This window comes from Leopardus geoffroyi, chromosome D2, assembly GCF_018350155.1.
Source record: "Leopardus geoffroyi isolate Oge1 chromosome D2, O.geoffroyi_Oge1_pat1.0, whole genome shotgun sequence".
NCBI lineage: Eukaryota > Metazoa > Chordata > Mammalia > Carnivora > Felidae > Leopardus > Leopardus geoffroyi.
In genome coordinates, this window is record NC_059334.1 from 59,987,360 (window position 1) to 60,123,755 (window position 136,396).

Below are 136,396 nucleotides of genomic sequence, written 5' to 3' on the forward strand. Positions count from 1 at the left end.
AATCACAACTAGGTTACCTGCGTTCTAAAGTGTAGGTAATATTACCTTGCAACATTCCAAGATGGAATAACAAGAAACGTACTTCCCCTAACAGCAGATCTGCTTTTGCAGAGTGTTACTCACTATTCCCAGGACATTTAGATTACATGACAGTACGTTATATTACTTTTGGCATTTCCCTAGCGGCCCCTTAAAACCAGGCCGGTGCTTTTTCCAAGCACTTGGGCAGTTTTGAGTTCGGCATCCATTTGCAAAGTGAGCTGTGTGGATCCTGAGAAGCTGGAGCTCGCTTTTCCTTCTTCAGATCATCACGTGCTCTTTCTTTCTCTGTCAGGCGTTCAAGTTAATTATTTCCTGTTTTTCTGGGTCTGCTCCTTATCCCCCTTCCCAGGTCCCTCTACCCTCCCCGCCACACATCCAGTCTTGGCCAAACGGCAGGCAGCTCTGCCCCAGAGCCATCTTTGTCTCTCTGCCTGTCCTAGAGAACCCTCCGACAAGAGCCTTGGAGTTTACCAGAGGGTAATAATCTCAGAGCAAAAGTATGTCCTTACCGTAGAACGAGAAGTTACTTTTCCTTTAGTTGTCTTCTTTTTAGTAACATTCTTGGTCACTTACTGACCTTTTGTTCTTTGAGTCCCTGCCTGCTAAGGCACCGTGTGAGTCAATCTGCCCACGCTGTTGTCTCTTTTGTGACTGCTTAGAATCTCTGGCATCGGCTATGTTATCACTCCTCTCAGGATTCCCACGTAGGGCCTGATGCTCCCAGCAAACTTAATCTGTTGTTCATGTAACACTGTTTCTCCTGCTGCCCCATCCGTTCCCATCAAGGCCAGAGTCTGTGCTCCTCATAATGGTCTTTAACAGTTCAGGATGCCAGGCTGAGCTGAGCTGCACCCCACAGAAGCTTCGGGCATAGTAGCCACTCCATTCCTGCGGTCTTTACTTCCTCGTGCCCGTCCTCATTCCCAGAAATCTTCTGTCTAGACTTTTATGGCTGTCTGGCCTTAATTTCTCCAAATTCTTTAGACAATCCTGGCTGAAGTTTTATCTGAGGTCTCGAATTCAGTCTTGTCTAGTTTATTCATCATTCTCTCCCCTAGCCCCATCCCAGTTCTACTCTCCTCTTGTGTCCTCACATGCAAACACCTGAGGTCTTTAACATCTTTCACCTAGTGTACAGCTGCTGAATATCGATTTCTGGCCCACTACAAATTAAAAAACCCTACATGAACCGTGTGTGTGTGTGTGTGTGTGTGTGTGTGTGTGTACGTGTGTGCGCGTGCACACGTGCATGTGGCATATGTATATGTATACGTATACGTATATACATTCAATGTGGGAGAACGGGTATAAACACAAAATAGACTGCCCAATGCTGTTTGGGGGGTGGAAAGTGCCCGAGAGGCTCCCAACAGTTCTAGTTAGTATGTTAAGCATATTTCACTCTGTGACCAAATCTGTATCATTTTCAAACACAGTTTCAAGAAAGAAGAGCCTTGATGCTTATTGAGGATTTAGATCACTACTTCCCTGTTAAGAAGAGATTTTTTAAATTGTGTTTTCATTATGACTCCATCTCCATTTATTGATCAAGGGATTTCTTGCCTCACTTAACTCCATAATCTGTTGCTCAGATTAAGAAAATGTGAAAACTATTGTTTGGTAGCACGACTACAGACTTTAAAGTGATACCTTGGAGGCTAGATGATTCAAATACTATAATCCAAGAAAAGCAACTGATTGATCATGTAGAATGTTGTTTTTTATGCATCGCTCTTTTTAATGGACCGAGCATGCAGTGAAACGAATCGGATTAAGTGTTTTGTAGATGTGCCGTTACAGAAGCAAGAATTTACCAGTGTAGAAACGTCCAACTGAAAGCACTAATACAAGAGATAGGAAATAATACATGTAAAAAGCCCTAAACAAACAAAACATATAAATCATTATTCATTCAACACATTTCAAGCATCTAGTACATTATTATATAAAGACCTGTCTAAATTCTTGAACAGGCCTGCCAATTAAAGCTTGGGCATCCTGGAGATTGGTATTTTGGTTAAGACTTATTGCATATAACTATGTTTTATAACTATTAATATATTAAATATAACAGTATCTGACCTGTCCCTGGAAAATTTTATAGTCAAGTGTAAGAGTATGTCTGAAGAGCAAAGGAAAGGGAACACTAATTTGCTTAGTACCTATTACCTGAGAGATTCTGAACTGTGACGTTCACGCTGCTTATCTCTTTTATAGTTTACAATTTCCCAGAAAATTGTAGAATTTTCATCTTATAGATGAGTAGAATACTCCTTTTACAGATGTGGAAACTGAGGCTCAGAAATACTCTGACCAGTCTGTTTGTAAGGAAAACCCTGTCTAACAGCCTCCAAAGCACAAGCCCCTTACGGAGGACGACCGGAGACTGCCGGCAGGTTTCACTAATCTACGCTGTCCACACTTAACATGGGTAATTGAAAGCTGACCCTGTGTTCCTTTCAAAAAATCTCCCAAGGAATCTGGCTGTAGAGACTTCACGGGTAACTCGTTTCAACAGCTGAGAAACAAAATGCTTCTGTGGAATAAACACGGCCTTTATTTCGCTGGGGTTGTTTTTCTTTCTTTCTGAAAAAAAGGAGAAAAAGCATCCACCACAGCCCTTAACAAGAACTCTCACAGACTGGACAAGTCTTCAAATTGGGCTGTGCAGATTAACCAAGGAAATGGTGACAGCACTTGGGCACTCTGACCTAACATGTGAAAGAGACGATGTAACGAACAGCTGGGGATTTCTGCGGCACAACTGAAAGACACAGGAAGGCCAACTGTTGACCATCCTCACTGAGGGCAGCTGCCGGGCTCAGGTTTGCTTCTGCAAACCTCGTCCCTCGCCCTCGACCAGCTGCCTGCCGCAGCGCCTGCAGCGGCCCGCGCCAACCCGCCCCCGCGTGCCTGCCAAGGCCGACGCGGCCCGGATGCGACGGTGCCCTCCCCACCAACCGCGCACGTGACGGGGGGGGGGGGGGGCAGTTTTCTTACCCCTCCCCCTCCTCGAAACCCCGCCTTCTCCTGAGAGGCTGCGGCTTTCCATTGCGCCACTACCGGAGTGACCGCCGTGCCAGCCAGTCAGAACGCGACCCTTCCAGTAAGACCCGCCCCCTGTCGGTCCTGAGGTTCCTTCCCGCTCACACAGGAGTCACTTCCGAAGAGAGAGAACCGCCATGAAGAGAGAAGGGGGTGCCGCCCAACTCTGCTCCGACAGCCTCCCCGAGTCCCAGCAGCAAGACGGCAACCACGCACCCAACTTCTCCAGCCACAGCTCATGCCGCCGTCGCCAGCGGCGCCGACATGACAAGGCGCTGCATGCCCGCTAGGCCAGGTTTCCCCTCATCCCCAGCCCCGGGGTCGTCGCCCCCGCGCTGCCATCTGAGACCCGGTAGTACCGCCCCTGCTGCAGCGGGAAAGAGAACAAAGAGTCCTGGGGACAGGTACCGTGCAGAGGGCTGGAGAAGGGGCCGGGTCGCGGGGGCAAGGGTATGAGGGAGGACTGCGGACGCCCGCTCTTTCAGTTCCCGCCATCCTCCGCGAGCTTCGGGCCTCGGCGTTTTGCGGCCTGGCAAACCCCTGCCCCGCCTCCGCGCGGGGCCTTCTGGGACTTCGAGTTTCCTTTTCTGTAGTTGGAATGCAGGTCTCTGTTCAGTGACCGTAGCCAGGATGGCTACGGAGAGCCAGCCTTAGGTGGAACGTGATTTTTGTCCTTTACGATGGTGGACCCGGGGCCCTAACTGCTTAGTGCATATTTAGGTGGGTTATTCTGTACGTTGTCAGTTCTGATCGTAGTAGCTTAACAGTATAAATCTTTTCTAAATCGTGGGTGAAATTATGTACGATGGACGAGGGAAACCCTTCCACGAATTACTTTATAGCCCAGTATACACGATCATTCATACTTAAAAGGAATGTGCCGATCGGGAATGTGATGTTTTTTCCTTCAGTAACTACGCTTCTCCAAGAGGCTAGGTACCTTGTGAAGATTTTGTGGGAGCTATGTAATGAGATGGGGAATTTTATCAAATGACATCCTCTGACAATAAAATATGTTTAAATTCTCTACGCACTTGGTACTGTCTTTTTTATTTTAAGTTTTAAAAAGCTTGTAACTTAAATTTAACAGTAATTTTATCTTCTAATATTGTGCTACAGGTCTACAATCCCTTATCTCAATTATGAAAGCCGGAGTGCTATGAAAATCAAAAGTTGTCAGTAAGTTTGGCACCACATCTTACTTGGCAGCCAAACCTGACTAGAACTAATGGAAAGCTGTATATGGTCATTATCTCATTAAGTGTATTTATATGCCGGAGAAATATTGACGCTTTCGCTTTGGGGGTGCAGTGTCACACCCGGTGGGGACTTTACATAATGCATCTAAGTTACCCCCTTTCTAAAATCCAGTAAATTAAAAATTCAAAAATACATTTGACCCCAAAAGTTTCAGATAAGGGCTTGTGAGCTGTTACAATTTTTTAAAGCTAGTTATAAATAACTAATGGGTATTTCTGTGCTTATGAAATTAGGCAACTGTTCCTACTTGAAAGTTACATTCATGATTATTTTACAGATTTCTTGTACGTTTTACCCAAAACCATTTTTCTCTCTGGTGTATTAATCAAAAAGGAGCCTGGGATCTCATATTTTGGGAAGAGATAGAACGTCATTTAGTAATTAATGTAAAGGCATATTTAGTATAGTCTTGAATTAGCTGCCGCTTAATCCTTTCCTGTCTCTCTCCTCCCCCAGTAACTGAGAACATCATCTCCTTTCCTCCTTTGCAGAACCTCTAGCATTTCTAACTGTATTCTCCATTGGAGCCAATTTGCCTGGTATAATTTATTATATGCAAACAAATGCATAAATTCTTCCTTAGTCTGTCACTCCTATTCATTTCATAACCAGTTAGCCTTTCTACCAACATCTATCTCACAAACATGTGGACTCTCAGTAAACCATTATAGATGGATGTGGCTCCTTTAATGTGACCTGTAAAGTGTCCAAGGGACTTGGATTGTTCAAGTTTTCTCTGAGTATTCCCACCTCATAGTGGATAAATGTTTAGGGAAACTGGTCATATACTGCTTCTCTTTCAGTAAAATGAATACATTTTAGTAGGATTTTGGCAGGAAGTTAACTTTTTGCTCTACGTATGACGTTCCTTTTTGTGCCGCTGACAAATAACTCTAGAAATATAAATCGGAGTACAAATTCCGGTAATGTGATTCACTTTGTTTTACTGTAAAGTGCAGAAATCCTTAAAACAATTCGGTTTTTGTAATTGTTAACTTTCTTCCTTTTCTCTGTTTCGTGTTTTCTCCAGGCAGTGTGTTATTTTTGTAAATGCCTTAAGAATTCCTAGATAAAAAATAAGATTTGAAACACTGTTTAGTCCTGAAGACTCATTCTAATTTTTGCTGTTACTTAGATTAACATCTTACTGTAGTACAAAAGAGGATAGTATAAGCTTGGTACTTAATCCTTTTTGCCTTTGGGCCAGCATGCCCTTCAACTCAGCTGCCTCCCCAGATGGACCAAATCACCAATATTGCCATTCTACCATTTACTCTGGTTTTGAGTCTGTTTAGGTTTTAGTCTGTTTTTATAATCTCCATTATTCGTTTGGAAAACATCTATTGAGCGTTATTTTGTACCAGACACCGGAGATACCAAGCAATAGGATCAGATCCCCTCAAAATCATTTATTCTACCGTGTAGCAGTAAGCTTGTCAGTCCTAGGAAGGACACTACCAATTCCATACTGGATCCATACTCCAATCTTATTTTGGTACTATAGATTATATAAACCTCAGTTGTGCTTTCATAAATTTACTCCTACAGGAAATGCAAGTTATATTTTCAGTTTATTATAACCAGCTTAGCAAAGCATTCCTGCCATTGTCAGAACTTGATTAAACCAGGTAGTGAAATCAAATCTATATCCTGTAAACCAACTAGTATTCTCCCCTTAATCTGAATTATTGAGGTTTTAATATTTACTTATGTGATACCATATTAGTTATGCTTTTATTTTCAGGAAGCAGTCAATTATAGATTTCTTCAAACCAGCTTCAAAACAAGGTATGTATGCTATTAATGCATTTTTTGCAGGATCTTTTGAGGAGGGAGATAGATTCAATTTTTAAATTTCTCTAAAAGCTCTTATTTGATTAAACCTAATGTTCAAATTGAAAATATGAAGATGCAGTGTTTTTTACAAAGATAAACCAGTTCTAAGCATCATGAAGAAACTTTTTGCTCTTATGCTTACATTTAAAATATTCCAGTCAATAATATTCATAATGCATACTATTTTGATCCTCTAATAACATTTTATAAACGGAGCCATAGTGAGCTTACAAGATGTAGCAAAAGGGAGCTTTATGAAAGTAAGGTTATTAAATAATAAGCCATGTCTTAATCCCCACCCCCCCCCATAAAATGTGTATCATCATCTAAATATTGATTTGAAAGTTTTTGTTATAGTTTAGTATTTAAATATTAACTTAAATAAATATACAAAACGTAATAGATTGTGTTACTTTTAATAACATGCAATTTGTGTTTTAATTGGCCGTTTAGACAGACATATGTTGGATTCTCCACAAAAATCAGACATCAAATATGGAGGAAGTGGATTCTCCATCACTGGGACAGAACAGTTTGAAAGGAAACTATCCTCACCCAAAAAATCCAAACCCAAAAGGATGCCATCAGAAAAGAGCACTATTTTAGAGGCTTTCATGAAAGGTGTTAAAGAGCACCATAAAGATCGTGGTATACATGAGTCACGTCGACCTTGTGTGTCAATAGCCACCAAATATCCAAAGGCAGTTACAAAAGTCTATGTTCCTCCATATTGCTTGTCAAAGGAGATGAAGACACTGAAGAAAAAACATCGATCTCCAGAGAGAAGGAAGTCACTGTTCATTCATGAAAATAGCAGGGAGAAGAATGATAGAGATCGAGACAAGACCAGTGCAGATTCCAAAAAGCAGGCCACAGTGACAGAAGCTGACATCTTCAAGAACAGCTCTAGAAGTCTTAGCAGCAGGAGCAGCCTATCCAGGCACCACCCAGGAGAAAGTCCTTTGGGGGCTAAGTTCCAGTTGTCATTAGCTTCTTACTGCAGAGAAAGAGAACTAAAGAAGTTGAGGAGGGAGCAAATGGAGCAGAGAATCAACTCAGAAAATTCCTTCTCAAAAGCAAGCAATCTTTCCTTAAAATCCTCTAGTATAGAAAGAAAATGTAAACCAAGGCAGGAACAAAGTAAACAGAATGATGTCACACCTGGAAAGAGTAATCTTTCAAACCTGGTATGTGTAGTAATTACTGAATTAGCTTGGTTGCTGCTTTATTATATTTAGAACACTAAATCTAAAAGCATTTCACATATTTAATATTTTTTAACATTACATTGGTAGCTTTTGTTCAGGAAATACTGATACACGGCTTGTTTAAAAGCTAATTACATTAGGTTTCCTCCCAACTGTCCGTAGGACTCAGTAAAGCGGTATTTCTTGCCTTTAATTTTTTCAGACTGGGAACAAAAAATCTTTCTTAATCAAGGAAGTAAGCATTCTTTTTTTAGGCAAGTATAGTCATTTTTAAGTGAGGCTGTGCTGAAAGGAAATATTTGAGGAATAGAAAATCTAAAATAGTAGGAAATGGTTTAGAACAGAGGTTCTCAAAATGTGGTCCCCGGACTAATATCAGCATCACCTGGGAATTTAGAAATGCAAATTCTCAGGCTTAACCCTAGACTCAACCAGAAATTGGAGCTAAGAGTCCAGCAATCTGCAGTTACCAGGCCTTCTGGGTGCTTCTGATGTACTTTAAAGTTTTGAGAATCACTGATTTAGATTATATAGAAGTCCTAAGGAATATAGATTCCTTAGAAGTCCTAAGTTGTCTTAGACAACTTAGATGATAACACTTAGAAAGCTATCCAGATAGATCTTAACTTCATCGTATTCCCTTGAAAATAGACCAACTTTAGATTAGCATAAAAGGTGACCCTCTCCCTTAGAAAGATAAATACCTCTGTTTCACAGAGCCTCTCTATGTACAGATGGAATAAAGGAAGATCAGATACCAAGAAAAGGCAGTGTTGGTAAGATGCTATGAGATTTTAAAACCAGATAGACCAAAAGTAAACCAAACTATGACACTTTAAGAGTGAATGGAGATTGTTGCCTTATATATTGCTTGAAAATGCATTTGTAAACTCCAGGGTTTGTTTGCAAGGAGTTTGGGGTCTTTACCAGGGAGATTTGCTAACAATCAGTGGAGGTTTGTAACATTTGCTCCATCCTGAGATTTCAGTGTTTGGTGGTGCATCAGCACTTGAAATATTGAAGAGTAAGTTGTATCTGTTTAATTGGCAAAGATTAGGCTTACTGTTTATCAAAATAACGGTATAGTGCTCTAATACTAATCTTGAATTAATAAAAATCCCTAAATTTGTATTTTGAAAACTGGCTTTATTTTTTATGGCATTTTTACCTTTTTATGATATAAAGGCCCTTCGTTTTTGTAAAACTTTAAGAGTTTAAAATATCTTACTGTAAAAGTTTGAGTTTACCTCCAAATGAAGTGCTTGCTTTATTTGGTCTAGAAATCTGTGTTTAGATGTTAGGAAGAAAAGTTCATATTCTTTACTGGCCCCAGTTCCTAATTAATTTTTTCTCATTTTGCTAAAAGGAAAATGGACATTTCTCAAGGAAAAGAGCCTCTTCTGATTCATGGGAACCTGCTTCAGGTAGAATCAAAATTAATTTATTAATTTTTATTTATTTATTTATTTTTTTTTTTCCCAACGTTTATTTATTTTTGGGACAGAGAGACAGAGCATGAACGGGGGAGGGGCAGAGAGAGAGGGAGATACAGAATCGGAAACAGGCTCCAGGCTCTGAGCCATCAGCCCAGAGCCCGATGCGGGGCTCGAACTCACAGACTGCGAGATTGTGACCTGGCTGAAGTCGGACGCTTAACCGACTGCGCCACCCAGGCGCCCCTATTAATTTTTAAATAAAATTGTACGTCAGTGGCACTTTTTAAAAACAAATTTGTTTAAATGCACAGTTGGCTTCCTAGAGGTGAATTGAATGTCTCAGATTAGTTAAGAGTTTGGTAAAATTACATTGAAAAGGAATAGTCCTTGAATTTAGTTTGTGTAGCCCATGGTTTGTCTTGACTTTTTTGCCTCTTTTAAGAGTTCCTAGCAACATGTTTCTCATTTTGGTATTCAGTGTTCTGCTGAATCTTGCCTACATCAAGCAGCATAATCTTACATTATTGGAATTATGGACTATCTGAGGTCTTGGTATTATAGATGCTTTGTATAAAGTTGAAACTGCTATCATGATCCAAAACAGTGTTATCCTAATATTTCAAATACTAAGATACCTTTTTAATATCAAATTTCAAGGACACCTGTATGATAACTGGTTTATACTTCTAGTATCTGTTGGCTGAGCAAATAACATAATAACAAACAGCTAGTGTTAATTCAGTAATTCCTAAAGTATCTTTACCTTTTTTTAAGCTAGAAAATAGAACAGTATAAAATTCAAACACTTGCAGAAATTTATAACAGAAAATGAAAGGCCCTTAGAAATAACAACCATTAATAGTCTAGTGTATCAGATTTTTTTCTGCCATGATTACAAACTTTGAAAAATGGATTTTACAGATTTCTACACTCAGTAAGATACAATGGACATGATGATAATAGCCAAGGTTTACTGAGCACTTACTGTGTGCCATGCCCTCTTCTATGTGCTTTTAACTTGTTTGATCTTCACATCTTTTTAAGATACTTTTAGAAATGAAAAAACAGGTACAGAGAGACAGTTGTGACTCCTTGTTCTTCAGGTTTCATGTAAAACTCTTAGTTTTGTTTTTTTTTAAGTGTATTTATTTTGAGAGAGAGCACAAGCAGGGGAGTGGCAGAGAGAGGGAGAGAGAGAATCCCAAGCAGGCTCCAGGCTGTCAGCGAAGAGCCCAATACAGGGCCCGATCTCACAACCATGAGATCATGACCTGAGCTGAAATCAAGAGTCAGGTGCTTAACTGATGGAGCCACCCAGATGCCCCTCATGTAAAATTCTGTTTTTTATATATTCTAGAGGTACATTGCATTTTGACCAGGTGATCTCAGGTGTTAAAATCCGAAACCGGGGGCGCCTGGGTGGCGCAGTCGGTTAAGCGTCCGACTTCGGCCAGGTCACGATCTCACGGTCCGTGAGTTCGAGCCCCGCGTCGGGCTCTGGGCTGATGGCTCAGAGCCTGGAGCCTGTTTCCGATTCTGTGTCTCCCTCTCTCTCTGCCCCTCCCCCGTTCATGCTCTGTCTCTCTCTGTCCCAAAAATAAATAAACGTTGAAAAAAAAAAAAAATTTTAAAATCCGAAACCATAGTTTACCATCATAGAAGGAGCTTCTAGAATACAGGAATAAATTTGAAGTTTTATGTGGTTCTTAAAGTTTTTATTTAATTTAAAAAAAATTTTTTATGTTTATTCATTTTTGAAAGGCAGAGAGAGAGAGCACAAGCAGGTGTGGGGCGGAGAGAGAGGGGGGACACAGAATCTGAAGCAGGCTCCAGGCTCTGAGCTGTCAGCGCAGAGCCCAACGCGGGGCTCGAACTCACGAACTGAGAGATCATGACCTGAGCCGAAGTCGGACGCTCAACCAACTGAGCCACCCAGGCGCCCCAATTTTTTATTTAATTTTTACATTATTGTTGGTTTTAGTGATCAAATTTCATTGAATTTTGGCATTATGAAGTACAAGAACAATAATTTCTTAGCAATGAGATTATTCCTGTACTCACGGTATTACACATTTGTAATAAATGATCACTTTGCACTGAGGTGATTAGAAGAACAAAATATTTTTAGGTTTGCTCTGCCAACATAAGGGGCTGCTGGTGGTGGTGTTGCCACCAAGCTCTTCAGCTTTTTTTCTCTCTGATAATGACTAAGATAAAAATTCTCTTCAGTTCATGGTTGCAAATTTCATCAGTGTTGCCTGCAGTAGTTTCATTTATACAAACCCACATACTGAAGTTTTTGAACAGTGCTTGAAAAAGATGTTTTCTGCATATTGTCACAGGCAGATTTAAGATGGTTGCCTTCACTTATATTTTTATCTCTAATATCTTTGCATGTTTCATAATCATTAATTATGGTTTTATACTTTTTAAAAATGTGTTATTTTTTTAAGTTTATTTATTTATTTTTGAAAGAGGGGGAGAGAGAGAGAATCCCAAGCCGGCTCCGCACTGTCAGCGTGGAATCCGGTGCAGGGCTCAAACTCATGAACCATGAGATCATGACCTGAGCCAAAGTTGGATGCTTAACCAACTGAGCCACCCTGGTGCCCCTTATGGAATTGCATTCTTAATAAATACACATTTATACTGCATTTGACCATCAACAGAATAGAAAGGACATAAAGGGCTTTTTCACTCTAGATAACATGAAGAATGCTACTGCTATTATACTTCTTAGTTGTGAGGGTGATATATATAATCACACCTTTATTAATCACACACAAGTTAAAAGATGTCAGAAATATTGCTAAAGGCATTTAGCCCTGGGGTCTTGCAGAGTCCTGTCCTTGTGCTGCATTCTGAGGTCCAACTTATTCTAACATCCCTTGCTTATTCTATAATTTATTAATGACCTATCTTCTATTAATGAACATTTGGGTTTTTACTTTTTTTGTATTTACAAACTCAATCCCTGTCTATTTTATATATATATATTAACAGATATTTGAAATGTGCTTAAACAGTCTACAGTTTGTACAAGCAGTGCAAAAAGAATCATGCAGGTAACCCACTGCCCTAGAGAACTTGCAGAAGGGGAGCCTACCTACGGTACCAGTTCAACGTCCTCTAATTCTAGGTGTCAGAGCTCTTAATAAGCTGCTTTTTCCTAAACTTTGCCCAAAAACAGTTTCTCTCTCCTCCTGGTCAGGTCTTCAGTTCTTGAGCAAAGCAGGAATTTCTCCTCATTTCTAGCTGTATATAAATTGATTTCTCTAGGAGAATGGAACTGAATTCATACTGGCGGTTCTGTAGGTATCTTTTTTGTAACCTCAAACTTAAAATATTATCAGTGTAAATCCACCCCAAATCTTCTTTTTCTTGGTTATGTGATTTCTAATCCTATACTCTAAGGGACTCCTGTTCTTTTTTATATGACAGTTAACCCAGTAAACTGAGTGGGCATAGGATGGTTTTTTCAGGTAATAGGAAATATCTGGAGAAAAATGGAGATAGCAGCATTTGTTTATTAATTGATTTTTCATGTTTATAAATTGAATTTTTCAGATTATGTATTAAATTACCCAAATAATTGCTTTTAACTCTTGAATTATTTTATTTTCTTAAACTGTTGATGATTTGAGGACATCTACCCATATTCTCTCAAGAGAGAAACTTGATTTGGGGAATACTGATTATGTAAATAGTAATATTTAATGAATAATGGGTTTTAATTAATGACACTTTATTTATTTATTTATTTATTTATTTATTTATTTGGGGGTGGGGGCAACTGCAAAGGTTAGAGAGAATCCCAAGCAGGCTCCGCACTGTCAGTGCAGGGCCCGACACAGGGCTCAATCCTATGAACCTATACGTCACACTTTTAAATACAATGAGAAATTTTTTAAACTTGGTTAACTCGAATAGATATGCTTTACTAAAGGTCTTCTGGATGAAACTCCTAAATCTAGGTGGCTTAAAACAACAGAAATTTATTTTCTCATGGTCCTAGAAGCTAGAAATCCAAAATTAAGATTATTAGCAGGGCCGTGCTCTAACCAGTCTAGGAGAGAATCCTTCCTTGCCTTTTCTAGCTTCTGGTGTTTGCCTACAATTCTTGGCATTCCTTGACTTGTAGATGCAGCACTCCTATCACATGGCATCTTTTCCCTGTGTGTTTTCACATCATCTTCCCTCTTCAAGTGTGTCTCCATGTCCAAATTTTGCCTTTTGAAGGAACCCAAAGAGAAAGGTACTTGGGTTCAACTAAAACGCCTCCCTGCTCCGCCCAGAAAAGCACGTCTTTGTGAGAACCAATGGAAAGGAGCTTGAGGTGCTGCAATCCATTCCCTATGAATTCATGGCATGATAATGTAAAAAAAAAAAAAGATTGCAAATTTCCCTTTTATCTAAGGACACCAGTTATGACTGCATTAGGACCCACCCAAATGACCTCATTTTAACTTGATTACCCCTGTAAAGACCCTGTTTCGAGTTAAAGTCAGACTCTGAGATTCTGGGAGTCATTTTCCAGAATTCATCCACAACTCATAACTCAGCTGAAGACTAGAAGGATGCACAGGAAAAATTAAACACTGGCAAGAGAAACTTGGGTGGATTTTTTTAATTGAGAAATTAAAATTTGTCTGCTTTCAACTAGTGATTGTATACATGTTTTAAGGTACTATAAATTTAGATGTAGAAGTATTTCATTTCTGGAAGCAGATAGTCCTTGGTCTAAGAAAGAATATCTGAACTTTGAGAGAAAGTGCCTTTCCAATCCTTTCCATGATACAGATAAGCAATTTTTGTGTTTGGGGAGTAGCACCTTAAATTTTGTTTGGGTGATAAACTTTTAATAGCTTTGGAATGAAAATGAGCATTGTCATTAGCTTTAAATTTCTTAAGACACCAGTATTTATTATTAATAAAATAATTGGTAGTATGAACTCTTTTTCCTTATCCTACATGTGTTAAATGATCTCAGCCTAAACTTTTAGAATTTAAGCTTTTTGTTGGAGTGTTCTAAACACTCACTGAATAAACTTTACTAAGATAGGAAAATATACTTTTCACTAATCTGGCAAAAATTAAATTTTAGCAGGGTCTAAGCAGAATAAATTCCCTGACAAAAGAAAAAGGAACTCTGTGGACTCAGATCTGAAAAGCACAAGAGAATCTATAATGCCAAAAGTAAAAGAGTCCTTCCTTGAGAAGCGTCCTGACGGATCACATCAGAGAGAGAAATTTATAAAACATATTGCACTGAAGACACCTGGGGATGTATTGCGCTTGGAAGATATATCCAAGGAACCCAGTGAAGAAGTTGATCGCTCCTCTGGAGGCTTGGCACCTTCAAATTCTGGCCACCATTCTTCCAGGAATAGTGACCAAATCCGTGTGGCAAGTACCAAAGAGACTAAGATGCAGAAACCCCACTTATCTTTACCTCAGGAAAAGTCTGCCGATAAAAAAGCTAGCAGCCTTCAGAAAAATAAACCTGCTAGCTCTGTGGCATCAAAGGAGACAAAACTTCTACCTTTACTTTCCCATGTTCCAAGTGCTGGTTCCTCTCGGGTACCATTAAATGCTAAAAATTGCACTCTTCCAGTTCCTAAAAAAGAAAAAGAGCGTTCCTCATCTAAAGAATGTTCTGGGCATTCTACAGAGTCCTCCAAACACAAGGAACACAAAGCAAAGACTGATAAAGCTGATTCTAATGTATCTTCAGGGAAAATTTCTGGGGGATCTTTGCATTCAGAATATGGCACTCCTACAAAGTCTCCCCCAGCTGCTTTGGAAGTTGTGCCATGTATCCCAAGCCCTACAGCACCTTCAGATAAAGCCCCTTCAGATAAAGAGAGTTCAGGAAATTCCAATGCAGGTAGCAGTGCACTGAAAAGAAAACTAAGGGGTGATTTTGATAGTGATGAAGAAAGTTTAGGTTACAACCTAGACAGTGATGAGGAAGAGGAAACATTAAAATCACTGGAAGAAATAATGGCTTTGAACTTCAATCAGACTCCCACAACTACAGGAAAGCCTCCTGCTCTTTCCAAGGGGCTTAGATCTCAGTCATCAGACTATACAGTAAGTCGTTCTGTGACATTTATCTTTACTTGAAGAGGGAAAGATTGATTAGTAGAGGGATAAATGGTTAGAACTTATTTTAAAATTTAGTATTTGTTGTGATTCATAATTGGACTGAAACTGGTATAGTTCTTGTTTGGTTGTAATGGGTTTCCCATATCTTTAGTTTTATTACTGTAAATCAGTGGTCTCCAAACTTTTTAGATCATACACGCTTCTATTAGTAAAAAAAAAAAATTTTAAGCATGTACTCCAATATATATGTATACGTATAGATTATATACATGTACCACTATACTACTGTGTACTTGCTAAAATATATACAAAAACAGAATTTAAAAGGAAGAAGAGAAAAGTATTTTCCTTTAGAAGTTATGTAGAAGTTACTATAGACTAAGTTCTACTGGAGTTTCTATAGAAGTTCCATATAAATAGAAGTTCTATTATTTTCTTCCTGCACCCCAATGGATCACCTTGCACACCCCCTGCTTTGGAGACCACTGCTGTAAATGAAGGTAGAGTGTAGAAATGTTGTTAATTGTGGTGTGCAATTTTATTTATAAAGTGCTTCATTCTATCTTGGGGATAAGCTGCATTAAATTCTAGTATGTCTGTAAAATTTGGTGGGGAAGGTGTTAATGTTCCATGGTAACACCTAAAAATTGGTAGTTTGATTCCACTAAAATAGAATTTAAAAATAAAGACAGGGTAGCCATGGAGCCCTTGGGTGTTTGCAGTCAGTTCCTAAGGCTGGCAGGGTTTTGTAAGTAGTGCCTTTCCTAATAAATGGTAAAATCAGATTGCCTGCAGTACAAAATAATAGATTTAAAGCATGATGGTGAAAATTCTCTAAGAAAGGTATCCTCCTGGCCTAGGTTATTAAAAGAGAAAATATTCTTTAGTACTCTGAATAACTTAAAACATCCCAGTTCTTCTAAGATATGTTATGAAGTATCCTTAAATTTTCTTCTGTTTTAGGAAAATGTTCATAGTGGAACATACACAAATACTTTAGAACGTCTAGTGAAAGAGATGGAAGACACTCAAAGGTTAGTTAGCACCGTGACTACCTTGCTAAATTTAATGTTCTCCTTATTTGTGTGGCTGGCTTTCAGTTTACCTTAAAAAATCATGAGAAATTCGCATTTTGTGCTAGTACTATTACCGCAGTTTTGCAGTCAATTGTGTTAGAAATAAAGTATTCTTGTTCACAGGCTGAGTGAAAAGCTCAGGTTTTTATGGTTTACTGCATTCAGTAATAATACAAATTCCTTTCCACTTACCACAACTAGAATCTAACTAGTAGCTGAAATTCTTGATCAAAAGTATGGGGAGAATTTTTTGTGCATTTTTTTTTTATTGTGATAAAATATAGATAACTTCAGTTACCATTCTAATCATTTTGAGATGAGCAGTTCAGTGGCATTAAGTACATTCACATTGTTGTGCAACCATCACCACCATCCACCTCCAGAACTTTTTTTTTCATCTTCCCTAATGGAAATTCCATACCCATTAAATAATAACTCCCCATCTTCCTCTTCTCCCAGCCCTTGGCAACTACCATTCTGCTTTCTGTCTGTATGAAACTAACTACTCTGGGTACCTCGGATAAATGAGATAATACAGTATTTGTCCATTTCAACTGGCTTATTTCGCTTCGCATAGAGTCTTCAGGGTTTATCTGTGTTGTAGCATGTATCAATTTCCTTCCTTTTTCAGGTTGAATAATATTCTGTTGTGTGTATATACCACATTTTATTTATCCATTCATCCTTTGATGGACACTTGAATTGCTTCTATTTTTTGGCTGTTGGACGTCTTGCTGCTGTGAACATGATGTAGAAATATCTCTTCAAGTCCCTACTCAATTCTTTTGTGTATATACCCAAAAGTAGAATTGCTGGATCATACAGTGATTCTATACATAATTTTTTGATGAATTGCCATACTGTTTTCCACAGTGGCTGCACCATTTTACATTCCCACCAGCAGTGCCCAAGGTTCCAGTTTTTCTACATCCTCAGCAAGACTTGATATTTTTTGGTTTTTTGGTAATAGCTATCCGAATGAGGATGAAGTGGTTCCTCATTATAGTTTTGATTTTCACATTCCTAATAACTAATGATGTTGAGAATCTTTTCATGTCCTTATCAGCCATTTGTATAGCTTCTTTGGAGAAATGTTTATTCCGATCCTTTACTCATTTTTTAATTGAGTGGTTTGGGGGTTTTTTGTTTGCATAGGTAGAACTTTTTAAAATATTCATATGTTCACCTAGTCCAAATTTTGAAACCAGCATGGCCAGACATGGTATTTCCACATCAAGTTGCTCTTAAGGAAGAAGTGTAGAATTGTGTGTCTCTCTCTTTCTCTCTCTGTCACTGTACCTCTCTCCCTCTCTCTCACACACACATACACACACAGAAACCAAAAAGTTGAGGATCATAATGGCCCTAATAAAATTCACGTCACTAGTTGCAAACTGATTTTGCTAATGAGGGGAAAAATATATTCCTTATTTAAGGAATATCCTCAAAACTACCCCAGAGAACTTCACTAAAAGCTCAGCTAACTTGAAGTGGGTATAGATGTGTCCCAAACTTGATAAACAAGTTAGCTAACCATAGGAATTACAATTAGTAGGTCAGAAGTGTTCCCTTTTCTACATTTAGTTAGAGAAATTATCTCTATTATAAAATTCTTTTAAACATTTTCATGAATTCATGTGATTTGTGATGTCAGATCTGAAGTGGTTTATTTAAATTGAACGTTGTACAGACCAGAGGCAAAGATGCTAGTTTGATGTGATGATTGATTCTTTCCTGTGTTGATAGAGCATTATATTTACTGCTCGTTTACTATTGTCTTATACTCATCTACTGTGGGACGGGAGCTGGGAGTAAGGACCTTGATTAAAATAACTTATTCCTGGCAAGCAGTATAAGCAAGGACTGCAGAGCTAGATTCTCTGGCTTTGAATCCCAGCTCCTTGCATTGTGAGCTTGAGCAAATTAGCTTTCCTAAAGTCTGTTTCCTCATGTATAAAATGGGTAATAATAAACTAACTACATGGGGTTGTTGTGAGGGTGAAAAGAATTAATACGTAAAGTCCTTAGTACATGCCTGTCACGTAGTAAGTGCTCAGTGTTAGCTATTGTGATGCTAGTGAAGATGACAATGATGCTGCTAGAAAGCCTGATTAACATGGTCAGGTTGTGTTTTCTCTTTTGGTGCTGCTTTTAGGCATAAACTAAAGATTATTATTAGGGTAAACCATTTACTATAACATTCTTTCAATTCTCAGGCTAGATGAACTGCAGAAGCAACTACAGGAAGACATAAGGCAGGGCCGAGGTATTAAATCCCCCATCAGAATTGGAGATCAAGACAGTACAGATGATGATGAGGATGGCCTCTTAGAAGAGCACAGGTATAACATTTTTCATAATGTATACTCTGTTTAAAGCTTACATTTTTTTAATTTTGTGTGAAATAAATGGACCTTTGATGGGTTATTTACTTAGTAATCTGTGATGGTTTTCTAATCCATCCATGATGAGTTTGAAGGATAGATGTTAAGGCCAAGTTGCATTTTTGTCTTTTCTCCTGGTTATGGTTTCTTTTCACACAGACCCATTTACTGGTTTTGGACTAACTACTAGCGAAAAGTGGGAGGAACAAAACACATGTTCTCATGCTAGTCTTCTTATCTGGAATTAACATTGTTCCTAAGAAAAGTTTTCTTTGTACCCAACCTTTAAATACAAAACCATATACAGTGTAACTGTCTGGTATTCAAGAATTTTTTTTTATTCCAGGGAATTTCTAAAGAAATTTTCAGTTACAATTGATGCTATTCCTGATCATCACCCAGGTGAAGAAATATTTAATTTCCTCAATTCCGGAAAAATTTTCAATCAGTATACCTTGGATTTAAGAGACTCTGGCTTTATAGGACAGAGCGCTGTAGAAAAGCTTATTCTTAAGTAAGTAGAAAAATAGAAAAACATTTTACTTTTTCCCATATAAAAGTTTTCCTTAAAGGAGTTCTAACTGGCATAATCTCCTAAAAGATTAATTTCTGTGATAACCTATTCAGTTTCCTAATCCTCATTACTATTGTTTTTTGTGTTTTATTAATTATGGAATCAGTGTAAGATGGTCTCTTGGCATATTACACGCCTAACTAATAAAGATTAGTTGGGATTAAGATTAGCATAGAATAACAGCGGCTGTCAAAATAGCAGGGGCTTTAAACAAGAAGTACATTCCTTTCTTATGTGAGAGAAGTTCAGAGGTAGGAAGTCCTGGACTGGTGTTTCACCATATAATCTTTCTTTTCCACCATCCTTAGCACCTGGTTGCCTCAAGTGCTACTGGTGTTCCAGTCTTTACATTCAAATTCCCAGAAATCCCACACATTTCTACTTATGGCTAGTTAGGTAGAACTTAGTCAACATGGCCACACCTAATTAATAAGGAAGACTGGGAAATTATTTTTGTTTCAGGCAGCACGTGTACCTAGATAAAAATCAGTGTTCAGTTGCCAGGAGGAAAGGCAAGAATAGGTATTGGGATGGGCAGCTACCAGTCTGTACCACAATGCCCAAACTGGTCTAATTTCTCTCAGTGCATGAAATCTCAGATCCAGAGAGATCACATTAATTCCGGTGGTGAGGTTTTGGAAGTACAAACCCAAGCTGGCAAAAGCAGATGATGCGCTAAGCTTGATAGATACTTTCTCAACACTGCCAGCTAGTGTAGATTTGTCCACCACACAAATCTGGAGGTAGGCCAACAGACTGGATCAGCTTTAGGCTATCACTTGAATTTCCTTTATGAGTAACCCATCCATATTGGGGTAGAGTCCACCTCCATGGACTGAGGATGGTGTGCTTGCTCGTTTCCCTATAATGTCAGATGTGATGGTGGTAGAAGTTTCTTACTGTGAAAGTAACAGTCATTAATTTCATTTTGTTTTTTCAGATCAGGAAAAACAGATCAAATTTTTTTGACAACACAAGGCTTCCTTACCTCTGCTTATCACTATGTCCAGTGTCCTATACCTGTGTTAAAGTGGCTGTTTCGGGTAAGAGAACGTTTGGGGAGTATAGTTGTCTCCTGTTGCATTTCCTAGTCAAAAGCAAGCAAAATACCACATTTGCACATTACTAGAGAAAAAATTAGCATATCAAACCCATGATTTCAGTGGGTTAAAATGAGGCAAAAAGAGTCAGTGTAGGTAGATTATAAAGGAAATGCTAATGCCAATAGTGTGCAGAATAGTCCGTAATGTTAGTTGTGCCTAAGACATTTCATCACACTGGTAAGTCATTATTATAGTTAGGCTTTTTTTTCTTTTTTAATGTTTATTTTTGAGACAGAGAAAGACAGCGCAAGTGGGGGAGGCGCAGGGAGAGAGGGAGACATAGAATTCGAAGCAGGCTTCAGGCTCTGAGCTATGAGCACAGAGCCTGACATGGGGCTCAAACCCACGAACCAGGAGATTGTGACGTGAGCTAAAAAGTCAGACGCTTAACCGACTGAGCCACCTGGCCACCCCTATTACACTTAGTTTTAGAAGAGTTCTAATTCTTACATTATCTGTTTTGGGGGTGGGAGCTTTGTGGGGTTTTTAAAAATCTTTTTTTGTCCCATTTTTATGGAGATTAGTGCATAGATATTTTTAGGATTTTACTTGTTTTCTAATATTTCCCCATTTGTATATAAATATCTCCAACCAAATGTTTCTCTTCCCCATTCATGTTTAATTCTTAAGTCTACTTAAGTAATTATATAAATTTGGGGCGCCTGGGTGGCTCAGTTGCTTGAGTATCTGACTTTAGCTCAGGTCATGATCTCACAGTCCGGAGTTCGAGCCCTGCATCAGGCTCTGTGCTGACAGGTTGGAGCCTGGAGTCTGCTTCAGATTCTGTGTCTCCCTCTCTCTCTGCCCCTCCCCTACTCATGCTCTGTCTCTCTCTGTCTCTGTCAAAAGTAAGTAAACATTAAAAAAAATAATTATCTAAATTTTGGGGTGCCTGGGTGGCTCAGTCAGTAAGCGTTTGACTCTTGGTTTCAGCTCAGGTCATAATCTCACAGTTTCATGGGTTCGAGCCCTGCATAGGGCTCTGCACTGATCGCGCGGAGCCTGCTTGGCATTCTCTCTCTCCTTCTCTCTTTGCCCCTCCCCCACTCACACTGTCTCTGTCTCTCTCAGAATAAATAAATAAACTTAAAATTTTTTTTTTAATTTTATAAAAAGTAATTATCTAAACTTTTATATTATCTGCATGGTAACTGTAACAAAAAAATATGATTATTGTGTGTGAAGTGAGAAGTGAGAGAAGCATAAGGAGTTTATTCTGGGATTGAAGATAACATCTCAAAGAATGATGAGAACCTAGATACTCCAGTGTAGCCTTTTTTTCATTTTTTTTCATATAGCTGGCATTTTTGAGTCCCAGGTGCTGGAGAGAACAGCAATGAGAAAACGTACATTTCTGATCCCCTGAGAGCCACATTCTAGTACTATAGAGGATACAGGTAGTAAATGTGTATGTGGTGTGCATATTTAGAGATCTATCATGTCACGTGGTAAGTGCTATGAAGAAGTAGTAGGCTAGAGTAGATACAGAGAAGTATCAAGATGGGAAAGTTTGCTTTTTTAAATGTATGTGTAAGATAGTTGATAATGAGTGCCTTACTGATAAGGTGACATCTGAATAAAGATCTGAGAAGAAGGTGCTGGAATGAGTCACGCCACTGTGTGGGAAAAGGGCATTCTAGGCAGAGAGAATAAGTGGTGCGGACCATGAGGCAGGAGTGTTACTTCCCGCAGTGAGGAGCTTCCTACTTGGACCCCGGTAAAAAAAAAAATTTTTTAAACAGTCCTAATTAAATCAAAATTTGCCTCCCCGTGGTTTTTATATAGTGGTACTAATTATCTTTTCAAGAGCTCTCCAGAATACGTTTCATCTAACAGTCCTTCGTTCATTTTAAAATAGCTATCATGACCCTCATCTCTCCCCAACACTAAACTTTCTCCAGTCACCAAATTTCTAGTCTCTTTACTGATCATCTTTCTGAATGACCTTTAGCTCCTAAAAATGTGTCCCCCATAAATGCACATACGCTCCAGATAAGGTCTTTTTTTTTTTTTTTTTAATGTTTATTTTTGAAAGAGAGATAGACAGAGTGCAGGTGGGGGAGGGGCAGAGAGAGAGAAGACCCAGAATCTGAAGCAGGCTCCAGGCTCTGAGCTGTCAGTACAGAGCCCAATGTGGGGCTCGATCTCACGAACCGTGAGATCATGACCTGAGCTGAAGTCAGACACTTTGCTCCCAGATAAGGTCTTAACAGCAGTCTCCAGTGAGACTCTTTCCCATCTACCCACCGACATATTTTTGTTTTATGCTATATTTATACTTTACGTATATTTTATATTATATATACGTAAATATGTATAAATATATATGTTTTTATATATTTTTTATATTTTATTTTATACTATTTTATACTATAGTTAAAAATTTCATCTGCAGTCATGCCAGAGCTTTGTTATTCTCTAATTATGTAACGTATCTTTTCTTAAACTTACAAGTAAAATTTTACATTTATCTGTGTTTATTTTTATCTTGTTGATGTGGGTCCTCATATCCTTTTTTTAAATGTTTATGAGAGAGAGAGAGAGAGAGAGAGCATGAATGGGAGAGGGGCAGAGAGAGAGGATCACAGCAGGCTCCACACTACCAGCGCAGATCCCAATGTGGGGCTCGAACTCATGACCCATGAGATCACAACCTGAGCTGAAATCAAGAGTCCGATGTTCAACTGACAGAGCCACCCCGGTGCCCTCCTCATTATAGCCTCTAAAACCCTGATGATAACGTTAAAGCATATCTTCATGTAAGCAGTTTTTATACTCTTCGTATTTATTATTTGAAAACTATAACAATCATTCATTAATTACTTTTTCTATGTAAAACACTGTCTCATCTCTCTTTTTCAATTCCAAGTCCATTTTTCATGATGGATGGAGCATACCAACTTAAAACTATTTTTTCTTTTTTAGAAAGTGTATCAGAATTTATTTTAATGCTATGGTTCTAGCATTTTTTTTTTTAATCTTTTTGCCCAAAGAATACGAAAACACTAACTCAAAAGGATATATACATTCTTACGTTTATTGCAGCATTATTTATAATAGCCGAATTACAGAAGCAGCCCAAGCGTCCATCAATAGATGAGTGGATGAAGATGTACATGCAGCGCACACATACACACACAACGGAATATTATTCAGCCATAAAAAAGAATGAAATCTATGGTACTAACAGTTTGTGAATTTAATTGTTAAAGGGTAATTAAAATGTTCGCATTTTCCTGATTTTATCCTAAGTGTGTAAAACTAGAAAGACACTTTACTACTTTTTAAAAGCTTTTCCAAAGGGATTCACGCTTAATTTTGAAAAGTTCAAGTAAAATTAAGATTTTTTTTTAAAGGCTTGTTATTATTTAAAAGACATTAGCCTCCCCAATTTCCAGGGACTGCTACATTTTAGTGTTTTCTAGATTGTTCTCTGTGTGTACATAGATTGCTGTATGATAGTATCAACAGAATGTGTTCCGCCTTACGATTTTTTTATTGCAGATAAATTATTTTCACATCAGTATAGGTATGTTGTCATCCTTTTCAAGGGCTTTATAGTATTCTGTTGTAGTGTTATGCTGATTTATTTAACCCAGTCTCAATTGATAGACATTAGATTGTTATATACACCTCTTTACACATTTATTTAATTATCTCCTAGTATTGTGTTGCCCACCTTAGAATTCATTACCCCCCGAAAAAGATTGTTATCTAAAACTTGTCCTGTTTCCAAACATGCCTTCCAAACTAGTGGCAAAACATAACACAAACATGATAACCGACTTTTTGACTCAGGTTGATTTTGAAAATGGTAGAAACACACAAATGACACAAATACTAACATACAGTAACACAGATATGCCTGATTGAAACCAGAGTTTGAGTTATTCTCCCTTATGTGTTAGATTTAAATTTACTGTAATCATAATTTATGGCTACAAAACAAAAGGGAAAGAGGAATGTTTTCCCCTACAAAACCACTTTAAAATTACTTTCAGGGGTACGTGGGTGGTTCAGTTGGTTAAGCATCCAACTCTTGATTTTGGCTCAGGTCATCATCTCTGGTTCGGGAGCTCGAGTCTCCGATCAGGCTCTGCCCTGACAGCGTGGAGCCTGCTTGGGATTCTCTCTCCCTCTCTCCCTCTGCTCCTCCCCTTCTTACATGTTCTCACACTCGCTCTCTCTCTCTCTTAAAATAAGTAAACATTAAAAAGATAAAATCACTTTCAATATGTCACATGATTCTTTAAAAATTTTTGAAACTTGAGATTTTGTTCCCAAAAAATGGTCTTGTAAAGTTAAATTATATGCCTCTGCATATAAATTCTGTATGTAAAAAGGCTAACTAGATCAAAGTATAAAGACAATAACCTTGCTTAAATATTACCAAATTCCTTTTTAAATTTTACCAAATTATACTTACACTAAGCATACTACCTCTTTCCTAGTACCCTGTGAATACTGGGTATTATCAATATTCTGGATCTTTAACAATCTCAAAGTCAAGCTTCTCTTGACATGCTAATGATAGCTTGTCATTTCTCTTTGCATTGCTTCGATTACTAATGATATTGAACATCTTTTAAAAAGTATATTGGTATATTAATTTACATGTATCTTTTCAAATACTTTTGCTAGTTTATGATCTGATTAGATCAACTATCAATCAGCCTTTTCCTTGATGATTAAACAATCAGCATGTTTGAATTGAAGGGGCCCTGATTTTAGAATCAGACCTGGATTTAAATTCCAGCTCCTCATGTATTACTTTGGGTAAAGTATTTTAATTTCTCTGAGCCTGTCTGCTTGTATGTAATGATGTATGACCACTTCATAAAACTATTGTAAAGTATTCAAATGAAATGCACATAAAATACCACATTAAAGGAAATGCACATAAAATACTTTTATATATGCACGGCAAATAGTAAATGCTCGTTTTCTTCTTTCTTAATACTTTTATCTACTTTGGCAGATGATGTCGGTTCATACAGACTGTATTGTGTCTGTGCAGATTTTAAGCACGTTGATGGAAATAACAATTAGAAATGGTGAGTATATAAATTTACTGATTAGCATTGTGAATTATTGGTTGCTATGTACACAGTCTTTCATATCGCTAAACATGTAGATTATTCAGAAATATAGAATAAAAAAATTTTTTTGATCTAAAATCTTTAATAATGAAATGAAACTCCAATCAAAAATGAGTATCTGCATTTTTCTAGTTGCACTGAGAAAAAGGGTATAAGATCTTGAGGTGACAACCCTTACCTAATACTTACCTACCAACTCATGGGTTACTGTCCTGGGTAAGTGGAAATAGCAAGTTTGTTTATTTATTTAGCCATTTACTTTAACTGGCTTATTGGCAAACAAGTATTGTGCTGATTATGCGCTGAGGAGACTGAAAATATCCGCTACAGAAATGTGACAATTGCTTTCTCACCTTTGAGATCCCTTATAATGAAATAAGCATTATGATTTATGTGTTTCATTTGTTTTGAGGATTGGGACTATATGGGCACTGAAGATGATAAAATCTTTCTGTATTAGCAGTAGTTGATATTTTACCATTGTTATTTTCAGATTTTTCAAAATGTGTTACTTCCTCCTGAGTTACACCCATTTATTCATCATCACTCTCAGATACTTTCATAAGTGTCATTTCCTTCACATTTACTTAAACACCTATAATTCCTATATGAGCATTCTAAAAAACTATATTGCTTACATATCATTACCAGATGTCATTTCTGTAAAATCATGGTAATAATCCATGTTTCACATGCTGACTGTGCATCTGTGAACCTGGAATTTGGGATAAAATATTTTTTTCTATTAACTAGATACCTTCAGTGATTCACCAGTTTGGCCCTGGATCCCATCATTATCTGATATAGCAGCTGTGTTTTTCAATATGGGAATTGATTTTAGGTCTTTGTTTCCTCTGGAGAATCTTCAACCAGACTTTAATGAAGACAATCTAGTGTAAGTTTTCTTTTCATAATTAACTTCAAAAACATTCTTTTAAACAATTTGTAATACAATAACAGTTAATATTCATTTGATAGGTTCAGTACCCATCCTTGACTTTTTTAAATCTCTCAAAGTTGAAATGGATCTTAAGTTAGACACATTTTTAATCTAAAAGTCATCATCATGGGGGTACCTTGGGTGGCTCAATCGATTAAGCATCTGAGTCTTGATCTCAGGTCAGGTCTTGATCTCAGGGTTGTCATTTCAAGCCCTGCATTGGGCTGCATGCTAGGCTTGGAACCTACTTAAAAAAAAAAGGGGGGGGGGGGTGCATCATCATGTTTAACAAGGAAGAAATAGAAACATTTAAAATCTTTAATTTTTTTTTTTTTAAATAACACTGCCCATTGTTATTTGACATTATTCTGTTGGAGGTACTGAGTAAAGCAACTAGGTAAGAGAAAAAATAAGAGATACAAAAACTGCAAATGAGTTGAAGGTTTCATTATTTGCAGAAGTATGTTAATGTATGCAAAGAAGCCTAACACTCAGCTAAAAAGCCATAACAAATTTAAAAAAAAAAAGAGAAATTGGTATGGGGCTCCTGGCTGACCCAGTCAGTGGAGCATGTGACTCTTGATCTCAGGGTTGTGAGTTCAAACCCCACATTAGGCATGGAGCCCACTTTAAAAAAGAGAGAAATTGTTATGGATGCCAGGGTACAAAGTTAATAAAGGGAAATTAGTAACCTTCAGATAGATGAACTGTCCGTAGTTTAAAAGATAAACTGGGGGCGCCTGGGTGGCGCAGTCGGTTAAGCGTCCGACTTCAGCCAGGTCACGATCTCGCGCTCTGTGAGTTCGAGCCCCGCATCAGGCTCTGGGCTGATGGCTCAGAGCCTGGAGCCTGTTTCCGATTCTGTGTCTCCCTCTCTCTCTGCCCCTCCCCCGTTCATGCTCTGTCTCTCTCTGTCCCAAAAATAAAAACGTTGAAAAAAAAAATTTAAAAAAAAAAAAAAAAAAAAAAAAAAAAGATAAACTGGCTGGCTTAGTCAGTAGAGCATGTGATTTTGATCTCAGGGTCGTGAGTTCGAGCCCCACATTGAGGGTAGAGATTACATTTAAAAATGTTTTAATAAAATCTTTTAAAAAAAGATAAACCAGACTTCATTTACAATAATAAGAAAAATATATGAAGTACCTAGGAATAAACTTAAATAGAAGAGAGTGTGTGTGTGTGTAAAAACATTACTAAGAGACAAAATAAAAGACCTAAATAAATGAAAGAGCATACCATGCTTTCAGATAGGAAAACTCAAAGCATTGTAATATAAATATGTGAGAGCACCTAAAGTTGAGCCATAAACTTAATGAAATTCGAATAAGAAATGCCAGTCAGATATTTTGTAGGGAGGGGGAGAGTTGAGACTATACAAGTGATTCTAAAGTCATATGGAAAACAATAATATGCTGAAAATCTTTGTGAAAGAAGAGTTAGGAGGCAGAATCGGCCTTAGCAGATATAAGTATGGGACAAGTACAAGGTTCAAAGCTGTCAGTGGAATGAAGTAAGTCCAAAATAGAACCAAGTACATATAGATACTATGTAAATGCTGAAGGTGATATTTCCACAAATGAGGAAAGAGTAGGCTTATTGAGTATCTGGTATTATCCAGCATTTGGAAAAATGAGTAACCATCTAGAAAAAATTTTTGCATCCATACCTCAAACTAATAGAGCAAAGATTTAAATGTATGCAATGAAACCATAAAAGTAATAGAAGAAACAAGATTTTTATAACCCTAGAAAAGATGGTTTTATGTATGAACTAACACTCAAAAGGCATAAAAAGGAAAATTAACTTATTTGACCACATTAAAGACAGATTACCATGGCAGTGATCACTATACACAAAGTCAAAAGAAAAACTTCAAAAAGGAGTGGGAAAGAGATACATATTCAGATGAATTTTCCATGTTCGTATATGTATGAATGAAACAACTCTGGTTACAGACAAAGGTTTAGTTTCAAATTAAGAAAAACAGAAAATAGACGTAGAAAAATGGACAAAGGAATAAACTGATCACAGGAATAAAAATGGTTCTTAAGCATGATAATATACTCATCTTAACTTCTAAGAGAAAGGTAAATTCTTGTTCCTTGGTATATCTAAAGCCAAACTCTTATCTCTCCAGTTCCCTTTCTACTCCATACATATTCCTTTATTGCTCCGATGCAATCTGTATCTGAAAATATATTGGATAGCACATTTTCAGATAAGACTATATTCCAGCACTTAATTTTTTTTTAATTTTTTTTTTTTGACATTTATTTATTTTTGAGAGACAGACAGAGACAGTGAATGAGCAGGGGAGGGGCAGACAGAAAGGGAGACACAGAATCCGAAGCAGGCTTCAGGCTCTGAGCTGTTAGCACGGAGCCCGATGCAGGACTCGAACCCACAAACCGTGAGATCATGACCTGAGCCGAAGTCAGACGCTTAACCAACTGAGCCACCTAGGTGCCCCTCCATCAGTTTAAATAGGGAAAATAATGCTTTCCCAGCCTATCTAAAAAACCCAACCATTTCCCCCAGATATTACTAAGATAGTCAAACTACCTATATTTAAAAAGTTAAAATACCAATTATTTTATTAACGTTTAATGAATTCAATCATGTGTGGTAATTTTGTATGTTGTATGCAACAGATTTGAATTTTTCTTCACTGTTGCAAGCAGGTACTATAGTGGAAATAGTGAAATAAAGATATAAATGCATTAAGACATAACACATGCAAATGATACTTAGTAAAGTAGTTTATTTATTGTTTACTTATCAGTTGAAAAGTTGACCTCAGTGAGGTTTGGTGACTCCAGCAGGGAGGTGGTGGCTGTAGTCACTGTTGCTGTATAGTGATAGGCATTGATGAGGACAGGAAAGCAGGAGGGAGCTGGTGAAGGAATGAGCGAAATGTGATGAAATGCCTGTGTAGGCAACACAAGTACAAGACTGAATCCTGTTGAGATACGACTGCAGCTCTTCTCACTAAGACTCACATGCAACCTAACCATTTTTGCTGGTAGGCATGAAATGTTTGAAGGTGCTTAAATATTCAGATAGGGAGACTAAGATACTAAAAGATAGATAGTAGAACAGTTCTTTTCTTTCTTTTTTTTCTTTTTAATTTTTTTTATGTAATACTATGTATTGCCACATTATTATTTTTTAATTAATTTATTTTGATGGAGGTGGGAGGGAGAAGCCCAAGAAGGCTCTGCGCTGACAGTGCCCCAGTGCAGGGCTCAAACTCACGAACTGTGAGATGGTGACCTGAGCCAATATCAAGAGTCAGATGCTTAACCGACTGAGCCATCCAGGCTCCCTGAACAGTTCTTTTCTTGACCGTTATTCTGTTAGATGTACAGACTTAAAATATGAGTCATAACTCTTTCTTTTCTACATTCCATCAGCTCTCACATCCCTGTGTTCTTCCTCTGCTCATCTCACAGCTGTTCCTTCTTTTTTTGTTCCCAGGGTCAGTCTGATTCAGATCCTCTTTTCATGCCTACTCTGGTAATAAAAAAATAAAATAAAATAAATAAATAAAAATCTCCTTTTCCCCAGGGGCTTTCTACCCCCAAGATATTCTTTTCAATGTTGGAGGATTCCTTTTATGAAAGTATAGCCTTAAACTTCTATCTCCCCTATTCTCAAACCTTTACATCTTGTATTTAAGACTACAGTTTGATTCTGACCTATTTTCTATTTTGCTCTCCCTTTTGTTCTAACCAAATTGATTTGTTCGCTGTTCCTTCATATTAGTCATTGTGGCATTGGCTTTTCCTCATGCTGGTCTCTCACCTCCATCATCAGTGTCTGCTCACCAAAATATTACCTGTCTCACTTATTGAAGCACTGTTGGAAAGAGCAAGACAGTGTGGAGACAGATTAAATAAATCATGATACGTTTATAATCAACACAAGTACTAATAGTTATATATTGCTTACTATGTGCCAGGTGCAGTTCTGAGGGCATAACATATAGTACTTCATTTCATAGTCACTACAGCGATTAGATAGTATTTTCACTCCCATTTTACAGGCAAGTCAGGCACAGAGAGGTTAAGTAATTTTCCTGAGGTTAAAACCTAGCTAAGAAGGCACACAGGACTACCAAGCAGAGACTTTAAGAGATAAGAAAGCTTTTCACTTATAGTTATGGAAGTATCTGTAAGATATATTAGGTGAAAGTGCACAACAGAGTATATAGTATATGCTACCATTTATATTAAAGGGGGCCATATATTCATATTTATTTGTGTATACATAAAATGCCCGTGGAAGGAAGGGTTAAAACTGGTAGTGATTGTGGGGAGGGAAATGGGTGGCAGAAGGTCTAGACTGAAAGGGTGGTTCTGCACAGCGTACCATACCTTCATACCTTTTGAGGTTTTTTTTAACCATATGAAGATATTTATTCAAAAAAGTAAACAAGGGGGTCGCCTGAGTAGCTCAGTTGGTTAAGCATCTGACTTCAGCTCAGGTCACGATCTCATGGTTCGTGGATTCGAACACTGCATGAGCCGTGCTGACAGCTCAGAGCCTACTTACAGCCTGCTTCGGATTCTGTGTCTGACTTTCTCTCTGCCCCTCCCCCCCCCCAAAATAAGTAAACATATAAAAATTTTTTCTTAAAAAGTAAAATAACTTTTGAAAGCCAAATTCATGTGTCTCCTCCTCCATGAACCTTCACCGATTACCTCAACCGGAATTGGGGTGCTTAAAATTGTTTCTTTATATTTGCTCTCTATTCATGAGGTCTTTAAATATTATGAGTTCTTCGTAGCCAGAGCTACCTTCTACATAGTTCTCTGACACCAAGAGCAGTGAGGATACTACCTTATAAAAAGTAGCTTTTCAAGGAAAAATTAATGCATAAAGACGGAAATCAGACTGGTGTTTACTGAAATGGGAGATAGTAAAGTTACTTGGATCTGGCATGAAGGGACTTTTGTGGGTAATGGAAAAATGTTCTACTTCTTGATTCTGTTGGTGGTTATGCTACTATATACATTGATCACAACTTAAAATGGATATGTTCCTTTTATTGTGTATAAGTTATGCCTAAACAAAACTTAGTTTTTGTTCAGTATTTCTTAAAATAATTATTTTGTGCCCAATTTCACATTGTTTTATTCACTTTTCAATAGTTCTGAAACACAGATGACATTGGGAGGGAAAGGAAGTGAAGATTCATCTTGTAAGCCAATTTTTTCAACTCTTCCTGAAACCAACATTTTAAATGTGGTTAAGGTAGGGAAAAACTCTTTTTAATGTCTTTAGCACAAAACTGGAACCATTTAGTTTTGTGGTTAGTTGTTTTAAAACAAAATCACTAGGGGCGCCTGGGTGGCGCAGTCGGTTAAGCGTCCGACTTCAGCCAGGTCACGATCTCGCGGTCCGTGAGTTCAAGCCCCACGTCAGGCTCTGGGCTGATGGCTCAGAGCCTGGAGCCTGTTTCCGATTCTGTGTCTCCCTCTCTCTCTGCCCCTCCCCCGTTCATGCTCTGTCTCTCTCTGTCCCAAAAATAAATAAACGTTGAAAAAAAAAATTAAAAAAAAAAAAAAAATCACTAGTGTTTTACTAGGTGATTTCCAATCTCTGGAATTTCTTAGCAGTAATCTTTGTAGTAAACATTGTTTTTGCTGTTTTTATTTTTGTTTTAGTATTAGGAGTGAAAGGGAACTTTAGCTCAAAGTTACAGAATTAATGTATTTCTAGGAATACCTTTACCAAGAAGCTTTTAGAAACCAGTATTTTTTAGAAACAATTTTTTTAGAGTTAGGATGTATGAAAATAAAAGTTGCTACTTACCATATGACTTAGTGATTAAGAATTAATAATAGGGTCACCTGGGAGGCTCAGTCAGTTGAGTGCATGACTTTTGATTTTGGCTCAGGTCCTGATACCAGGGTCCTGGGACTGGGTCCCAAGGCAGATTCCTCACTGAGCATGGAGCCTGCTTAGGATGCTCCCTCGCTAGCCCTCGCTCGCATGCTCTCTCCGTCTCTCCCTCTCTCCCCCTCTCCCCCACTCCCCTCCTCCCCTCCTCCTCTCCCCTTTCCACCTCCCTCTGCCCCTTTCCCCACTCAGACATGCACATGTGCATGTATGCCTACTGGCTCTGCTTGCTCCTGCTCACTTGCGCTCTCTCTCTCTCTGTCTTTCTCTCTCTCTCTCTCTCTCTCTCCGAAAACAAAAAACAAAAAACGAATAACAGTGTTAAATCTTTTTAGTGGCTGAATCAAAGCAGTGATACTGAGCCATTTAAAAAAAATCTGAAAAATGAAAATTAGAGAAGAAAATACTTATGTCCTAATTTAACTATTAACATGCATGTTTCTTTTTGCCTTCTTTTTTCTAGACATCTGGATGTTTTGTTTTCTGTAACTTCTCTTTTGTATTTTTTGTCAGAAAGTTTTCAGATTTAAACTCTTCAAGTAAAATGTATCTCCTTAAGTTGTTTTGTCTCTACACTTCTGTCACAGTTTCTAGGCTTGTGTACATCTATACATCCAGAAGGTTACCAGGATCGTGAGATAATGTTGCTTATTTTAATGTTGTTTAAAATGAGTTTGGAAAAACAGCTGAAACAGATTCCTCTAGTGGACTTTCAGAGCCTCCTGATAAATCTGATGAAAAACATTAGAGATTGGAACACAAAGGTAACTGTACTTAAAGCCTTTCTATTGGTTTTAGCGTTGGTTTTTTTGTCTGCATCACAATTTGACTTTCATAGTGCCTACAGAATTAATAGTTTCTAAACTCAATTAAGATCTTTGGCAGATGAAAAATAAACTGAGAAGGGGTCTTCTTTGCTGGAACTGTATTTAAATTTATGATAATTGAATCTTCTCTGAAACTGCAGCCGTACATTCAAAAAAAAGTATTTATTGGGGATTTACTGTGGTTCAGCAGTAATGTAGGTACAGCTGTGAAAAACCTAAAGCCCTTGCCTTCATGGCAGTTTTATGCTTGTGAGAGGGTTAGGTAATAAAGTAAATGTAGATTATAATATCATGTCAAGTTGTAATAAAGGCTACAAATTAAAATAAAGCAGGACATGGGTATAGAGAATAGCAAGGCAGGGAGGCTCTGCTATTTCAGGTAGGGCAGTCAGGGAAGGCCTTTCTGAAGTGACCTTCAAGGAGAGCCCTACATGAAATGATGAAGCAAAGTCACACATATAATAAAAATTTTAGTTGCACATCTGTAGCCACATTGAGGGTAAACATGTATAATTTTTGATAGCTTTTTAAAAATTAGATTTTTCAATCTTTTTTGGTGGAAAATTTCAAACGTGCAAAAGTAGAGAGATGAGTATGATAAACCCCTAAGTACCTATCACGCAGTTTGAACAATTAACAAGATATAATCAACCTTGTCTCATCTGTTACCCTCATCCCATACTTTACTCCCCCACTCAGAGATTATTTTGAAGCAATTTTGTTAGACTTTAAATACTGTGAAATAGTTGAGGATCCCTAAAATGCAAGAAAGCACACAGGTCAGAAACGTGTGATCTTCTGCAACTCTCATTATACACCTTTAGAAGATGGTATTTGTATTTAGATCAGTTTAGATTTAGATTTGTAATTCTTCCAGAGGACTGTTTAGATACAGGTAGAGGTATAGCACAAAACCTGAAAGCCAAGTGAAATTCTGCTAAATGTATCTGTTCAGTCCTAGAGTTTAAAATAAAACTAAATCCGTGTACTGTGTGTGTTTTATCAGGTTCTAGACTCCATGCTATTTCTGAAAATGAGTGCTCTTTTTGTCATAATGCTTCCATTAAGGCAGTAAAGGATGTGGATGGTCTGTTAGAAGTTGGTTCCGCTGACCTGTTTGAAAAATCTTGCTTATTCTTTGTTTTCAGGTGCCTGAACTCTGCCTGGCCATAAATGAACTGTCTAGTCATCCCCACAACCTTCTGTGGTTGGTACAGCTGGTCCCTAACTGGACATCTCGTGGAAGGTATTGAAAGTTGAGAATTAAGCATGAAGAAAAATGTATGTTTATATTAATGGAATGCTTTTGGGTTCTTTATTCCCTTTCATCATTCCTTTGAATGTTAGATCAGTCTTTTATTTCATATTCAACTGTGGGAAAGGGCATTGACAGCCTGACTCTAATACTTCAAATATTTTATGTATTATGTATTTTATGTATTTTATTTATCATAAAATAAAATATTTTATGATATTCTTGAATTTTTTTTTTTAAGTAGGCTTCATGCCCAGTGTGGGGCTTGAACTCACCACCCTGAGATTAAGAGTCACATGCTCTAGCAATGGAGCCAGACAGGCAGTCCATAATATTCTTTTTTAAATTTTAGCTTGTAACAATACAGATACAGATGGCACATATGAAAATGAATGAACTGGCTTTTTTCTTTTTTTTCTTTTTTTTGCTTTAGTAAAAATAAATTCGGGCAATAAAATAGGTTTTCTCTCAGTAAATCAGCATGGTCAAAGGTAAAGGCTCTTAATGATTTGCCTGAGTTTCACACAGTTCTAACTTTACGTACAAATATTTTACGTGAAAATTTTACTGTTCTATTGAAGTTTATACATTCTTGTACTGCCTTCTCTTCAAACATTAGCTATGTTTCCAATTAGAGGAACAACTTTTGGCTCATTGCTTCTCAAGCAGTGTTGATTAAAATGCATTTTAAATACTTTTGAATTCTAATTCCAGGCAACTGAGACAGTGCCTCAGCCTAGTGATTATTTCAAAGCTTTTGGATGAGAAACATGAAGATATCCCTAATGCCAGTAATCTTCAGGTATAAATAATATTTCTGCTTTCTTTTTACAAATGGGAAAGATAGTGGGGTAGGTGCAGGGAAAATTGATGTTTCTTTCTTAGGTCAAAAGTTCTAGGGGTTAGATGTCAAGTCTCAGGCATAACACTCTTTATGTAATCTTTAGAATGGTACTTCCTAATGAGATCCATTACATGGAGATGATACCATACCCAACACCATATAGAATGGTTGTGGACAATTAGATGAATTAATGTGTGGACACTCCTGGGAAAGTCATAATGTGCTATATAAATAGGACTATTTAGTTCACCTTATCAAGATTAGCAGTTTTGTCACAGGATTAGAAGTTGCAGAACCACTGTACATTAATTGCATCTTGTACCTGTTTTAATACTAGTCTTTAAGTTGTAGAGCTTAAACATGGTTGTCCTCTAGTACTTGTTCAGTACTGAATATATCATATATATGTGAGTGGGTTTAAACGTGTCCACTGGAAGCTCCACTGAGAGGCCCTGAAAGCTTTTTACAAACATTAATAGCACTAAGGGGGCTACAGGGCCTACACATAGTTGGAATTTTAAAACTCAATGTATAATCTGATCTAGATGTGTTCTTGTGTGAACTGCAATTCAGTATAAGATACTCTATTCTCTACAGGTCCTCGGGATGAAAAAATGAGTTAGATAGAGACTCTGCCCTTGAAAACATAATCTACGTTGAAACAAAATAAACCAGCCGTTGTGGTTCATTGTAGTAAGAACAATGATAGAAGTATGCACAGGATGCAGAGGGACACAGAGATTGAAAGGGATAGTAGAGTTCTGGTCGATTTGATTCCAGATATATGGGGACCATTTCTGAGCCACCAGGCAAATAGCTCTCAATCCTTTCAGTGATACCTACTTCCATCAAAAGAGAATTCTTTTCAGAATTCAGTGACTTCTCTTCACAGCGAGATTCAGCTTTGCTGACTTTCAGATAATTTCACAGAGAAAGCATTCCCTTTTGCCTCTGTTGTAATGCCATTTAGTCTCCTCCTCCAGCTTTTATCCTCCATTACAAGTATTGAACCTTTTAATTTAAAATCCCTTTTAAGCAATTGAGGACTTTTAAGTAAAGGAGAATCGTTATCACTGGACTATAAAGAAAGCTAAAGGGGCAAAATTAGAGAAGTCCAAATGAACAGAGGATCACTGACAAAAAAGTAGACTGGGAAAGAGCAGTTGCATTGCTTCATATTGTTCAGTTTCTCTTCTTTCTATTAATAGATATCAGTCCTACATCGCTACCTTGTGCAAATGAAACCGTCGGATTTGTTGAAGAAAATGGTCCTGAAGAAAAGGGCTGAACAACCAAATGGCACTATTGATGATAGCCTTCATTTGGAGCTTGAAAAGCAGGTATCCAGGGCTAGGTCATTTCAAAAAAATACATATGAGCATGACTGATGCCAACTTTTTAACTACAGACTGATTTAGAGACTCAGATACAATGATATTTTTTTACTTCTTGTTGTCATGAAACTCCACTATCCTTGAGAGTTGAGAATTGAAGTTATAGGATGGTTTTTGGTAATTTAATCCTGGGAGTATTTTTTGTAGTCCTTTACTAGGGCAGTTAGGAGATGGTAAAAGGAACGCACTTGACTTAGGAGTCAGGAAGCTTAGGCTAAATGGTTGGCATTTCCCTATATACCAGCTCAGTTAACTTTAGCAAATTCTTGATCCTTCCTGGGCAACTCTCCTAACTTGTAAACTGGGCTGACATCTATGCTAGCAAATTCATGGGTGTTTGTTTTATTTATTTCTCTAACAGGCATATTATCTGACCTACATTCTTCTTCATTTAGTTGGTGAAGTTAGTTGTTCTCATTCTTTCTCTTCTGGACAACGGGTAGGTAGTTTTTAGTGCTATTTTGTTTTCCATAAGTGTCACTATTGATGGAATGAATGAATGTTCTTTACATAGGAGAAAACTTGGTAAAAGTTAACTTTGAGTTTGCTATAGAAATCCCATTGTACGCTGGAAAGAGGGAAGTAATAGTAGCTTTGCAACCATATCACTGACAAGAATTTTTTTCAGTACGTGCTAGTTCTGTTTATTGGAGTGTAATTTAACCATCATAACTTGACAACAATGTAATACATTAATAAGATAATCAAGCTCACCAAATGGGCCAGCTCTAAGCTGGTTTCTTCCAGTCTCTTTTCCCGCTACACTTTCTTTTTCTTTAGAAATAATATTTGCCTTCAGAATTAAACTGATAGTAAGTCAGGCTACTTTAGATACACATTTCTTAATTATCCCCCCACGTTAAACTTTTCATTTTGAATTATTCTGTTCTTCCAAAACTACCGTAATCTGTACTTCTGGAGAAAGTTCTTGTTTAAGTCCTCATGTTTCTCTAGGTACTCCTAGAGAATACTCTAGGTATTCCAACCTGTTTTATATTTATTTACTTTCTTTAATGTTTATTTTTTTATTTTTGGGAGAGGGAGAGAGAGCGCATGCGAGTGGGGGAAGTGCAGAGATTAGGAGAGACTCTGAAGTGGGCTCCAGGCTGACAGCAGAGAGCCCAAGGTGGGGCTCAAACTGCAAAAGTCAGATATTTAACCAACTGAGCTATGCAGGTCCCCCTTCCAGGCATTGTGAAAAGGACACGAGACTGGTTGATGTGGGGTTTTCTTGGTTTTTGTTGTTTGTTTGTTTTGTTTTTTGTTTTTTTTTAAGTAGACACACAATGTTGCATTAGTTTCAGGTGTATGATGCAGTGATTCGACAGGTTTATGTATTATGCTGTGCTCACCACAAGCGTAGCTACCATCTGTCACCATATAGCGCCATTACGGTACCATTAAGTATATTCCCTATGCTGTGCCTTTTATCCCCATGACTTACTCATTCCGTAACTTGAAACCTGTATCTCCCGCTCCCCTTCAACCATTTTGCCCATCTTCTCACCCCTCCTACCTCTGGCAACCATCAGTTTGTTCACTGTATTTATAGGTCTGTTTCTGCTTTTTTTATCCATTTGTTATGTTTTTCAGGTTTCATGTATAAGTGAAGTCATACAGCATTTGTCTTTCTCTGTATGATTTATTTCACTTAGCATAATACCCTCTAGGTCCATCCATTTGTCTCAGATGGCAATATCTCATTCTTTTTTATGGCTGAGTACTATTCCATTGTGTGTATATATCACATTTTCTTTATTCATCTTGCTGGACACTTGGGTTGCTTCCATTCTTGGCTATTGTAAATGATGCTGCAATAAACGTAGGAGTTCATTTTTTTTCTCACATTAGTGTTTTTGGGGGTGCCTGAGTGGCTTAGTCATTAAGTGTCGAACTCTTGATTTCAGCTCAGGTCATGATTTCGTGCTGGGCATGGAGCCTACTTAGGATATTCTCTCTCTCTCTCTCTCTCTCTCTCTCTCTCTCTCTCTCTCCCTCCCTCCCTCCCTCCCTCCCTCCCTCTCCCCTTCTGCTTGTGCATCCACTCTCTCTCTCTCTCAAAACAAACAAACAAAAACAAAACAAAAAAAAAAACCGACAACAAATTAGTGTTTTTGTTTTCTTTGGTAAACACTCAGTAATGGAATAACTAAATTATATGGTATTTCTATTTAATTTTTTGAGGAACCTCCATACTGTTTTCCACAGTGGCCACACCACTTCACATTCTTGCCAATGTGAGGGTTCCTTTTCCCCACATCCTCACCAACACTTGTTTTTTCTTGTCTTGATTCTAGCCATTCTTGACAGGTGTAAAGTGATATCACATTGTGGTTTTGATTTGCGTTTCTTTGATAATTAATGATACTCAGCATTTTTTCATGTACCTATTTGCTGTATGTCGTCTTTGGAAAAATGCCTTTTTAGGTATTCAGCACATTTTTAATTGGATTATTTCTCAGTGTTTTTATATTTTGAATACTAACCCCTTATCAGATATATCCTTTGCAAATATCTTATTCGAGTCAGTAGATTGCCTTTTCATTTTGTTCATGGTTTCCTTCTTTGTGCAGTGATTGGTTCATGTATTTTTATAAACATTATTGTACATAGAATTATGTTTCCCCTCCTGGTTGGAATCTATTGTCATGTATCTATATTGTTCTTACATGGTCTTCACATTTTTTTAAATTATTTTTTTCTGATTAGAAGCAGTGATTACTGTTAAAAAATTCAACTGTTTTAAAACTATGTAAGGTAAAAAGTGAAAGACTCCTATAATCCAGTGCCCTCCTATAAATTTCTCCATAATTTGTGCATATACTTAACAAAAAATGGAGTCATACTATTCATATTTGCAACTTACTTTTTTTTGCCTTAAGATATTAGCACTTCTGTCTGATAACGGTAGTACTTCAAAAGCTTTTTGATGAACATTATACTCTTTGTGATTATACCAGTACTAACGTGAACATGCTTATTTATAGATCTCTACCAACCTATATAAGCATTTCTATAGGATAAATTACTAGAATTAGAATTGCTAGATCAAAGGTTGTAAATTTTTCAAATTTTAATTATTATAAGATAGTGGTTATTATATTTCCCTTCCAAAAGTGTCCATTTACATTCTCACCTTAGTATATTCAACTTTAGTGTATATATGACAATGACTCTTTTGGCCTATACACTTCTAAAACTTAAGACACTTAATTTTTCAAAAAAGTACTTTTAAAGCTTGTATTGTTCATAGAGAAAAAGTAAGTTAGCTGTTATTTGAATATTCAATTACAGAATGTGTTAGAAAAAAAGGACTCTAAATTTCTGAGCATTATTACTTCATAGTCTGAGCTCTAGCATTAATTTTTCATTAGTGTAGCTTAATATACAGCAAAACAACTTTCATTTTTGTGTATATTTTTATGTCAACTTGGAGTAAACCTTGACAGTCTTACTGTTGTGGCAGTTACTATTTTCACTGATACGACTGCTATTAAGTTGGATGGTTAACATCAAAAGTCACTAACTAGTTAATGACAGATTTTTAAATGGTTTTTGTTCTAACGGCATAATCTCTTTGTTAATTTACAATGCTTCAGACTTGTTTTCATTCCTCATGCTTGTTTTGCACAGAAACACTTCGTGCATCTCTGTGGGGCTTTGGAAAAGCATGTTAAGTGTGACATTAGGGAAGATGCAAGACTGTTTTATAGAACTAAGGTAAGTGTGGTTTTCAAAGAATTGTTAGGTTTTGTTGTTGAACCTTGATTATGTTAATATTTAAGGAAAAGAAACATATAAGCCTCTCTTTAAAAAAAAAAGTACACATAAGATGGGAAATATGACTTTCTCTTTTAATAACAGAAGTCAGTAGAAGCTTCTACTAAGTACTTCTAACTAGATTAAAAATGAAAGGAAGGGCGCCTGGCTGGCTCAGTCCATAGAGCAATGCAACTCTTAATCTCGGGGTCGTGAGTTTGAGCCCCACAATGAGTGTTAAGGTTACTTTTTTTTTTTTTAAGTTTGTTTTTGAGAGAGAGAAAGCAGGGGAGGGGCAGGGAGAAAGGAAAAGAGGATCCCAAGCAAAACCCAACAAGGGGCTCAAACTCATGAATGGCAATATCATGACCTGAGCCAAAATCAAGAGTCAGATGCTTCACTGACTGAGCTACGCAGGTGTCCCAAGTGTAGAGATTACTTCAAAAAATAAAAGGAAAAGGAAAAAAAATCTGGAAACAAATACATTTTTCATTTTACTATACTCTCTATTCTAAAGCTCCTGACAGCTAAGGAGAAAATTCTTCAGTTCTAATGAAATTTATTAGCTTTTGTCCTATTGTACAAATTAAGACTTTTATGCTTAAGTGAGTTTCAAGGGTTAAAAGCATTGTTTAAATAAATATATAAATTTTAAAAGTGGTCATAAAGTTTTGTGATGGTTGAAAACTTTTGTTCATAGAGAAGAAATAGGTTAGCTGTTATTCTTTGAATGCTCCATTAGAGGATATATTAAAAAGGATTCTTCAGATTTCTCAGTTCTACATCACCCAGTCTGAGCTCTAGGATGGAAAAGGTTCAGTAAGCTTGGTAATAAACTTTTTTCTCAAAAATTTAGTATATTCAAAGACACTAGAAAAGCAGAATATGATAATGGAGTTAGGAAAGCAACTTTAGTATTAATAAAATGATTTGACGGTTTTTTCCAAAACAAAAATAAGTAATACTTTTTTTTAAAGCTTTTTCTTCTAAGGATTTTTTTTTATTCCAAATCACCTTTTAGCATTTGTAATGTAAAGCTGTGGGGTTTTTTTTGCCACTGTGTTTAGATAAATCATTAAATGCGAAGTTTCAGCTTTGTAACTTTATATCTTACATTAATTAGCTGTAAGGTTTAACCATTTCAACAATGCCTGTTTGGATTCGGTATGTGTATTTATTTTAGTAGATTTAAGTTAAATACAAAGATGAGCAGCTAATGAAGTTGTATCAGATTGCAGATTTTCAGAAATATGTAGGGGATAGCTCTTTGCCTTAGAGTGGAAACCATAGTTTCAGAGAAGCACATGCTTTTGAACATTGACTCGAGTTACTGGCCCGTAGAACTTGGTGGTAGTGGCTGTTGCTGACAGATATGCCGAAAGAGGAAAGAGGACCACCCAAGTTTTCTGTTTCTTAAAGCCAAGGGTCAGGATAGACTGGTGCCAGGGCTTCTCTTACTTAAGAGTGGAGAGAGCACAGAGATGTATGGAAATTGCTTCAGAGGATGGTTCTGCTGAGAAGTTGCCTCTTCACAGCCCGTAGTAGAAAAGGTGATTGTTTTGGAGAAACTGAATCTGCCGAACTCTAAAGGGGAAGTGGGGGGAAACAGACCTTAAAGCAGCTATAAAATTCCTCACCTGTTGAAAACATTTTTCTCAAGCAATTATGTTTAAGAGCTTATTGAGTATCTCTAGAGTGGTTGAAAAGTTTGACTATCAGACAGTCTTACTAAACCTTCAAATGCAGGAATATACTTGGTACTTAAAGAGGATTCATAGCGACGCCTGGGTGGCTCAGTTGGTTAAGTATCCGACTTCAGCTTGGCTCAGGTCATGATCTCATGATTTGTCAGTTCGAGCCTCACATCAGGCTGTCTACTATCAACACAGAACCTGCTTCAGATCCTCACTGCCCCTCCCCCACTGGGGCATGCTGGAACGCACTCGCGTGCGCTCTCTCTGTCTCTTTCTGTCTCTCAAAAATGAATGAACATTTAAAAAATAATAATAGGGGTGCCTGGGTGGCTCAGTCAGTTACCTCGATGTGGGTCCAAGCCCCGCATTGGGCTCTTGCTGACAGCTTGGAGCCTGGAACCTGCTTCGTATTCTGTGTTTCCCTCTCTCTCTCTTCCCCTCCCCCACTTGTCCTTTGTCTTTCTCTCTCAAAAATGAATAAACGTGAAAAAAATGTTAAAAAATATAATAAGATTCATAGTACTTTGCAGATACCTAGAGAGACGTAACAGTGAATCTTGGATGTTCCAGTATGTGGAAAGGAGCAAATGACAACCATTTTTGTGGCCTCAAGTCTTTCAAATAGAAGTTGGAAAGGCAGGGAACAGCCAAAGTCTTCGGGCCTATAACAAAGCCCACACTTCAGCTTCTCTATGTGGGTGTTCAAAAGCCAGCATGTTGAAAATATAAGTGTCTTGAAGGCAGGGAATGTTTTTCTCTGGATGATCTTTGGTAACTAATGGGAGAATAGAGTCTTAAGCATTCAGTAATTTAGATTATGGTGATCAAGAAAAGTCTTATTATTAATCACTATGATTTGAAAGCCAGAAGATGAGTAGTTTATTTTCTCAATTAAGTTGAATTGTTGGGTGTGGGCCTGTCATAACTATCAGATAATTTGTATAAAACATTAAATTGATTTTAGTTAAGAATGTTTTGATCTGATCCCTTTTCCCCTTTTTGATGTTTTAAGGTAAAAGACCTGGTTGCCAGGATACATGGAAAATGGCAGGAAATAATCCAGAACTGTCGGCCTACTCAGGTATCATTTTATTAAACAATTTTATTTTATTTTTAGTAGTTTTGCTAAATGGCATTTCTTCATACTGTTCGTAAAAAATATGACAGCACTTGCTTCTTGGTATCTTAAGATAAACTGAAAACTCCCATATAGTAGTGTGTATATGTTTTTTAGTTTTTGTTTGCTTTATATTAATTTATTTCCAGAGACTATTGAGCCCATTTTAAAATGTTACATTGCATCAAAAGGGGGTTATTTCTTCAGGAGCATTTTTCTTTACAGTTTTATTGAGATAAAATTCACGTATCATACATTTCACTCATTTAAAGTGGTCTTTAGTATATGTACTGAGTGGTGTAACCATCACTACCAAATTTTTAATATACTTTAAAACATTTTTGTTACTCTAAAAAGAAATCCCAGAACCCATTAGCAGTCACTGCCCATTCCCCAACCACCTGAATTTCTATTACCAACTCTTCCCAAGCCTTAAGACAACCACTGCTCTTTATGTCTGTATAGATTTGCCTATTCTTCACATCTCATGGATGTGAAATGATATACTGGGTGGTCTTTTATGACTGGCTTCTTTCACAACCTGTTAGGTGAATCCAGCTACCACATATGTCCCATCTATTGCCAAATAATATTCCATTGTATGGATATATCTCATTTGATTTATCCACTTTTTAGATGAACATTTGAGTTGTTTCCACTTCCTGGCTATTCTGAATAATACTTCCATGAATAACTTTACACAGGTTTTTGTAAACATGTTTTCAAATGAAAAGATTTGGGGTGTATACCTGGAAGTGTAGTTGCTGAGTCATATGGTAATTCTGTGTTAAATGCTCTGAGGAATTGCCGGACTGTTTTCCGAGTGCACCATTTTACATTGCTACCAGAATGTATGAGGTTTCTAAGTTCTCCGCTTTCGTGCTGGCACTTGTTATTATCTGTTGTTTTTTATTATAGCCATAGTAAGGTGTTAAACAGTAGAATCTCCTTGTGGTTTTGATTCACATTTCGTATGCTTGTTGTCCATTCATGTAGCTTCCTTGGAGAAATGTCTGTTGAAATCTTTTGTTTTTTAATTGGGTTTTTATCTTTTTATTATTGAATTGTAAGAATTCTCCATCTGTTTTTGGGGCACCTGGGTGGTTCAATCAGTTAAGCATCCAACTCTTGATTTCGGCTCAGGTCATGATCTCATAGTTCATGAGTTTGAATTGTTCAAACTGCTTGGGATCCTTTCTCTCTGCCCCTCTCCCAGCTCATTCTCTCTTTCTCAAAATAAATAAATAAACTTAAAAAAAATTGGGGGTGCCTGGGTGGCTCAGTTGGTTAAGCTTCCGACTCTCAGTTTCAGCTTAGGTCATGATCTCACAGTTTTGTGAGTCCGAGCTCCGCATCGGGCTCTGCGCTGACAGTGCAGAGCCTGCTTGGGATTTTCTCTCGTTCTTCTCTCTCTCTGCCCCTCCCCTGCTCACGCTGTCTCTGTCTCCCTCAAAAATAAATAGACTTAAAAATTCAAAAAAAAAGAAAAAGAATTCTCCATTTGTTCCAAAGACAAATCCCTTGTTAAGTATATAATTTGCAAATATATTCACCAGTTCTGTGTGTTGTCTTTTCATTGCCTTGATGGTATCACTTGTTAGAACAAAAGTTTTTTAACTGTGATGAGGTCCAGTTTTATTATTTTTCCTTTTGTTACTTACACTTTTAGTGTCATATCTAAGGGGACTTTGCTTAAGAGGGGCATAAGCACCTGGTATTAAATTTGCCATACTATAAATTTGCCTTTTACATACAAACTAACTGATACGTTGTTGTCTAAAATGATGCTTCTCGGAGCACCTGGGTGGCTCAATTGGTTGAACATCCAACTCTTGATTTCAGCTCCAGTCATGATCTCATGGTTTGAGGAATCAAGCCCCGCTAGGAGCTCTGCGCTGATAGCACAGAGCCTGCTTAAGATTTTCTCTCTCCCTCTGTCTCTCTTTGCCCCTGACCCACTTGTGCGCACGTGCTTTCTCCCTCTTTCAAAATAAACATTTTTTTAATATGTTAAAAATAAATAAAAATGTGATTTCTCAAATTCTAATATGCACAGGCATCAACTTGCTGAAATGCAGATTTTGACTTGATAGGTGTGGAGTAGGACCTGAGAGATGCTGCGTTTCTCACAGGTTCTCAGATAGATGGCAGTGCTTCTGGTCCAGGGACCATAATTTCAGTAGCTAGGACCTAGCAGTTGTTTATATTTTATATCAAAGCAACAGGAACAGTGAAGATTAATTAAGAAAAGTAATCTCTGGGGGCGCCTGGGTGGCTCAGTCGGTTGAGCGTCCGACTTTGCTCAGGTCACGATCTCACAGTCTGTGAGTTCGAGCCCCGCATCAGGCTCTGTTCTGACAGCTCAGAGCCTGGAGCCTGCTTCAGATTCTCTGTCTCCCTCTCTCTCTGGCCCTCCCCCCGTTCACGCTCTGTCTCTCTCTGTCTCAAAAATAAATAAATGTTTAAAAAAATTTTTTTTTTAAAAAGAAAAGTAATCTCTGTATTTTGTATTTTAACTATTTTGCTGTAGTTGCCCTTCATAAGATACGCATGCTCTGTTAGAGAAGAAACCTTTGAGAAATCTTAAGCTGATGAATGTTTTGTTGTTGTTGTTTTGGTTTCTAATCGCGAAAGATTTTAGGCTGGCCATCTTTGCTAATGTGGAATTAAAACAAAAGAATTTAATACCAAAACTTTTATATTAGTCAGCCTAACATTTTACTTAATCTTCTCAAATGTGATTCTCCACATAGGTGTTGGTGAGGAAAACATCTTGCTTTTATTTTATACTTTTTTTAATTTAAAGTTAGACCACAAAATGTGAAAATTGATTACTATAAATTTTCAGAGAAATATACAATATAAAGATGTTACTGTTTTTTTTTTATCAAAAGCCTGTTTGATGGTTAGTTTTATAAGGATTAATTCATAATCTGACTTCACTTTGTCCTGTTTTCCCCCCACCCCTTCCCTTTTCTAGGGGCAGCTTCATGACTTCTGGGTACCAGATTCTTAACAGGAGTTGAAGCAGCAAAAATATGAACCAAGAGAAATTCAATAAGAGTTTTTCCTAGAGGAGTAGAAAGAATACTACAAACTCCAGTGGAATGCTTAGAAAATGCGCTGCAATGTGCCACTTGAAAGTCTAGTATGAAGCTGGTAATGAAGAAATTGCCATTTCTGAAGCAGATATGAAACGTGATCTGCTTAATTTTAAGGCAACTGGCCTTTTAAAAGCAGAATCCTATAACAAGAGGGGAGGGGTAGAAGCAGCTAATAGTTGCATGTCGAATCTGCCCCTATTAAACTGCTCTTGTTAAATTGTAAGCCAGTTATCCTTTTTTTTTTTTTTTTTTTTTTTGGATTGTATTTATGGCACTTGGATAATCACAGGAGATATGTAGGAAAGGGTTTGGACCAACTTGAGCAGTTGGACATGGAAATCAAGACCAAGTTCCAGTTGAGTTTAATTTTCTCTTGGTTATTTTAGGACTCAAAAAGAAATCTTAGAACTGAGTTTAATAACAAAAAGGATAAATCTTTTCTGTAACTCCTATAAACCACAGGGAGATTTCAATCCATACATTTTCCTTCAGTATTCAAGATTATAAATCTGTTAGGTTTTTAAAATACATTTAAAGAGTTGAGAAACAGAAATTTGGTATAGTGTTAGATGCTCCTTAAGGGGAAGAAGTTAAGCTATAAAATAGTATCTCCGTTTTTATGCCAAAACATTCATATGCCGTTTGTTTTGGATTCCTTTTAAGTGTATATATATTTTTTAAATACTGGTTAAATCTTAGATTCTTGGTTAAATCTTAGAATTCTGGCCCTTGGTTAGCCATATTACAGAAGTCTATATTATAGAAGCTTAACGATCTGGACAAGTTTCCCAAAACCTTACTTTCATGAGTATATAAGCTTGGTAGAGACCTGGATGGAGTTTATTCTTTGGAATATTGCACACGTGTGTGTGTGCTTGTATTTTAAAGTTGTTGCACTTGAAAACCACAGCTGCTCTAAATTCTTAAACACTGGAAAGCCATCCTTTGGTTTAAATGGTGGAGGGTTAGTAGAAGTGCACATGCTGATCTTAGCCCAAGGGCCCTTTGAAGCCTTTGGTAGTAATAGACTCTTACTAGCTAACTGAAAAATTCTTTTGTTGATTGTCCTTTTAGGACGGTTTGTTTCTTGAATGAAAATGCCAACTTTTTTCTTTCAATGTTGACTTGGATGACACTGCTTTCCTGAGCATTCTCATGTCTCCAGTTGTGGTGGGGGAAGGACGATGGAGAGGAAGGGAATTGGACTGAGCGTTTATGATTTGAGAGGGGAGAAAATAAATTTTGAAAAAATAGCTTTCTACCTTTAAATTGAGGCTTAGGAGAAAAAAGCATTTTATCTTAAATTTATCATTTACAATAGTATAAATAACTTTTGAGCCCATGTCAGGCATTGAGCAGTTAGAGATTTTATAGGAAGACTTAGTAAATCCAGTTCCCAAGAACCCCAGCTGAATGAGGCTCCAAGAGTCAGACCAACAAAAGTTTTATTCTGTGTTGAGTTTACTGGTAAGAATATTATTATCTTGATACTACCTCTCAAGGGTATTATTAGAAAATGCCACTTATGGTTAATGAGATAGATACAAAGAGTTCTATTTGACAGAAGCTTGAAACTCTGGCATCTATCTGCCCAACAATGGGGGCTTTCACTCTTTGTAATTTAATACTTTGTAGATACATCATTTGTGTGTAATTTTATAAGTGTTCATATTTTTCTCATTTTGCATTGTGTAAAGTGTACAAAATCTCAAAGTATAAAATACTGCTTATATTGCTTGTAATTACAGTGTGTAAATATTTTCTAATCGTGTACATTGACGGGGGGACAAGTGGGTTATTCAGGTTTTTTTTTTAAGTGACCCTTTTGTATCGCAGTTTCAACAGATAACTGCTCATCAAATTTAAAACCACTTTGATACATTTTTATTTAGCAGTTCCAATAAGAAAAGTCTCTATTTTTAATTGCCTTTCTTCATTAGAGAAAAAGACTTCATCTGTCCCTTTAAAAATGGCCAGACATCGGTTTGGGCCCTTGTATTTATGACTCTGGTTAGATATCTCCATCTCCAGGTCATACTCCAGTCAGTATTTGCATTGGGTTCTCATACAAATCCTGTAATTCTCTTCTAGCACAAGTAGCCCATGACTTTTCTCCCAAATCAAGGATTATCCTTCTCCCTCTTGAGTCCCCATGTTTTGTCTCCCTCCTGCTGTTGTTGCCCAGCGAATGGGATGGTAGCGGGGGAGAAAATGTTCATTGCACAGAGAATGTCAGGCCACTTTTGGGACTTGGCAAACAAAGCTTGCACTGAGTGGTGGTGTGTTTGGCAATATTACTGTGCCAAAAATAATCTTGTCTAATTTTCTGGATATGTATGTCAAACTTATTACCCTTCTTGCAAGCTAAAAATTAAGGTACTTGTAAGTGTTTATGCTTTTGTGTGTAACTGTTTGCCTTTTCTAAACTGTTTCTCATTATCAGAAAATAATAATTCTATTCGTTATATCATGTTAAGTGAAGAGGCTCTCTGTGCACAAAACGCATCTATGTAGCAGTAAAGTAACAGCATTTGTACATTTCCTATCTCCTGATGGCAGTGGTGCCTTTGTCACCTTTCAGAAGGTTGGCGTTTGGTTTTGTTTTGCAGTACAAATAATAGCTTGCTTTTGACTTCACAAAAATCTCCCCAGATGTAAAAGAGAGAGAAAGATGTGTTGTCATCCAGGCTCAGTTAGAGCATTTGCATTTTTATTTCTATCAAAACAAGTATAGTTGGTGGGGACTGGCCAGTAATAATGTGTGGAGTCTTTAAACCAAGGGTAATTTTTAAATTTAAAAATAAAAAATTTAAGAGGTGACCCATTAACAAGTGACTGAGTTGGAAAATTAGGGAAGGGACTGTCCTGGTCTGTCTCTAAGGAGGCAAGATTAGGGTACCGGTGGCTGGGCATGTAGAGCATGAACCGTGGTTGTTATTTCTTACTCATTAACGGTGTTGGTGCACCTCATTATCTGTGCATTTGTTTTCCCTGGGCAGTCCTGTCAGTGAGTTAATCCACCAGCTCTTAGGCAGTTCAAAAGTAAATGCAGATTTCTTTTCCTCTTTCCTTTTTTTTTTTTTTTAAAGATTTTTTTTACTACATCTTGTTTAAAGTCCCATGAATGTATGTGTGTGTTATTAAAAATGCTTTTTCTCAGTTTGAACATGTGTTTGGTAATAATTTGTTTGGGAGTGGGGAATGGTGAAGTCTCTGGAATGTGCTGTTTCTTCCCCTGCCCCATCCCCTAATTTTTAAACTGAATTTTTTTCCCCTCTTGCTTTGGATTCTTCGGTCTGTCTTTTAGCTTGATGTCTCCTATTTCTGGAAAACATAAAGCTATAGTAGCACACAGTTCACTTTTACATAACCCATATAATAATCTGCTGCATACTTGGCAGTCAGCAATTCAGTAATCTCATTCTTCCATTACCCCATTCACTAGGTTCATCAACAACTATTGCATACCTGCTACATGCTAGGCACTCTTGAGGATTCAGTGGCGAACAACACAGAGCTCTCCTGACTTACCCTTCTGGTATCCAGGTGAAAATACTTTGGTGCTCAGCAAAGTGGACCGGAAAGGAATACCATTGGCCTGGCTCCCTTGTTCTAGAGCCCAGGGCAAAGAAAGGAGAAGCCATACAATGCAGAGGCAGGGCTCGGGACCACCTCCAACCTGCCAGGCAGATACGGTTGTGGGTATGCCAGCTGAGGGGAGACACAGGTTGACGACAACTCACAGGAGAAACTGTTAATGAGCTTATAGAAGGGTTACCAGAGGCCTCAGTTTCCAGAACCATACCAGTATTTCTGTCTTCTGACAGGCTGGTTTGGAGGAGACCACTTGTGAGCATTTTAGAGGTGGGGGGAGTGACAGCCAGGTGGAAGCATAGGTGCTGCCTGAAGTACAGAGAGACAGGCAATACAGCCTTGTGCAAGTTAAGAGCCTTGACCTTGACCTTAGTCCTGACGTCAGATCCCAGACTGACCATGCCAAACCCTTGATCTTTGTCAAGTTACTTAACTTGTCTGAACCTTCATTTCTTCATCTGTTAAAAGGAATAATAATGATGTCTATCTCAGAACTTGTGAGGATTAAGTGAACTAATCCATGAAAAGTTCTTAGCAAGGTGCCTGACATATATGCTAAGTGTTATTATTTAGCTCCAATTCAAAGCTCTTCTCAAATGACAGCTAAAATTGAACTTAAGGCACTTGGTGGGAGCGGGGGTGCAGTTCACTGACATCTAAGCAAACCAGATATTAAAATTGTAGTGTGGGTGTGCTCTATGCCTTCTGACAGCTTCAGAGGCTTCTCTGTCCAGCTCTGCCTCTACTGGTTAAAAAAGAAAATATATATATATATATATATATATATATATATATATATATATATATATATATATATATATATGTAAGTTTGACGTTTTTTAGGACTCAGCATGCTAATACTGAGAAGGGGTGGTGGTTGGTGATTTTCCAGCATTTGTGGACATGTCCTGACACTCCCTTTTCCTTGCTAACCATTCCCCAGGCCGGAGTCAAGAGAGGGCAAACCAGAAGGCCCAGCTTTGGGTCTGACTCCAAGACGACTGGCTGGGGAGGAAAACTTAACAGGCAAAACAGGCTTCTGAGGCACAGTGGAACAGTGAGACTACAGCATTGGTGCCCTGGTGACAGTCCCTACCGAAGAAGCACCTCAGCTATACATATGGCCAAAGTAAAGATCACGCCACCCAAAGGGAGAGTGCTGGGCAAACCAGAGGTGGAGATGGCAAAGCAGGAACAGAAATGCTGCCACAGTGAACAGGAAGCAGGACAACTTGACTAGGCCAGAGTTCTTTGCCTCAGGGAACCTCTGCTCAAGTTTCAGGAGTTCATACCTACCCCCTTCACCTAGGATCCCTGCTACAGTGAGTAACTGCTCTGTGCGAAGCCTGGAGCAAACACTGGTGTGTAGGTGGCTGAGGACAACAGCCACTTTCTTACAGCGGAGTTGGGGAGAATAGTCTAGCAAAAACAAAAGCACGTTTTATGTTCCGTGCTTGTGAAGTACAACAGAAGGTTTTCAGATGGGGTCCTCTCACAGCCACCCTGTGAAGCAGCTGGGGTTAGTGACTTTAAGGATGACTAACGACCTGCTCAAAGAATGCCCTGCCTGTGTCCCAGGACACAGATCCATGGCTAGATTAGGGTTCGTTTCTTGCTTTGATTTTGAGTCGCCTCCACTGTCGGTATTCCCCTCATACATATTTTATCAGCTTGATTGCAGAGAAGAGCATGGTCCATCAAAGGGGCTTCTCATAGAAAGTTCCATTAATTGTCATGACATCTGATCGTTTCATTAGGTTCAGAGATTGAAGTGGAAGGACAGCAGAGAGAAATGGATTGTGATCTAAATCTATATTATCAGAGATACACTGCTCAACTACTGTCTTGCAAGTGCCATGCTGGAACTCCGCATTGTAATTTACACATTTTGTTCATTTGGAATGTGTGAGGTTCTGAGTCTGCCATCGTACGCCTTGGAGGAGAAAGGCTTGCCTCACAGTGTAGGCAAGTGGGATGCTAAACTTGCCACCACATCACTACAGCTGCACAGGTACCTGAAGTCAGCGCTGTGAGTTCTGTGAGAACATGAGCTGCGTCTCTTAGCCCACTGGGCCCCTGCAGTTTCATTTGTCTCCTGTCTGGTACGATGGGGCTAGCAGCCTTCCTGCCTTCCCTCCACTGTCACCCCCAACCCACTTGCCCACAGGACTGCAGATTGATTTTTCTTAGCCATGGCTTTCCTGGACTTCCCAGCGTGGACTTCCTTAATCTATCAGGATTTTCTTCTGTGGTCTTTCTGGAACTATTTGCTGACTTTTCCTTTCTAGTTCCCACTAGGAGCCCTCCCATCTCATCACATCAAACTCACTTTTCTCTTTCACACCCCTTCCCTTCTGCCTGCTCCTCCAGTATACGTCTGTGCATGTTTCTGCCTTTGATAATTCCCCTTCAGGTTTACCCTGTATCTCTCTTCTCAGGTTTTTCCGGTACAGATTCTCCTCTCTGTAAACACAACAGTGAATTTCAAGGCCAGTTACTTAACCTCTTAGAGCCCGTTTTTTCCATCTATAAAATGGGGCTATTAATCCCTCAGGACAGAATGAGGGTACGGTGTTTTTAAACGAAGCCTGATAGTCTTTGTAAGTGTGTGTGTGTACGCTTTACCATATGCATTTCTCTCAGCTGCCTCCCTCTCCGCATACACACACATCCTATTTAGAGTGCTGGGGAAGTGGAAGTGTAGCGTGGGCCCTGCTGTCTAGCGATCTGGAGTCACACACAGCAGCCCAGACTACAAGACTGTATATGATGAAGTGCCAAACTAGCTTTGGGGGATATTCAGGAAAGAGGGGTGACATGTCTTTCCCAGGGTCCCTTCAGTTCAATGACAAGAGCCACTTGAATCTTGTTCACCTTCTCTCAGGCCAGTGTTCATCTGCCTATTCCCTGACCCCCTGCCTCTCCAGAGCTCAGACACCCAGGTACCTGCAAGAGTCGGTTATCTATGTCCCTGTGGCCTTCATCATTTAAGTCCTGCTCTTGGGCCCATTGCAATACTGGCATAAATGATGGAGGGAGGAGCAGGCCAGGTCATGGCTAGAGCTCCGGTTTGATTCAAACCCTAGAGGGGTCTTAAACAGGCCCTGAGGCAGAGGCATGGCCTGAGTTGCAGGGAAACCGCAGCACCAAATGTTGCATGGGAGGACCATCATGGTTGAGTCTGAGGAGTTGGGGAGTTGATTCTGAGGGGGGCTTCCTAGATCGCTGCGGGGTGAGGCGGTTGAGCCTAGGAGGGACAGAATGTCTAATTGCCTATGAGGAGAGTTCACTGGAAGATCTGGAGTAAGAATGATGTTCAACATGAGCTGGAAGGGAAGGAAGGCAGTTATCCGAGTGACCCAGTCCCTGAGGAGGTGAACCCCGTTACTAAAAGGTTTGGTTGAATGGACAGGTACAAACGGTTGTGGCTTATTCAGAAAAACAGCATTTTCTGTGTGAATTTCTTGCCAAGCTGTTACTTCATCCTTCCAAGCCCAACTCCTTTCACCCACTCACAGTCAAGCTGAAGGACCAGGCAGCCGGAGGCTGTGAAGCTGGGAATCCAGACCCAGTTCTATGTTCAGAGCTGCCCCCAAGGCTTGGCCTCCACCTACCCTGGCCCTCAGCACCCTGGGCAGAGAGCCCAAGAGCGTAGCAGGAACGCAAGAAGTGAGGTCCATATTAGAAGACTGGTCAGAGGGCCCTCGGAAAGTTAAGCCCCCAGAGCACAGGTTTGCAAGTCCCCAGCAGTAGGCAAGTCAGAGGGGTCCTGGGGTTAGAGGGGAGGCAAGGTGGGCCAGAAGCCCATGGAGAGAGCGCAGGGGTGGTGAGGCCACCACCAGGGGGCGATACTGGTGCTGCTGCCCTTGAGGGTGGAGGACGCCAGATGCCCGGAGGCCGTGTGAGCCTTGGCCTCAAACCTGTATTGTGTAGGGTGGGGGGCGCGGAAGAAGAGAGCGGCGCCCTTCCCTGCACCCCACCCTGTCGGCCCCGCCTCCCTGGCCCCGCCTTCCAGCCCCCGCCCCACCCCCGGCTCCGCCTCCACCCCCCGCCCCGCCTCCGGCCGCAGCCCCTTCCTCCCGCAGCTGGTGCTGTGGGGCCGCGGAGCAGCGCGTCGCCGTCTCTATGGCCGGGGATCCAAGCGCAAAGGTGAGAGAGGCAGGGAGCGCGGGCGGCGGCGGGGCCTGGGCCGGGGGGCGGAGGCCAGGCCAGGCCTTCCCCACATCCATTCCACCCTCCAAGCTGGGCCAGGCCTTTCTCACCGTCAAGTCCCGGGTCCTGCTATAAAGGCACTGGAGGGGCGCGGGCCAGGCCTCCTGCCGTGCAGGGCGCAGACCCGCCACCGCGGAGTCGGGGACCGGCGCGGGGCGGGGACCCGCGTGGCGAACAGTGTTCCCCGGGATCTGGGTCACGTCTCCTGGCGTCCGGCGGGATCGAAGGAGAGCTTGTCCTCGAGCTGCAGCAGTAGAGACAGAGGTTAGATCTGAGGAGAGGGAAGACCCTCATACTGTCCAGGATGATGGAAGGAGAGGGTAGCGGGGGAAGGGCTCTCAGGCCAGAAGAGACGGCCATCCTACTGGGCCGAGGGGAATGCCGCCTACACTAAGCAGGTGGACGTCTGGGATGAAGGTCGAGAGCCTGCTGATCCAACATCGATCCTGTTTTGGGGGGGAGGGGGTGCCTCCGTTCCTCAGTTTCTTGAGCCCTAGGATCTAATACTCGGAAGGTGATCAGAGTTCAGGGGGCTGGCCCTAGGGAGGAACCCAAACTGTGGAACTGGGGGTGGAGTGTGGGGTGTAGACTGGAGACCTTGAAGCCTTGTCGCCACTGGGGGAGGGAGGGCAGCCGCTCCGCCCCCCGTTTAGCCCCGCCCTCCCTCCCAACAGGTTAAATGGAGGCTGAGAGCCCCTGCCCAACTCCCATATCTAGAACGGCAGCATACAGGGGAGTGGAGCGGTGCTAAGTTCCATTCCATCTTTCTTTTGCTAAAGCGAGGGGCCTCCTTCCGTCTGGGTTAGGTACCCCTTCCTTTGCAGAGAGGCCCGTTGCATTTGAACATCTGAGGTCAGATGCCTCCCTACATCACCACACACACACACACACACACACACACACACACATTTGGAATCTGGCCTTAAAATTGGGACTTTGAGGAAGGGAGGTAGTGCTGCTCTGCGCCTCAGTGGACACTGGCAGCCTCCAACCCTACAGTGAGAACTGGACCCCTGTTTGAACATATGCTGCCTCTGCACACATGTAATTTGTGTGTCTGAGCACTGTGTGAACATACATGTACTTGACCCTTCTGTTAACATGAACATGCCTGACCTACTGTATCGGTGGGTTTGTGTGCATGTCCCTACACATATGTATGTGCACGACCTTTCTGTGAATAGGTGTACAATCCTTCATATGCACACATGTGGATTTATAACCCTCCTTAACTTCTGAGGCTGTGCGATCTGCTGAATGAATGGATGAGAATATGTGAATAGAACCTTATTTGTCAATGTGTATGAACGCATCTGGCAGACCCTTTATATGAGCATATGCGTGCACAAACCTCCCTGTGAATGTATGTGTGCATGACTCTCCTATGAGTACATTTGTTCACAGCCCTTCTGTGAACATGTGTGTATGTGCACCTATTGTGTGCACATCACCCCCTTCTGGACATGTGTGACTTCTGCCATGAACCACGCTCAGTGGTTTCTCTAACCTGGAGTGTGTTCCTCCTGCCCAGTCCTAGAGCCTGATACCTCATAGCCGTAGGACTCCCTCTCCACCCCCCACCCCACTTCTGCACTAAGCAAATAGGAGGCCCCAAAGGTAAACAGGTGTGCCTCCACAGTGAGGGGTGGGGCATGGGCAGTTTGCCTGGGGCCTCGTGCTGCCCAGTCCCCAGATGAGGAGCTGACGCCCTTTAGTCTACACTCTTCTCTACACTCATACTATATTCTCCCCCTCTGGGCTCTGACCACTACAGTGCTGACCTTTACCTCTTGAATAAATGCTCCAAATTCCTGTTTTCCCTCTGGCCGGATCCTAGTCCTTCCCCTCGCCTCAAGGCCACATAGTTAATATTTGACCTGGAAAGGAGGGGAGAGGCCAGTGGCCCTTGTGGCTGTGTCTGTGGGTGTCTGATGAGATTGGGTGGGTCAGGCTTCCTCCACACCCAGCCCAGTGCAGGAAGCCTTCAAGAGCCACCTCAGAGATCAGGCCTATTACAGGGGTCAGGGGAGATCTGCCACCTACTTCCACCCCATCCCCACATGACTTGAGAGAGAGTCCAGGTGTGGAATAGTCTCCAGGGTAAGCCAGGGGAGGTGGCCAAGAGCTCCCATCACTCACCATTTCCATGTTGCTTTTATCTCAACTGGCCTTGCACACTAGAGCATCCTGCATAGACATTACACCTGTGCAGTGCAGCCAGGGGGCCCCAGATACCCACCCCCCACCATGTCTATGAATGCCTATTTGCAGGTAGGGACACGTGTGGATGCCTAGCCAGAGAGTGCAGTACAGACTCGCATGGGCAGAGTAGAGATGTGCACCCCCTCGGAGAGGAATGCTGAGGAGGAGAAGTGTCTAATTAAAGAGAGATTCCAGAGGGAGCTCTCGGGCCAGGGAAAAGAAAAAACAAAGGGAAAACAGGACAAAATCAACAAAGGCCCATTAAATGTCTCTGCCAAGCCTTCTTGCATAAGGCACCCCCGCAGGCAGCAGGGGCAGCTGCTGCCCCAAGTTTGGTCCCATTGTTGGGAGGAGAAGGCATTCTCTCTGAAAACGGAGCTCCACCCGAGACAGAGGCCTAGCTTAGCCTCTGAGTTGGTCAGAGGAGGGTGGATACTTTGGGTTTGGGTTGGGAGGAGTCTAGGGTCTTCTAAGGAGGGCAAGTTCTACCCAACTTAGAGCAGAGAAGTGGACAGAGCGACAGTGAGCCAATCCTGACGTAGGAGTTCTGTGGTCCCTCCCACCAGTGCCCCCTAAAGTCTGGGGGTAATGCCATCTACCTTCCACACACACACAGATAAAAGAGCTTTTCTACCCTGTTTTTTTCTTTAGAAAACGGACCTCAGAGAACCAGAACTAGTCCTGCTGTCGGAGCAGGGTGACCCCATCAGTGACCTACAACCCCCTTATGACCCCACAACTCCTTTCCACCATGGAGTTTGTATTTGATGCAGAAAAGCAGTGTGTGATCCATCCCTCCCTCTGACCTCTGACCTGGGATTCCATGGCCACACAACCCTGTGATTCCATGTCCCCTCGATTCCAGGACCCTCCCTGGCCCCATGACCCCTGACCTTCCAAGTGACCTCCCTGGACCTTGACCCCTGTGACTATTCTTGCCATCATACCCTGTGACTGTGGCCCTGGCTCCCCTTGGGGATCTTACTGGTCTGGGCCTCCCCAGAAAAATGTGGGGAAGGCTCTGGCCCCTCTTCCTGAGCTTCCTCACAGCATCTGCAGTCCCTGGACCCTCACTGCGGAGACCATCCAGAGAACTAGATGCCATCCCACGGATGACCATCCCCTATGAAGGTTAGATGCCCCCTCCCCTTCCCCCCCCCCCCCGCCAAATTTGAAACACAGCAGGAGCCAGGTCTGGGAGTGGGGAGGACACCCCAGGGCTGGGCTCACGACTCCCACTCTCCCCAAGAGCTCTCCAGGACCCGGCACTTCAAGGGCCGAGCCCAGAACTACTCAACGCTGCTGCTGGAGGAGTCTTCAGCAAGACTGCTGGTTGGAGCCCGAGGTGCCCTCTTCTCTCTCAATGCCCGTGACATAGGAGATGGGGCTCACAAAGAGGTTAGCCCTTAGACCCTGGAACACCCAGAGGATCTCCGGCTTTATCCACCTCCCTGGGACCTCAATTTCCTGGAAGCCTTGCCAGCCTTCCATAGCCCCCTGGTCAGATAGCATGGCCCTTCCTAACCCACGTCTCCCTTACCATCCAATGCTCCTCCTGAAACCTACCTGTACCCCAGTTTCCCCTGTTCCCTGCAGTCCTATACCTGGTCCCACAGATAATGGTGAAAGGGAAGGGTCCTGGGGTCAACACATCAGCCCATTCCCTTTCCCTGTCTCCAGATCCACTGGGAGGCCTCCCCAGAGATGCAAAGCAAATGCCATCAAAAAGGGAAAAACAACCAGGTATGTGGTCTGTCCTTTCCCCAGCTCCTTTCCTTCTCTTCAGTTGGGGATGTCAAGGTTGGTGGGGACACAGATGGAGAGGTATGAATCAGCCAGTCAGTTGCAGCAACCACAGCAAACACGTGAGTGTAGCCAGAGTGGTGGGCCCTAGGTGCAGCACTTCTAATCCAAACAGCTGGTCACCTACCAGCTTGGCCTATAGTGGCATCTGAATCTCTTCTGGGCTCCTGAGTAAGAATCATGATAGAAATAAGTAATCTCTAGTAAATGCTGACTTAGCCATTATCTCTCCTAATTCTAAAATAACCCTATGAAATAGTACTATCCTCCATTTTACAGATGAGACAAATGAGGTTTAGTCAAGGACTAGCTCAAATACCCAGTATTCCATGGAGGGCTGTTAGCGAATTGCCAGTTCTTTCAAGCTAAAGAACAGGGTGTCTGCAGGGGTTCCATGTCTGGCTATGTAACAGATCCATCTGGAGAACTTTTTAAAAATACGCATTCCCAGGGGTGCCTGGCTGGCTCAGTCAGTAGAGCATGCAACTCTTGATCTCAGGGTCATGAGTTCAAACCCCACATTGGGCATAGGGCCCAATGAAAGAAGAAGCCCAAAAAGAAAGAAAAAAGACTATATTCCCTGGCCCAGGGGTTCTGACTCAGTGGGTCTGGGGTGGTGTCGGGATAGGTGTGTTTAACGAGGCACCGCTAAGAGATTTTATCAAAAGTGCTGCTGGAGCAGCATGGGTAGGAAGTGGGGCTGGTGAAGTAAGTGGAACCCAGTCACAGAGCACTGCAAATGCCCAGCTAGAGGTATGGGTTTGATTCTGTGACAGTGGGCACCCTCACCATTTGGTACTTTAGAGACTCTCAGACTTTAGTGTGCACAAGAATCACCTGGGTATGGTATAAATGCAGGTGCTAACTCAGTCAGTCTGGGGAAGGGGCCCAAGAGTCTGCAATTCTAACAAGCTTCCAGAGGAAGCTGATACTGTTGCTCCCCAAGCCGCACTTTGGGTAGCAAGGCTTCAGGAAGACAATTCCGAAAACATGTTCTGAGAAACATTAATTTTCAAAAGGGGGGTTTAATGGTCAGATGAGTTTGGGAAATGCTGTATGCTTAATCCCACAGTGCACAGCAACATCCCTAAGGCCCTGAGAAGTCCCCTGGCAAGGCAGGTTTTAGCCATGGTTTCCAACTTATTTGACCACAGAATTCCTCCCTCATCCCCCCTTATTTTTTTTTTTGTTTGTTTATTTATTTAAGTTTATTTTGAGAGAGAGCGTGTGTGCATGAATGGGGGGGGGGGCAAGCAGAGGGTGAGGGAGAGAATCCCACACAGGCTCCTCATGGGACTTGATCCCACAAACCATGAGTTCATGCCCTGAGCCGAAATCAAGAGTCAGACACTTAACTTACTGAGCCACCCAGGTGCTCTCCTTCCCACCCACCCCCATCCCCCCCAACCCCCCACTTTTTTTTTTTTTTTTTTAGTGTTTATTTACTTTTGAGAGAGAAAGAGACAGAGCATGAGTGGGGAGGGGCAGAGAGAGAGGGAGACACAGAATCCAAAGCAGGCTCCAGGCTCTGAGCTGTCAGCACAGAGCCCAATGCGGGGCTCAAACTCACAAACTGTGAAATCGTGACCTGAGCCAAAGTTAGACGCTTAACCGACTGAGCCACCCAGGGACCCCGACCTTTTTTAATGTAAACATCTTGGGGAAACACTACTAGAGTAATACTAATCCAGGCCCAGGCACTAGATGGATTAAAATGGAGTAAGTCTATGGGACACCTGGGTGGCTCAGTTAATTAAGCATCTGACTCAGTTCGTGATCTCGTGGTTCATGAGTTTGAGTCCTGCAAGGAGCCTGCTTGGGATTATCTCTCTGCCTCTCCCCTGCCCTCTCTCTATCTCTCTCTCAAAATAAATAAAAATAAACTTAAAAAAAATCCTTCTAAAAAAAATCATAAAATAAAATAGTGAGTCTGGAGGCAGGAAAGGCAGAGAAGGTTGGGGGCATCATGGGGGTCAGAGGAGGAAGGCATGAGCAGGCTAGTGGAGAGAAGGGACCCGGGGAGGCAATGGGATGAGACAAAAAGGCCTGCATGGATTCAAACCCTGGGTAACAAGCAGGAAGAGGAATCATGAACAAGGCAAACAAGTCGGGGGGGGGGGGGGGGGGGGCTTAGCTTGAGGCATTTAATGGGCAGAGAAGAGCAGTGTGGCTGGAGCAGGTGAGGGAGGGGAGGAAGGGGCAGAGCCCTACCATGCAGGGCCGGAAGTGGTAGGTTATGTTCAGGACTCCAGTGGGCCACTGAAGGTTTTTTAAATACAGCAGTGACACGATCTGGTTTACATGTTTAAAATATGCCTTGGAAAGTGGGTTGCCAGAGGGTGCTAATCGGTAGAATATCTCTGGAAGGAAACCAGACAATGGTAAGAGCAGTCCCCTTTGAAGGCAACAGGGATAAAAGGAGACGCTCTGTTTACAACCTATCCCTTTGTACCTTCTGAATTTTACACTGTGTACATGCATTCCTCACTCATTGAATAAACAAGTAGCTTTTACAGAGTGGCGGAGGCTTGGGAGAACTGACAGGCAGTCTCTACAGTTGTCCAGGGAAGAGGCAACAGGGGTGACATGGACTAGGGTGGTGGAGGTGGAGGGGGAAGTGGACCACGTCAGGAGACATGACGACAAAGTATCTCGAGGAAGGACTGAACATGGGGGTGAGGGAGTGGGAAGCAGCAAGGATGACTCCTGGAATCGACTAATAAGATGGATGGATGAAGTGAGGTGGGAAAGACTGGATGAACAGGTTTAGGAGGGAAGATGCAGGTTAGGGAGGAGGGAATGAGCTAGCTATTGGGTGGAGAGAGGGCAGAGCCTGGGGATACATTTGGTAGTGTCACCCCACAGGGGGGGTGTGGGAGCTCCAGGACTAGGGGACACTGCTGAGAAGGAGATGTGAGAGAAGTATCTCAGGGTGGTGGGAGCCCTGGGGGCCCCCGAACTGGGGGTGCGGAGGGCTGCAGGCCATGCAGAAGCTGGCAAAATGTGTCAGGTAATCCTGACAGTGAGATAGAAGACTGAAGAGGGGTCAATGCTGCTGGGAAGCCCAAGGACAGTGGGTTCCAGGGAGTAGTCTGTGTTCCGGGCAGTGAGCAGGCCCACTGGGAACTCAGAACTGTGTCGGGTGGGTGGGGGCAAGAGCCGAACTACAATGCTGGATTAACGGAAAAGGCCTCTAAGTAGGCTGGGGGCTCACAGCCCTCCCCCACCTCCCCCCCCCAGACGGAGTGCTTCAACCATGTGCGATTCCTTCAGCGACTCAATGCCACCCACTTCTATGCATGCGGGACTCATGCCTTCCAGCCTCTCTGTGCAGCCATTGTGAGTAGGTCTGCCGCAGCCCAGCCCTTATTGCTGCTCCCTGGCCCTGGACCAGTCTGAGCTTGGGCCACGACCCCTGCCTGTCCTCGAGACCACTGACTTCTGGCCTCGTAATCCTCCAGGATGCTGAGGCCTTCACCTTGCCAACAAGCTTTGAGGAGGGGAAGGAGAAGTGTCCTTATGACCCAGCCCGTGGCTTCACAGGCCTCATCATCGGTGAGCATGCGCTCCTCCCCACCCTGGCCCCTTATCCATCAGTGTGCCCTTTGGGGGACACGGACCTCGTTGCTAGGACTTGCCACTGATAATGTGTTATGTGCCTTATTGTATGTGACGTGTCTGTCATGCGTGGCATGCCTGTGCTCCAGATGGAGGCCTCTACACAGCCACACGGTATGAATTCCGGAGCATCCCTGACATCCGCCGAAGCCGCCACCCGCACTCCTTGAGGACTGAGGAGGCTCCGATGCACTGGCTCAATGGTTAGGAGGATGAGGCACAGGATGTTGGGGGGCAGGGGACTATTCATCTTTACTCCCTTGGGCAGTTGACATCCCATCCCCAAATTCCCAGGTGAGCCTGTCTATTCCTGAGTGTGGTTGAGTGAGGGGTAGTGGAGGGGATCCCCATCCTGTCTCAGGGGCCACTTGAACTGCCCAACCTGCAGATGCTGAGTTTGTGTTCTCCGTCCTGGTACGGGAGAGCGAGGCCAGTACAGTGGGCGATGACGACAAGGTTTACTACTTCTTCACGGAGCGGGCCACTGACGAGGGCCCCAGCAGCTTCACTCAGAGCCGCAACAGCCACCGTGTGGCCCGCGTGGCCCGGGTGTGCAAGGTGAGTGGCACCAAGTTTGGCCCAAGAGTGTACAAGCGGAACCTCTGACGCTGACCCTGTGCCCTACCTCCCCAGGGAGACCTAGGAGGAAAGAAGATCTTGCAGAAGAAGTGGACCTCCTTCTTAAAGGCGCGTCTAGTCTGCCACATTCCACAGTATGAGATGCTACGTGGTGTCTGCAGCCTGGATACGGACACCTCAGCACGCACACACTTCTATGCGGCCTTCACGCTGACCACACAGTGGTCAGTGCGGGGACAGTGGGGACACAAGGAACTGGGGACAGCCTGAGGCCTGGAGCAGAGGTCAATGAGGAGAAATAGGATCCCTTGTGGGGAGGCTGGCTGCAGAGAGAGAATTCCAGGCACATCCAGCTAGCCTTCAGCCAGAGGCCACAGTGGCCCCCTGACCCTTAGGAGAGGCCCTGAGGCCGAGAGCTGGGGTTGGCCAGGGTTAACAGTGAGCTCCAGGCTGGGGCAGGTGGCAAGGGGGCAGGCTCCACCCAGTGTGGCTCAGGCCCCTCCCCTATGTCCCTTCCTAGGAAGACCCTAGAGGCCTCAGCCATCTGCCGCTATGACCTGGCCGAGGTGCAGGCTGTCTTCGCAGGTCCCTACATGGAATACCAGGACGGTGCCCGGCGCTGGGGCCGCTATGAGGGCGGGGTGCCGGAGCCCCGGCCCGGCTCAGTGAGTGCCCAGGCCTGGGGTCAGTGCTGAGTAGACAGAACCCCCGGGAGGGGCAGGAGGGCCTAGCCTTGGGGGGGGTGGGGGGGGAGGGCACGCAAACAGTAGATTCCTGAGGTTCACTGCCTCTGCCCCCCACCCCAGTGCATCACAGATTCATTGCGCACTCGCGGCTACAACTCGTCCCAGGATTTGCCATCCCTCGTCTTGGACTTCGTGAAATTGCACCCACTGATGGCTCGGCCCGTGGTGCCCACACGAGGACGGCCCCTGCTGCTCAAGCGCAGTGTGCGCTATACACACCTCACAGGGACTCCTGTCACCACGCCTGCCGGACCCACCTATGACCTGCTCTTTCTGGGCACAGGTACTTTTGACCCTTGGCCTGGGCCCTTTGGTAACTGCTCACCTGGGTCCTTGATCCTCGTTGACCGCTCATCCCCTGAATGACTTTTGATCACAAAACCCTGGTGACCAATGATGTTGATTCTTCAATGAACACTCACTACTGACCCCCAGTGACCACTGGCTCTTGGTAACTGCGGATTCCTGTCACCAACCACAGTGATATTTGACCCTGATCACTAATGTTTCTGGACCCAACAATTCCTGCCATGACAAGCCCAGAGTTCCCAGCCAGGGAACTGTTCCCAGTCTTGAGTAACTGTTACCGGCTGAATCCTTGTCCCTGACGTCCTGGCTCCCAAGCTACTCCCATTAGGCTATTGCAGGGGCTGAAAACAGATTCCATTTCTGGGTTCTGACCCTCTGCCCTTTCCATACCAGCTGATGGCTGGATCCACAAGGCCGTGGTGCTGGGTTCTGGGATGCACATTATCGAAGAGACACAAGTGTTCAAGGAGCCCCAGTCTGTGGAAAATCTGGTCATCTCTCCAATGCAGGTAGCCTCTGACCCACTACTTGCCAGAATAGGGGGAGGGAGTGGGTGGCTAGGCAGTGGCCGTGTGTGTCTGTAGGTGGGAGTTGGGGGTGTTGCCAACCAGCTTTCCTCTCCGGCTCCCAGCACAGCCTTTACGTGGGGGCCCCTAGTGGTGTCATCCAGCTACCACTGTCGAGCTGCTCCCGCTACCGCTCCTGCTATGACTGCATCCTGGCCCGGGACCCCTACTGTGGCTGGGACCCCAGCACCCATGCCTGCATCATAACCAACAGGTCCCAGGGTAGCAGGTAAGAGGTGGTAGGGGTGTGAGGGTCCCGTGTGAACAGGGGATCAGGGCCTGAGGGGAGGAGGTGGGCCTGCTAGCTGGAGGGGGAATGGGGGGCGGTTGTTGGCAACAGCATCATTGACTTCCACTGGGGAAACTAAAGCTCAGTTCCCCTGTTCGTGAGTTTAGGACAGCACTGATACAGGACATAGAGAGAGGAAACCGAGGCTGTGAAGGCAACAAGGACACAGGTAAGTGACAGGCATGGACATGTGTAAGCCCGGCTGCATAGCCTGTCCTCTACGTTTACTGTCATTTGCCTGTGCGTGTACGTTATCTGAATGGTTGTGTCTGTGTGCTTTCAGCGAGGATGTTCCAGCACAGTGTGGCACAGAGTAAGTGCTCCACAGACATCTGTTGCCCTAAAGGATTATAAATGAGGAGAAAGGCTCATGACATAAAAGTTCTTTTTGTCACACCTGAGCTTATAGCCAAGTGTGTGCTGGCGGGGGCGGGAGGGGGGGCAATTAAATGATCACACAAGTAATTCTTTCCATTGGTTTTTGCTACAAAAGGAATACTTACAACTATAACAAGGATTTGAAGGACAATGAATACTCCCGTGAGGAAGATCAGATGACTGAGCTGATACCTAAAGGAGGAGCGGAAGTTAATAGTCATACTAACATGTACTGAGTACTTACTCTGTGCCAGGCGCTGACCGAACACATACACACACGATCTCTCTTATGCTCACAGCATTGCTAGGAGAGAGGTGCCACGATCCTCATCCCTATGAGGGGCAATCTCTCTGAGGTACAGGGAGAGTAAGTACACTGCCCAAAGTTAATAAGCTATTAAGTAGTGGGGTCAGAATTCAAACCTGACCCCGAACAGTCTGACTGGAGTTTGTGCTTTTCATTACTTCTGTGCTCTTTCCCCCTGGCCAACCAGCGGAGGGCACGGAGAGGGGGGTGACATCCAAGCAGAGGGGACAGCAGGCCGATGAGCTTGGGGTGTTTGCCAAGAGGCTGGAGAAGTGGGCAGGGACCATGTTGAGGTGGGGAAGTGGCACAATCAGTGTGGTGTTTTTAAAAGGTTACCCCACTCCTGCATGGAGAATAAATTACGTGGGGGCCAGAGTGGGCCAGCAGCTGGGGAAGGAGAGAAGTGAACAGGGCTGAGATGGATTCTGGAAGCAGAATCCTGGTGAGAATTAGACACTAAGGTGAAGGAGAGAGAGAGGCAAGGGGACTCCCCGGTTTCTGACTTAAGTAGCTGAGTAGCTACTGGTGCCATTCACTGTGACAATTCAAGGAAAAGACCTGGTATAGTTTGGGACGGAGGCTTTGGCCTTAGTTCCTGTGCCATGTTCAAGAGACCTCCCGTGGAGATGCCGTGTGTGGAAAATGTTCAGGTCTGTCGATCAGGGGAGAACTCTGTGCTAGAGACTCAGCTTACAAATCATTGGCAGATAGCAGGCACTGAAACCACTGAGACGGGCCAGTGCAAACCTTAAATGGGAACACAAACGCAGGAGACCTCATTCAGTTGTCACCATGATTCCAGATTTGCGCTTGGTGCTAGGGACGTAACAGTGAACCACCTGACCTGCCATCTCCAACGCCCTCCCTCAGATAGACAACACTGACCACTCCTCTCACCGCCCCCCCCTCCCCACCTCCAGGGCCACCACCACCACTGAGAACCCGCTCTGTCCTCCGAGGTGACGATGTTCTCCTGCCCTGTGACCAGCCATCCAACCTGGCCCGGGCCTTGTGGCTGCTCAATGGGAGCATGGGCCTGAATGACGGACAGCATGGCTACCGCGTGGGCGTGGATGGGCTGCTGGTGACAAACATACAGCCTGAGCACAGTGGCAACTATGGCTGCTATGCTGAGGAGAATGGCCTCCGCACCCTGCTGGCCTCCTACAGCCTCACAGTCCGGCCAGCCACTCCTGCCCCAGCTCCACAAGCCCCTGCCATGCCCGGGGCACAGCTGGCACCTGACGTGAGGCTACTGTATGTGCTAGCCATCGCTGCGCTTGGCGGCCTCTGCCTCATCCTGGCTTCCTCCCTCCTCTATGTGGCCTGTCTTCAGGGAGGCAGACGAGGGCGTCGAAGGAAATACTCTCTGGGTCGGGCTGGCCGGGCAGGGGGCTCTGCTGTGCAGCTGCAGACAGTTTCAGGCCAATGTCCTGGAGAGGAAGACGAGGGTGACGATGGGGAGGGGGCTGGGGGCCTGGAAGGTGGCTGCCTCCAGATCATCCCTGGGGAGGGAGCCCCAGCCCCACCGCCTCCACCGCCCCCACCGCCACCGGCCGAGCTGACCAACGGGCTGGTGGCACTACCCAGCCGGCTGCGCAGGATGAACGGCAACAGCTACGTGCTCCTGAGGCAGAGCAACAACGGAGTGCCAGCAGGGCCCTGCTCGTTTGCTGAGGAGCTCAGCCGCATCCTGGAGAAGAGGAAACACACACAGCTTGTAGAGCACCTGGACGAGAGCTCTGTCTGAGCCCAGCCTCCTAGGACAAATGCTCTTCCAAGCCAGCCTGTCTGCCCCAGGCTGGGCTGCTGCTTCCCCAACACAGCCACTCTACCTTCACCTCCCTCCCCCCAACTCCAGGCCCTTCTCCCAACTTTGTGATGTCCCTGTAGGGCTGGCAGAGTCAGGCCCAGCCAAAGTCCCCTCCTCAGTCTCCACAGACCCATCTGTGAGCAGCCCAGGCCCACCGGTGCTCCTCAGAGGTGGGTACTCCCCCCAGGACGTGGAATTCTGTAGACCCAGCCCCAGTTCCTATTCCCTTACCCCAAGCACTTGGGAGGAGAGGATGCCATCTTCCTGCCCCATTTGTCTGTTCAAATCCTTCCTCTTTCTCCCAGGCAGGGCTCTGCAGGTCCAGATGACCTCAAGGTCACCACCCTCTGCGTGGCCCTATGTGCTGGATGGTCCCGAAACCAGACAAGACCTCTGCCAGCCACCAGAGCCACCTGAGCCCTGCATGCATTCACGTGTGCACACGGATGAATGTCTATCAGCTGGGCTGCAGGGCCCCCACCCCCATCTCCTGGAACATTGTGTTTCATCTCTCCTGGACTTTGGGTACCCTTCCAACGGCCATATCCCATCCTATCTAGGTTTCTCCCCTAGTCCCAGCCCCATGTGGTGACCTCTTTGGCAAAAGCTTGGGAACAGGCCAGTCTGGGGAGGTAAGACTGTGTCATTCCCCTCTTCTTCCTTAACGTGCAGCCCTCTTTGGTCAACCTCCTCACCCCCTTGGTCACTCTCAAGAGTGACAGACAGAGCCCCAGGCATGTCCCTTCACACACACGTGCTTACATTTCCACTTGCATTTCTGAGCCTCCCTTTGCTGCCTCGGACCTGTATCTGTTGGGTTTGGTCCATGGACATTTCAGAGGGAGAGCCCTCTCCCATTCAGCTGTCCTCTCAGACATTTCCCTAGGACGGGTGACCAACACTGCAATGAGCCAGCCTCCCTTTTGGGGACCAAGCATTTGCTACCCCCAGACCAGAGCAGGGGGAGGAGATCTGATGTCTCACCTGGCACATGAAGCCCGTTCTTGGAACTATGCAAAGGGCAGAGGCTGGGAGTTTGGATGCTTGGCTCCCATCCCTGTCCTACCTCACCGGGGCACTTTCAGGGTCCAGGGGCCTCTGAAGTCTCCAGGCCCATATGGGACAATCAAATCCTGACTGAGCTCCCCCATTCCCCTTGGGTGAGGATGACTGTTATTTTTGTAGCTGAGAACGTGGAATCCCACGGGTTTTTACTGCCCTTCACCCAACTTCTCCCACCTCCACCCCACAATGAATGTATTTATTGTGAGAACGGCTACACTTCTTTAGGAATGCCCCCACTCACCACCAAGGTGGGCAGAACAGGCATGTGACAGAGTGGGGAGCCTGGGCTCAGCTCCTCCCCCTCCTGTTGGTTAATAAATACCCTCTTTCCCCACAGCCATGTGTGGTCTGCTTGGTCTAGACTGGCCTTCCCCTGGTCACCAGGGGGCAGGCTTCTGATTCTATGGAAATGGTGCTGCAGGGTTGGCTCTGCTCCCCATAAAACCATTCGCAGAGGAAACTGGGATCCTCAGGTTCCATCTGACTGCCCTGGGTGGATACACAGGCCTTTATAACATTCTCACTACTCACTGATCATGGTGGTATGGGCATGACAAACAAAATTACAACACTTCAAGAATTCATACAAAGGTTTCTAGGTTTTTACCTCCTAGCTCTTTTCCTCACTATTCCTCCCCCTTGTTTTGGCTAAGCCTAGAAGATGCTCTCTGTTTATCAGCTCTCTTGCTCATCCCCAAAAGCTTTTCAGTCCCGTCCCTCCCCCCAACAAGGGACAACATGAATTCACTTCTGCAGAGGGGCCTGTCTTGGGGAGTAGTTAGTAGTTAGGACCAGGGCAAGCTTGTTACCAGGGACCTGGCCTAAGAATCAGTCTCCAAGGGTTAGGACTGGATAATCACATGGCCTCTAACACTAACCATCCTGAAGGGTTGTATGTTCCCCTTCTGGTTTTAGGATAATGAAAAATTAGGTTAGACTTAAAATATACACATATTTTGAAGATCTCAAGTGTAACTTTGGGCAAGTTTATTAACCTCAGTTTTCTAATCTAAACATTTACACGGATGTAAAGTGACTGTCCTAATGCCAGGTTCACAGCAGAATTTAAGGTGCTAGCTCTCTCTAGTTCAATGGTTGCAGAAATAGGACATGGATGGGAGGGGCACCTGGGTGGCTCAGCCAATTAAGCATTCACTTTGGCTCAGGTCATGATCTCAGTTTGTGGGTTTGAGCCCCACATTGGGCTCTGTGTTGACAGCTTAGAGCCTGAAGCCTGCCTTGGATTCTGTGTCTCCCTCTCTCTCTGCCCCTTCCCCCCCCCCCCCCCCACACACACTGTCTCTCTCTCAAAAATGAATAAATGTTGAAAGAAAGAAAGAAAGAAAAGAAAGAAAAAATAAAATCCTTGAAGAATCAGGTTTCAAGGATGTCAACTGGGCGATAATTAGGAGACTTAACAAAGTCACTGCCCCTCCTCCTATGCAACGAAGACAAGCAGCTCTTCTTTATCCCAAGCAAAAGCTTTGGCGTCAACTTCCCTTTTGGTGGGCTCCATCTGCCTGCGTGGGCTTGGAATCCCCTGAACCAGAGAGGAAGAACCACCTCCACTGGGGCAAGAGTCCAAAGCCTGGGATTGGAGTTGTTGGGGTAACTCTTCATGGCACTTGCACCTGGGCTGGGGCAGCATCCTGGACTTCTCGCGGGCGCAGCCCGCCCAACGTTGTCGGTTTGTTGGTGAAGGGGTGCCACTGGCCCTGGATGCTAGGGCTGTCCGTGTGGAAGGGCTTACGGATGCGGATCACTTCCAAGCCCGACTGGTCCGCCAGTTTCTGCACCAGCGTCGCAATCTCCGCCACTGACTTGCAGTGGATGCTCTCCTCGCGCACAGCCCCGTTAACTGGCCGAAGGGAGGGGGTGGGGGGAGAGGAAGCGAATGGATCAGGGTAAGACGAAAGGAAGGCGAGCCGGCGGGGCACCCCCCCCCCCCCCAGATGCCGCCCTCCAGCCCTCGTCCGGCCCCACTCACGGTACTCAGCCACTACTCTGGGCACACAGCACGGCCGCGAGTTCACGTATATTACGACCCCCGGGTTCCGTCGGGCGAAGTCTGCCACCTCCCGTTCCACGAACTCCCTGAGGAAGCCCAGAAGAGTAAGCACGGCGACCCCCGACCCTGGGCGACCTCTGCCCCGAGAGCACCCCGCGCCCTGCGCCCGGCTCACCTGGCGCCGCGGGACGAGGGCGCATCGCGACTGAGGCTAAAGCTGAGACGCTGCAGCTGCTGCACGTAGCGACCCAGACCGTTGTGGAGGACACTGGCCAGAAAGCGGCTCGGGGTCCCGCGCGCCGTCATGGCTACAGCGCCCAGGCAGCCCAGCCCAACCCAACCTCGCGGGACGGGGGCGGGACGAACGCCGGGACTTCCGGTTCCGGGAACACACGCGGCCGGGGAGTTTTGCTTCCGCGGTCATGGCCCGGGGCGTGGGACAGTGACCCACGTTGCGGTCGAGAGGGGCGAGAGGAAGGCGGTGATGCGCGGCCACGGTCGCAAGCGGCACAGCTCTTGGCAGTAGAGTCGAGGGAGGACCCGGGCGCGGGGGCGAGGTGAGCGCGGGGACCGGCGGGAGCCGCCGGGTGGCGCTCTACTTGTGGTGAGTCCTCTTTGAAGGAAGGAGCGGCGAGGAGAGCCTCGAGTTAGGGGCTAGCGCCTTGAGGCCAGGAAGGGCTCAGGCGGCGGTAGAGATGAGGACGACCAGGAGATCCCCTGGAGGGGCGGGAGTGGTAAAGAGATGATCTAGACAAGGCACAGCGGTGAGGGGCAGTGTGGAGGGTCGTAGAGGTGAGGTGGCTGCACAGGGCCATGGAGACAGAGAGCCAGATAGAAGCCCACGGACGTGAAAGGGTCCCGTAGATGGCCATAGATGTGAAGTAGCAATGCGCAGGGGCTGAAGAGGATTCAGAGAGATGTTTATGAGGGAGAAGTTGGAAGAAAGAAACCACCTCCAGTGGGCTCTGTAGAGTGCTGCGCCGAGGATCCCTGGGGTCTGACCTAGCGAAGGCCCCCCGAACAAGGCACGGAAGGCATTTCAAGTAGTGACTTCCTCGGTTTGACTAGGAATGTGGGTACTCCTTCGAGGTGGGTACCCCCTCCGTATCCTGCTGCCGCTGCGTGGGGAGTGGATGGGTCGCAGGGGCCTGCCCAGAAGCCTGGCCCCAGGCCCTCCTCGAAGACGGTACAGGAAGGAGGCTCTCCCAGCCTTGGAGGTACCAGTGTTGCCTGTAACTGCAACTGAAATCCGCCAATATTTGCGGGCACGTGGGATCCCCTTCCAAGATGGCCACAGCTGCCTGCGGGCACCCAGCCCCTTTGTAAAGGCCTTGCCGCTCAAGGACCAGAATGGTGCTACTGCTTCCTTCAGCCTCTTCATTGACAAGACCACAGGCCGCTTTCTCTGCATGACCAGTCTAGCAGAGGGGAGCTGGGAAGACTTCCAGGCCAGTGTGGAGGGACGAGGAGATGGGGCCAGAGAGGGAGTCCTGCTCAGTGAGGCCCCAGAAGTGGAGGACAGTGAGGAGGTCCGGAGGATCTGGGACCGAGCTGTACCTCTCTGGGAGCTGCCTGAGCCGGAGGAGGCCCAGCTGGCTCGTGTGATGTTTGGCCTTACCAGAGTGACAGATGACACGCTCAGGCGTTTCAATGTGCGGTATTTGCGGCCGGCTCGAAGCCTTGTCTTCCCTTGGCTCTCCCCTGGAGGTCTGGGATTACGAGGCTTGAAGCTACTAGGCGCTGAAGGCCAGGGAGATGGAGTGCACTACAAGGAAACCACCATTCCCCGGCCTGGGGTCTACCGTAATCTGTTTGGATTACCACTGATCAGTCGTCGAGATGTTGAGGTGGTACTGACGAGTCGTGAGCTGGACAGCCTGGCCTTGAACCAATCCACAGGGCTGCCCACCCTTGCCCTACCCCGAGGAACAGCCTGCTTACCCCCTGCCTTGCTCCCTTACCTCGAACAGTTTCGACGTATTGTGCTCTGGCTAGGAGATGACCTTCGGTCCTGGGAAGCTGCCAAGTTGTTTGCCCGAAAACTGAATCCCAAGCGATGCTCCTTGGTGCGGCCTGGAGACCGGCAGCCCCGGCCCCTGGAGGCCCTGAACCGGGGCTTAAGTCTTTCTCGTATTCTGCGTACTGCCCTGCCCGCCTGGCACAAGTCGATCGTGTCTTTCCGGCAGCTTCGGGAGGAGGTGCTAGGAGAATTGTCCAATGTGGAGCAAGCAGCTGGCATCCGCTGGAACCGCTTCCCAGACCTCAATCGTCTTTTGAAGGGACATCGGAAGGGCGAGCTGACAGTCTTCACAGGTGAGCCTTGGGAAATCACTTCTTGGGGTAAGAGGCAGAGGATCAGGTGATGAAACGCATGTGGGTTTGGGCCATGGCAAATGTTAAAGAGGAGGCTTCTCCCAACTTTGAAACCCTTGCTCCGGGTCTTAATTTTAAGGGTAGAACTTTCCTCCCTTACCCAGGTCTGTATTCAACCCCCTGCAGGGCCAACAGGCAGTGGGAAGACCACATTCATCAGTGAGTATGCCCTGGATTTGTGTACCCAGGGGGTAAACACGCTATGGGGTAGCTTTGAGATCAGCAACGTGAGACTCGCCCGGGTCATGCTGACACAGTTTGCTGTGGGGCGGCTAGAAGAGCAACTGGACAAATACGATGAGTGGGCCGACCGCTTTGAGGACCTGCCTCTCTATTTCATGACTTTCCATGGGCAGCAGAGCATCAGGTGAGATTCCAAGGCCGAGGGTTTTCAGAGAATGGGAATGCAGGAGAACAGATCCCCAACAGAATTTTCAGGAATGCTGGCTTTTCTGCTGGGATGGTCTAGAGACTGCTTGTAACTGACTCTTGAATTCCTTGCTTCTTCCTCTTCCCAGGACTGTGATAGACACAATGCAACATGCAGTATACGTGTATGACATTTGTCATGTGGTCATCGACAATCTGCAGTTCATGATGGGACACGAGCCGCTGTCCACAGACAGGTGACACCCTCTTGTGTAACTGGAACGCACTTGAACACGCGTGTCTTCGTAGGCAGCTGGCCCTTAGGCACACGCTGTGTTCTTGATTTCTGACCTGTGTGCCGGTACACACCACCCTGTGTGTATTTCTGCCTTCACAGACGTGTGGGTTGTGGCAGTGGGAAGTATGGAGAGGAACCTAAGTGTGAGTTCTTGGGTAGAGTGAAGTAGTGTGGGTCTGTGGCGTGGGGAGATGCGAATGAATCAAGAGTGTGTGTATGCTCTTGTGCTTCTGTCTGTGTCCGATAACCTCTTCACTTTGTTGGGGTGGGGGCAGGATTGCAGCTCAAGACTACATCGTCGGGGCCTTTCGAAAGTTTGCAACAGACAATAGCTGCCACGTGACACTGGTCATTCACCCTCGGAAGGAGGATGACGATAAGGAACTGCAGACAGCGTCCATTTTTGGCTCAGCCAAAGTGAGTGGCTTTTATTTATTTTTTTTTTTTATAAAATTTTTTTTTTTTTTTTTTCCAACGTTTATTTATTTTTGGGACAGAGAGAGACAGAGCATGAACAGGGGAGGGGCAGAGAGAGAGGGAGACACAGAATCGGAAACAGGCTCCAGGCTCTGAGCCACCAGCCCAGAGCCTGACGCGGGGCTCGAACTCACGGACCGTGAGATCGTGACCTGGCTGAAGTCGGACGCTTAACCGACTGCGCCACCCAGGCGCCCCAAAGTGAGTGGCTTTTAGAGGAGCCCAAGCTTAGGAGGGTAGAGGGGGCAGGTGTGACCAGGGATGGCCCTCACTCAGCCTTAAATCATCTTGACTGTCCACTTAGAAGAGGCAGGAGACAGCTGTCGCTGCCTTCGGGCCATGACATGAGGAATACGTGTGCTGGGAATATAAAGGCTGATGATAGTTGGTCCTTTGCCCTCCTTGTCCTCTAAGAGCTCACATCATCCAGTGGGGAAAATAGCAAGACCGTGATTATAACTCAGTATGATAAGAGCTACAATAGGCAACACAGGCATTGGGGGAGCCGCGAAACATCTGAGTCAGCCTGGGACATCTGGGGAGACTTCTTCACCCACTTGGGGAGAGGAGGTGTCAACAAAGGTTAGGTTGAGTTTTGGCAGACAGTAAGTGCTAAATAATCGAATAAATGGTAGGGCCTCCTGGGCAGCGGGACCAGCCCAGTCCTGGAGCTTCCAGGGGTACGCTGAGTGCCTGTTACATGGCAGGCCGGCTGGGCACAGGGCATACAGGGTGGGGAGCACAAACTGTGCCACAGTGGAACAGACATGGAGCTAGGGAAGAGAGTAACACAGAAGTGGGAAGATGATGGTTCGTTCTTTGTTTATGGGGATCAAGAATGGTCTCTGATCAAGTGTGACATTCTTTTTTTTAATTTTTTTTTTTTTTTTTTTTAGCGTTTTATTTATTTTTGAGACAGGGAGAGACAGAGCATGAACAGGGGAGGGGCAGAGAGAGAGGGAGACACAGAATCTGAAACAGGCTCCAGGCTCTGAGCGGTCAGCACAGAGCCCGACGCGGGGCTCGAACTCACGGACCGCGAGATCATGACCTGAGCCGAAGTCGGACGCTTAACCGACTGAGCCACCCAGGCGCCCTAAAGTGTGACATTCTGATAGAGACCTGAGTGATAAGAAGCAGGGGTTGAGTGGGGTGGTGGGCTGTGGAAAAGTGTTACAATCAGAGGGAATGGCGTGTACAGAATCTAGGGCAGCAGTGAGTAGTCAAGGAACTGAAGGATTCAGGTGGCCCCAGGTTGTGGTCAGTAGTCCATGGCTTTGCCATTCTTCCCTGGACCCTCAACCTTCCTTTTTACTTCTCATATGTCTTCTCACTGCTCCTTCCTCCTTTTGCCCCCATCCCCCAGGCAAGCCAGGAAGCGGACAACGTTCTGATCCTACAGGACAGGAAATTGGTAACTGGTCCAGGGAAACGGTATCTGCAGGTGTCCAAGAACCGCTTTGATGGAGACGTAGGTGTCTTCCCACTTGAATTCAACAAGAGCTCTCTTACCTTCTCCATACCACCAAAGAGCAAGGCTCGGCTCAAGAAGGTCAAGGATGACAATGGGCTAGCGACCAAAAAGCCCTCTTCTGGCAAAAAGGGGGCTGTGCCCCAGAACTCTGAGACTTGCTTGGATCAGGCCCACCAGCCCTGCCAGCCAGACCCCTCCAAGCCCTCCAGGTGAAGGCCTTTCAGAGCCGGACACTGAAATGAGCCTGGCTGGACAGGCAGGGGCATGGACTTTTTTAGCCCTCTGCCAAGACTACCTCTGTCCTGTGGGCCTAAGCTAGGGGTCCTCCACGGAGGGGCCTAACCTAGGGCAGAGTTCCATAGTGAGAGACTTGAGAACTTCCTGTGTGCCAGGCTTTGTTCTAGGTCCTGGGAATACAGCACTGACAAGACAGATGAGCTCCCTGCCTCCCTAGAACCTGCAGTCTGATAAGCAAGACAAGAGAAATAATGAACAAACGCAAAACGTATTTTTAGACAGTGAGATACACCATGAAGAAAAGAAAACAGGGCAATACGTACAGCCTAGTGTAGATTAAGGTCGGAACAGATATCTCTAAGCAGAGGACATCGGAGATGGGGCTTAAAGGACTAGGATTGAGCCGTGTGAACATCTGGAGAAAGGGATCCAAGCAGAGCAGAAATGAGATACAGAGGCCCTGAGGTGGGAATGAGCAAATTGAGTTCAAAGCAGTGGGTTCAGGCCCCCTGAATGTAGAAGGGAATAGAGGACTTCTTGCCAAACTCAAACCTAGGCTTGTGGAGCCAAAGGGTGACATGGTGGGTACCAGACTCCTCTGTGGCCCATTCTGGACCCTGCCATGAGGTGGCACTCCCTACCACTGATTGGATCCTAGGTGCTTGACCCTGTAGTATCAGGGCCCCAAAGGTGGAAGCTGGCCAGAGAGCCATGGAAGGAAGCAGAGCCCAGAGTGCCTGCCACATGGACACAGATTCCATATTCTGGCACCTCAGACCACTGGGGTGGATAGTCATGACTTTTTGTAGAACCTTTTCTAGTTTTACTGAAAACAGTTTTTCCATGGCCTTGGTTTCTGTGTTTTTTCTTATTTGTCCACCAGGTGTCTCCCCAGTCTAGAACTGGATTTTCCTCTTGCTTTCAATGGGGAGTCTTAGCTGTGCACTCCCAAGGAAACGGGCATTAAAGGGCCTTCACCCACACAACCCCTTATACCTCTTCTTGGCTTAGGGATGACAGAATGGTGTCTCTTTGTCCTTATCTTCCCTGAAGATCTCCATGTGATCCCTGGCACAGGTGTGGGTCACTGGGCCACATGTCTAGGCCCTGCCTGACCAGCTGTCCCTCAGTGATACGAGCCACTCACTGACCTGAGTGCGGGTTCTGCATGCTGCCTTCTTATCGGACTCCCCATCCATTTTCCTCATCCTTGTACACTCAGTGTTTGTCTTATGTCAGTATGTGTCAGAACTCCTAGGATTCTTTAAAAATGAAGAACCTAGGGCCTACTCCCCTCCCCCCCCCAACACACACACACAGATGTTTCTGATTCTAGAGGTTTGAGAAAAGTTACAGGATTTCTCGTCTTTAACAAGTACTGAAGGGGATTGTCATGTAAGAGACTTGTGAAAAATAGTTCTAAATGATGGCATTTTTCCATCTCACTTCCTCTGATACCCTTAAGCCCTATTTTCCCTTTAGATTTGCATGCAAGAGTGGTCAGAATGCCAGGTGTCCTGAGGGAGCTGGGGAGACGCCTTTTGTAAGGGTAGGCGGAGGTTTCCTGCTCCCTCCAGGCAGGGCTGCCTTATCAGGTTCCCCCAGTCCACCTAAGCTGGCTTCTGGGGCCCTGTGGAAGGCTCTGGGCTCTCTGGTCTGTTGGGTGTGAGAACTATGGCTACAGCTGACTCCTGAAATAGACCGTGGAACAAAGCTGTTCTCTGGGGAAGAACCTGTGGGGGAGGGAGGGGGTAGTTCCTCCAGGGCCTCCCTTCTTGGGGGTCTCCCAGACTGGCTGGAGCCAGGCCTCCTAATCCCGCAGTAATCATTCCCAGCCGCTGGCTGGTCTAGGCCTCATCCAGGGTCTATAACAACGTCAGCCATGCCTTCCAGATGCACACCACCAGGTCAGTCCTACCTCTAAGGATGTGGGTTCTACATCCCACATTCTGATCTACTGGGAACTCCTGGTGAGTTCTCAGGAAATCCCTGAGGTCCCTGTGAATTGGGGATAGAGGGACAGACACACACTTGCCTGTTTGTCTTGCCCCACCCTTCTAGCAGACTCCCTGCCCGGCACAAACGAGAATAATGATGGGGGGCAGGGGAAGCTAATGCTCCCCCAGCCCTCCCCCTACACAAACACATTCCATTGCACCCCTGTCTTAAACTCCTCACATCAAGATTAGCCCAAAGTATGTTCAAGAGTCCCAGGAGCCTAGAAAGCAGTGGGGGAATCCCTGGGAGCCACTGTCCCTGTACCCAGAGCAGATGAAGTCAAATTACCCTGGTTCTGCCTATGTCCAATTGGATATTAAGAATCTCCTTGAGCATTCAGGAAGGGCCTGGCCAAGCAGGGTCCAGCTGGATCCGCAGCTCTCTCAGATTCCGGGTCACATTTGTCTGTGAGGGGGGCAGCTTCAGTCCTCCAGCAGCTTCGTTACTGCAGATGGGTTTGAGAAGGGACTAAATTCACTGCACTCCCGCTGCCCAAGTATTCAGGCTGCGAGTGTGGCCCAGATACCTATAGACCTCGCAGTCTGTGCCTTCCCACAGGCCGCCTCGGGTGCCATGGAGGGAGGGAGCCCTAGGTGCCTCCCTGCAATACAAGGCAACTTCCTGTTTGTGCCTGTGGGTGGAACTTTATGAGTCTAAGGGAAGCCTGGCCCCTGCTCTGTGGGGGGCCAGAACTGGCAAGCACACTCACCTGGGCAGACACCTACTCCAGGGGAGGGGGAAGGTAGTTGTGCTAGGGCAGCTCTGACCCGAGGGTGGGGCGGGGTCTGTTTTGGTGAAACCTGAGCCTTCTTTGTCTGCTTCCTAGGGGTTTTCCCGGTGCCTAGGGAAGGAGCCCAGAGTGGACTCGGTTTGGCTCCCCACAGGGCCGGGCAGGTGGCAGTAAAGCCCTATCGCCGACTTGATTAGGGCACCCAGGTAGTTTAGCTCTCAGTCACGTGCTGCTCGCCCCTTTCCCAGGTCGAAAGCCAAATCCAGAAGGCTGTGAAGTCGGAGGCCAGCGGAGCAGCCTCAGGCCACCGTTGAGCTACTGCTGGGCTGGATACCGGGTCGGCTGCTGAGGGGGTGCTGGGCAGACCACTCCCCTCCTGGGCCGGGGGCGCGGCCTCAGCCGCCCCGCCCCGCCCCGCTCCACCAGGCCCGGCCAGGCGGGCGCCCGGAGTCCGGAGCCCGGAGCTGGCTGGGAGCCGGCGGATCTGCGGCGAGGAGGTGCCCGCGCTGGAGCAGGAGCTGGGCGGGAGCTGGAGCGGCGGCGCAGGTGGCGCTGGGTGAGTGGTGGGGACACGGAGGTATCGGAAATCCAGCCTTCCACACATCCCGGCTCCGGAGCGAACTTTCCCGATCTGGGGAAGCCGGGGACTGGAGTGAGAAAGGGGTCCCCACTCTGGGGGACGGGGGCGGGGCGCAGGCGAGGAGTCTGAACAGGGAACCGACACAAACTCACACTAGCGGGCACACACACGCGCGCACACAGACCCACGCACTTGGGACACACGAACACACGTGCATTCAGGAAAGGACGCGCCCCATAGATTACCCCTGCAGTCCCTGGAGCAGCGCCACTGGCCCGCACGGACCCCCAGCGGACAGAGCGCTCTGCTGTCGCGCACTTGACGGGGGTTGGAGATAAAGGGCTGCCCTGTGACCGCCGACGGGGGCGGGCCGGGTGGGACACCTCCCGAGGTTCCTGCTTCCTGGCCGCCCACAGGTGAAGACTTAGACGTAAACAGGCGCCGAGCACGTGATCGCTTCGCAGACAAGTGGGCTGTGCTCCCCCACCCGCGCATCAGGGCGAGGACCTCCCTCCCCAGTCCTGGGCGAGTCTGCAAGGTCTCCAGCCGAGCAGTATTCCATTCTCCTTCCAGAGAAGTGTTAAACCTTCCCACAGAAGTGGGAACAGAACGCCCCCTGGAGTCCGGGTAGCGCAGGACTGGAGACTTGCACTGGGTGGGGTGACCTGGGCTCCTCTCCTTCCTTCACCCGAACATGTTCGTGGTGCCCTCATCCCTGAAGGTATCGAAGAAGGGAGTTATTTTTGATGGCAGTGTACAGCAGCCCCTGCCCCATACCTCCAGTCCGGGGAGCAGCTGCCTGAGCCTTAGTGGGTCCCCTTCCTACCACTCCCCTCCTTGCACAACTGGGAGCTCTTCCCCCCAATGTAGGAGCAGAAAGCCCACTCCTACGAGGGTGGGAGCCCTTTCCCGGACAATGCATGAGGGTAAATGTCCCTAAATACAAGAGTGGGCCTATCTCCCTCCCCTAGAAGGGAGGATGAGCCCCCTCCCCCAGGGAATGAGGGAGTGGGCAGCGGCCTTCTGCCTCCCTCACCGCCCCACCCTCCACCCCTACACACATGCTGAGCCCAGCTGCTGCCTGAGCTTCTGGGCTGGCTGCCAGAAAGGGGAGGAGGCTCCTGGTGCCCCAAGAGGCTGGGATCAGGGCAAGGCCAGGGGAGGGGGTCTCTATTGGGGAGGGGGGGGGGGCTCGGTCTGTTCTTGTAAGGCTCAGGGTCTGGGATGAGCCTGAGGGTAGTTGGGTTATGTCTCCCTTTCCAGGGAAAAAGAAAGAAAAACAACCCTTTCCATAGAGCTAAAAATAGAGCTGAGAGCTGGCCAGGGCTGTGGCCTGGAAGGGGGGGATGCTCCTTCCTGGGGCAGAGGAGCTCTGGCAGGCCTTGGCCTTGGGGGTGGGGTTGCAAGTAGGGGGTGGGAAGCTGTTCTTGCCCAGGGGTGTGGGCATCAGCTGACCTGACTGGGGCACAGAGACCCTTCGGGGAAAGTCTGTGTGGTAGAATGTTTGTGAAACTCACTGTTTATGAAAGTTGTCTGACTGTGAATGAGACCACCAATGTGTGAAAGATGCTTAGGAGAGGAAGCCTATTTAAGATCATGAGTCGGTAGTAAGGACTTTGAGTTGTTGTGAAAGACTGTGCACAACAAGGTTTGTGACACGGAGTATGTCTGTGTGTGCGGTGGCCTGAAAGATTATGGAAAGGAGCGTGGAACCACGTGATGGATGAAGACTGTGATTGTGGCTGCGTGGGACTGACTGCATGTGGGAAAGGTCGTGTGGGTGTTATGAAGACTGTGGTGTTTGCCAGAAGGTGAGAATATCTGCGACCCTGAGAAGGCAGAGGAATGTTGTCAGCTGTGAGGCTGGTGTAGGTTTGGACCGGCTCACCCCAGTGATTGTTGGGGGACCAGGGGCTGCGCCTCTCTCCCAGCAATGACCTCCTTCTTAAATGATTCTGAGGGAAGGTTGGGGAGCAGAGAGCCGCGCCTGAGACAGGCCTGGGCTCGCGCAGGAGAGGGTACAGGGCCGGGGAGTCGTGTAGAGGCCCCCAAGGTGGAGGGCGAGGGGGTGACTGAGTGTATTCACCGAATGCGCCGCCAGGTGGCGCCGCCTCCGCAAGTCCAAATATTCCTCCACCAACCGCTGGGGGTGGGGGGCAGGCCCGGCGCGAGCCCCGGCCCCCGACTCATCCTGGGGCGCAGGGTCCCGGTAGCAGGGGTTGGGGCGGGGGAGGGGCAGCCGACCCTTGGCGTCTCGCTCTGGACTCCGAAGCCCGAGAGTGTGTCTTGCGGGAGAGGCTTCGACCGAAGAAGCGGAGGGGGAAGGGCGGCCGCCTTGGCGCCCGGCCCTTTGTGCTCGAACAATGACCAGCTGCCGCTGGCCCCGGGGCCCGGGTAGGGGTAGAGGGTGACCCGCGGCCGCGGCCGAGTCCTGAGCCGACCGGCTCTCGGAGCGGGGGCGCGGGGGGACGGGGATCCTGGGTCCCCCGGCGCAGCCCCCGCGTGCGCCTGGTCGGCCTCGCGTGACGCGGGGTGCCTGCGCGTGTCCGCGCCCGGGGCGGGGACGCCCCTCCGACCCCTCCCCCGCGCTGCGCCGCCCACTCGGGCCGGACGGGGGCCGGCCGGGCTAGGGGCGCCGCGGAGGCGGGGCCGGGCCGGGCGGCTCCGAGTGGCCGCGCGCGGGCTGGAGCCGGGCGGCGCGCCTGTGGAGCGCTGGGGGCGGCCCGGGGCTGAGCATGGAGCGGCGCGGCGGAGGTGAGGGGGAGGGGGGGGCCGGGCTGGGAGGCGACCCGGGGGCGCCCCCAACTTGTGCGCGGCGGTGTGCGGGTGGGGAGGAGGCGTCCCCCAGCCGCCCGCACTTAATAGAGGCGGGGAGGGGGGGGGGGTGTCGGGGGGGCCCTGGAGGGTGGGTTGGGGGCTCCCGGCTTCCTATCGCGGAATGCGAACTCGTGATCCCAGACTCGATCCCGCTTGACTAGTCCTTGGAGTTTGGTGGGGGGAGACTTTCCCCAACTCTTCAGCCCCCAGAACAGGTCTGCGGGAGTTGGGCTTAGCCAGACCTGCCCGGGGCCCTGGCCGAAGCCAGCACCCGGCTGCCCCCGGCCCACGAAGGGGGTGTGCGTGCGCTGTGCCAGAGTGATTACTCAAGGAGTGCTGGGAGAGCCAGGGGTTCCCTTTCCCACAGACACAACGCGTTTCTCAAAATGGAGCCTCCACTTGCCCCTCCTCTCTCGGGCTCCCGCTCTTGGAGCCCGGCTGGCTGGGCCTGGCTTTCCAGAGGCCTGGCTCTGGCTCCTTGGGCGTCTGGCTCTCAGGGCCCAGCTTCCATGTCTCTTCTGGGTTTAGGGGCCCCTGGCTCTGTGGGGTTCAGGTCCCTGGGCTCACTGGTTCGGCCTGTCTCCCTGTCTGCCTGACCCTGGGGTCTCTCTTGAGTCTTTGTCTCTGGTCGTTTGGGCCCCTGTCTTTCCCTGAGTCCGCCTGTCTCCTCCCCTTACTTCTCACTTTCTCAGTGCTCACTGAAGTGGGCAAATGCAGACAGAGGTGCCAGCCTCCACTGCCCCCTAAGAAGCCCCTAACCCCACAGCTTTCTCCATGCCCTGGAGTGGTGGGGGGAGAGGGCAGGAGAGGCGGTGCCCCGGCTGCCTGGCTCGGGACTGGCACTTGCCGATGGGCTCAGCGCACCCCCACCCCCACCCCACCCCCGCTTCCAGGCTCAGTCTGGATACCTTCCCGGTTCTCATGGTCTCCTGACTTGAGTGGGGAGTGGAGGGGGAGCCTCGTGCGATACAAGCAAGAAAGAAGGGGAACGGACCCGGCAAAGGAGTCAGATAATGTGTCTGTCCTTTCCCCACACTCGAATGAGTGACAGAAACCAGGCTCCTGCTCACCTAGGTGGCCCTGCTTGCCACCCAGGCTCCCACCCACTCTCACACATGCTCTGTGCACACACTGCTCGGCACCCGCTTGTGCACACTCACTTCCCTGTTCGTATGCAGTTTCCACGTAAACTCACGTACGTGTGAATGGACATCTATCCAAAGATGTTCTCTTCTCTCAGTCACGTTCATACAGCACAAATTTACTTACTACATCTGCAGTTACCACTTTTACGTATTTCCTAAGAGTGATCCGGAGGCACGCACATACTCGTGCACGTATGAACTCACACATACGAATATATGAACGTACTCCTACCTCTAGTCAAACATACATACACTCAGATGCACTCGCGTTTTCACACATTTTCACATACACGCAAAGTAAGTTCATTTCCATGCGCCTGTGCACAGCCCGACACACACCGATGAGTACAAACGCACACTCCTGTTCCGACTCGATTCTGTCCACTTCTTGGCCCCCGCTCTGCATGATGATTTCAGCAGATGCCTGAGTCCTGGTCTTCGGCCTCAGGACTGGGGAGGGAGTTCCGGGCGGAGACTTGCTGTCCGCTTCCAGGAAGGAGCAGAGCCTGGGGAGGTGGAGCCCTCTTCCCTGGGTTCCAGGGAAATGAGATCTTAGAGCAGCTGCCAAAGGTGATGGTGGGGCTTCTACCCTCATCCCCTCCGGGTTACTCTGGGGAATGTCTAAAGCCGCACGGTTTCTTAGAGGTTGGTGGCATGCCTGTGTAGGCTCCTTTAGGCCTGATTGATTGGGTATGGTGAGGCCAGGAATTGTCATGGAAACACGCATGAGCCTGTATCCACCTCTGGAAGGCGGGAGACCCCAGAGGGCACCTGTGGGCTCCCTAAAAGCTCTGGGTTTCTTGTTTGGCCAGCTCCACCCTTGCTGCCTCTCTGTCTGGGAGAAACTGAGGCCCAGCTGGGGGAGGCTGGGCACTGCCTGGCCTTGGCTCTTTATTCCCTAATTGCCATCTGAGTTGCTGCTGACTCTGTCCCTGAGGTTGCCTGTGCCCAAACTGCCCTCTAATGAGGCCACCTGTCCTAGGGGACCAGGAACATGTGCTGGGAGCTGGCAGAGAGCTCCCTCCTAAACTTGAGTCCTAGCCTCCATTGAGGGATGCAGGTTTAGGCTGGGGCCTGGGCCTCCGCTGTTAAGGGCCCTGCGTAACCACCAGGCCTCACGTCCCATCATCATCTTTGCTTGTAGAGTCAGTCCTTAGCCCTGTTCAGACCAGAGTTGGGCAGTGGTCTGGGTCCCAGGAAGAAGTCAGGTTCGTGCTAGTGCTTGGAGGGGGAAGTTGCGGGCAGTCAGGGGGCTGTTTGTCCTGGGACGCGGGGTCAGGAGAGGGACTCAGGGACTCGGATAGGGAGGGACCTCAAGGTGAAGGGACTCTTACACCCCTGCCCTGCTCACAGGTTCCCCTGGAGGCCCTTGGCCAGGCCTGAGCCCCTGTCGCCATGGCCATTGTGCAGACTCTGCCAGTGCCACTGGAGCCCACTCCTGAGGCCACCACTGCCCCACAACCTCCAGCCATGGGCAGCGTGAGCAGCCTCATCTCAGGCCGGCCCTGCCCTGGGGGGCCAGCTCCTCCCCGCCACCACGGACCCTCTGGGCCCACCTTCTTCCGCCAGCAGGATGGCCTGCTACGGGGTGGCTATGAGGCACAGGAGCCACTGTGCCCAGCTGTGCCCCCTAGGAAGGCCGTCCCTGGTACCAGCTTCACCTACATCAACGAGGACTTCCGGACAGAGTCACCCCCCAGCCCGAGCAGTGACCTTGAGGATGCCCGAGAGCAGCGGGCACGCAATGCCCATCTCCGCGGCCCCCCACCCAAGCTCATCCCTGTCTCTGGAAAGCTGGAGAAGGTGAGGACCAGCCCTTCCTTTGGGGCCTGGGTGGAATCAGGAGTCCCTGAAGAAGCCGGAATTTGAGGGTCGATTCAGAGGAAAGAATGTGGGCTCCCGATTCACCAGACCTGGGTTCTAATCCCAGCTCTGCCTCCTTCTAGCTGCATGACCTTAGGAAAATCACTTAACCTTTCTGAGCCAAAGTTTCTGCATCTGTAAAATGGAGGTAATAGGTTAGCTCTCATGTGATCGTTGTGAGCATTCAATCAAATAACGTACGTAAGGGTTTAGCCTAGTACCTATCACATAACGTACTCAATAAATGTCAGCTGCTCAAATTACTGTTACTGCACAACAACTACATGTCTGACGTTGAACGAGGTCTTTGACTTTGCTGAGCCTCCGTTTCCTCATCTGTAATATGGGGATACTGATGATGTTTTACTTGTATGGCTGTTGTAATGATTAGAGATGAACCTTTTAAATTGCTTGTTGTAGAGGACATCAGGAGGCCCTCAGCCGGTGGTAGCATTTATTATTAACATGTGGGGATCGGGACTCCAGATGGGAGGGCAGGGAGTATGATAAGGGCTTTGAAAGATTGGGCAGCTGATCCCCAGTGTCCCATGGCACCTCATTTCAGAACATGGAGAAAATCCTGATCCGCCCAACAGCCTTCAAGCCAGTGCTGCCCAAACCTCGAGGGGCACCATCCCTACCTAGCTTCCTGGGTCCTCGGGCCGCCGGACTGTCTGGGAGCCAGGGCAGCCTAACACAGCTGTTTGGGGGCCCTGCCTCGTCCTCCTCTTCCTCCTCCTCCTCGGCTGCTGACAAACCCCTGGCACTGAGTGGCTGGGCCAGTGGCTGCCCATCGGGGACACTTTCTGACTCCGGCCGAAATTCACTGTCCAGCCTGCCCACCTACAGCACCGGGGGTGCAGAGCCAGCCAACGGCTCCCCAGGCGGGCACCTGCCCTCCCACGGCCCTGGGCGGGGGGCACTGTCGGGTCCAGCCCGAGGGGCCCCTACTGGGCCCTCCCACTCGGACAGTGGTCGGTCTTCCTCCAGCAAGAGCACAGGCTCCCTGGGAGGCCGTGTGGCTGGGGGGCTCTTGGGCAGCGGTGCCCGGGCCTCCCCTGACAGCGGCTCCTGTGGGGAGCGCTCTCCGCCCCCGCCCCCACCCCCGCCACCCCCTTCGGATGAGGCCCTGCTGCACTGTGTCCTGGAAGGAAAGCTCCGAGACCGTGAGGCAGAGCTGCAGCAGCTGCGGGACAGTCTGGACGAGAGTGAGGTGACCATGTGTCAGGTGTGGTCAGCAGCGATAATGGGGGTGGCATGGCAGGACATCCAGAGGTGCTGGGGAGTCCGAGGAGCATTTCTGTTTGTGCTGGGTGGGGGGGGGCGGTCCCCAGCCCAGCTGTCCGGCGTAACCTGCAGAGTGGTAAGGAATCGAAGCCAGCACCACCGTCTGCTGTCTTTCAGACTTGAGCAAGATACTTAATGGTACTGAGCCTCGGTTTCCTCATCTATAAATGGAGATATTTATCATGAGGATGAAGTAAGGCAAAGGCTGTAAAGTGCTTAGAATAAACGCCTGGCACCTAGAAACTCCTACGGAAGCGCTTGCTGTTAGGGATATTGTTTCTAGCGTCCTAAAAGTGGTTGTGATTATTGTCGCGATCATTATCCCAGGGCAGCGGAGCCTGCCGTCCCTGAGCCCAGCCACTGGGCCGCCAGAGCAGTCGGTGACCGGGGAGTTGTGGGCGGGCGGAGCTCGGGGTCCGGTGGGGGGAGCCGCCAGGACCCAGGGCCGCCTTGTCGTCCCCAGGCTTACGAGGACCGGCAGCGGCACTGGCCGCGGGAGCGCGAGGCCCTGCGGGAGGACGGTGCGGCCCAGGCACAGCGGGCACAGCGGGCCCAACAGCTGCTGCAGCTGCAGGTATTCCAGCTGCAGCAGGAGAAGCGGCAGCTGCAGGACGACTTTGCACAGCTGCTGCAGGAACGGGAGCAGCTGGAGCGGCGCTGCGCCACCTTCGAGCGGGAGCAGCGGGAGCTCGGGCCGAGGCTCGAGGAGACCAAGTGGGAGGTGGGCCAGACCAGGAGGGGCAGGGAGCGGGGCCTGCTGGGAAAAGGAGTCCAGCCATACCCACCCCCTCTGGCCTGCTACTCCTAGAGGACCCCCCCACCCTCCCCTCTGTGAGATGAAGCTCCCCCTCTGACCTTCCTTTCTGGGTGGGGGTCTCCCTGTGCCACCCTCGTGGGGCTCCTCAGCAGTCGGGTTTAGCGCTCACACAGCCAGTGGTGTTCCCACCCGCTGCCTCCCGACCAGTTAAGAATAAGAACGTAGTGCTGCTGTGAGCCGGGCACCATTCTATGTCATATAGGGGGGGATCTTCTAATCCTCCTAACAGCCCTGCCAGCTGGGTGTTGTTAACATCCCCGTTGGAGGATACTGAGGCCCAGAAAGGCTGGAGCCCAGAATTACAGCTAGTCCGTGGCAGGGCTGAGATTTGAACTCAGGCCATCTGGCTCTCGTGTCTATGCTGTTAACCAAGACACCGCGGTGCCTGCCTGTGGAAATGTGGGCACTGCCCTCAACCGTACCCACTCCTGCACGGCCTGCCACCAGCCTGTCCCCGGGGCTCGGTGGTGCTTCACGATGGTTTAAAGACACCTGCTCTGAAGGAGAAAGGTCTGGATCCGTATTTCCCTTCAGCCACTTACCAGCTGTGTGACTCTGGACATATCACTAAGCTTGCCTCAGTGTCCCCATCTGTGTTACGGGTGTCACAATCAGAGAGCCTCTCCCCACATACCCTGCGTGATGTCAGGGCCTGACCCCCCGGGAGAACTCTTCTCACCATCCTTCTCCATTCCTCCCCCCACAACAGGTGTGCCAGAAGTCAGGGGAGATCTCCCTGCTGAAGCAGCAACTGAAGGAGTCTCAGGCGGAGCTGGTGCAGAAGGGCAGCGAGCTGGTGGCGCTGCGGGTGGCGCTGCGAGAAGCCCGAGCCGCACTACGGGTCAGTGAGGGCCGGGCGCGGGGCCTGCAGGAGGCGGCCCGGGCTCGGGAGCTGGAGCTGGAGGCCTGTTCCCAGGAGCTGCAGCGGCACCGCCAGGAGGCCGAGCGGCTGCGAGAGAAAGCCGGCCAGTTGGACACCGAGGCCGCCGGACTCCGGGAACCCCCCGCGCCACCTGCCACCGCCGACCCCTTCCTCCTGGCGGAGAGCGATGAGGCCAAGGTGCAGCGGGCAGCGGCCGGGGTCGGGGGCAGCCTGCGGGCCCAGGTGGAGAGGCTGCGGGCAGAGCTGCAGCGGGAGCGGCGGCGGGGCGAGGAGCAGCGGGACAGCTTCGAGGGCGAGCGGCTGGCCTGGCAGGCGGAGAAGGAGCAGGTGATCCGCTACCAGAAGCAGCTGCAGCACAACTACATCCAGATGTACCGGCGCAACCGGCAGCTGGAGCAGGAGCTGCAGCAGCTCAGCCTGGAGCTGGAGGCTCGGGAGCTCGCCGACCTGGGCCTGGCCGAGCCGGCCCCCTGCATCTGCCTGGAAGAGATCACCGCCACCGAAATCTAGGGCCCTCGGCGTCCCGGGTCTGCGGGGAGCCTTGCCGAAGGGGGGGGGGGGGCGGGAGCCTCAGGTCCACTGAGGGCCCCAGAGCCGCCCGTCCCCCCGCCCCGGGGGTCCAGGCCTCTGGGCCTCTGCCAAGAACTTGGGGCTGCCCTGTGACTCGGATGAGCAAGATCAGACTCCTCGAAGGTCCCCATGTTCACTGTCACACAGAGGTTCCTGCTCACTCGACCCGTTTCACTCCCCAGCTGCCGCCATTGCCACTCTGCCGACCGCATTCATCCCAGACGCCCGGGGTGGGTGGGAGGGACGGGGGGTGCTGGGAAGAAGAAGGGGTTCCCTCGTTTCCACACTCCCCTACCCCGAAGCCAGAGAGAGCCAGACAGTGCCAGCTGCTCCAGATGTGCCTGCCCACACCCTGCCCGTGTCGGGCGACAGGGCTGGGACTGGGGTCTGACCCCCAGGTTCCAGCTCTGCAGCCTGTCTCCCAGGGTGAGGGGCTGTAGTCAGACCAAAGGAAGAACTCAGAAACGTCTTGTTTATTTGTGTTTGTGACCAAGTGGCCCCTCCCCACACCCAGGTTTATGGCCTCGTTTTCACTTGTATATTTTTCCACTGTAAATTTCTTGTACAAACCCAAAGAAACAAATTAAAAATTTTTCTGTTTGTAAAAAAAAGACGAGTGTGCTAGAGAGAGTTGATGGGAACTTCTTTGACCCCGACTGCCACCTCTTTCTGACCCCCCGTGGAGGTCTTGGGGAGAGAAAGGGTGATGGGGGATGGACAAATCCAGTGGAAAGTGGGAGATCCTAGCGGACCACCGCATGAAACGGTCTCCCAGGATTTGAGAAACTAGAAAAGCTTTCCATCCTATCCCTTGCACAGAAACTGCTTGGGGCTGGGGGACGGATGCAGTGACCCCTCCGGGCCCTGACAGTCCATGTTCCTCAGTGCTTGGGGGCATTAAAGGGGGCCTCATGAGAAAGGGCCCGCCAATCCCAAGCTCCAGACCTTGGCTTTCTCCCAACCTCTCCCAGTCGTGGGAGGTTGGAGGCAGTGCGCGGGGCGGGGCAGGTGACACAGCCTACCCCGCAGCACCTTGTCCTTGACACCAAGTTTATCTGGAAAGGGCAGAGCCTTAGTGACAGCGGGGGAGGGAAGAAAGTGGGGAGGTGTGCGCCAGCAGTGTGGTGCTCTGGGAGGAGGCAAGTCGAGGAGCAGTGAGAGGTTCCTGAATCCCGAGAGGAGGGTAGGAGGGGAGGTCTGGGAGACAGCAGGAGGGTCCCGGGAGGCAGCGGGAGGATCTGAGGTCAGTGGGAAGAGTCCCGGCATAGGTGGAGAGAGTCTGGGGTTAGTATCGGGAGTCCGGAGGGGTTGGAGAAGGGACTGGGCTGGCGGTCCGCTGGAGGAGACTGGCATCAGTGGGAGGGATCTGGGAATTGGTGGGAAGAGCATTTATGGGAGGTTCTGGGAGGCAGTGGGAAGGCATGAGTACCAGGAGGGGGTCAGCGGGCAGGGGAATGGTCAGCAGGAAGGCACTGATCGGTGAGGGCTGACGACTCGGGGGGTAAGGGTTGTGGGCTGGGCCCAGGGACCCTGACCACAAGCTCCATGGGCTCCCGAGCCTTGTTTCGATAAGCTCGGCGGATGGTATCTACTGCTCGCTGGTGGGTCACCTGCTCCAGGCTCTCTCCATCCACTGCCACAAGCTCGAAGCCAGCCTGGGATGGGAGTGGGAAAATCACAGCCCTCCCTTCTCAGGTCAGCCCAACACCCAACCTCTCACCTCCACCAGCGAGGACACTCCTCCCCATCTGGGTGGAGGGGATGGACAATGGGACTTTTGTGCCTGGAGCGGTCGGGGGCAGGGTGAGACACAGACAATGGCCCTTTGTCCCTTGGGGCTAGGGGTGGAACAGGATGGGCCACCCTCAGGCCCAGGCTGGCGTGAGGGGACAGATTTTTCCCTCGGCTTGGTCATCTTGCAGTCCTGACCCCCCCTGCACCCAAGCCTCCTCCCACGGCCTGGTCTAAACCTGTCTGGCTGGAAGATGAGCATGTTCTAGCCCCACTCCCGCCAGAATTCAGCTCTGGGCCTCAGGAGTGGGCCTGGGTGCTCTTCACCCACCTGCAGGGCCCCACTGACGAAGGCAGCCCCCCCAGGGAAGATCTTTTCTATCTTCACCATGGGCTGCACCTTGGACTCAATGCCCCCAGAAATGCTGATGCCTGGCGAGAGAGAAGCACTGGGTGAACGCGCAGCCACCGCCCTCCACCCAGAGCTCACAGGAGAAACCCAGGACCCCAACAGCAAGTCCGGGCCCGGACTTCTCCCTAATCCCCATATTCTATTATTACTCAGTCCTCAACTCCAAAATTCCTCTACTCCCACCTCTGCAATCTACCCCCATACCCCAATCTTTTCTTAAGCCCAAGCCCCCTAGTTATAGCCCAAAACCAAGCCCACAGACCCCACCAAACCCGAGAGCCCCACCTGCCAGGCCCAGGCCCACCTGGACTCACCCAAGGACTGCTTCATCTTGGACAACGTGACTGTCCTCAGCTCCCCGCCAGGGGCCTTCGCGGCTGTCTCCTCGGCTGTCCCACCAGTTCCATTCTCAGAGGGGCCTTGGTGGCCTCCCGCCTTGGCTGCCTGCCCATCCAGAGGTCGAGGCAGAGGTGGCCTGGCCTTCCGAGGCTTGTGGTAGCGCCCGTTGGCCACGCTCTGGGTGGAGATAGGTGCTGGAGACGGGGAGCGCCTGCGTCCTGGGGACTTGCCTCGGCCCCGGCTGCGGCTGCGGCTGCGGCTGCGGCTGCGGCTGCGGGCAGGGCCCTGGGTCTGGCTCTGCCGTGGGTCCTCCAGGGTCGGGGGTTCTGTCAGCAGCCAGTTAGGCCTTGGGGGCCTGGGAGCCACGGGGGGTGGTTGCGGAGGGGGGGTGCGGGTGCTTCGGTGTGGGGTGAAGGCATCTACCGGCACGTCTTGGAGAGGGGGGATCCCTTTATGAGGGTGGCAGGGAGCAGGGGCCCCCAGGGAGAGCTGGAGGCCCCCCAGCCGCTCCCTCAGTTCCCCACCATCTTCCTCCTCTGAGAAGCCGTTCACAGGCAGCAGATAGAAACCTCCACGGCTATCTGGGGAAGAGGGCCGAGGTCAGGTAGGCTGCCCCTCCTTGGCCTTGCTGGTGCCAGGCCCCAGTCCTTGCCTTTGCTGGGGTAGGGCCTGGGGGACCCAGGCGTGGGTTTGCTTGGGCCCTGCGGCAGCTTTGCCACAGTGAGGGACACTGCCCGGGTTCTGTTGGAATAGTATTTTCATACTTTGCATCGCGATATGTGTCGTAGAAAAAATATTGCTCGCACACCAAACTGGCAATTTCTCGGAGATTATTGCAGAGAGTGAGACTAGATTTCAAAAGTGAGTGGGTCTAAAACCAATTATTAAGAAAATAATAGTGTGGGTGGTGAGTAGAGACGATAAAAATGGTTCCGGTGGACAAGGGACTTCCTTCAGGGAACCAGACAAACTTCTGAAGCCTGGATACCCTACACGGGGGCAGGGGCAGAAGGCCCTTTTTCCCTTCCCTAATACCCCAGCTGTGTGCCCCCTCCCCAGGCTCTGGGACTCTTGACTGACCAGGCACGGGCGTGATGAGGTGACGCTTGGGAGGTGCATCTTGCTGGGCTGGTCTCAAGGCAGGAGGCCACACTGGTGGGAGAGGAGATCCGGTCAGAGACGGGGGGCCCAGCGGGGGGACAGAGCTGGTCATCTCTGCCCCCTCTCCCCTGGGAGACTCCACTCCCATCCCCACCCGGGGCTTAGGGTCTACAGGTCCTACCCACTCCCCACCGCCCAGCTGCTGACCTGCCCGGCTCTTAAGGGCCTCAAAAGCCTCCAGCTCCACAGGCATCACCATGCTGTCAAAGCGGCCCAGGTCCGTGGGGGCCACCACACTCCTGGGGAGGGCAAGAGATAGGGGGTGGGCAGGGGCACAGTTCTGGAGGTAGGGGGAGTTATTAGAGGTCCCCTTTCTGCCCCCCGGCCCTCCCCACACCCTCCGCCCCACCTGATGTCCCTCAGTAGCAGCAACTTTGCAGGCCTGTCCAGAATGGCCAGCAGGGGCCTCACCAGGTCCTCTACACCGCCCTCGTGCACATACTGCAGAGAGAGACCCAGAGGTCAGCAGCACGGCCATCCAGAGCCGGGGGGGGGTGCGGGGGGGGGCGCTGCTTGGGCATGTGGGGTTCCCCACGTTTAGGAAGGCTTCTCCCCAACCCCGGGCTGTTCACAGGACGGTCTTCCGTTGGTGACTAGGTGGAAGCCTGCGATAATAACAGACCTATAATAGCAGCAACGACAATGACAGCTTTGGAGCAAGCACTTTTTTAAGCCTTTTACATATGATCTCCCATTGAGCCACCCTGAGAGATGACATTAATTATCCTCATTTTACCGGTGCGGAAACTGAGGCTCAGAGACAAGGACTTTGCCCACGGCCGCACAGGTAAGGAAGTGTGAAGAGGGACTGGAACCTGAGAAGTCTGGCCCTTGCCTGCTCTGGTGCCGGAAAAGGATGTACAGGCAGCGGGCTCTCTTCCCCACCCCCACCTCCCAGGCAGAAGGAAGGAATTTGAGCCAAACACTAGGCCGCGGGGCTGGGAGGCCCAGCATATGTCTGCACATAGACCTACCAATTAGGCTTTGTTCAGGGCTGGAATGGGGACCTTAGGGAAGGGGCGGCTCGACAGAAAGCCTACCCAGTCAGTACCCGGGGGGTGGGGGGGTTGGGGGGAGGCCCTTCTGCCTGGCACTGCCCGGATGCCACCAGCCACACCCCACTAACGCAGACAAACTGGTAAACTGAACGCTGGGAGCCACCCTGCTTGGATGGCACACCGCCCCCTGGTGGTGAAAGGGAGACACGTACTGATTCAGGGAGACGCACACACAGCATCCTGGACAGGGATAGACAGAGACACCACACAGCAAGCCCTGGTGGTCAGAGTGAGACGTTCATAAACACCCGGAAGTAAGTTGTCAGCTATGGGGCCCTGAACCACACACAGACTTACAGGGACTCAGACAAACACGTATCAAAAATACAACCCCACATGTCGGGAGAGGGATACATACAATTGCACAGAACCAGTCACATACATACACACTTCAAGTCTGCCAACCTGCATTCAGCACCTACTACGGGCCTGGCCCTGCACCGGGCAGTGGGGGCACAAGGAAGATGACCCTGTTCCAGCTCCTTCAGAAGCCAGTCTGGTGGTGGGAACAAGGGGCAGGATGAGCCACGTGCCCCAGTGAATTCCAAACCACTGGCAATGAGGCAGAGGGAGTCTCAGAGGAGGGCGGCAAGAGCGGAGTTGGCTTCTTGGAGGAGGCGGCATTGACGCTGAGCCCTTTTGGTTTGTTTGTTGGCTTCCATTTACACTTATTCTTAAGGATGAATGCAGGGAACAACATGCAAGTCGGGAGGAAGGCGCTCCAAGGGAGACGTGGCATAATGGGCAGAGAGAAGTTTAACTTAGCCACGGGGTACATGAAAGGCCTCCGTGTAGGCCGCGCACATCGTGACTCCCAGAGTAGTGCTCTGGAGTTGTGCAGTTCATCACCTGTACACCCCTATGTAGCGACCAGCAGAAGAGAATGACGTGGTGATGTGGTGACCATGGGAGAGCTGAGGTTAGTGGTTGGGGAGTCAAATCGGGGAAGGCCTTGAATGTGAGCATAAGGAACTCTATTCCGCCAAAGATAAGAGGTTGCAAGGGGGGTTGGGGAGTGTAAAGTGATCAAAGAGGTGACTTATAAAGCCTGGTCTGGTGGCTGTGGAGAGACAGCTCAGAGGAGGAGAGAGAGGGGAGGCCCGGTGATCTGAGTCACTGGGGGAGATTTACTAATCATTCTGGCCAAAGCTCTACCCCAGAGGGCCTGATCGCTTGGTGTGGGTGTCGTGCGGGTCAAGTTTGGGTGGTGTGCAGGTGCTGTGGGGGTGCAGTGAGAGGTGGTCCTGGTTTGGACAGGGTGGGAGGAACAGAGGGATGATGGAGAAGGACCTGACCAAAGAAACGGACACATCACGCCATCTAATGGCCAGAGCCCAGAATTGCAAGCTCACGGCGGCCTGGGCGCGCCACCCCACTTAGCGCTCAGAGTGGAGCAGGCTGACACTTACGGAGTTTAGCCCAGAGAACCTTAGTTTCCCCCCAACACGCACCCCATCTGCAGCTCTGCTGTAAACCAGACCTTGGTAAAGGGCCGCAGGAATTACTGGGCCTCAGTCTCCACGTGACACACACGTGCCTTAGCCAGACACATACACGCTCACACACAGATCCGTCATACAGTTAGGGTGACACAAACCCAGGGACCCCACGGACACACAAATGTACACATCACACAGTCACACAACACAGCCCTACCCGGACCAGAGTGAGAGAGCTTTGGGGGGTTGGGGATCACAAACTATGCCCTGGAACCCCTCAGTTTGTCCTTGCACACAGGCTCACACGTGCACTGATGCAGGCACATCACAGGGACCCCAGCACAGGAAACCTGGGGGTCTTTGAGGCAGAGGGATAGGGGAGGGCCTACCAATCCCCCTGGAAGGTCCGGCATGAGGCTGGGCCTGTCGGCTGACCCGGGTGCAGAGGGAGGCATGTGAAAGGGGAGGCTGGGGTTGAGAGGAGGAGGAAGGCGGTGACTACGATGTGCCCCCACTCATCACCTGTCTGGCTCCGTCTCAGCTGAAATATCACCTCCTCCAGGAGGCCCCCCCTAGACCTAATTTGTACCTCTTGGGTTACGTTCTCGTGTTTTTTCCTTTCACAGTACTTCACATGATTTGTCACTATGGGTGTCTAGGTTCTAGTCATTGTAACTCCCCTTCCTGCCTGTAAGCTCAGTGTGTGTGTGTGTGTGTGTGTGTGTGTGTGTGTGTGACAGGAGTGACTCCTGCATTTTCTGACCACTGACCTCGTGGCCTCGATCCCAGATAGCCGGAGCCAGTGGCCTGAATGAATGAGGGGCTGGGCGACCGTGTGCTGGAGTTGGGGGCAGGCTGGAAGCTCACCCGGGAGCAGTGGCGGGTGACTGCCAGCACCTCGTCGTCAGTCAGCAGCCGTCGGGCCAGGTCCTGAATTAGGGGCCGTCGGCTCTCCCAGGCTTGCACCCGCTCATCCACATCAGGCAGCTGGCCAGAGGGGCTCCCAGACCTGGCAGAGAGCAGGGCCCGGCCCCTCTCCCGCTCTGTAGGGCAGGAACGAAGGTGTATGATGAAGGAGCCAGGAGACATCGAGGGGGAAGTAGGGGCTTCTCTCAATTGGGCCGGACCCCAGAACAGGTCCGTGAGAGGCCTAGGTGCCCCTGACAACATCCCGGCCTAGCCCGGATTCTCCCCTCCATGGCCTCCCATAGCAATCTGCCCACCAGTGGAGCACCAGTCCGGACCCCGTGGCCCCCATCACAGACCCCTTTACTAGTCTGTTCCTTAATGGTGTCCTAGGCCAGTGCCCTCTGGGCCCCCGAACATGCACTGTCATAGTACTCATTGGAGTTCTAGCACAGGCTCCCTCACCGCCCCCAAAATCTGTCTTTGGGAGTCCCAACCAAGCTCCCCAGTCCTCAAAAACATACCCCAACATCTGTCTGCAGCCCTGTCTTTCCGAGTAAGCTTAGTCCAATTCTTTTAGCTGCCCTCAATACGCACCCAGTCCCCCATACTTGGCCCCAACTGAGTTTAGCCCAAAGCTCCTTAGCAGCCCCCAACATGCACCCCATCTGCAGCTCTGTCACCAGGCCTTGTTAAAGGGATGCTGAATTACCGCGTCTCAGTCTCCATGTGACAAACTTCTGCACGGGCCCCACTGCCCCTGCCATGAAGAAGAAGGGTTAAGCTGAAGGCCCTGGTGCCCAATCTGCAAATGGGGCTTGGGGGGGGGGGGTGCTCAGGGACGGCTGGATCACTGGCTGGGATGAAAAGCTCAGGCTGGGAGGAGATGGAATGGGGAGGCCAGAGGCCAGGCCATGAAGGTCTTGGGGCCATGGTCAACTAGGGACTTCATTCATAGGCAGCGGAAGTCCGTGAAGGTTTGGGACCAAGAGAGGGTGCAGTTTGACCTCTGCTTGTGGAGACTCATTCAGAGGCAAATATATGGGGGGAAGAACCCCGAAGGGAAGGTGGGGGGGGCACCTACCTTCAAGGGACAGAGAAAAAAAGAAGAGCCTTTGGAGGAGAGAGAGGAGAGGCCAGAGGGATGGGAGGAGAATCAGGAGAGAGCAGGGCCCCGGGGGCTGTGGAAAAAGAGATGGGTTGAAGAGGTGGAAGCTGGCCTGGCCTCATTTAAAGAGTCTCTCCCGTGAGACTCTCACTTTAGCCCCCCAGGAGGGGCAGGGCCAGCTCCTAGCCAACACCCATTCCCCCTCCGGAAACAGCACCCCGATTTCACCTGGGGACCCCCATTCTCAGTGCATGTACTCCAGAGTGGGCACGAGACACAGGCTGGCCCATAAGAGCACCCCCCCACCCCACCCCACAGCCATTTGTTGGGCATGTGGTCCCCGCTGGGTCAGTGAGAACCTAGGACTTCAGCCGGAACTATTTAAGAAGCTTTCTTGTCCCTGGGTTGCTAAGCAACAGTGGCCATCTTAACTCTGAGTGGGCAAAACCTACATGATAATGAAGCCAACCCAGGGGAAAATGGAACCAAAGATGAAGGGGGCAGATGTCTGCTGAGAGTGTTTAAATCTTTAGACCCACTTACGTCAGTAGCTGAGCCAAGCAGTGCTTTTTAAACCTAATCTGAGTTGAGTTTCTGGCCCATACAACCCCAAGCGTCTCAACTCGTCCACTCTCGGTCCAGTCTCTGAACCTCACCTGAGAGATGAGAGGCCCTCTCTGAGGGTCCTTGAAGCCCCTGACATAGTGGAGCCTGCCGAGGCCCTTCTGCTTGGGCCCTGATTTAGAAATGACCTTGCTCAAGGATGGTTCTAGAGCTGGGTAGGGCCTGTGGAGCCCTGGCCAGGGGAGATGTAGGCACGTATTCGAGGAGAGGAGCCCCCTACCCACCTCAGCACCAAGGACACAGGGATCTGACCCAAGCCCTTCAACTTCCTTGCTATGTTGTGCCTCTAACAGATTTCCTTTCTGGAAAGGGGGGAGACGAGACAGTGTAACAATAACCACTACATTTTCTGAGCACCTTCCATAGGCCAGACGAGGTACTTAAGTGGTTTCCATCCATCCATACACTTATTCCTCACTATTCCTAAAGAAATAGGTATCATCACTCTCACTTTACTCATAAGGAAACAGGCTTACAGGGGCCAGTGGTTACTCCCAGCTCGTAATAAGCAGTGTGGGATTTAAACCCAGAGCTGCTGGATGCCAACGTGGGCCCCACCTGCGTCCACCCCATCTCATCTGACCGGCATGGCGCTTACCTTTCTCCGGGTCCAGGCGAGGGCGGGGCTTGGCCGGGGTCCCTCTGTCCAGCGTCCAGGCCTCTCTGTGCCCGTCCCCTGCCAGCCGCCCCTGCCGCCCTCCCTTGAAGAAGAGGTTCATCAGTGTCTTGGAGCGCTGCAGGGCTCCCTTCTCCCCAGGAGACCCCAACTTCTCCTTCTTCCTCTGCCTCTTCTCCTCTGCAGACATGAGGGAGCGCCCGCGGGGCTGGAGTGGTGGGCAGAAGGGAAGGCCGAGGGGCAGGGGTATGAGGAGGGACAGAGAGGGGAGAGAGTAGGGGGCAGACAGGACCTGCAGCTTTGTGGGGAGGTGGTGCTGGAGGTAGGGGTGGGTGTCCTCCTCCAACTCTCCACCCTCCCCCACCCCACAGCTCCAGTTCGTCGAGGAGTCTCCAAGAGGGCTGGTGTGTGTGTGTGTGTGTGTGTGTGTGTGTGTGTGTAGGGTGGAAGGGATGGGTTAGGACTGGTTTGGGGCCCAAAACTGACAGGAACACAAACTGGGGCTTGGGGTCCAGGACCAGTTTAAAATGGGGCCCAGAGCAGCATCGAAGTGTATTCTGGGGCTGCAACTGAGGTTGGGTCAAGGCCCGACGCAAAGGGAGGTTTGGGGCCCAGGACAAGGCGCGAGGCAGGTTTGGGACTGGGAGTTTCGGAGAGAACATCAGCCATCCACCCCCCTACGTACCCCACAAGGTCAGGTGGCTCTGGGATCTTGTGATGGGGGGCCGGGGTCGGCTCAGGGCCAGCAACAGGGCAGTCTTGGGGGACTCGGAGAGTGCAGAATCGAGGCGGCGGGCAGGCCGGGGCCCATCGGAGCGGATGGCTGTGTCCCTGAGGATGACGGTGGGCCTCACGCTGCACCAGGTCTCCACGCGGCCCCCCACATCGGGCTCCGTCTGCATGGCTGTGTCCGCCCGCCCCCAGCCTGGCCCCCGACCGCCAGGCTCCTCAGGCCCCAGGCAGACATCCATGCGGTCGGAGGGCAGGGAGCCCGAGCCCTCGGCCGAGCTGTAGGGGGCACTGGAGGCATAGGAGGAGACGCTGGAGCTGCTCTCAGAGGCCGGGGACAGCTGCTGTAGCACCCCGTTGCTCACTGCAGGCAGTGGGGAAGGCGGGGGCGGCTGAGGGGAAGGCCGGGCTGCAGACCACCCTGGGCTTGGTGGTGGTGGTGGGGGGGGTGTTGGTAGTGTGGGGCAGCAGCCAGGGCTGGAGGCACGGGCTCCGGGGAACCGGTGCTCAGCAGTCCTGCCACTGACTTAGGCAAATCAGTTCTCCTCCACTCACCGCAGGACCCCAGAGCCAAGGGGAGCCTGGAACCAAACCTGCAGCTCCTCGGAGGGGAGCCCAGAAATGGCGCTGGGTGGTGTGAAAGTTCCCAAGGAGGTTTGCTCCTCCTGCCCAATTATTCTTCAGAGACTCTGACCCACCCTTGGGCCTCAGCCCTTTCCCTCCAACCCATGGACCTGAGCCACTTACATCGGTCCAGCCAACAGTACTCAGAAACCATCTCTTTGTAGGCAGGGTACCGGCCAGTCTCCTGGGAAGAGCGTGGTGGGCACAGGAAGGCATGGGGGAGTGGGCAAGAAGGGGGTGGGTGACAAGGAGGATGAGAAGGGGGGTAAGTGAGTAGGAGGGATGAGAAAGGGGGTGGGAGGAAGGAGGGGTGGGTGAGGGAAGATGAGAAGGGGGTGGGTGAGAAGGGATGGGGTTAAGAAGGGGGAGTGATGGGACAGGAGTAAACTTTTCAACCCCCTCTCTCTCTCTCCTCCAAGTTCATCATGCTCTAGACAAACAAGCTGCTTTATTTCTCAACATGCCAAACTCCTCTGTACCTCAGAGCCTGGTACTTGCTGTTCCTTCTGCCTTGATTCTCGTCCTTCAACTCACCTTCTGGCCAGCTCCTCCCTCTTCGGGTGTCACTTCCCCAGAGAGACCTGCCCTGACCGCTCTGGCTAAAAGGGCCTTCCCAAATTACCCCTCCCACCTCTCTGTTAATTACAGTGTAGCACTTGTCACCGTTGGCCCGCATCTAGTGTGTCCGTCTCCCCCGAGGAGCAGAGACCTTGCCTGTCTTGTTCACCGTGGCAGCCCCGGTACCTGTCATAGTGGCCATCATGTAGAACGTACTCGAAAATGTTCAGTGGATGAATGAGGGGCAGAGCGGGAGAGAGGAGGAGTGTTTGGGGTCATGTGAGAGGAAGGAAAGGGAGAAACAGGATGGGGGGAGGATCGTGGGATGGGAAATAAGGTTGCAGAAATAGAGGAATGGCAGAGGAGGCCCTGAAGGGCAATGTGGGTGAAAGCTTGGGAAAGGGAAGAGAGCGGGGCAGGGGCTGGGACTGGGCACTAGCCGAGAGCGAGACGTCACCTCCTCTGGAGACAGAGTGAGAAAGACCTGATCCTCAGGCAAGTGTGAGACCCACATGAATATTGAATGCAGGTGCCTCCCCTGAAATCCAATCTCCGGCCCCAGCCCAGCCTCTTTGCCCTGTGCCCGCGTCCTGCCCAAAGCCACAGCTACCACCCCACCCTCTGGGTGGGACATTTTCTCCTTTCAGCCCAGGTCCTCCACCACTCATATGAAGGGGCACTGCCCTAGGCATCTGAAGAGCAGGACTGGACCCAGGCCCTGCTACTGGCCAGCTGAGTAATGGACTGGGATTCCTGAGTTACTCTGCCTCTCTGAGCCTCAGTTTCTTCTTCTGCGAAATAGGGACAAGCGCAATACCTGCCCTCCCTCTCCGATGGCTATGGTAAAACCATAGACTGTAGAGCGATGGGCATAATGATGTACTAGGGCGGTCGGGGAAGTCCTTCCTATAGTCTGGCCTCTCCCTGATACCCACAGTCCTGCCCACCTTGATGGTCAGCATGATGTGTGTTTGGCCCTTCAGCACCTCCACGGCCTGGCTGTGGCTGATGTCGTCGAACCTGACGCCGTTGGCCGCCAGGACCTGGTCCCCCACCTTGATGCCATTCTCCTCGGCCAGCCCACCGTGGTCCACTCTGGGGTCAGACAGGAGGCGGTCTGGTCGGCTGCCTAGCCTGCCCTCTCTCACCCGAGTCCAGACTCTCTTCACTCGGATACAGGGACGCCCCAGCCAAACTCCTTGGCTCTCCTCCCCGAACCCCCCACCCCTCTCCAGACCCCACCCCTGACCCAGGCCCTCCTTTGGACACGTCATTGGCCAGGCCTCGCTTGTGGATCCCCGCCCACTGCATGCCCCGCCCAGCCCTCACTTGGACACATAGATGCCCAGGCCGAACTCCTTGCCCCCGCGGATGTTGAAGCCCAGACAGAAGTCGTCTGACGTGGTGTACAGGTGGACGATGCGCCGCACGCCATCCTCCGAGCCGCTGTCAGACGGCGTTGATCGGCACTTCTCCACCACCAGCCGCCGGTTCACCACATCCACCCTGGGACAACAGCAAGGGGACCTCGACCTGGGCCCCCCATCCACCACCACCACCCCCCTCCTCCCAGCATCCTTGACAACCGCAGGGGAAAGGAGAGGTCGCCTTGGGGGACTCCCCAGCCCAGAGACGTTCAGTGGGATGTAGATTTCGCCAAATTTGGAAAACGACCTGGATCTCCTCTTTTTACGGAGCAGCTCCATGTGTCTGTTTCCAACTCCCTACAAGAGCCCTGAGGGGGAGATGCTGTTACCACCCCCAGGCTCACAGCAGAGGCCGGGCGGTGTTGGGGGCAGGGCCGCTGGCCTCTGGGATAGCAGGGTTGGGAGGAGGGCTGGGGAGAGACACGGCCTTGTCTTATTTCAAGGTCAGGCCTTGGGATCCCTGTGTTTCCGGTGCCCTGGGTGGAGGGAAGAGTAGAAGCCATACTAGTCAAGTTCCACGCAGAGCCCTGTGACCTCGGCCTCTCCTGTGGGGGGGAGGGGGGTGGGGGGGGGCTGGATGGGGAGGGGAAAAGCCAGGGCTGGGGCCAGGCGTTCTCACCACGTGGTCTTCTCTTTGGAGAATTTGATGCCCGGCACTCGGCCCATGCGCCTCACCATCATGTGCAGGCGGCTGCTGCCAGTCAGCACCTTCACGGCGCTGCCCATGGTGGTGCTCTCCAGGCTCAGCCCATTCACCTCCGTGATCTTGTCCCCCACGCACAGGCCGGCCCGCTCTGCACCAGGGGAGGGGCGTGGCTGGCAGGGGCCACTTGGGAGAAGTCCTCCAGGGTGAAGCTAAGCCTCCCGCCACCACACAAGGCTCCCTGGGGTAAAACTTCTTCCGTGAAATTGGGGATCCCCAGGTGAGGTCCGAGTAGTCCTTATGAGACTAGGGACCTGTCCATTAGCCCACTCCACCCTGGGAGGGGGCCCCATGTCCCCACTGGATCGGGTCCTCCAAAGCTGAGGACGCTTTCCTCCCATCCCTGATAAGAGCACCATCCTAAGCCAGAACCTCGCTCCTGGGAGCCCTGCTCACCTGCACTGCTCCCCTCCTCCACCTTGCTGACGAAGATGCCCAGGCCATGCTCCGAGCCGCCCCGCACACTGAAACCCAGTCTCCCTGCTGGACTCTTCTCCACCCGGACCGCATGGATGATGTCGCTCTCATCACTGTTGGCTGTGTGGTGGTGTTGGTGGGAGGGACATAGGCATGACTCCCATGTCCTTTCTGGGCACAGAGGGCCCCTGGGTTTCCCAGGTTGGGGCCTGCAAAGGCTGGGTTTCTAGGCAAAGATACCTAAAGCTCTAAGGCCTGAGGGCAGCCAATTTCTGAGTTCCCTATTGGTGGTTTTGAGGCCATGGGCCAGGGAGAGTGTGGGAATAGGCAGGACAGGACCCCACAGTAGAAGCCACTGTTCTCCTTCCCTTATATAGGTGAGTGTGTGTGCGTATGTGTGTGCACGCGTGCTCGTGTGTGCAGGTGTGTGTGTGTTTCTAATGCTTACTCAGCTTCTCACACCCACAGGCCTGAGATAGGACAAATTCCTAAAAATCCTGTCACTCTGAGAGTCAGATGGATAGAGAAGAGGTTCAAGATTCCATTCGATAGGGCAGAGGTGAGCAAATCTGGGCTCTTCAGCTTGCACAGAAATGAGTATGCTAATCTTCAAACAGTTGAAGAGCTATTCTGTGAAAGACATTAGATGTTTTTGTTTGTGTAACCCAGAAGACAGAACCAAGCCCGAGATAGAGGCTATCTATCTAAAATTTTTTTTTTTTTTTTTTTTTTCAACGTTTATTTATTTTTTGGGACAGAGAGAGACAGAGCATGAACGGGGGAGGGGCAGAGAGAGAGGGAGACACAGAATCGGAAACAGGCTCCAGGCTCTGAGCCATCAGCCCAGAGCCTGACGCGGGGCTCGAACTCACGGACCGCGAGATCGTGACCTGGCTGAAGTCGGACGCTTAACCGACTGCGCCACCCAGGCGCCCCGAGGCTATCTATCTAAAACCTTCAGCTGTCAGACAATGGAATGAGTTTTGGAGAGATAATGAGTTCCCCATCTTTGGAGGCATACAAGCTGACCCCTGATAAATCCCTGTCTGGGATATTGTGGACGGATCCCCGAGGCTCCTTCTATCTCTTCAACTCTGTGATCCTGGAGGTAAGGGCTCTAGGAGCTACTTGACTATATGAGGAGAGAAACCCAAAACACCACTATGTTGCAGTGTGTGCCCAGAGCCCAGAGGGGTCCCCTCCATCAGTGCTGGGGAAAGTCAGGGGAGCAGGGTCCCTAGGGGCTGGAGCTGTCAGGGAAAATGATTTGGAAGACTGAGGTGAGTGGGATTTGGTTGGAGGGGGGGAGCAGAAAGGGAGGGCGCTAATGGAGAAGGGGATGGAGTGAGTAAAGGCACTGAGGTGGGTCCTTGAGAAAGCCTTTGGTTAGAGAAAAATAAGAAGACTGCAGAGGGAAGCTAGGTCTCAGGTGAGAAGGTGAGAAGATGAGATTTCCTCTTGAACAAGGCTTACTCTAGAGGTGTTTGTGGGGGACAAATCTCTCTCTATCTCTCTCTCTCTCTCTCTCTCTCTCTGTGTGTGTGTGTGTGTGTGTGTGTGTGTGTGTGTGTGTGTGACCTAAGAGAAATCAGGTTACAATACATGAGCAGAACAGCTCAGGAAGAAATCTCCAAGGGCAGCCTGTGGGCATGGATGGTGCAGGACAGAGATGTGCGATATTCTAAGGCTTCCTGGCTGATTCTGACTGTATAGGTCTCAACCCAGCCAAGGAGTCTATTGCTTTCCTGCCCCCCAACCCTCTTTCTTCTCAGGCCCTCCCTGGGGCCTTCCTAGGGCCCTGAGCCAGGGGGATGCCACACTGGGGTTTTGAGCATAGGAGCTTGGGGCCTCTGAGGATGGAAACTTCTCTACCTCCACTACCCTAGCCTGGGCCACCGACCTCTCCCTCTAGGCACTCACAGCCTCCTCACTGTCTCCCCACCTCCGTTCTTGCCTCGTTTAGACCATTCTCTACAGTGGCCAGAGCCAGCTTTTACAATAGACTGCTTATTGAGAACTTCAATGCCTGCTCCGGCTTCTAGAAGGAACTCCGCAGCCCCCCATGCCCGGTAAGGCCCTCCATGGGCTGTCCTCTGCCCACCTCCCTACCCTCACCTCTGGCCACCATCCCTAGCCTCACTGAGCTTTGGCCAAACTGACCTCCTTCCTGTTCCTCTCACGGGCCAATCATTTCAGTGTTCCCTCAATCCTTGATACTCTTGTCCAGACTTTTGTAAAGCCAGCATCCATTCTGCAGCCCCTCCTGGCTTGGACACCGCTTTCTCGGAGAAGCCTTCCTGGACTACCCTAACTAAAGAAGTCCCTTCCCTTCTTCCCAGATGGTCTCTATTAGAGCGGTTCTCAAAGCATGCTCCCCAGACCAACAGCAGCAGCGGCACCCAGGAACTTATTCAAAAAATATGTATACCGGGGCGCCTGGGTGGCTCAGTCGGTTAAGCGGCCGACTTCGGCTCAGGTCACGATCTCGCAGTCCGTGAGTTCGAGCCCCGCGTCGGGCTCTGTGCTGACAGCTCAGAGCCTGGAGCCTGTTTCAGATTCTGTGTCTCCCTCTTCCTGACCCTCCCCCGTTCATGCTCTGTCTCTCTCTGTCTCAAAAATAAAATAAACATTAAAAAAAATTAAAAAAAAATATGTATACCTGGGGCACCTGGCTAGCTCTGTTGGTACGACATGCAACTCTTGGTCTTGGGGTTATGAGTTCGAGCCCCAGGTTCGGTATAGAGATCACTTCAAAATAAAGTCTTAAAAAATTATACAACAACAATGTGTGCTCCTGCTCTTCGCTGTAGACACAATGACTCAGAAGCTCTGGGTGTAGGACCCAGCAACTTGTCTTTTAACAAGCCCCCCCCCACCCCAGGCAATCCTGATATATTCCAAAGTTAGAGAACCGCTACTCTGTCGTACCGTCCAAGTTAGTACCTCCAAGATTCTTACCATCCTTTCTCATTATTTGCTTATTCATATATTATTTATTCATATACTGATTATTCCTATTTTATTGTCTGTCTCCTTCCACTAGATTGTAAACTCAATCGTGGTAGGGACTTTGTAATTCTCTTCTGCCAATATATCTCCCATGTGTTGCACAGCACTTGATATCTGCTAAGTCTTTTTTGAATGAGTAAAAGAAGAAAGGGATGAATGAGTGAATAGACCAATGAACAAGGAGAGTGAAAAGAAAGGGCTGGTTTGGATTAGAGGATGCATTTCCTTTGGGACCAGCTGAGTTTGCGGAGCTGGTGGGAACCCGTGGGGGTGAGGTGGGTAGCAGTTTCTCCCTTCCCACTGTCTCTCCCTTATCAGCTATTTTAGGCCTCTGGAGTGGTCTGAATAGTAACAAGGGGGAGAGGTTCCAGGCTTCGGTGAATTGGGAGATGTTTGTGCTCGGGCAGAGGGGGAAGATTCTGGGCTCAGAGCTTCCCAGCCCAGACAGGGTAGGGGCTGGCAGGTCAGAGCAATGCCCCAGTCCTCCCATTGCTGGGAGACCCTGCTCTCCTGGCTGCACCGGGGCTCTAGAGTGAGGCAGAAAGAGAGAGCAATCCTGGAACTTCTGCAAGAGGATCTTTAGCAGGACAGTGGACAGAGCTGTTACATCGTAGCTGGGCATGGTGTGCGTGGTCGTAACGGGGAGGTAAAACATAGTTATTTTAATACAATGGGACTTACAAGGGTCCTGCCCCAGTGCCTTCCCTGTCCCCTACCATGTCTCCTAGCTCCTCTGAGGACTTCTGCTCCATGACCCGAATGACAGTGCTGACCCTCAGCAGTGCCCTACAGCTCACCTAGGGGTGAGGCCCATCATAGTAGATGATGGGGGTGGGCATGCTGGGCCACTGAGGCAGGAAAGCCTGCTGCCTGAGCAACATGGCTATCCCTGCCCCAGTGGCCCAGGGAGGAGAACAGAGATGCCCAGCTGGGTCAGAGGGGAGGAAGAGGGTCTGAAAAGCCCACTCTGGGATCCAACCAGGGGAGTTCTGCTCGCTGAGAGACAAAAGGGGAGCTGGAGACATTTATGGCATCTGGCCCGCAGAGAGCCCAACCCCAGGGGGGGGGGGTCCCCATTCCCCATGGGCATTCAAGGTCCTGCCTTACTCACTAGCTCTGTGTCGCCTCACATCTGTCACTGCAGCCTGGCTGTCTCCTAATTGCACCCTCCCCCCCGCAACTTGTACTCTTGTTTTCCACTTCCAGCCTTGTCTGGGATACCTCTACCCCAGCAGCAGCTGTTCTCATTGCTCTGTCTCTAAGCTCTGCTACCCTGTAAATTTCTGGAAGGTGACGATCGACCTTTATTTTTCTCCAGGTCCCCTACAGGACCTAAGCAGAGCTGGTATAGAACAGGAGTGCAATGAAACAGCATTGGGCAACTACAGAAGATTAGGTACCCCCTGATTAGGTACCAGGGCTCAGTCCTGGGGCTCCCTTTCTGACCCTCAACCCTCCTCTTCTCCCCACTTTTTGGAACATTTGCTGCTCTACCTCTATTTCTTTTCTTCTGCATCTGAAATCTTTTATTATTATTATTATTATTATTATTATTATTATTTACTTATTTGTTTTTTTAATACATTTTTTAACGTTTATTTATTTTTGAGACAGAGAGAGACAGAGCATGAACAGGGGAGGGGCAGAGAGAGAGGGAGACACAGAATCTGAAACAGGCTCCAGGCTCTGAGCCATCAGCCCAGAGCCCGACGCGGGGCTCGAACTCACGGACCGTGAGATCATGACCTGAGCCGAAGTCAGACGCTTAACCGACCAAGCCACCCAGGCGCCCCTATTATTTACTTATTTGAAATCATCTGTATACACACTATGGGGCTTGAACTCATGGCCTGAGATCAAGAGTCGCACGCTCTCCTGAATGAACTGGTCAGGGGCCTCTGCACCTGAAATCTTAAATTCTGTCTGCTCAGTTGGGCACTGACTCCTCACAGCCCTGCACTGAGCTGGTCGCACAATGGGCTGGTTGATGGGGTTATATCATTCTCTATCCTGCGCCCCACCAAAGGCATACACAAAGGGATTGGAGAAAGGCAGAGTCCATAGGATGGAGGGGCCAATTCAATACCCTATCTTGCTCACTTGGGGCTAGCATACCACACACACTTTTCCGTGCCTCCGGGCTCCTATCTCCCACCTCTGACCTCTCTACAGCCCTGCAACACTAAAGGATTGGCCTAAACATAAGGAAAGGGCTTTTAAGGTAGAGTATAAGGGTAAACAGAGACCCTCCACCTCCCACATCCTTAAGACTCCCATCACTTGGGTTCCTCCACCCATATTGGCTCTGCCTCCTCCTACTTAGTGCTGCTGTCCCTTACCCCCACCCTTAGCTCCCGGCCCAAGCTGGGCCCCGCCCCCACCTTCGATGGGAGAGTTGATGAGGATGACACGGCCCATGGGCGATGAGGCTCGGATTCCGCGGGGGGGCCCATTCAACAGCCGCTGCTGCTGCTTCCTCAGCAGGTATCGCGTTGCGGAGCCCGAGTCGCTGCCCAGGTGGCCTCGGGAGGAGAGGGAGCTCAGAGAGCCCGAGCTTAGGTCTCCAAGGCCCAGTGGGTCGAAGCCCACCGCAAAACTGTGCGCCATTGTGGCTAGACTGGGGCAGCGTCCTACAGGTCCAGAAAGAATCTGCTAGCCCTGGAGCAAAGGGCCCCGCGCGCCCCGGGCTCCATGAGCCTTCCGTGCGGGACTGGGGTCTCAGGGACTGGGAGCTCCCCACCTCCGTTGCCTCACAGCAGTGTGCGCTCCAAGCCTGCGGAGGGAGAGCAGAGGTTGGGACAAGGGTGTGAATGTTGCCCTTGCTGCCTCCCAGAACTTCCACCCCTCGCCCTGATTTGAGCTTCCTGCCCTCCCATGCCCTAGGTCCCTCACGTCTCCCACCCCTGGCCAGTCCAGGCACCATCGTGGATTTTCGGAGTCATTTATACAACGCCAGTGGGAACCTCTCATTCACCCCTCATTCCTGCTCTCAGCTGAGTCATCCACCCCAGTGACCAGTTCTCAGTAGAGGCTGAGAGAGTGGAGATGGATTCTTGCGGGCCCTAGGGTTTCAAGTGGTGTGAGAGAAATCGGGGCCAGGACCAGTCACTGCACGCCTTTCCTTGTGTTTGTGGGCAGGGGGCTCATGTCTCGAAGCAGGCCGTCAGGACCTGGGACAGCTGCAGCCAATGGCCCCGGAGATTTCCCGACCGCCACAGATCCCTTGGCTCCAGGCTGCTGTCTCTCCCACCCCCTCTCCCGTCGAAAGGGGTTGCCTCAACGTCTCCCAGGCTTGCGGGGAGGACCTGCTGGCTAGAGTCCCACAACATCGCGCCCCAAACCCGGAGCTAAGTCCCCCAGAGCAGCTCTGGGACTCAGAACGCAGCATCCCACCCTCGGCCCCCACCTCTTGAGCTTGGCCCCCCTCACCTGCTTGCTGGTGCGGCGGCCGCCGGCCTCGCCAGCCGGTGGGCGCGGGCGCGAGCTCTTGCAGCGTCCGGGGAACCCCGCCCACGCTCCGCCTAGCTGCTGGAACAGGGCTGGCCTACGTAGCCCCGGGCTCCCATTGGCTGCGAGGGCCGCCAGTCACTCTCTCCGCCCCCTGTTTCGGGCGCTCCGGTCAGGCGTTTGTCACCTGGGCTGAGACCCCTGCAGTTCGAGTGCGGACGCCCCACCACGCCCCCACGAATTTAGGGTTTGGGTCACGCCTCGCCCCCTCCCGCTACCGGCTCAGCGCAGGGGAGCCCAGAACCGCGTCTTCTCCAGGCCAAGCTAGATGCTAGGGCTCGGAATTGTCACCCCTTCGCGTCACCTGTGACGCCTCAGTGAAGGAATGTCACCTGGGCAGTGGGGGCGTGAGCATGCGGTGGGCAGGAGCGTGGGCTGGCGCCTGGGCGTGCGGCAGGCGTGCCCTGTAAGGTGACTGGGTGAGTTGTGAAGGATATGTGTGTGGGGGTGGGTGTGGTTGTGGGTGTGCGTCTGAGTGTTGACTTCTTTCTCATGCGTCTTCCTTCTATGTCACAAAGTGTCTCTCTGGCCCTTCAGTTCTGGAAGGGGGACAGAGTGGATCACTGGTTCCAGGACACTAGGGGGAGGAAGAATCTTTCTGAGCCATTTGCTTGATGCAGACAGAGCTACCTTGAGCCTTCTTCCCCTACACCTCCCAGGGCAGGGACTGGGGCTAGGTCTGTCTGTGGTGCCGGGATAGGGATCGGGGACGTAAGGAAACTGGGACCTAGTGGAGCTAGGTAAGGAGGGGGCTGGAGGAGGAAAAGGGTGGGGACATAGAAGGGGCACAGGCACGAGCAGAACGAGATTGTGGAGGACTGCGAATGCCCAAGTGCTGTGAGAAGAGCTTGTGAGAACTGGGGTAGGAGCCCAGGGGGCCAAGTAGGCAAAGGCCACTGCCAAGGCGGCCATCTAGTAAACAACCCAGGCGGTAACCCGAGTCCCTCCGGGCGCACCATCAGAGGATGGCCCCTCCACGCCGCCAGCCTTCGTCCTGCGCCCGGCGAGCCTTCGCCCTGGGCACCTAGACGCGTTGCTGCCGAAGCCGGGTGCCTCCCGAGGCCAGTCAGGGGACTGCAAGCAAAGGGGGCAGCGCCCACGGCTCCTCCCCTCCTCTCTAGGCCTGGGGACGGGCCAGAACCTATTCCCCGAGCCCTGATTGGCTTTGGGAGGCGGCGTAGAGCCAGCTCCCTGCAGCCGGGGCTGGGGGCGTCGCCCCAAATGGCACCCACCGCCCCCAGGCTCTGCCAATCCCTGGGCACGCCCGACGGACGCGCGGGGGTTGCCCCCGCCCCTCCTGCCTGTCAGCGTCACGCGTGACGTTACGCGTGATGGGTTGGGGGGGCGGAGGCAGGGGCGACGCGCCGAGAGAAAGGCGGGTCCGGGAGCTGCAGAGGCCAGAAGCCCAGGAGCTCAGCAAAGCGTGAGTGCCGGCTGTCCGGGGCGGGGTTCGCGGGGTTCAGGGGAGTAGGAGGTTGAGGGCTAAGAGGGAGGGAAGTCTGCCTTGGGTGTGCTCTCTGTCCTACCCGGATTCAGTATCTTAGGTTCTAGGGAGGTGCTTGGGGCACGAGGGGAGGTTGGCTGGCGGGAGTAATGTCAGGGTGGGGCCTTATGTGGTCACACATTTACGTGTCTGCAGTTGATGGATATGGGGTGTGTGTGTGCGCGCGTATGTGTGAGTGTGCAAGTAACGGTCTTTGTGGGCTAGTGTATGCAGTGCGTGTCCGCCGTTTGTATATCTGTGTAGGGCACGTAAGTATCTTTGTATGTGGGTATGTGAGTGTGAGTTTGTGAGAGAGGGGAGGGTGTCTCCTCCAGTGCGGGAGGAAGTGCTGTTGGAGAGGATTAGTCATATTGTAGGATTTTGCCTAACACAGCCAGCCGGCTGCTTCAGGCTTTCCTCTTGGTACTGGGTGGAGAGGGCACTTACTGACTCCTCCTTTCTAGACGTAGGTGGCTTGGGGAGAGATGGATGGGTGTCTGTGCCAGCCCTGCCCAGCTGGGGAACAAGGAGGGCCTTGGGCCATTCAGTGTGGGTTGAGAAAAATGCCCCTGGAGAGGGGGACTTGTGCATGACTGCGAGCACACATGCTTGGCTGGCGTCAGAGTCCCCTATTTGAGATCTGGAATAGATAAGCCCTGAAGTAACCAGTGAGCCCTTGTTCTCCTCCAATCAGGGGCTGGGGTGTGGGACGGCTTATGCCATCTTCCCAGACAGCCTTGGGGGTTTGTATCTAGGTCTTAAGGCAGCTGGGCCCTGAAGCTGACCTGAGCATGCCTGTATAATGCATATAATACACACTTTTGTGCACACAGAGCACAAGAGTAGCTGCATAGGATTAGTTGCTGCTGTTGCATCAACCCTACACGTGTAAATCCTCACTGATGAAAAGCTGCACAAGGCCAGAGTGCAAAAGAGATCAGTTTTTTCTGGTTCTGTTTTCCCCTGCCCCCTCCTCCAATGGCTGCAGGTCTCTGAGCCAGGGCCTTGCCTGGAAAACAACTCCTCCCCCCAACCCTTGCTTACCTATCTGGAGTCACCTTGAGCTCTAGAAGGGGTTGGTGATAGGCCCAGGGACCAGGGCAGAGCCACCAGAGGCTCCCACAGGTAGAGCTCTTGGACTCCCTCCTTGGAGTCCTCCGATCCTGATCTTTGCTCTGCAGAAAATGGGGGAGTTGCCCTTAGATATCAATATCCAGGAACCTCGCTGGGACCAAAGCACTTTCCTGGGCAGAGCCCGTCACTTCTTCACCGTTACTGACCCCCGAAATCTGCTGCTGTCTGGAGCACAGCTGGAAGCTTCCCGGAACATCGTGCAGAACTACAGGTAGCCCACTGCCCCATCCAAATGAGACCCTGGGGTACTCATTCCCTGCCATTAATATGGTACCATTTGCATCTATCTCCTCAAGTTTGAGAGTGACCTTGTCCCACTCCTTGACCCCCTTACTCCCTAGCTCTATATGTTGGAATCACAGGCAACTATGGCACAGCGCTTGAACCCAGAGAATTTCAGGGTGTTTGGGTTGAGGAGGTGGCATTGATATTTGTGGGTGGGGGGCTGCTGTATGTTTCGCAACCCTCCACAGGGTCCTGTCCCACTGCTAGGCCCACCCTCTTCAAGGACAGATGGGGCTCAAAGTTGAGTCCCAAGGAGATAGGAGAGCACTCCCTTGTCCCCAAGAGGAAATACCCTTGAGATGCCCCCAGCCATTTTTGACCCACTGGAAACTACGATTACCCATGACCAGGCATTTAGGCAGAAACAGAAGGGCACCCTTCTTTATGTGGCTAGAAGGAAAATGGAAATAGGAGCCCCCCTGCCCTTCTGGAAGATTTGACTCCCCCAGAGACAAGGAGCTCCTTTATTCTGAGACTCAGGGCCAAAGTTCCTGGTCCTCTGGCCAGACTTTCCCTGAGTTAAGTGGTCAGGGCTGGTGGGGGCAGATCTGCCCCTAGAATTGCCTGTCTGTTCCCTGACATTCTCTGCAGGGCCGGCGTGGTGACGCCAGGGCTCACTGAGGACCAGCTGTGGAGGGCCAAGTATGTGTACGATTCTGCTTTCCATCCGGACACGGGGGAGAAGGTGGTCCTGATTGGCCGTATGTCAGCCCAGGTGCCCATGAACATGACCATCACTGGCTGCATGCTCACCTTCTACAGGCAGGTCCTGCCCCGTGTGTCCCCTCCCTGAGCACTCTGTCCAAGCTAGAGTGTGGCCTGATGACTAGGTGAGGCCAGTTTGGGCAGAAAATAGTGGGTGAATGAGAGCTTGTGTTAGAATCCCTCACATTCCTCAGAACTCAGCCCCAGGGCTCCTCCCACCCCAGAGACAAGTGTACGTGGTCGTGTCAGTGGGGAGGGTCGTACAGAGGTCACCGAAGCAAGTTCTAAGGTCATCAGCTGGGTCCCTCCTGAGGGACTGGGAATAACCTTTAGGGTTTCTTTATTAGGGTTTGAGGATAAGGGACACTGTAGCAAGAGCAGCAGTAAGTGTCTCTGTTCCCTCAGGAAGACCCCGACCGTGGTGTTCTGGCAGTGGGTGAATCAGTCCTTCAATGCTGTTGTTAATTACTCCAATCGCAGCGGCGACGCTCCCATCACTGTGAGGTGAGAGCTCATCCCCTCACCGGGACTCCCCCACCCCCCCCCCACTCTCTCCCTGCCCTGGCCTCCCCAGGCCTACCATTGCTCCCTCTTGTCTGCTCCTGTTCCTGAGTGCTCCTGCAGCCAGTGACTCAACTCCCTCCCCTCAGCCCGCCCCTCTCCCCACTCTCCTGGCCTGAAGGCCTGGGGTCCTCTTGCCTGTGCTAAGGGAGGCCCTGTCCGAGGGATCGGAGCTTCCAGGCAAGTCTATGCTGTAGCAGGGGAGGAATTTCTCTGCCCGTCACGCCTCACGTATTGAGGATTTTGACGTGTCCCTGAAGGAAAGAACCACAGGCTGGACTGTTCACCTCCAACCTTGTGTCCTGCCTCTTCCACCCACAGGCAGCTGGGAACAGCTTATGTGAGTGCCACCACTGGGGCCGTGGCCACAGCCCTGGGACTCAAATCCCTCACCAAGGTAAATGCCCGCCCCCCCCCATTGTACTGCCCCCTCACTTACCCTTTATCTGTCTCCCTCTTCCCCATCGCTCGTCCACACCAACCTACAGGCTCCCCCCATCCCTCCCCAGAGTTCCTCGCCACAACATGGCCCTTAGGGCCACTAAATGATATTATTTCCTCCCCCCAGCACCTGCCCCCCCTGGTGGGCAGATTTGTCCCCTTTGCAGCTGTGGCAGCTGCCAACTGCATCAACATCCCCCTGATGAGGCAGAGGTGAGTGGCTCCGGCTCCTGGCATGCAGGCCCAGCGTGCAGGCAGGCACACCATCCCACCATGCCGACTGGCCCATGGTGGGGACCGTCCTCTCCCTCTCCAAACAGAAGCTTCTGGGCACAGTCTCAGTCTGACTCTGGGATCCTGGAATGATATCTGAATCTGTGATATCTGACGGGACCCCAGGGAATAGCTGCCCGTGAGGGCAGTGCACATAGGATGTGGGCCTGTGATCTGACCCCCACCCCCTTCCCTTTTCAGGGAACTGCAGGTGGGCATCCCAGTGACTGATGAGGAAGGTCAGAGACTTGGTCACTCAGTGGCCGCTGCCAAGCAGGGAATCTGCCAGGTGGTGATATCGAGAATCTGCATGGCCATTCCTGCCATGGGTGAGGCAGGGGTGCCTGGGTGGGGCACGGGAGGCTCTAAGAGAACGGGGTGCCTTCTCCAGGGGGTTTGAGCACCCCCCGGGGGAGTGGGAAGAGTTGTGAAGGGTATCCACCCCTCCTCACGATTCTGACTTTCATTCCACCATCTCTTACCTCCTCTTCTGCCCTGCTCTCCCTGCAGCCATTCCCCCCGTGATCATGGACACTCTGGAGAAGAAAGACTTCCTAAAGGTAGGCCACCCCCACCTTTCCCACCCTGGAAGAGGTGACGGCTGGGAGCAGAAGTGACCAGTCCCCAACCCTCTTTCCAGCTTGGCCCAGGAGTCTGAGACGTGCTCCCTGTTGGCCCCACCCCTGGGCTGCCCCCTCCACCTTCATTCATTCATTCAGCAGGAAGGAAGTGGGCTGGGGTGAAGGAACACTGAGGGAGCAGGAGGAGAAGATAAGGAAAGGAAGGAAATGGTTTCTGTCCTGAAGAGAGCTGGTATCACTCCAGAGGCCTCTTGACACACACGGGGATGGACCACCACCATCACACTGGCCACTATATTCATGCTGTCACCTACCGACAACAATGAGACACACAGGCTCACACACGCACGAACAGAACAGAGAAGGCACAGGACTACAAGCTCATTTATTGAATCATTTATTCACCAATATATCTTGAGCACCAGCTGTGCCCACTGGAGGAACCGAACGCTGGTCCCTGTGGCTGGAGGGAATGGAGAAGGGCGTGCAGAACGGGAAAGGGACAGATTCATGCATGCTACTGGGACGGGAGCGGAGCGGAGTGTTAGAGGAGGCTTCCTGAAGAAAGCAGCTCCTGGAGGAAGTGCGGAACCAATCCTGTGAGGGGAGAGTGGGTGAAGGGACACTAGGGAGGGTGTCGCAAGTAGGCGTGGCTGGACTGGAGGCTGGTGATTTGGAAATTCCAAGCCTGTTATGGTCTTGGGAGAAAGAAAAGACTCAAAGGCAGGGTTGATGGGAGAGAGCTGTGGTAGGGGAAATGCGGTGGGGGCTAGGGGAGGAGGGGACACAAGCCATCCCGTCGCCTCTGTCTCCCTACAGCATCGCCCCTGGCTGGGAGCGCCCCTGCAGGTGGGACTGGTGGGCTTCTGGTAAGTGTGTGGGGACTTAGCTAGGGTGTGTGGGAGTGCCCTTTCCCTGGTGGATGTGGGTGGATATTTGCTGATTTTAAGATGTTTATGTACATCATTCATTCATCCATTCAGCTGGTAGGGCTCTTAGACACTTGTAGGGCATGTTGTGTGTGTTCGCAGGTGATCGCCACCCTTGAAGGTCAACAGTCTAGTTGAAGACATTCTAGTCTTTGTGTACAAGAGGAAAGCATGGAAATATACCTTTTGGTATCATCCAGGAGTTTCATGCACGTTTAATTTCTGATTCAGGCACTCACTGGCTGTGGACCTCTGGGTCATTGCCCTGGAGGCTCTTTCCTTAGCCAGAACCTGATGTCAGCGTTGGCCTTAATCAATCTCTACCCCTAGGGGCTGTCTCCAGGGATGGGGTGGGATGCAGGGAGGCAACAACCATAGGTCAAAACTTCACAAACCTTCCCAACACTCTTCTCCCCCCAGCCTGGTATTTGCCACCCCCTTGTGCTGTGCCCTCTTCCCCCAGAGAAGGTAAGTGCTGCCCCCGGGCTTGGTTGGGGGCTCTGAATAGGTCTCCGCATCTCTGGAACCCACTGACCTTAGGGTCCTTTAGTGTGTTCCAGGAGGAGGCTTGGCAGGCACTAGACTTATTCTGGGGGTGGGGACTTGATGGTGAGCTGGGCCTTCTGGCAGTTGAAGGAGACTGTCCAGCCTGGGAGGAGGAGAGGTGGTGAGCCCTTAGGCTGATGCAGGTTGGGTTGAGGGGATCCTCAGCCTGCCTGTGCTGTTCTGTTGCAGCTCCTTACATGTGAGCAGGCTGGAGCCAGAGCTGAGAGCTCGGGTCCGTGAGCAAAACCCCAGCATCGAAGTGGTTTACTACAACAAGGGGCTTTGAGGGAGGGTCAGCCCCTGGACCCCTCCCTCACCTCCTTGGGCTGCTGCTTTGGGGGAGCCTTGCCATCCCTGCCACTTGCCCCTCTTCCTGGTACTGGGCGGGGGCTTGGTGGGGGAGCAGCCATTGAGACCAGCAATCCATAGGCTGAGAGGTGCCCCCGTTAAGCCTTTTTCTCTCCTCTCTGGTTTCAAAGAGCAGGGCCACATAATCCCTTTCTCCTGTGCTCCTATGTTTCTGTATGTACACACATGATACGTGTGTACGTGTGTGTGTACATGCTGTCCTAGAAGCTAGGAACGGACATGCTGTCCTAGGAGGTCCTGATAATCTGGCTTCTCCTCTCGGCCTCTTGCCACCTGTCAGCCAGCCAGGCTGCAGGACTTCCCTGCCTAAACAGTTCCACTGGCCAAGTCATTTCTGACAGCACCTCGAGGGCCCCTTCTGGACACAGGAGTAGCCAGGATCTCTGAGCAGAGACTGAGGGATACTAGCAGGCCAAATGGGCCCGACTCCTTCCGACTTTTGCTTCCTGGCTCCCAGGAACTGGGCTGGCAGAGAAAGACATATCAGGGTAAGGGAGACGGGGAGTTTGTGCACCCCCCACATCCTGAGAGAGCTCATTTCCTCTCCTCTCCTCTGTCAGAACAAAGGGGTGGCATCGTATACCACTCTCGCCATCCTCCCATCGCCCCCACACTGCAGTGTGGACATCTTTAGGTACATTCTCAGGAGTTCTTGGTCTGCTCTGACATCATAAACTCAAATCTACACCGATGGTCCCAACCCAAACCAAAAAGCCATGGAGGCAGAGCAAGCATTCCCCCTTTAAGAGCTCCCAGCGCCCCCTCTTGCAGAGGGACACAGCTGTGGGAATGGTGCTTAACCTTAGATACCACAGGTATCTGAGTGGAGACAACTAGCACACCCTCAAGGGCAACTAGGCCCTGAGTGTACAATCTTAAGACAGGAAATTCTGTGTTCTCTTGACTCTTGTTAGACATTCAGCAGAACCCTGACCTTAGCTCCTCTTTTTGGAGGCTTGGCCCTGCTCCTACCTCCACTCCCACCCCCGTCTCCCAAGAGGAAGAAGGGCCCAGGCATCCATAGCTGGTCCAAAGGGCAGGTAGGCTTGGGAATGGAAGGTATGGTGTTACGCTCACAGGGTACAGAGCTTGACCTTGACTCCAACTCCCATGAGCTCTAGCTGAAGCAGTGGGTGGTGCGGACGAAGGCCCCAGTGGGATCCTCTGAGAGCATTTTTGTGCTCCCCCAACTATCTGCTACCAGTGACTAAAACTATGAGGCCATTGTTACTCAATAAACTAAAAACCGATCTGCTTCTTGATCTTCACTTGATTCTGTGTCCTGAGTGCTCAGGAAGAACCAGTCTCCTGCCTTCCGCCTTCCTTCCCCCACAAAATCTAGGTTCTAGCTCTTCCCTCCCTTCTGTATGGAACCTCAGCCCCCAGCAGAGGGCACTCTGAGATTAGAAAATCGGTCCTCCATCAGCACGCAGAGTGCTAACTAAGGGGATGTAGATGCCTTCTATTCCCTTTGCAGATAGAGTCCTGGCTTCATTTCCTTCTTGGCTAGGAAGGCTGATCCCACCTACCTACCAGCTCAGGCTCTGGGCTTCTTGGTTCCCTTCAGGCATTTGGCATGGGTTGGTGGGCCTCTGGTTCCCAGGGAAGCCTCTGGAGAGAGGAAGGCTAGGGACTGTCCAGCTCCATCAGAGAGAAGTTAGAGCACCAGCACACCCTCCATACCCTTCCATGCCCCCACCAGCACAGCACAGGAACAAGCCTGGCAGGGACCATTTGCTAGTTAGCACCCCTCCCCCCCATCCCAGAACCCTCTACTCCCTCCTTGTGTAACCCTTCCCCCCCCCCCCCCGGGGAGAAATGAGGCCAAAAGTTCATGCCTCTGAACAGATGGTGAGAGCTACTATTAAACAGTTTATAGTTAGTTGCCTCTCTTACCCCAAGTCTTGGCTTTGGAAGATTCAAAAGAGTAAACATGTATGAATCTATGATAAAATCCATTGCCTACTCCCTGCAGGACATACCCCTCATCTCCCCTTTTTCAGGTCCAAGCTCTCACACTAGGTGGTGGGAGACAATCTTTGGGACTGCATGGTCCCACAACAACCTGAAGTGAACCTGGTACCTTGGCCTGGACTCTCTCACTCCTCTTGGGAAATGGAAGTTTCCTTGTATGGGCAGTGGGGGTGATACCAGCTACTGCTCATTGAGCCGTACGTGTGGTGCTGGGCCAAGTGCTTTAAGTCTACCTTTTGATCTTCACAACCCACTGGGGGACCAGACATGTTATGTCCATTCTTAGCAAAAACACAGGCTTGAAGACATTTAAAAAGTTGCCCGTGGTTCCACAACTAGGAAGTGGTAGAACCAGGATTCAAGTGGAGTCGCGTGACTCTGAAGCCACTGGGCTAAGCTTCTTCCTCACCTGCCAGCCACCGGCCAAACTTGAGATCATTCTTCTCGTCTCTCTGATGCTCCAGGGCCTCTCCTCCCTGGGCCCAGTTTGTTTATAGGCCTACAAAACTGATAGGCCCACAAGTGTACTCAGACCTTTTACTAAAGCCCGAGGAGTTTCCAAGCTTGAGAGTTTTACAGCTGAAGGAGCATAAGCAAAGATTTCTCTTCTTGATTAAAGATGGGGCAACATGGGGCGCCTGGGTGGCTCAAATTGGTTAAGCGTCCGGCTTCGGCTCATGATCTCCCGGTTCGTGAGACCAAGCTCTGGGTCGGGCTCCGTGCTGACAGCTGAGAGCATGGAGCCGGCTTCAGATTCTGTGTCTTCCTCTCTCTCTTCCCCACCCCCACTCACACTCTGTCTCTCTTCCAAAAATAAACAAACATTAAAAAAAACTTTTTTTTAAATACAGGGCAACACTTAGATGGGGTGCCTGGCTGGCTCAGTCAGTACAGCATGTGACTCTTGGTCTTGGGCTTGTGAGTTTGAGCCCATGTTGGGCCTAGAGTTTACTTTAAAAAAAATGTTTTTAAATATGGCGTAACATTTCAAAAACCAGTTTCAATTCCATCCTGTTCTGCCAGTCTTGACCGGTGCCTCCTACCAAGCCCAGGGGGCTCTGGGTCCACTCTTGAAACCTCTTTCTGCAGGTACTGCTTTGGTCTTTGGTAACCTCCTTGAAAAGAGGCCTTGCACTCTTACTGGAAAATCCATGTAAAATAAACGTATTTGGGAAGGGAGGTGCAGGAACCTCTGTTAAATAAAATCATTAAGAACATTTTATAACTTACTGTGTTCTGTAGATAACACTAACCCTATCAGGGAGAGGACTGGCCAAGGCACCAGTGAGGCCAGTTAGGAAGGAATGCTTTCCTGCCATCTTTCCTTCCTAATTCCACACCAGCTTCTCAGAGCAAAAGTTGGCTGTAGGCTAACTTCACAGGCTCTCTAGGGGCAAATCCTAGCCAGGTGCCTTTTCCAAACTGCTTCCACGTACTTGGAATTTTCCTGGGAAGTCAGCATTTGGACAGAGGTAGCACTTTTCTCGCTGGAAAATAATCTCCCCCATTCTTGGGCCTCCCTTCTTCCTCCTCATGCGCAGCCAGACTCTGGGAACCTTCTTTGGGAGCCTACATCTGCGTCTTAGGTCTTCCTCTCCAGCCTTTTCCCCCTGGCCTGGTTTCATCTGCTGCAGAACTCCCATCTTGCCCATTGTTAAGAAAGACCACAACCGTCCCTCTCTCCCAACCCACGTTCTGAGGAGAAAAATGGCTCAGGTCTGGGTTAGGCTGGCCATAGGGAGGGAGCCAAATGGGCATATCCCACTCTTTTCTTTCTTTCTTTCTTTCTTTCTTCCTTTCTTTTAAATTTAATTTATTTTTTAAATTTACATCCAAGTGAGTTAGCATATAGTGCAACAATGATTTCAGGAGTAGATTTAGCCTGCCATTTTCTCGGGTCACTGAGGCTGGCATCTCAGGGACAGTGGTTAGGGCCAGCTTCAGCTCCGCTCTGTGGGCGCAGGCCAATCAGATTAGGCTAGTCCCCCCTCCCCCTCGCTCTCCCGCCAACCCCCTTGCGGCGCCCTGCAAGTCACAGCCAAGCCCCTTTCCTCTCAGTCAAGCTTGTCAGTCTCAAGCCAGCCCCGCCCTGGGGGGGGGCTGTCAGTCATCGGTAAGCCACGCCCCTTGGGGGGCGAAGCCAGTCAGAGCAGAGTCCCGCCCCTCCTCTGGCCCTTGTCAATCAAAGTTAGGCTGGGCTCCACCTCCTTTCTGTTTCCCAGGCAACGGCTTTATCGCCGCTGGCCGGAAATGCAATTGTTCATCCCTACCTGAGCTAGGAACCTACTATCAGGTCCGCTTTCCGGGTGTCCTCGGTCCCGGACCGTTACAGCCGCCAGATCGCCTCCCTCCTTTCCAGTTTCGAAGTTCACGAGCGCCCCAGCGCCCGCCCTTTGACTTCCTGCCCGGAAATCCGCGACGTTTTCGAGGAATCGCGCGATGCCTCTCCTGGGTCCCAAGCCCGGATTTTTCCGCGGCCTACCCGACTATTGGCCCTGCCACTTGCGCTTGCATCCCACAGTTCAGGAAACGTTTACTGAACTGCTAAGAGTGGCTCTATGCTCGGTGCTGGGTAGAAATGGCCTGTTGGGTGAACAGAGTCCTTCCCCATCTGCAGGGACACAGCCTGTGTCCAGCAGTCATTAAGATGTCTCTCCCCCTCCCCTCTACGTCAATCTCCCTGCCTGTTACAGCGATCTCGGTTTTGATGCTGCTGCGGAGGCATTCTTTTGCTAGGAATTGTGGAGGAATCTTGGCCCAGTTGCATCATACCCTCCAAGGGAACTTCCTGGGCAGCTCCCTCCTTTCTTTCTAAATATACACACCTTTTTCCTCATGGGCAGTCCTCCCAACTCAGGCTGCCAGAAGGATAACCGCAGGCCCCAGTTTTGGGCCCCAGCCTCCTCCAGCTTTTTCTTTCCTCCTTCCAATCTGAAACCAGCAAGGTTCTGAAAACTGAATAACAACCCTTAGAGCAGGGGAGGAACCCTGCATAGCTTGGGCTACAAACACAGCCCCTCCCTCCCCAACCCCATACATCCAACAGAGAAGTAAACCCGTCCCCCTTTTTTTTTTCAATATATTTTTTTAGTGTTCATCTATTTTTGAGACAGAGAGAGACAGAGAGGGACAGCGGGGGAGGGGCAGAGAGAGAGGGAGACACAGAATCCCAAGCAGGCTGTCAGCTGTCAGCACAGAGCCCAACGCAGGGCTCAGACTCACAAACTGTGAGATCATGACCTGAGCCGAAGTCGGACGCTTAACGGGCTGAGCCACCGAGGCGCCCAAAAGTAACCCATCTCTCTTAACAAGCAACAAGCAGTTCTTTCGGGATAACGTGTTCGCTTATGGAACAGAAGATTGCTACGTAAGTCTATAAATTAACCAATCAACCACCTATATTAGTTTCTGACTGAAGACCTCCTATCCCCGATCACCAGCAAGTCTTCAGTCTGTTGACAGGTTTTATTTCCCAGAAGAAGCACTTCTGGTTTGAGTTTTAATTCAAGCCATTTTGTGGAAGGCAACAGAGAATGATTGTGGCTAGTTTCCATAAATAGAGGGAGGTACTGGAAGGACTCTGGAGTAGCTCTCAGAACCAGAGATAGAGCTAACCAGCCTGGCCGTGGAAAGAGCAGGAAGCTGGGCAGCCCCCTGCGCCTCAGCAACTGGAGTTTATGGACCCTGCCATAAAGCAGCTTCAGTCAGCTCCGGTTTCTGATCTGCCCATTCAAGTTTCAGAAATTGGTACAGCTTAGATCAGCTGTCCCCTCCTAGGAGGTGGCCAGAGGCCCAGGTCAAGTTACAAAGACATTGGACATCATTACTTCATGTCTATCTCTATGATTGGGGCTGTTCTCAAAGCAGGGCAATAACAGTGAGCTGGAATCACCATGACTGGTACTACACCATGTACTATTGCCCCCATACAGATTCTCTCCAATTTACACGAACCTTCCCCTGAGGGAAGGCGCCTTATCTTCCCTTTTTTATCTTTATTTTATTTTTGAGAGAGAGACAGAGTGTGAGCAGGGGAGGAGCAGAGAGAGAGGGAGACACAGAATCCGAAGCAGGCTCCAGGCTCCTAGCTGTCAGCACAGAGCCCGACGCGGGGCTCGAACTCACGAACCGTGAGATCATGACCTGAGCCGAAGTCAGACGCTCAACTGACTGAGCCACCCAGGGGCCCCATTATCTTCACTTTTTTAGAACAAATTGTGATAAAACACACATCACACAAAATTTACCATCTTAACAGTGTATAATTGGTAGTGTTAAATATATGCACATTGTTGTGAAACAGGTCTTCATAACTTTTTCATCTTGCGCATCTGAAACTCTGTACCCATTAAACAGCTCGTATATTCACTTTTTTATGCCCACACCACCCCTAGTACCGCCTGACTCACAGTAAGTACTCAATACATGTCTGCTGAATAAATGAATGTGGAATGCAAAAGAGCCCTAAAGCTCACTCATAGGTTGGTCCTAGGTAAGATCACCAGCAGTGTCTCTCAATCTATTTTATTACTCCTCAGCAGACCTAAAATATGTCACAGATTCACAAAAGAAACAATGGTTCGCATCTTTAGTGACTTTCAGCCTGGACGATGGGGGAGCATATCCTCCCCGGGAGGCATATCAGAACCTTGGGGCTTGAAAGGTCCCTCAGGCAAGGTGAAACTTGCTCTAGCTGTGTCCCTACACGTGATGGCCAGTGAGAGGAGGGGCTCAGCCCCCTCTCTTTTCCAGGGCACCAAGGCGCAGTGGGGTGGGGGAGGTGCTGGGTAGTAGTGATGTAAGATTAAGCATCACCCTACAATATACCTGGAAGCATTCCTTTTTATGACACTCAAGCCCTCTGCTGGGTCAGATTCTTCCTGCTGGATTTGCTTTCACTGCTAGTGATTTTCTTCCAGCGCCCCATTTCTGCAAGCTGGCTTCTGACACCTAAAGCCCCAGGCTGTCAGACTACCCTGCTTCTATCTGATCTCTGAGTTGTGGATAAGATTCAAGTTCTTTTTCTTTGGCCGAATCAGATGACTTGCATTCACTTGTCCCAAACTTTCCAAGACCACTAGAGGCTTGCTGTGTAAAGGAAACAGACTCCCTAAATCTGTGGTTTCCCAACCGTGTACTTAGGCACCCCAGAGCACTACAGTGAATTAGTTGGGACTGTGGCAAGATATTTTCAGTTTTCCAGAGAAGCCCAGCATACTCCACATAGGCTGGACACTGCACAAACTGCTAACTCAAGTTCGTGGTTTCAAAATTAGATTGTGCTGCATTACTTTCAATGCCTTTGGGCAAAACTGGGTTTTTGATGTGCCAAAAAGCAACAAGTCCACAAAAATCAATGGGGCACAGGCAATGAGGGTGACTGCAGCCAAGCTGGTTCCAAGTGTGGACAAGTTTTGCAGATCTCAACAGGTGCACACATCCTGTTAGTAAGTAATCAAGGTTACGAATTATATAAAAATATTCTCCCCCCTCCCGCAATGTATGTGGATTTGTTTTTCAAACAAGTACAAAGGAGTTAGGACAGAAATATGTACTGAATTGCTTGGACCTAAGTACTTACACAGAACCGTTAGATATTTCTTTTGGCCTAGGGTACTGTGAAGAAAATTGGGAAACTAAAGGTCCTATAGGAACCCATAGAAAGTTTGAGAACCCTTGCCCTAAATGCATGAAGGAAGAAATGAAGGCATGAGGGAGTACCACTAGGTTGTACTGGGTCTCAGACCTGCCCTCTACAATCTCCAGGCACCGTGCCTTTGTAGGAAATTTTCTCGTATCGAGTTCTTGATAATTCTTTGTGGGAAGTTCTACCCTTGTTTCAGCGTTCCAGGTTGTTCACACAATGTGATCAGAGGGTGGTGGAGAGTCCCGAGGGACTGGGAATGGTGGCGGTAACTTAGAAGCCAGAGCCTGGTTGGCGGGGCCAGCTGAGAGCCGAAGCAGAGGAGAGAATGAAGGCCGAGGAAACTGGGGCCGCTGCTTGCCCGGCTCTGCTCTGCATTAGGGGGTGGGGAGCCAAGCCTCCCTGAGGACACTCCCTCCCCGAGACCTGCCCCACATTGCGTCCCCTGGAGGCCACACTGGGTCCGTTGGCTCTGACGGACAAGCTATCGCCTCACCACTGGGAATCTGAGGACCTTTGAGCCCCAAATCGTCCCGTGGAAAGGAGGGGTGGCTGCCAATGGGGCCCCACTCAGGGATGCGCTCCTCCCTCCGTCTCCGCCCGCACCCTCAGGTGACTAGCGGACGCCTTTCCGGAGCGGAGACGGCGGAGCCGGCGGGTCCCTGGCTCCCCGGCTCATACATTAAAGATGCCGAGGCGCCGGGACTGCGGTGCCACAGGCATGAAGACAAATTTTTAATCCCGAGCAAGAAGATGCCGGGAGATGGGGGGCGCGGGAGAAAAATGAATTAGGTTTTTATTATGTGTTTTATTATGCTGTAATTGAACAGGATTAGGTGAGAATACAATATATTTCTGGGGCGGCTGGAGGGGGAAGGGGGCGGGAGAGAGGCTTCCAGCGAGCGAGCGAGAGACAGCGAAGCCCGCGGAGAAGACGCGGTTCCAGAAAGCAGCGGTTCCCAGGGGAGGGCAAGAGCGGCGCGTATCGCGTCCGGGGCTGGCGGGGGGTGGGAGTGGGGCACAAGCGTGACCCGCACCCCCCAGCCCCCGCAGTTTGGGCCACATGGGGATGGGTGAGGGAGACTGTATCGATAGGACTAGGTTAGCTACAGGTCCCGCTAGTATATGCTGGAGGGGGTGGGGGTGGGGGTGGGGCGGGCTTGAGAGCTGGAGGGGCTGGGAGCTCACAAACCCGCTCCAGAAGGGAAACTGAGTCGCAGAGGGCAAGGGGCGCAGCTGTGAAAGACAAGGCGCTCTGGAGTCGTTAGGGTCCCCGAAAGCCTGAGAATCCACCCTTGCTTCTCACATCTCTGCCCCGCACACGTCGGGCACAGGCCTTGTAGGTCAGCGACATCTCGGAGCGCCCACCTAGTGCCAGGCCCTTCCTTACTGCAGGGCGACCCCTCCTATGCAGGGCCATATCCCGTCCCACTCCTGTCACCTCCGAAAAGATCCATTCTCTACCCAGGTCTAACCCAGCACCCCCACCCACCCAGCCCTGCGCCCCCCGGGGGGCCTCCTCAGGGAAAGGGCACCCAGGTGAGCCCCCGCGCTGGGCTGAGCTAACCGCCCTCCACCCCTGGAACCGCCTCCCTCCCCGGAGCTCTCCTCTCGGTCCGCGCAGGCCGGGCAGCTTCATTAAGGGCCGCCGCCAGCTCCGCGCCTCACCTGCTGCAGCGCCCCTCGCGCTCCACCGGGGACCCGCTCCTGGCGGTGATGAAGAGGCCCATTAGCCGCTTCTACCTTTAGGGCGGACCGGGCCGCTCTCCCCACCTCCCAATTAGGACATTAGAAACCGTCAACCAAGATTAATCGTTGCCGGGCTCCGGGGCAGGGAGATGAGCCCAGATACCGCGGCGGCGCCGCGCACTCCGCTCGGGCCAACTTGGTGTGCGCCCGGCGTACCACCTGCCGCCGCCGCCGGCCCGCCCTCCGCCCCCTAGGCTCGCCTGAAACTCTCAGGTGAGCCCCACGGTGGGGTCCGGAGTGTCAGAGGCCGGAACCGTAGTCTCTGCTGGGTCTCCGTCCTGAGCGCGCTCCAAGGCAAGGCGCGTTGGGGAGGAAGGTGCGCCCTCTCCAGGAGACTCCCTCCCCCACCCCGTTTTCCCAAAGACTCCACTGAAGGGCTTCTGGTCTTCAATGATGGACTGACCATCGCGCTCTCAGAGAGGCTTCCTGGACCCTCTCTTCTCCAAGTGAATCCCTCCTCTTATTCTCGCTCATTACTCGTCGTATTTTTCAGTAGCTGTACCGTATGTGTGCTTTTGCTTTCATTTGTGTGGTTAGATCATTGCTGTCTGTCTCCCCCCACTGGACTATGGGCTCCAGGGAGAAGTACCGTGGTTTTGCTCACCTTGGGCTCTGGAGCACCTTCAGTAACCGTGTGTTGAACGAGTTAGTGGGCAACAGGCGTTCCCTGTGTCTTTACTGAAACATCTGCTTCCTGCGCAAGCCCCCTCCTTTCGCTTCTCAAACACCGTCTTAGCACCTGCACTCTTCCTTCTAGTTCCTATCATAATTGCGACTTATTAATTATTTCCATGATTATCCATTCAATGTCTTCTTCCCCTTGAGGCGATAAGCTCCCCCAGGGTCAGGCAGGGGCTGGGCACACAGCTGCACCCCCAGGCCTGCCAGCCGGACTCCGCACTTTGTCTGACAGATTGTTGTGTCTCAGGGCGCAGGAGCTCTAGAGCGCTTCCAACCCCATTCTTTGCAGACTCTGTGGCCTGAAGAGGCAACGTGACTTGCCTGAGGTTACACAGCTAGCTAGAAGCAAAACTAGGATGAAAACAACTTTTCTCTCTAACACGCTCTGATTTTTCTCCCAAGGTCTCCTCATCGGGGACCCTGGGGAAGCCCCTTCTTAACTCTAAGGTCTCCAAGCCTTGGGGGGCCTTGGGGGTGATCCTAGGTATCTCTTCTTTGGGAGATGGTGGCGATCCAGAACTAAACCCATCCCCCTCACTGCAGGGTATGGGGTTCGAGGGCCAGAGACACCCGATACCCTGCGTCAACAGGGGCAAATACTTTCAGTTAAGTTTCAACTTTAGTTGATCTTCCCTGGAGGTAAAACCAGGGGATCCCCCTCTACCGCCCTGGAGGGATGTGAATTATCTCTGGTCTCCTTTCCCCCCCTCCCCCCCCAACCAAAGTAGCACGGGGAAAAATAATGATTTGGAAGCAGAAAATGAAAGGAATACAGAGGAAGTGCTAAGACACAGAGAGTGGGGGCCTGAGATTTTCCTCTCCCCATCATCCCCGCCCCCCACACACACACACACCCCGTGTCACCTCTCCAGACCCCATACACTCTAGGGGGAGGGCGCGGGACTGGGTTTGGGGATAGGGGTAAGATCAATACTTCACTGGGTTTTGATGACCGCAGGCTTTCACCTTGCAGATAATGGGGTGAGCGGCGGTAAACTCTCACCGACAGAGCGGGCTCCCCCGGCCTTAATGAGATAATCAATACTTGTTCTCGGCTTAATTTCCATCTAATTGCTCTTTAACGACGCCGGATAATGGGCCGCCTCCTGTGAGGAGAGAGCTGGCTGGGAATCCGACCCGCCTCGGACTCCCGCCCCCCTCCCCCGGGCGGGGTGCCCTCGTGCAGGTGGGATGGGGGCGCACCCGGCTCCCGGGCGGGGCTGGAGCTCCCTCCTCCGGCCTCCTCGCCGGGTGCTGCCACCTGCCTGCGGTGTTCTCGGCCTCCGCAGGGGGCGCTCCAGGCCTTGGCTGCGGGATCCTAGGCAGGGCGCCCAGTTCTAGGCTCCGGGCCATTCACCTGACTGGGACACGGAACCGCGCGGTGCCCTCGCTCCCCCAGACCTAGCCTCATCCTCCCTGCTACCCCCCGGGCCAGGCAAGTGGAGGCTGAGCCCCCGCGCCGAGGTGAAGGGCCTCTGAACAAGTCCTTTCCTCCTTGTCCTTCTCCCGTCCTTGCACTGTGGGGCGCCGTGTCCTCGAGGCTTTAGGTAAAATGCTGCACCTAAGAAAGGCTCCGATCCAATTTTTCCCTGTGAGCTAGCTGGGCTACGTCCTGCACAGGAAGCTGGTTGGTTACCACAGACCCCTCAGACCAGGAGCGGGGAGGGGCAAGAAAGGAGGAAGGCATGGGTGGGACCCCTAGGCCTCATGGCCCAGAGGCTCACGTTGTACCTCCGCTCAGACGGCCACCGGCTTTCCATTCGCCACAACCCCCCACCCCAACCCCCCATAGCCAGGAGAGTTCCTGTCAATACCAGCAGCTCAGGTATCAGCCATCACTCTCTCACCTTCTGCCTACCTGTCTCAGCACTAGGAGCAGCTGGAGGTTCTCCCCAAGGCCTCTCGAAGGGCCTGGCATCTCAGGAGACTGATCCCATCTCCCGCTCCCCCAAGCTCATAGCTCTTGTCTTCTCTTAATACTAACCCCGAGGCACTTTGGCGTCAGGTGTCCAAATGCTTTAACCGAGGATGTGCCCCATCACCTCCCCGCCTCCCGATTTTCTGCTGACTGGACATACACTCACCTGCATCTCTACTGCTTGGCTCTTGAATATGGGGCATTTAAACTTATAAACTACCAGCTGCAGTTCTGGCTCTAGCTGCCCTGAAGGTAGCGGATAAAGATAAGAGTGGTAGTGTCAGGACAGTGTGATGGTAGAAATCATTCCCGGGCAGCCCCAGGTTCAAGTCTTGACTCTGTTGCTTACTGGTCAGTGTGGCAGTGGGCAAACTTACCTACCGGTCGGAACCCCAGTTTCCTTATTAATGTTCATTCATTTAAGCTTTTTTAAAAGTGTATTTATTTTTAGAGACAGAGCAGAGGAGGGGCAGAGAATCTCAGGCAGGCTCTGTGCTCTCAAGCGCACAACTTGATCTCACGAACCGCGAAATCACGACCAGAGCTGAAACCAAGAGTTGGACTGAGCCACCCAGGAGCCCCAGTGTTTATTCGTTTGAGACAGAGACAGAGAGAGCACGAGCAGAGGAGGGGCAGAGAGAGAGGGAGACACAGAATCCAAAGCAGGCTCCAGGCTCTGAGCTGTCAGCACAGAGCCTGTCACGGGGCTTGAACCCACAAACCGTGAGATCATGACCTGAGCCAAAGTCTCAGATGCTTAAACAACTGAGCCACCTAGGCGCCCCCTCAGTTTCCTTATTTAAAAAGTAAGTTTCAGGGGCGCCTGGGTGGCGCAGTCATTTAAGCGTCCGACTTCAGCCAGGTCACGATCTCGCGGTCAGTGAGTTCGAGCCCCGCGTCAGGCTCTGGGCTGATGGCTCAGAGCCTGGAGCCTGTTTCCCATTCTGTGTCTCCCTCTCTCTCTGCCCCTCCCCCGTTCATGCTCTGTCTCTCTCTGTCCCAAAAATAAACGTTGAAAAAAAAAAATTAAAAAAAAAAAAAAAGTAAGTTTCAGCTCAGGTCATGATCTCACAGTTTGTAAGTTCGAGCCCCGCATCGGGCTCTGTGCTGACAGCTCAGAGCCTGGAGCCTGCTTCAGATCTGTGTCTTCCTCTGTCTTTGCTCCTCTCCTGCTTGTGCTCTCTCTCTCTCTCTCTCTCTCAAAAATAAACTTCAAAAAAATAAGTAAGTTTAATAAGCCTACCTTACAAGACATTGTAAGTCTGCAACAAGCTAATGTATGTAAATTGCCGGCCACACTGCCTGGCACACTGGAACCTTTGCTCGGCAGTAGCTGTTGTTGTCATTGCTATTGCCTTTTGGAGCCAAAGACCGATCTAGTTCGAGGATCATATCCGCAAAGGTTACAGAGGCAGGCAGGAGTCTTCAGTGAGGCAAACTGGTCCCACCATCAGGACTAGGGTGAGGTGGAGTGGGCCAGACCCACCTAAAACAGCAGCCACTACTTATGCTCAGTGGTTGCTAAGTGGACCAGATTCCCCAGGTTTTCTTTTCTCTCCCCCCGCCCCAACTCCTTCTTTTTTAGCAGCACCAGCGGCTTGATAGCTTGATATTAGCTTGGCTTTTCTTACCTCCCTATCTCAGCACTAAGAGCAGCGGGGAGTTCTCCCCCAGGCCTCCCTGAGCATCCTGGCCTGCCGACGCTGCCCCCCACATTCTGGATTTTTATGCTGAAATATTGGCAATTAGTTAGAAACCCAAAAACCCTGTGCCAAATACAACATGTCCGAAGGCTGAATTCACCCTCGTCTCTCAGAGGAAACTGAGGTTCAGATGGGTCGCAGCTGCTGGCCAAGCTGACGGGAAGCCCGGATGCTAAGTTCAAGTAGGAACTTCTGTGAGGCCCTTCCCACACTGTCGGCCTTTTCAGCTGCCGCACGCTGGAGATGCTGCCAGTGGCTGGGCCAGTGGCACGGTAGCCTTCGCTCTTGGGCTAAATCCAAATTCTTTAGAAACGTTGTAGACAGCCGCGTGGCGCGAAGTCACGTCTCGGGACCCTTGGAGATCTCCGCTTTTAGCTTAAAGCACCATTTTGTACCCATTTCTTGAACTCAACCGCAGTGTGATTCTACTCAACGAATTCCCCACTTGGGTCTCCCTTTAATGGGGGGACCGAGCCAGCAGGAGGTTCGCTAGCCATGGTTCTCCTGTGCCCTCTCTTGGTACCTCTCTTCCTGCACCTTAACCACTGGGGAAGAGGAGAGAAAGGGCACAAGTGTGTCCGGGGTTTCATGTGGCTTCATACTGACATGTGAGGCTTATGGACTTTTGGACACGCTCAGAGGTTCATGCTGAGTCTCGTGTTTGTTCTTTGTTTATTTTTTTAAGTCCATTTATTTATTTTGAGAGGGAGAGAAGCAGAGGGAGAGGGAGAGAGAGAATCCCAAGCAGGCTCTGGGCTGTCAACATGGAGCCCGCCATGAACCGAACCATGAGAACATGACCTGAGCCCAAATCCGCAGTCTGACTCCCGACCTCGGTTGCGAGAGCCCCGTGTTTGTTCTTTACCGCCCGTCCTTTCTAACATGTTTGTTCTGTTAGTGCTGAGTTGCCCACACTGAGCAGAGATGGCGGTTACTCTTTGCCTAGGATTATACTGACCTTATTCTGATTCTTGCCCGGGGTCAAGAGGTTTCTACGTGGTGCGGTTGCCTAAAAGCCAAGTAGTTCCCAATAGTGTTCTTTCTGTCTTCCATCAGCCCTTGAGAAAACATCCTACCATTTCTTCTTCAGAGTTCTGAGCATACATTTCCCAGATTCTTCCTTGGTTTCAGGGAAACCTTGGTTTCAGTTCGGAGAAGTCTCGGATGTTATTAACCTATTGCCCAACTCCCCACAGAAGCCAACACTGAACTGTTATACGTCAAAAGCAAAGGTTGAAAGTGGGGTATGAGCAAAGGATACGGTCACAAACAAATGTAGTTTGGGGTCCAAAATCTTTTCCTCGTCAAATGGTCTTGATGGGGCTTCCAGACAGATGGCCTTACAGGGGTCATCTTAGTTTTGGTTCCTCAGAAATCACATCCCGAGACAAGGTTTGAGTAGAAGTTGTTTATTTGGCAAACCTCCCAGAGAACACAGTGAGGGAGAAGGGAAGTGAGGGAAGGGGGGGGGGGTGGAAACAAATAGAGGGTGCATCAGTGAGTTACCACTGAGGGTAACTGGGGCTCAGTCCCACTGGAGCCCTTCTGGAAGACCAGACAGAATACACCTCAGAATTATCCCACTGAAAGGAAATGAAGCAGAGGTGTTTACCCTTCAACTCCTGCCCCTCACCTGATATGGCTTGCTCTTGGGTTAACTCTGGCATTTAGCCTGCCCTGCTACCTGAGCTCACTCTAGGGGCTCAGACCCACGAGGCTGTACAGGAATGAACTGTCTGCAGGTAAACTTTGGGGTGGCCAAGAGTAAATGCGTGGGGCATGGACTGCATCTGCAGCAGGGGGAGACTTGTGCTCTAGGCTGGCCAGGCCTTGGCCATCTGATTAATTCTCGTTGAGCATATCACTCAAGCAGAGTCAATGAAATGTTACCCTGTGATTTGACATATTGATGCTTTTTTTTCTGGGAGCCATAAATATGATGCAGGCTGAAGCTGTTTCTGGCCTTCTTCCCTGACTGCTTGGAAGAAAATGCTAGGGGCGCCTGGGTGGCTCAGTCAGTTAAGCGTCCGACTTCAACTCAGGTCACGATCTCACGGTCCGTGAGTTCGAGCCCCGCGTCGGGCTCTGGGCTGATGGCTCAGAGCCTGGAGCCTGCTTCGGACTCTGTGTCTCCCTCTCTCTCTGCCCCTCCCCCGTTCATGCTCTGTCTCTCTCTGTCTCAAAAATAAATAAACGTTAAAAAAAATTTTTTTTAAAAAAGAAAATGCTAGAAGTGGATTCATCAGTTTGGTTGTACTGGTGTGACATTCAGGAGAGAGGTCTGGGCCAGCGGTGGAAATTTGGGTATCATCTGGACATATAAAATAATGGCAGAATGAATAAAGGATCACTGTAGATGTCTCAGCAGGAAGTTATCTCGTTGGCCTCACTTACACAAAATTGTCTTCAAGTAAAAAGCAAGGCAAGACTGAAGAGCCTGCCACTTTGGAGAACATCACTTGTCATTACCAGGTCTTTCCTTCTGAGTATGCCATAATGAACAGTTGACCTCCACCAGTGACCCTGGGACTCCGCCCTTGCCCCCAGCTGCCCCAACAGGTAGATGTTGAGTGTGAAAATGTATATTTAGCTTTCTTGACAACTAGCCTCCTTTCCCTTCAATGATTTTTTTTTTTAGATTTTATTTTTTAAGTCATCTCTAAACGGACTGAGCCAGCCAGGTGCCCCTCCCTTCAATGACTTTCGATAGTAACTTAAAAAGCAACTTATATACTAAATGACATTTGGTTTAGTGTTATAGATTCTACAAGTTGTTCCCCTGGCATGCTCTTTTGTCTCCCATACCCCAGAAGACCCACTTATTCACCTCATAGTACACAAACCTATACATGCAATAAAATTTCAATTATAAACACACACACACACACACACACACACACACACACACACCACATGAATGTATGTAAAAATTAGTGAAATCTGAATAAGGTCCATAGTTTGGTTAACAGTTAATAGTATTGTAGCAATGTCAATGTCTGGGTTCTGTTAATTATACTATGGTTATATAATATGGTTTCATTGGGGTCGGGTGGGTGAGGGTACATGGGAACTTTCTGTGCTATTTTTTTTTATGTGTATTTATTTATTTTGAGAGAGAGAGAAAGAGAGCCAGCTGGGGAGAGAGAGAGAGAGAGAGAGAGAGAGAGAGAGAGAGAGAGAGAGAGAGAATCCCAAGCAGGCTCTGCATTCTTTTTTTTTTTTTTTAATTTTTTTAACGTTTATTTATTTTTGAGACAGGGAGAGACAGCATGGACGGGGGAGGGACAGAGAGAGAGGGAGACACAGAATCTGAAACAGGCTTCAGGCTCTGAGCTGCCAGCACAGAGCCTGACGTGGGGCTCGAACTCACAGACCGCGAGATCATGACCTGAGCCGAAGTCGGATGCCTAACCGACTGAGCCACCCAGGCGCCCCAGGCTCTGCATTCTTAGCACAGAGCCAGACTGGGGGGTTTCAAACTCAGAAACCGTGAGTTCATGACCTGAGCTGAAAAGTCAGATGCTTAACTGACCAAGCCACCCAGGCACCCCTGTGCTATTTTTGAAACTTCTATGCAAATGTTAAATTGTTTCAAAATAAAGTGTTTTTTGTTTTTTGTTTTTTTTTTTTAATCCAGGGGAGGAAATCCTTGTGGACTGGCCATCTTAGATCTTAGGCTCTACAATATTTACTTAATGGCTAAAATTGAAAAGACTGCCAATACCAAGTGTTGGCAAGGATGTGGCACAATGGGAGCTCTCATTAATTGCTGGTGACTATGTAAATTGATTGAGTCACTTTGGGAAAACGGTTTGGTAATAACTGCTAATGTTGAATGTGTGTATATCACATGAAGCAGCTATTCCATTCCTAGGTGTATCACAATTTATATATAAATCAAAAGCAGGTAAAATTAAAATATGAAGTTAGAAATGGTTACTTAGTGGCCAAAGGAGGGATTAATGGTTGTGATGGGACATGAGGGTTTCTGGCGGTTTTAACAATGTTCTATTTCTTGACCTGGATGATGATCACATGAGTATTAATTTTGTAATGATTAATTGACCTATATCTCTATTTTGTGCACTTTTTCTGTTTGTCTTTTATACTTCAAAGTGGGAAAAAAGTTAAAAACAAGAACAAGAAATGTAGAGAGAGTCTAAATGACTGAAACATCCTTTCTAAGTTTATTAATTCAAAATATGGCCAAGTCATCAGGTCAGATGGAGCTACAGTCTCCATCTCAAAGGTGGATGGGACACTGAGGGTGGGACAGAGAGAGTTGCCTCCTGGGATATAGGAAGAGTAAACTGAAGAAAGTTTCACCTGATCTCTCTCTGCATGTCTTAAAGCTCATTTTACTTGACTTAATGCCTAGGTATTCCAGACAGCTCGTCTCCTGAGTATTCCAACTTTCATTTGGTAATATTATTTATAGCCACATTATAATGTGTATCTGCCCACCTGGCTGTCCCAACTTTCTAAATTTATCTCAACATCCTAAATCTACCTATAAAAAATAGCCTCTAATTTTTTATTATGGAAAATAAATCTTACAAAATAAAGGAATAGTGAGCTGTATACTCAACGATTTGCCTCATTCTGAATTGTCTTAAGGTGTTTACTGATGATATATATGGCAAATATTTACACAGTAATGATTAGTATCCAGATCCTTCTCCTTTTCACTTAACCTTGTTTTCCTACACATATTTTGACTAAGTTCACCTATTTGTCATCATTGGTATCTACAAGGTATTCCATCTTAATTATCTGTTGAGCCTTCTTTGACTTAACTGGTTCTAATGTTCTCAGAAAACACAATTCCTCCGTATCTGTCTCTCATGGGTCAGTTTGGACCATTTGTTTCACTTCTGCCTCTTCATCAAAGTGGCAACCCCCCTGTTTTCACCAGCCATGTCAAAAGAGGCTGGTGTCAGGTTGGAAGGTGTGATCCCTCCCAAGTAATTTCTTACCCGGTTACACACTGATCTTTTACCCCTTGTTTCTTCTTCTGCTGTTCATCTGTACAAGACCCATTTCATTCTGTCATTATATCTAACAACTATTTCATGGGTCAGTGGCTGAAAGTGAAGATACGATAGCCTGTGAACTCCAGGCTATGAATCACGGTGGAAAGCAAACTACATTCTATGCCTCCTTCTCTCAGTACAAGCGTCTACAGTCAAGGGTGGGGAAGAGAAAGAGGCAGTACTATGTATTCTTCAAGACACTGAATGGGAATAGATGTTATTGAATGTGTTTTGCAGTCTGAATTGGATTAGTGTCAGATGATGAGGCTCTGGGAACATAGCTAGACTTTCAAATTGTCTTTTACAAAAAAATCCCTTCTAAAAATATTTGTTTTACAATATGTGGTGTTTTTCCAGGAACACATCTTTACTTAATAAAAGCAGATCTGTACCGTCAACATCTTTGGTGCCTACTGTATGCACGGTCTTGTTCTCATCGCCAACCGCATGCCCACCAGAGGGCGCTCGTTCCCCGTCTATCCAGCCTTCAGCGACTCCGAAAGTCTAAATTAAACTTGACTTTCACACACAGGAAGTCTTTCACATTTAATCCCCAAATATTTACCAAGAATTTACTGTGCTGCTAGGCGCAGGGCTAGGTGCACAAGATACAGTGAAGAGTCAGACACGATTCCTAATGTCAAACGCTTAGAGCATAGCAAATACTGAAAGCAAACAACCGGCTACAGTAAAGTGGGGTAAGTGAAGGGTTTGTAGGTCCGGGGAGTTTGCTGTTTAAATACTGGCTCCAAGTCTTAGAAGCCGGTAACAATTCATTTTGAGATCCCCGACTGCTTCCCCTCTATATACTGGGAGTGATCACCCTCAAGGCATTTTGTAATTCAGAGTCAGACTTCCCTGAGTGGCTCCATTAGTCAGTTCCGCAATTTCAAGTCCCTTCCTACCCACTCTCCTGTTTTTCTCAGGACTTCCTGCAGTTTTCTTACAGTTCACATCTGCCCCAGGTCAACATTTCAGTTGACCCCAGGGCAAAAGACTGGGGATTACCCACAAATATCTGCCATCGCCGGCCCCGCCCATTCTTTTTCCGGTTTAAAACCCGCGGGCCTTTCCTGCTCCGAATTCCTAGGCTTCCTGTTCAGGTTCTCGCGATAGTTGTGAGATCTCGCGCGAAGTTTGCTCCCTGTCCCTCCGGAGTTTGGGGAACACGGTGACTGTGTATCTGTTTTCGCCCACCTCATCAGAGCCTCCTCTGGCCAGGAGTGACGTGCCCGCGGCTAGGGAACACCTAAGTGGAAGGGCTTGTCCAAGTTGAGGTCCGGACTGACAGTCCTAGACCGCATCAGGGAGTTGGACTCTCCAGGCCTCCAGTACGCATGCGGAGCGGATCCCCCTGGGCGGTCGGCAGACTGCCGCCAGCCCTGAACTTCGAGGTTAGTCAGGAGGCCTCGGAGGCCGCTAGGCTGGGGGCCAGGTCCTTCTGGCCCGAGACTGACTAAATACTGTCACCTCCCCCGCTGCAAAGCGCAGTTTTCGCCCCCTACATACTGAACTGCTGCGCGGCTTCTGTAAGCCGCTAGGGGCAGGCTAGGGCGGGGCCTGGCCGACCCCCTGTAAGGCAGGCGGGCCTCCAGGAAAGCTCTCCTCCCCGCCCCCAGCCCAAAGTGCCACGGTGGCGCTGGTGGCGGCCGCGAAACCAAATGCCTCCGGCCCTGCCGGCCTTGGAACTAACTATAACCTATAATCCCGACCCGGAGCGAGGTCCGCGGAGGAGGCGCCCCGCCCACCTCTCCCTCCGGCCCTGCCGGCCTTGGAACTAACTATAACCTATAATCCCGACCCGGAGCGAGGTCCGCGGAGGAGGCGCCCCGCCCACCTCTCCCTGCGGCTGCTAGTCGGCTGGGACCTCTAATCTCCAGGCTCATCCGCGGGCTGAGGCACCTGCCGGATGTGGGGAGGGAGGACGAGGCCAGATGTGGTGAGGCAGATGTAAGCACCGAATCTCTGACCGGCGCCTTAGTGTGGAAGCTGGGTGGACGAGACTGCAGTAGTCCCTGGGAAGCCAGCCCTGGGCTGCGGGGAGACTACATTGGTTGGCTCTGCCCTCCAGGAGCCAAGGCACCAGAGCTCCTACGGCCACCGCGTTATGCAGCTGCTCTAGCAGACCCCAGGGACTGTAGAGTAGGATGGGACAAGACTTAGACCTTCACTCGGCTCTTTCGAGCTTCCCAGCCACCCTCATAGCCCCTACTCCCAACCCCCCACCCCATCCTGCCCCCTGTCTTCTCCCAGCTTCGGTGTCCGGTTACGATTCCTCACTTCTCACTGTGACTTTGGCCCAGTTAGGGGAAGTGGCCCAGGAGGGTCCTGTGCGGCTGCATAAAATTGGCAGCTTCAAAACTGGAGGGAGGGGGTTGTGTGCGACGTCGAGAGGCGGGGAGAGGGGGCGGAGGAGTTGCTCTCCGAGTCCAAGCCCTTGGGCTCTCTCAAGAGATCCTCAAGCCGGAGCAGAGGTGGCTGGCAGGCCCAGCCTTTTGTTGGCCTCTGCTTTCTTTCCACTGCCTGCTTTTTCGGACCGGAATCACGGCTGCTCTGAAGGGCTTAGTCCTAGACAGTAGGTGAGCACTCTGGGCCCCAGGGCA

The 136,396-nt window shown here is 48.9% G+C and overlaps 7 protein-coding genes and 1 pseudogene across 31 annotated transcripts; 6 read left to right on the forward strand and 2 right to left on the reverse strand.

Moving 5' to 3' along the window:
* The first annotated feature begins 3,187 nt into the window (after positions 1-3,187).
* Positions 3,188-52,105, forward strand: SLF2 (SMC5-SMC6 complex localization factor 2). Of its 5 annotated transcripts, XR_006701653.1 has the most exons (21): positions 3,188-3,491; positions 6,092-6,135; positions 6,637-7,370; positions 8,758-8,815; positions 13,932-14,920; positions 15,899-15,969; positions 18,228-18,353; positions 18,742-18,909; positions 19,910-20,012; positions 25,051-25,126; positions 25,925-26,066; positions 31,265-31,367; positions 32,603-32,779; positions 33,991-34,088; positions 34,812-34,899; positions 36,150-36,281; positions 36,697-36,774; positions 39,969-40,055; positions 42,801-42,869; positions 45,886-46,364; positions 50,547-52,105. XR_006701653.1 is itself a non-coding variant. In XM_045438604.1 (20 exons), the coding sequence occupies exons 1-20, from the start codon at positions 3,352-3,354 to the stop codon at positions 45,919-45,921; spliced, it is 3,519 nt and encodes a 1,172-aa protein (XP_045294560.1). In that variant the 5' UTR covers positions 3,188-3,351; the 3' UTR covers positions 45,922-49,175. The 5 variants fall into 5 exon arrangements, 4 of the variants coding, with proteins under 4 accessions (XP_045294560.1, XP_045294561.1, XP_045294562.1 ...); XM_045438604.1 differs by lacking the exon at positions 50,547-52,105 and having other exon boundaries at positions 45,886-49,175; XM_045438605.1 differs by lacking the exon at positions 50,547-52,105 and having other exon boundaries at positions 3,189-3,491; positions 13,935-14,920; positions 45,886-49,175.
* Positions 52,106-53,622: 1,517 nt separating this feature from the next.
* Positions 53,623-67,826, forward strand: SEMA4G (semaphorin 4G). 6 transcript variants are annotated; one of them, XR_006701658.1, is made up of 16 exons: positions 53,623-53,752; positions 56,669-57,148; positions 57,267-57,415; positions 57,698-57,760; positions 61,037-61,159; positions 61,282-61,375; positions 61,528-61,641; positions 61,827-61,996; positions 62,072-62,241; positions 62,538-62,682; positions 62,824-63,046; positions 63,466-63,581; positions 63,704-63,867; positions 64,035-64,096; positions 65,533-66,595; positions 66,731-67,826. XR_006701658.1 is itself a non-coding variant. In XM_045438612.1 (15 exons), the coding sequence occupies exons 2-15, from the start codon at positions 57,025-57,027 to the stop codon at positions 66,360-66,362; spliced, it is 2,547 nt and encodes an 848-aa protein (XP_045294568.1). In that variant the 5' UTR covers positions 53,623-53,752; positions 56,669-57,024; the 3' UTR covers positions 66,363-67,826. The 6 variants fall into 6 exon arrangements, 3 of the variants coding, with proteins under 3 accessions (XP_045294568.1, XP_045294570.1, XP_045294569.1); XR_006701659.1 differs by having other exon boundaries at positions 66,735-67,826; XR_006701660.1 differs by having other exon boundaries at positions 61,061-61,159.
* On the forward strand, positions 66,360-67,826 carry LOC123576968 (annotated as a pseudogene).
* Positions 67,827-68,455: 629 nt separating this feature from the next.
* MRPL43 (mitochondrial ribosomal protein L43) lies at positions 68,456-69,871 on the reverse strand. Its single transcript, XM_045438629.1, has 3 exons — positions 69,674-69,871; positions 69,478-69,584; positions 68,456-69,348 (listed from the first exon to the last, which is right to left on the reverse strand). Exons 1-3 carry the CDS (start codon positions 69,802-69,804, stop codon positions 69,107-69,109), a joined length of 480 nt encoding a protein of 159 aa, XP_045294585.1. The 5' UTR covers positions 69,805-69,871; the 3' UTR covers positions 68,456-69,106.
* Positions 69,872-69,904: 33 nt separating this feature from the next.
* On the forward strand, positions 69,905-75,574 carry TWNK (twinkle mtDNA helicase). Of its 2 annotated transcripts, none has more exons than XM_045438616.1 (5): positions 69,905-71,811; positions 71,976-72,030; positions 72,390-72,497; positions 72,814-72,955; positions 74,382-75,574. In XM_045438616.1, exons 1-5 carry the CDS (start codon positions 70,569-70,571, stop codon positions 74,700-74,702), a joined length of 1,869 nt encoding a protein of 622 aa, XP_045294572.1. In that variant the 5' UTR covers positions 69,905-70,568; the 3' UTR covers positions 74,703-75,574. The 2 variants fall into 2 exon arrangements, with proteins under 2 accessions (XP_045294572.1, XP_045294571.1); XM_045438615.1 differs by having other exon boundaries at positions 71,998-72,238.
* A 2,307-nt stretch (positions 75,575-77,881) lies between these two features.
* Positions 77,882-88,027, forward strand: LZTS2 (leucine zipper tumor suppressor 2). Of its 8 annotated transcripts, XM_045438618.1 has the most exons (6): positions 80,446-80,788; positions 83,141-83,204; positions 83,350-83,799; positions 84,425-85,087; positions 85,610-85,867; positions 86,673-88,027. In XM_045438618.1, exons 3-6 carry the CDS (start codon positions 83,392-83,394, stop codon positions 87,354-87,356), a joined length of 2,013 nt encoding a protein of 670 aa, XP_045294574.1. In that variant the 5' UTR covers positions 80,446-80,788; positions 83,141-83,204; positions 83,350-83,391; the 3' UTR covers positions 87,357-88,027. The 8 variants fall into 8 exon arrangements, with proteins under 8 accessions (XP_045294578.1, XP_045294576.1, XP_045294580.1 ...); XM_045438622.1 differs by lacking the exons at positions 80,446-80,788; positions 83,141-83,204 and adding an exon at positions 77,882-78,010; XM_045438620.1 differs by lacking the exons at positions 80,446-80,788; positions 83,141-83,204 and adding an exon at positions 79,449-79,845.
* Positions 87,871-107,814, reverse strand: PDZD7 (PDZ domain containing 7). Of its 7 annotated transcripts, XM_045438608.1 has the most exons (17): positions 107,707-107,813; positions 106,659-107,050; positions 101,248-101,388; positions 100,768-100,942; positions 100,051-100,227; positions 99,669-99,816; positions 98,287-98,347; positions 97,496-97,903; positions 96,793-96,990; positions 95,175-95,222; positions 94,424-94,599; positions 91,409-91,500; positions 91,207-91,298; positions 90,979-91,050; positions 89,874-90,479; positions 89,479-89,579; positions 87,871-89,071 (listed from the first exon to the last, which is right to left on the reverse strand). In XM_045438608.1, the coding sequence occupies exons 2-17, from the start codon at positions 106,882-106,884 to the stop codon at positions 88,856-88,858; spliced, it is 2,937 nt and encodes a 978-aa protein (XP_045294564.1). In that variant the 5' UTR covers positions 106,885-107,050; positions 107,707-107,813; the 3' UTR covers positions 87,871-88,855. The 7 variants fall into 7 exon arrangements, 3 of the variants coding, with proteins under 3 accessions (XP_045294564.1, XP_045294565.1, XP_045294566.1); XM_045438609.1 differs by lacking the exons at positions 87,871-89,071; positions 89,479-89,579 and having other exon boundaries at positions 90,326-90,475; XR_006701654.1 differs by lacking the exons at positions 87,871-89,071; positions 89,479-89,579; positions 89,874-90,479; positions 90,979-91,050 and adding an exon at positions 92,270-92,334 and having other exon boundaries at positions 107,707-107,814.
* A 189-nt stretch (positions 107,815-108,003) lies between these two features.
* On the forward strand, positions 108,004-116,344 carry SFXN3 (sideroflexin 3). 2 transcript variants are annotated; one of them, XM_045438627.1, is made up of 11 exons: positions 108,004-108,203; positions 110,449-110,612; positions 111,278-111,448; positions 111,797-111,895; positions 112,274-112,349; positions 112,521-112,606; positions 112,868-112,995; positions 113,177-113,226; positions 114,067-114,116; positions 114,597-114,644; positions 114,912-116,344. In XM_045438627.1, the coding sequence occupies exons 2-11, from the start codon at positions 110,452-110,454 to the stop codon at positions 115,006-115,008; spliced, it is 966 nt and encodes a 321-aa protein (XP_045294583.1). In that variant the 5' UTR covers positions 108,004-108,203; positions 110,449-110,451; the 3' UTR covers positions 115,009-116,344. The 2 variants fall into 2 exon arrangements, with proteins under 2 accessions (XP_045294583.1, XP_045294582.1); XM_045438626.1 differs by lacking the exon at positions 108,004-108,203 and adding an exon at positions 108,929-109,207.
* Positions 116,345-136,396: the final 20,052 nt, after the last annotated feature.

Excerpts from the sequence above, each read along its gene's own strand:
- SLF2 (XM_045438604.1), top strand. The coding sequence starts at position 3,352 with ATGACAAGGCGCTGCATGCCCGCTAGGCCAGGTTTCCCCTCATCCCCA. Across the intron at positions 14,921-15,898 it reads CTCAGTCATCAGACTATACA|GAAAATGTTCATAGTGGAAC; the intron begins GTAAGTCGTTCT and ends CTTCTGTTTTAG. Across the intron at positions 34,900-36,149 it reads CTAATGCCAGTAATCTTCAG|ATATCAGTCCTACATCGCTA; the intron begins GTATAAATAATA and ends TTCTATTAATAG.
- SEMA4G (XM_045438612.1), top strand. The coding sequence starts at position 57,025 with ATGTGGGGAAGGCTCTGGCCCCTCTTCCTGAGCTTCCTCACAGCATCT. Across the intron at positions 57,761-61,036 it reads AAAAAGGGAAAAACAACCAG|CCCTCCCCCACCTCCCCCCC; the intron begins GTATGTGGTCTG and ends GGGGGCTCACAG. Across the intron at positions 62,242-62,537 it reads TTCACGCTGACCACACAGTG|GAAGACCCTAGAGGCCTCAG; the intron begins GTCAGTGCGGGG and ends GTCCCTTCCTAG.
- MRPL43 (XM_045438629.1), bottom strand. The coding sequence starts at position 69,804 with ATGACGGCGCGCGGGACCCCGAGCCGCTTTCTGGCCAGTGTCCTCCAC. Across the intron at positions 69,585-69,673 it reads CCCTCGTCCCGCGGCGCCAG|GGAGTTCGTGGAACGGGAGG; the intron begins GTGAGCCGGGCG and ends GGGCTTCCTCAG. Across the intron at positions 69,349-69,477 it reads CAGAGTAGTGGCTGAGTACC|TTAACGGGGCTGTGCGCGAG; the intron begins GTGAGTGGGGCC and ends CCCTTCGGCCAG.
- TWNK (XM_045438615.1), top strand. The coding sequence starts at position 70,569 with ATGTGGGTACTCCTTCGAGGTGGGTACCCCCTCCGTATCCTGCTGCCG. Across the intron at positions 71,812-71,997 it reads CGAGCTGACAGTCTTCACAG|GGCCAACAGGCAGTGGGAAG; the intron begins GTGAGCCTTGGG and ends AACCCCCTGCAG. Across the intron at positions 72,498-72,813 it reads GAGCCGCTGTCCACAGACAG|GATTGCAGCTCAAGACTACA; the intron begins GTGACACCCTCT and ends GGGTGGGGGCAG.
- LZTS2 (XM_045438622.1), top strand. The coding sequence starts at position 83,392 with ATGGCCATTGTGCAGACTCTGCCAGTGCCACTGGAGCCCACTCCTGAG. Across the intron at positions 83,800-84,424 it reads TCTCTGGAAAGCTGGAGAAG|AACATGGAGAAAATCCTGAT; the intron begins GTGAGGACCAGC and ends ACCTCATTTCAG. Across the intron at positions 85,088-85,609 it reads GTGAGGTGACCATGTGTCAG|GCTTACGAGGACCGGCAGCG; the intron begins GTGTGGTCAGCA and ends TGTCGTCCCCAG.
- PDZD7 (XM_045438608.1), bottom strand. The coding sequence starts at position 106,884 with ATGGCGCACAGTTTTGCGGTGGGCTTCGACCCACTGGGCCTTGGAGAC. Across the intron at positions 100,943-101,247 it reads GGAGGAGGGGAGCAGTGCAG|AGCGGGCCGGCCTGTGCGTG; the intron begins GTGAGCAGGGCT and ends CCCCTGGTGCAG. Across the intron at positions 91,051-91,206 it reads GGCCCTTAAGAGCCGGGCAG|TGTGGCCTCCTGCCTTGAGA; the intron begins GTCAGCAGCTGG and ends CTCTCCCACCAG.
- SFXN3 (XM_045438627.1), top strand. The coding sequence starts at position 110,452 with ATGGGGGAGTTGCCCTTAGATATCAATATCCAGGAACCTCGCTGGGAC. Across the intron at positions 112,996-113,176 it reads CATGGCCATTCCTGCCATGG|CCATTCCCCCCGTGATCATG; the intron begins GTGAGGCAGGGG and ends CTCTCCCTGCAG. Across the intron at positions 113,227-114,066 it reads AGAAGAAAGACTTCCTAAAG|CATCGCCCCTGGCTGGGAGC; the intron begins GTAGGCCACCCC and ends GTCTCCCTACAG.